The sequence below is a fragment of the Erinaceus europaeus genome, chromosome 11 (assembly GCF_950295315.1).
Source record: "Erinaceus europaeus chromosome 11, mEriEur2.1, whole genome shotgun sequence".
Taxonomy (NCBI): domain Eukaryota; kingdom Metazoa; phylum Chordata; class Mammalia; order Eulipotyphla; family Erinaceidae; genus Erinaceus; species Erinaceus europaeus.
In genome coordinates this window covers 71,558,331-71,682,929 of record NC_080172.1, presented here as the reverse complement: position 1 = coordinate 71,682,929, position 124,599 = coordinate 71,558,331, and the positions used below count along the sequence as shown (strand labels likewise).

The 124,599-nt window shown below is 38.3% G+C and overlaps 1 protein-coding gene across 2 annotated transcripts; it reads right to left on the bottom strand.

Annotated features, from left to right (window-relative positions):
- Nucleotides 1–14,152: 14,152 nt before the first annotated feature.
- On the bottom strand, nucleotides 14,153–112,891 carry LRRC8C (leucine rich repeat containing 8 VRAC subunit C). 2 transcript variants are annotated; one of them, XM_060202024.1, is made up of 3 exons: nucleotides 112,838–112,891; nucleotides 59,489–59,630; nucleotides 14,153–20,941 (listed from the first exon to the last, which is right to left on the bottom strand). In XM_060202024.1, the coding sequence occupies exons 2-3, from the start codon at nucleotides 59,624–59,626 to the stop codon at nucleotides 18,668–18,670; spliced, it is 2,412 nt and encodes an 803-aa protein (XP_060058007.1). In that variant the 5' UTR covers nucleotides 59,627–59,630; nucleotides 112,838–112,891; the 3' UTR covers nucleotides 14,153–18,667. The 2 variants fall into 2 exon arrangements, with proteins under 2 accessions (XP_060058007.1, XP_007524721.1); XM_007524659.2 differs by lacking the exon at nucleotides 112,838–112,891 and adding an exon at nucleotides 112,295–112,587.
- Between the last annotated feature and the right edge of the window lie 11,708 nt (nucleotides 112,892–124,599).

Here is a 124,599-nt window from a genome sequence, read left to right as displayed (position 1 = left end):
CAGGTGTCAAATGAGCCTTGCTCTCAGACAGATTTAAGGTTAAGATTATAGGAAATAGGACTAGAAGCTCGATCTGTTCTTATCTCTAGTCTCTGTGAAGGTTGTGGAACTAAAGAGGGTCACAATGCTGGAGCACAAGACAGAATCCTAAGCCTAGATAACAATGGAGTTGAGACATTTAGATACAGCTTTTTCACTTTTTGCCACAGACACTGGTGAGACTCTTCCTGTAATTCAGTTGTGTAAGTTACAGGCCAAAGTATACTCATCACTTGTACATGAGTATCTGCAAACAACTTGAAAACTGACTGACTTTGGGAGACATATTGTTGCAGGGAAAAAGAGGCCAAGGAAGGAAGTTATCTCGCATGGTTTGGGGCTTGCTATGGTCTCATCCCTAAACAATTAAAGAGATCATAGTTTCAGGCATTCTTAAGCTTTTGTTTTGACAAAGTGAGAGCACATGTGCAGAACAACCAAGGCATGAGCACACTAGCAAAATGATGATGGAGTTGGGCTTGGTGTCTTCACTATGAATTCTTTTCTGCTGTTGAGATTTTTCCTAGTTCATAGGACTCCTTAATTCCATTTTTAACAGCAGACTTCCTAACAGGCACAGAAACTAAATATAGACCAGGGCCCATGAGATAGAACACATGTGCACATGTATCCATAATTTAGGGGAAAATATATCCATCCAGTCTGAATAACAGTCTAGGAGGATATACTATTCTTGAGTGAAACTTTATCACTGAGCGCTCGATAGCTATCTTTCCATTTTCTTCTGGCTTTTAGAGTTTATGTGAAGAAGCCTTCAGATAGTCTTATGGGTTTTCCTCTGTAGGTGACTTTATATTTTTCTCTTGCAACCTTCAGGATCCTTTCTTTATACTTACTTCTTTTCATTGTAACTATGATGTGTCTTGGTGTCTTCAGATCTGGGTCGATTCTGTTTGGGAGTCTCTGGGCTTCTTGAACCTTGATGTCTTTTCTGATTTTAGGGTGGTGAAGTTTTCTTCTATTATTTCCTCTAGGATACTTTCTTTCCTTTCCTCTCTTCCTCTGGTAGGCCGACTGTGAATATATTACTTCTTTTGAAGTCATCCCATATATCTCTACTGTTGTTCTCATTGTCTCTCAGTCTCTCTTTCTATCTCTCTCTTTTTAGTTATTTTACTTCTTTCTTAGTTTTCTCTAATTCATCTTTGGTCTAATTCTGTTTCCTGCTTCTGTTGATCTGCTCTCCCTTCCCTCAACTTCATTATTCAGTTGGTTATTTTTTCTCCCTTGTTCAGTTACAATATTAGTTTGTTCTGTTAGCTGGTTTTTTAGTTCAGCTATTTCAGCATTCAGTTCAGTGATTACCTCAATATAAATAACATTTTATTTCAGGGTCTCATTGGTTATTTCCCTATTTCTGATAGTATTTCCCCTTAAAGCTTTCCTCACTCCTGTGGCTAATGCATCAATTAATGTTTGGATGCTTTCCTCATTTTTATTTGTTTCTGACTTACTTGAAATTTCTTCTGGGCTCATGTCTTGGTTCATTGTTGTAGATCTTTTTGATTTATCCATTATTTTCAGTGTCTTTTGTAGTTTGTGTCCTGGCTATTGCTGTTCTGGTATGGTGTGGGGTGTCCTCTAGTCTGTTCCTAGACAACTGAAGCCAGTCACCTCGTGGCTTGACTCCATATTGGCTGTAGTTTTTGTTCTAATGTGAGACCACTACCACTTCCTTGGAAGAGGAGATGAAGTTTCTTTTGTGTTCAAACTGAAGTGTGAGAATATATGAGGCCAGGTCCATTCTCCTTTGTTCTCTTAGTAGCCTTTTCTCAACTAATAGATTAGTTATAATATTCAACTGTGCTTCTTCTTTGTCTCCTCCTCTATAGTTTCTCTCCTACTGACATGGAAATCCTACTCTCACTTGGAATTCCCAGGCTTAAGGCAATTTTTTTTTTTTTGCAGAGAGTATGCCAGTTGTTGTCCTCCATCTGTCACCTCTGTCACCTTGACTCCACCTTCTATCACGAAATTTACTTTTGTTTGACGTCTATGGATTCTATATTATTTTCCTGTAAATATTAGTAAACATTGAAGAAGTGGGTAGTATTACTGGTCATTGATTGAAATTGACATGGAGTGTGACATAGCATTTTTTTTCTTTTTTAAAAATTTTATTAGTGATTTAATGAGGATTAACAAGATTGTAAGATAACATGGGTACAATTCCACACTGTTTCCAGCATCAAAGTTTCGTGTCTCATTTATTATAAGCTTCCCTTTTATTGTAAGTTTCCATATACTTTATCCCTGTCTGGGAGTATGGATGAAAATTCTTTGTAAGGTGAAGGAGATAGGAGTTCTGGCATCTGTAATTGCTTCTTTGCTGAACACAGACATTGGCAGTTTTATCCATAGTGTTTCTATCTTTCCCTAGTGGGATAGGGCTCTGGAGAGATGATGTTCCAGGACACATTGGTGAGGCTGTCTGTCCAGGGAGGTCAGGATGACATTCCCTAACAAAATTTCAGACTCTAGATATAGAACAGGGCTTAAGGGACAGGGTGCATGTGCACATGTATCCATAAGTTAGAGGAAAATACGTACCTCAGTAATCTTCTGTAAGTAGAGTTAGACTCCATAAGTTCAGCAAGCAAAAAGAAAGAACTAAGGAAGACACCATAAAGTACCTAATCAAATATTTACTACTTATAGCATTTTTCATGGATATCGTAACTGTGTGTCTCCTGTTTCACATTTTCTTCCTACAGTGTAGCATTGGCTCTCTTTCCACTGATAGGTGAGGAGCTATGTCCCCTCTGCTTTGCACCTAAACTGGGTAAGATATAAGGCTACTCAAATAGGAGAGTGTGGCAGAAAAGAGGTATGTGACATTCATGGCTCAGTCATAAAAAGGGATACCGTATCTTTTCTGTCTTTTGGAATGGTCACTTTGGAAAGACTTTTGATTTCTCCAAAGCTAAGATGCTATGTGAAAACCACTTTGAAAGTATTCCTAGCTGAGATGCCAGCCTAAAATCAAGATTAAATACCAGACATGGAAGTTAAGATGATTCTAGTTTCCATTCACAAAACCTTCCTGAGGTCTTTATTTTTATTTATAAAATATTGACAAGGCCATAGGATAAGAGGGGTCCAACTCCACACAGTTTCCACCACCAGAACTCCATATCCCACCCCTTCCTTTGAAGACTTCCCTGTTCTTTATACCTCTGGGAGTATGGACCCAGGATTATTATGCGATGCAGAAGGTGGAAGGTCTGGCTTCTGTAACTGCTTCCCCACTGAACATGGGCATTGGCAAGTCAATCCATACTCCCAGCTTGTCTCTCTCTTTCCCTAGTGGGGCAGGGATCTGGGGAGGCGGGGGTCCAGGAAATATTGGTGGGGTCATATGCCCAGGAAAATCAGGTTGGCATCATGGTAGCATCTGGAACCTGGTGGATGAAAAAGAGTTAAGATGTTCAGTTTCACTGGGGGAGGGGAGGGGGGGAAGGGAGGCCCAAACAGTTCTCTGGTGGTAGGAATGGTGTTATTATACAAAAAAAAAAAAAAAGAAGAAAGAAATAAAAGAGTTAAGATATAAAGCAGAATAAATTGTTGACTAATCAGGAACCTAAAGGTTGGAATATTGCAGATAAAGATTTGGGGTCTCCATTTTGAAAAAAGCTAGTATGTCTATGTAAAGTATATTCCAAGGGGCCTATGACTTTACTAGTTTTTGCCTGAGCCTGACATCTGACATGCAGGTGGACACAAGTTATTGTCTGGGGAGATGGTGTCATAGTTGGAAAAAAAATCTAGAAAGCTGGATCAGGGAAGAGAGTAGCTCCCAAATATGGGAAAAGTATATAAATATTGTTAACTATAAACCCCACTGATTTAAACTGGAGCTCACATTCAGCACAGGAACCTATGTAACCTCTGCATCCTTGTAGGTCTTAGCTCACATTCTGTGGTCATGGCTAGGAACCATGGCTAGGCTGCACTAATTTCAGGACCCATGTTTCTCAGGTATCAGGTAGAGTATGTTGTCCAACCTCCCTTTGGAGAATGGAACAGTCCCTACCATTGTTGATCCACAATGAGGGCAAGATCCTATAGGGACCCACAAAGGTGTCCATTATATTGTTCCTGATGGAGATGACCAGTGACAGTGGAGAGAGGGATCTGTTAGAGGTCTAGGCCCATCATGTCTGTGTGGGAATCCCAGGGCTCCCTGACTATGGTCCCAGGTGCTGGGATGGTGGGCGCGAGGAATAACATCATTGCAAGACTGGCCAGCTCCTCATGGGGTGCGAGTGCTTCCACACTACGATCATCATCTCTGGCATTATGCTATTCCATTGCAGAATACTGTGCCCCAGTATGGTTCCGTAGCCCCCATGTCCACTTGGTCGATTCCAAATTATATTCCTCCATGAGGATAATTTCTGGAACCATCCGTTCCACCCCGGTTGCATGGCTGCCAGTTCTTAGCAACATCGCCCCGCCAGATATTCGTCAGGATGCGGCATCATCTAAGTTCATTTCCCACGTCTACGCTCGACCGGACCTGCCAATATACGCGGATATCTTCGCCCACCCTGTCCAACGCTTGACGATTCGTCACCCAATCTGGTCCCCTACGCCTACACTGAACTTCTCTGTTCCAGACTCTTGGAAACAGAGTTGGCAGTCAGCTGAGGTCAAGAACAAACACCTCATCACAGACCCCTGCAAGCATCAACCTGGCTTTGACCTAGCACGTTATGATTGGGCCCTCCTCAATCGCTATCGAACAGGCCATGGCCGGTGCGCCGCTATGTTCCATCGCTGGGGAGCCAGAGACGACCCGAACTGCCCCTGCGGCTTCAGACAGACTATGACCCACATAGTCAACGACTGCCACCTCTCCAGATTCAAAGGAGGTCTCGAAACTTTACATCAGGCTCAACCTGATGCTGTTGACTGGCTACGGAAGAAGGGCAAACACTAGAAGAATTAAAATATTCCAGTCTCTTGCCCTTATTCAGCTTTTGTAATCCTTACTTTGACAAGCTTTGGAGTTAGCTTTGGAGTGATTGAAGAACTTGTAATAGGAGGTAGGTGAGGATGGTATCTAGGTCTAAGTAGAAACTATTTCATTAGGTACTTTATGGTATCTTTTTATAGATCTTTCTACTTGCTTCATTTAATTACTCATTGCAAACTATTGTGTACTTTTGCTTTATGGTATCTGTTTTCCCCTAATTTATGGATACATAAACACCAGGTTCCAGGTGCTACCATGATGTCAAACAGACTTCCCTGGGCAGATGACCCCACCAATGTTTCCTGGACCCCCACCTCCCCAGAGCTCTGCCCCACTGGGGAAAGACAGAGACAGGCTGGGAGTATGGATCAACACCCATGTTCAGTGAGGAAGCAATTACAGAAGCCAGACCTTCCACCTTCTGCATCCCATAATGATCCTGGGTCCATACTCCCAGAGAGATAAAGAATAGGAAAGATTTCAGGGGAGCAGATTGGATACAGAGTTCAGGTGGTGGGAAGTGTGTGGAATTGTACCCCTCTGATCCTATGGCTTTGTCAATATTTCCATTGTATAAATAATAACAATAATAATAATTTTAAAAAGCCAAGAGAAAGGAGCATCACAGAATATTCTCGTTTGTGAGCATCAAGATCATGTGTGAGGAGGTGGGGGTGAGTAGAAAAAGCATAAAGCTCCATACCTTTCCCCCATCATTTAATGGCATCTCTTCCATATTGCTATTAATTCCTGTCCTTTGGTATTTTTTTGGAATGGATTCATGACCTAGTGATTAAGAGATTTCCTTAGTTCTGTGTACTGTTCTAGCAAATGTATTGGACACATGGAAAATGTTCTGGGAACTTCTGTTGTATGGCTAGACAGAATAATTTGTGTATCTAATGTCAGAAGAGAGGATTCCAAAGACATCTGATCCACACCTGGCTGGTCAGAAACAAGATTTTGCCTGAAATTTGCAGTGTGTCTGAAGTGAAAGATTGCCTTGGGTGACTGAAACCTTAACATGTAGACTCTAACACTATCTCTGGGGAGTGCATGACATTGTTAGGGGACTGCTTAGGGAAAGACTCTTCTGGGAAAGAGATATATATTAGCAACCACTCTCCCTGCTCCTTGTAGGTAGCCTGGAAAAGGAGCCAGACATGCCAAGATGTCTGTATCCAGTACAGGCATCTCTTTCCATCTGACGGCTAAGGCCATAAAAATGCAGATGAATGCAGATGTGTACACCTGGAGACAATGGCTGAAATTAATTCTCTCAGGGTTCTGAGAATCCTCTGAACCCACTATAAAAGTTAGAAGAAACTTAGGGCCCTCTCTGTTCCCTCTCTTGGGGGGATCTACATGCCTCTAAAGCTTGTGTCTTTTCTGTCCCTGCTTTGTCTCAATAAACATTTGTGTCCCTAAAGCATGACTGACTAGATATAATTTTAGAAATGTACCAGTGGGGCTCATAGGGGACCTCTGGGCCCTTTGTTGTGTTCCTTCTTGGGCTCCCACTAGAACATCAGGGGAAGTTCTGTGAATAGTAGATCATTGCTGTCTCTGCCTTTCTGACTTAAGTTAAAAAGGAAACCAAAAGTCTGTAGGAAGCAGTGGAATCAGGGGAGGCCCAGCAAAATAAACAAACAAAACAACCCCCTTTAGTTGATCTTCAATAGCTTCAAATTCTATTTTTAGGGGACAGAGTGATGGAACATCTGGTTAAGTGGACATAGCTCCATGCACAATGACCCAGGTTTGAACCCCTGCTCCCCATTTGCAGTGGGGATACTTGCTAGCAATAAAACAGGTCTGTAGCTATTTATCTTTCTCTCTCACTCTCTACCCCTTCCTCCTCTCTTAATTTCTGTCCTTCCAAATAAAAGAGGAAGAAAAAGAAAGGGAAAAATGGCTGCTGGGGTTGGTGGACTCATACTGTAGGCACTGAACCTCTGGCAATAAACCTGGAGGGAAGAAAAATCTCTTTTTAATTTATCTGAAATACAAAAACTTCATCAAGAAAAGATGTCTTTCCCAGTGTTGTTTGTGGATTTGAATTTTCCCCCACAAATGATGTGGAAGTCCTAATTTCCTGTGCTTGTGAATATCTTTGTAGATTTTTAGGTTAAGATGAAGTTATTAAAGTGAGTTCTGATCCGGTTATGACACAAGAGACCTAGAAAGAGACACATAGGAAAAAGAATGTCATATGAAAATGATGGCAGAGATCTGGCTCACACAGTGAGCCCAAGGAATGCTAGATTGCCAACAAACCATCAAAAGAAAAGACAAAGGTATGGAGCAGATACATTTTCACATTCCTGAGAAGGAACTAACCTATTGACATGCTGACCAAGACAATAAATTTCTGTTGGTTTAAGCTGCCCAAGTACTTTGCTATGGCACCTGCAGAATATCAATGTATCCAGGAGGTAGTTTGAGCAGAAATAATGGACCTTACCCATTTCAACACCTTCAAATAATATCAATAAGTAGGCTTATTTAAAAAAAAATTTTTCTTTCTTTACTGAGGGGTGGTGGTGGTTAATAGATTATAGTTGTTATTGATATATGGGTATACTCTCATCTCCCTGTGATAAGCGTCTGCAAAGCACTCTCAACCCCCTATATTAGTCCTTTTCTACCATCAGGCACCAGGAGCTCAAAGCGCCCCCCAACCCCCAGCCCACTTCCCTGTAGTTCTGTGCTTTGGTGCAATACACCAAAACCCAAAGTTCAGCTTAATTGATTTAGCAATACTTTTTTCAGGGCCCATTTTACATGTTACAATGGAAAACATTTAAGAAAATTTAACTGTCGGTTTTGCCACTTTGTGTCCTAGTACGAGTTTCTACATCTTCTGGAATATCTGAAACATTTTGAGTAGAGCACACTACGTTGTCCTAAGGTGTAAGGAAAAGTACTTGGGCAGTCACTCTATGTCCCACCCGCCCTCCTCAGAGCACACCCAGCACAAAGGCAATATTTTCACAAATTTTTTTTACTTTTCTTTTATTTTACTTATGTTTTCTGATATCTTTTATTTTTATGTACATGCATAACATTTTCACATTCTATTGAGTTTCTCTGTTAATGCTTTGTAAAAAAAAAAAAAAAGTTCCTATAGACTTGCTGTTCCTCAGACATTTGGGTTGTGAGAAGGTATTTTCCTCCCTTTCCACAAACATTAGTTTCCATTTTCCTTATTTGACCAAAGAATAATTAAAAAAAATATATTTTTGTTTTGTTTTGTGTATGTCTATGTATTGCTTCAAAGACTGGCAGAAACTACTGGTAACAGTTTTGGAACTGTTGATAGAAGTTTTTGTACTCACTGAGCCTTCAACTCTCTAAGGAAAACATGATAGTCCCTATAATAACCATACTTCGAAATCATGGCTAAATGTTAAAACAACAACAACAAAAACTCTTTAAATGATACTTGTTTGAAACTATCAAGCAGATAGCAATATTGATACAATATTAGTAAATATTAAAACTCAAACCCCTCAGAAATCTTAATACAAACAGCACCAAACTTAGCTTTGGATGGATAGAACTGCAGATAGTAGGGCCAGTTTTATACTTAAAATAGATGTCCTAGCTTCTTCCCACACAAAGACCCCTAGTTTCATCTGTTCTATTCCTACCTTTGAGTTCCTATTAAACAATTTGTCCTGCTTTATATCTTATCATCTTTCAGTCATCAAGTTGCAGATGCTATCTACCATGATGCCATTCTGACTTTCTTGGGCAGAGTACCTCACTAATGTATCCTAGAACCTCACTTCTCTAGAGGGCTACACCACAGGGGAAAGATAGAAACAGGTTGGGGCTATAGATTGACCTGCCAATGTCCACGACCTCCTACCTTCTGTACCCCATAAAGATCTTTGGTCCATACTTCCAGAGGGATAAAGAGTAGGGAAGCTTCCAATGGAAGGGAAGGGACACAGAACACTGGTCCCATTGTTATCTTACAATCTTGTTAATCATTACTACATTTCTAATCGTTATCAAATCACTAATGAAAATTTTAAATAAAAGGAGGAAGTTCTAGAAATATTCTCTATGGTCCCCTGCTAATAAATTCAAAGGCAAAGATAAAATATAACTTCTCTGTTGTTACCTCTATTAAAGTATTTCTAGAGCCCCAGATAAATTGTATTTTTTCTTATAGACATAGGGGAAAGTGTAGGTGGTTTTACAGACGTTAAAACAATGCAGAAATCAACTTCTGTCTTATAGTTGTTTACTATAATATAGTCAGTAGTACAGATATCATTATCAACATTTACCACAAAGTTTGGGAGTCAATTTTCAGATAGTTTTGATGCAGGTTCTTGTTCAGATTTATAATGAAAGCCCTCAATAACCACTAGTATTTTCTGAGCTGGCCCAAACTATATGCAGATAACATTCTAGCTGTTTTGCTGTACTTATGATTGCCTTAATGTGTTGAGGATTTGAAAAACAGTATTTCAGCCTGAATTTTAGCAAGTCATTGAACATCTATTATTAGGAGGCCCCTTGTTGATCAAACATTTCCCCTACACCTACTCATTAAACAAAAGCTTTATATAATATCAATTAGGCATTTTATTCCTCTGGCATTCTCCACATTTCCCATTTGATACCAAGTAAGTTTCTTTGAGAGGTTATCTGGATTTAACAAAATGTTTATATAGCCAAGTATTTCGATTGAGTGGTTTGGATTGACACTGAATTTCCAGTTTTAGATTTCACAAGCATGAACTCATTTTAAGTACTTCCTTACTAACAAAGGCTGTCAACATCCTGGCTTTGTTTGGGGGTGTATGGAACAATGAAATCTATTAGCAAGTTGATATTATTAAGGTTCTGAACATAACTACCTAGAATTGTGAGTCATTTCACCAGAGGCTAACAGATAGAGCTAAAACAAAAATTCTGAAGTTACTTGTTAATAAAGTCTTCTTTGCCATTGTAACAAGTTCAACTATATATTTCCTTAGTCACCACTTACATGACATTATTTTACATGCCTTTTTGGTTTTTTTTTTATTGAATTTAGCAACATAAAGCATTCACAAAGTAATTTTAATCATGAAAACATATAATGTGTACTTGCAACTCAAAGGCATAAGTAGAACTCATTGACTGTTCACATATTTGTGGGCATTACACCTTGGATGGACTTGAAATTATGTTAAGTGAAATAAGTCAGAAACAGAAGGATGAATAAGGGATGATTTCACTCACAGGCAAAAGTTGAAAAACAAGATCAGAAGAGAATGCATTAAGCAGAACTTGGACTGGAGTTGGTGTATTGCACCAGAGTAAGACTCTGGGGTTGGGGGGAGTGGTCAGGTCCTGGAACATGATGGCAGAGGACCTAGTGAAGGTTGTATTGTTGTGTGGAAAACTAAGAAATGTTATGCATGTACAAACTATTGTATTTGCTGTCAACTGTAAACCTTTAATCCCCCAATAAAGAAAAATTAAATAAAAAATTTGTGGACATTGCTTGCTCAAACTTATAATAATAAGAGCTTGTTGCCAGTTGCCACAGAAAGCCAAATTCTGACAAATAAAGGAAATCACTTTGCCTATTGAACCTGCAATCATAGAACAGAGTATTTTAATTCAGATCAACCTCTTGCCCTCCAGAGAGTATGTCTTTTATACAAGTGGAAATGGGAGAGAGAAGGCCAGGAGTGGGATTTTTGTTGCAATCAGGGAGAGAATGAAGACCCCTGCAATGACTATGATTCCAAAAGCCTGTTCCTAAAACAAAGTCTGCAATTGGTTTTAACTATTTTACATAATTTCAAGAAGGCAAAACTAGTGGGGGAGGTGGTAGGGATTTTAGTCTCTGTGGTACCCTTTTGTTTCCAGATCTAGTTTATTTTCTTCCCTTCCCTTCCCTTCCCTTCCCTTCCCTTCCCTTCCCTTCCCTTCCCTTCCCTTCCCTTCCCTTCCCTCCCCTTCTCTTCCTTTCCCTTCCCTTCCCTTCCCTTCCCTTCCCTTCCCTTCCCTTCCCTTCCCTTCCCTTCCCTTCCCTTCCCTCCCCTTCTCTTCCTTTCCCTTCCCTTCCCTCCCCTTCTCTTCCTTTCCCTTCCCTTCCCTTCCCTTCCCTTCCCTTCCCTTCCCTTCCCTTCCCTCCCCTTCTCTTCCTTTCCCTTCCCTTCCCTCCCCTTCTCTTCCTTTCCCTTCCCTTCCCTTCCCTTCCCTTCCCTTCCCTTCCCTTCCCTTCCCTTCCCTTCCCTTCCCTTCCCTTCCCTTCCCTCCCCTCCCCTTCCCTTCCCTTCCCTTCCCTTCCCTTCCCTTCCCTTCCCTTCCCTCCCCTTCTCTTCCTTTCCCTTCCCTTCCCTTCTCTTCCCTTCCCTTCCCTTCCCTTCCCTTCCCTTCCCTTCTCTTCCTTTCCCTTCCCTTCCCTTCTCTTCCTTTCCCTTCCCTTCCCTTCCCTTCCCTTCCCTTCCCTTCCCTTCCCTTCCCTTCCCTTCCCTTCCCTTCCCTTCCCTTCCCTTCCCTTCCCTCCCCTTCTCTTCCTTTCCCTTCCCTTCCTTTCCCTTCCCTTCCCTTCCCTTCCCTTCCCTTCCCTTCCCTTCCCTTCCCTTCCCTTCCCTTCCCTTCACTTCCCTCCTTCCTTTAATTTATTTATTGCCTACAGGGTTATTGCTGGGGCTCAGTGCCAGCAACAAGAATTCACTGCTCTTGGAGGCAATTTTTTCTCTATATATTTTTAATAGGGTAGGATAGAGAAAAAATGAGAAAGGAGGGGAGGGACACAGAGGAGGGAAAGACACCTGCAGACCCAGTTCACCACTTGTGAAGAAAACCCCCCAAAGGTGGGGAGCCAGGGACTCGAACAGGGATTCTTGCACTGTACTATGTGTGCTTAACCCGGTGCATTACTGCCCGGTGCCCCAGATCTAGTTTCTTTCAGTAAATCAACTACTGGAGTTAAATTCGATCCAATTTATCAATTTCAGACCATCTTCTACCTTTCAGGACTGCATCAAATATCCTAGTCCTTAAAAGGCAATTTTACTTCCATTATATATATATATATATACTCATGTCTTTACATTGGATTTTTTTAAAAAAATTATATTTATTTATTTTCCTTGTTGTCCTTTATTGTTGGTGTAGTTATTACTGTTGTTGTTATTGATGTTGTCGTTGTTAGATAGGGCAGAGAGAAATGGAGAGAGGAAGGGAAGACAGAGAGGGGGAGAGAAAGACAGACACCTGCAGACCCGCTTCACTGCCTGTGATGGGACTCCCCCTTACATTGGATTTTAATTCTTCTTGTAATAAACTAACTCAGTATGTTCAATGGTGTCCAAATGTTAAAGTATGATTTTTAACAAAATTATCCTACAGAGTCTATGTGAAATTTTAATAGATCTTTAAAAATTTGTACTTCAGGTTGAAGAAATGTTGCAACATCTTTTTTTAGATCAAATTCACTGCTGGACAAATTTTTTTTTCCTTGGAAAATCTATGCAGGAGATACACAATGTAAAATATTCATATTGCCTCTTTTGTGTCATTTTTCACAAGTCTGAGTTATATGAAGTTACTTTTTATGACTTTAGCTTAAGGGGCTGGGTGTGGCTCATCTGGCTGAGTACATGTTACCATGTTCAAGGAGCCACGTTCAATCTCCTAGTCCACACCTGCAGGGGGGAAGCCTCAAAAGTATTGAAATGGTGCTACAGGTGTCTCTCTGCCTCTCTCCTTTTCTATCTCTCTCTCCCCTCTCAATTTGTCTCAATTAATAATTAAATAAAGCCTAAAAAAAAAGAATTTAGCTTAGCACTACAAGTATTAAACCACGAACTGCAGAAACTCTTTTGAAAGAGCACTCTCCAGTATAAAAGAAAGATAAAGAGAAAATAATTTAACTAAACACATTTTTGTGACACCTAGATGTTAGTTTTAATAAAAATTAAATAAACTAAAGAGAAAGGCCATCTTCTCACTGTTCCCAAACTTAAGAGAATTTCTGAATCAACAGAATCTGAATAGCCAGTCTTGTTTAGGTGTCTGGTAGTAAATAATACCTTTGACTAATGCTGTGCTCTTCCTTCAAATATTTGAACTAAAAATATAGCTTCACTTATCTGAATGTTTGTTTGCACCTTATTTTGTTTAAAGCTCAAACAATAATCCTTTCTTCTTTTTTTGATAGAGACATAAATTGAAAGGGGAGGGGAGATAGAGAGGGGAAGAGGAAGAAAGACACCTCCAGCACTGCTTTACCACTTGTGAAGCTTCCCCACTGCAGTTGGGTACCAGGGGCTTGAACTCTGCTCCTTATGCTCTAAAATGTGTGCTATCTACCTAAGGTGCTAACGCCCACCCCACCTCCCAAACAATAACCTTTATTCAAAGATTTAGGAGTTGAGGAAGGGAGTCCAGTGACAGAAAGTATTCCTTGCATGAGTTAGATCTGGGCTCAATCTGCACACTTGTATATGATGGGGCAGTTTTGTAGTCTATCTCATGAAAGTAAAATAAAATATTTATAAAAAAATAATACATTTTATGAACAACTTTTAATTTTTTCCTACTTGGAAATATTTAGGATGACATTTGAACATACATGACTCTAGAAGCATATGTATAATGATATGTATAAGCTTTGAAAGTTACCGATCACAATTCTCTTTTGCATAAAACATATATAATTTTTTTCTTATAAAGGATTTCCTTGAACTTAGAGTGCATGTAGTTAATTGGAGGAGGTCTCCTAGCTGTGCAGATCCATTCTAGTTCCCTTTAGTAACTATAATCATTACCACAAAAGTATTTACTGAAAGTTCAGCTGGACAGTAGCTGTACAATCTGATCTGGCAAATACTCAGAAATTGTCCTACTGATTACATATTAAGGCACTAATTATTCAAATGAAACTCCAGGGGCACCTCAGCTAGATGCACTACAGTGAATTAAGGAAGGAAATAATTAGTCACAATTGCAAAACCAGTTCAACACAATGTAAAAGAATGAATGTAGTCTATTTCCTGTAGTTCAGAGAGAGCCCCAGCAGCAGTTTACACCATAATACAGAAGTGCCAAAGGTAAATATGATTTCTACAAATAAATAAAAAAGGGCCAATCTCAAATTTTAAATTACAAACATGATTTTATTTTCGGTTCCTGTATACTACATAGCCAATAACATTATGAAATTTTATCATGAATTTGCACTATGATAAATCAACTTTCGAGCTCTATCTTGACAGTTACAGGATTCACCAGCATTTGATACAATCAGAACACATATAGCAAGAGAAAACAATCAACAGAAGAGAAGCTGAGTGAGCACATTGAGTTTCAGTTCTCCCAAAATATTAAAAAGACAGAATCATATAAGAGAGGGAATGATATTCAGCAGAAAGTAAAATTATACTACATTAAAAATATGCATAAAAACTGTTGGCACAGAAAGAAAATAAGTTGTCCAAAAGTTATATACCCCCTTTTCAGGTTCTCCCTATAAAGTAAAAAATCTTCGGGGGAGATAAGATTCTTCACCCAATTAAATTAAGGATGTCACCTTTACCAGGGTAATTTAGGAATATAAAATAAGAGTGCAAACCTAGTTTGGAAGGCTGTTATGGCATTTTTTCAAAAACATGTTACTAAGATCTACATCTGAAAAATAACTGGTAGCTATAGCTGAGACTATTCAAGTTTTCTTATAATTTTGCTGAGTAGACAAGGGAGGATGAGAAAACCTTACTAACCTTGAGGTATTCTCCTTATATCTGGACTGTTTGGTTCATTTGTCTTGCTAATTTAAGGTTAGTATGGAACCCTACCCTGAGTTACTGAGACTTTATGAAAAAAAAAAAAAGTGAGCAGTTTAAAATATTCAGGATTAATAAGAGATGCTAATTGAATCTTCAGTCTCTCAAAACAAATTGAACTTATATTGCCATTTATCTTATCTATTCATGAAGTACTGCTAACAACTTTCATAAAGATTGATCATGAATGTCTGCTTTACACAAATAATCATTGCTATTGATTGATCAGGCATTGGTAGACAATTAACAGAAAAATAAATTACTTAAAGGATGAATTTGCAGTAGAATTAGAATAAATACACAACACCAAAACTTTTGGGGGAATGGTAACATGATATATAGATCCACAATTTTTCCTTCTTTTTTAATATCAGAAATCATAATATCGCATACTGAGAAAAAAAATTGGACTTTCCTCATCCCAAGTTACAGGAAGTTTCCTGGTTATGAATATCCCTCTTTACAAAGATAGTTTAAGAAATCATTAAGGAGATACCTGCAAATGAACAAAATACTAGTTGGCATTTTTTTTTTTTTTTTTTTTGCTAAACCATTTTGAAAAAGCAGTGCTGGTTGCACAGGATTTCATGTGAGTTGTTAGAATTCACTACAACAATTACATGGGAAATGTAATGGCAGAAACAAAAAAAGTAGAGAAACAATAAAAAAAAATTCCAATGGTAAAACAGGTAGGTCACTGACACTCTATCAAGAACCTTTATATTAAAACTTTTGTGCTAAAAACAAGACAAAACCCCCAAGAAATAACTAGTTTTTTTTTTTCTTTTCTTTTCATGTGTGGTCTCCTTAGGCAGATTCCAATTGGATATATTCATATGCTGAATCAACCAGATTATCAACACACAATTGTTTGTTTTACACTTAACCATTAAAATTGATCAAAAAAGCACACCCATTATGGGCTTCAAGCAGTTGTAAGAATTATGAATATTTAAGGTGGTGCATATTTCCAAAAGCATTTTTTTCATAAATCCTAGCTGGAGAAAGAGAACTAGTATATATATATATATATCAAGAGCACTTGTAAATATGGAAGGGACATATCCCTTTTACATTGAGTTAATTGGCTAAAGGATTTTAGAAAAGTTAGCAGTTCATTTACCTGAGTTTACCATTTAAAGGCTAAATAGTAATTGAGTATTTAAGAATGCGAACAAAAAAATTACAATAGTAAAAAGGGCTAGAGTCAGAAAATTCAGATTCCAGATGAAGTTTCAGACCTTAGTACTTTTATAAAATATTTGAATTTTCCCTTTTATTAAAACAAAGTCTTAGAATTATAGTGACTTGCTGGGTATTATTTAAACTGACACTGAGATCTGACCTGCAAAATTATTTAAGAGTAAATTCTTTTAGAATTTTGAGCAAATTGTTACAAGTGGTAAAATTACTTGTGATTTATTTGTTGTGAGATTATAAGTTAACTTTAGATAAAGACTTCATCATATATATTTTGACCTGAATAGATTCCCTTTTTGAAGGGTTATATAGAAAATAACACATTTTATCCAGAGAAACTGCACACCTAATGATTTTTCAGTAGTTATCTAAGTTTGTCTTTTAACAGGGTATTTTTGTCATGTCCAACCATGGACAATCAGGTTTTGTTCATTTGTTTAAAATATGGAACATGTTTCTAAATATAGCACATTGTTTATAATAAGAATATCCTAACAGTATTCTGAAATCAAATATTTTATCTTACAAGAAATGTAACCATCTTACTACTTTAGACACATTGTTTCCATTCTATGTGGAAATAAGTCAGCCATACAAAATCAAAATTCCAATGCTTTAACTATAGGGCAGAAACACTGAAGCATTTCAGTCTACATGATACAATTATTAAGTAAATGAAAAGCATCTCTTACCTGAATCCTTCACCCCAAAATGTATCACGGAGAGTAGCATTGAACAAATTCACCATGATCAAGGAGCAAATTTAAATCTGATTTTGAACCTCAAAATTCTTTTTTTTTTTTTTTTTTGCCTCCAGGGTTATCTCCGGGGCTTGGTGCCTGCACCATGAATCTACCGCTCCTGGAGACGATTTTTTCCCTTTTGTTGCCCTTGTTGTTTTATCATTGTTGTGGTTATTATTATTGTCGTTGTTGTTGATGTCGTTGGTTAGGACAGAGAGAAATCGAGTGAGGAGGGGAGACAGAGAAGGGGAGAGAAAGGTAGACACCTGCAGATCTGCTTCACTGCCCGTGAAGTGACTCTCCTGCAGGTGGGGAGCCGGGTTCCTCGAGGTTCGCACCACGTGTGCTTAACCCACTGCTCTACTGCCTGACTCCCCTAGCCCCAAAAATTCTATCTTAAGCTATAAATTTTTCTCAGACCAGACTTCCATTTGGAATTTACTTTCTTAGATCACATTGGAAAATGGTCCATGTGAATTTGGCACATAAAACAAAATTCTCATATTCAGCAGTGCCAGTCCTGGGTTGAGGGTACAAATTGTGTTTTCATTTTCCTGTTTGACACAGCTTACCAGTCAGTGAAAATTTTTTTCCCAAGCCTTATACTAGGTTGGATTTTTAAGGACAATGATAAGTAACTGCTTGTCTTCTTCCATCAGAAATGGTTGTTAAAGGACATCCACTTGGCAAATTAGTCATAATTTAACAAAACATAACAGAACCATTTCAGACACTTAAATCAAAGGAAACACTGAAAGCTCCTGTGCTTGTGTTATAACATTTGTAGCATGGGCAAGCTTGAGGAAGTTGATGACTACACACACACATATGCAAGTGGATTATTTTGTGCAACAGGCAGAATTTGGCTAGTTATCTCTGCCTCACTGCCCAAAGAAAGGCAGAGGATCTGAGTGAACGGCTCTTTCACAGAACACTTCAGTAGTGAAACAAATTTTTTTTTCCATCGGATGAACTCACATACCAAGATATCAAAGATGATTAAATTACTGAAAAAATAACAGGCATCTATGATTTTAATTTAATTACCTATTTTATTAAAACAAATTGAGTTTCTTGTAAGCTTGTTCACCAGCATTATAAAGTCATATTAAAACTAAAAGGGGGTGAGGCCTCTGTAGTTAGTTTTAAAATGTTGGAAAACTGCAAAACCAGTTAGATTATATGTAGTTCACTCATGCATATCAACCATGAAAAATGACTGTCTCTACCCATTTATAAAATCCTTGTCGAAGACTGTCAGGTATATGAAATAACATAATTTAGGCTTCTGGTGTAATGGGAAATCTTAAAATAATAAGTCTGTGACAATGCACTTATGTGAATTTATACTCCAGCAAAGAGTTTTTATATGGAATGAAGGACTTGGAAGTGAAGAAGGCAGCTGGTATTAAAATAATTAGCACACATTCCTCGGTACAAGCACAATGCAGATAGAAAAAGAACCCTGTACAGGTGTAAACAAGCTAAAAATGACCTTGGCAAAAATACCAAAAAAAAAAACCAACAACAACAACAACAAAAAAAACATGTAACTTAAAATTCTCTCCCTTTCATGAGAGTGAATTTAAAAGCTAAAACAAAGACTACAAAGAACAGATGGAAGCATCCATTTCTGTTAAATCAACAGAAATTAACAGATACATTAGGCTTGAGGACAAATAAACTTTAAAATATTAATATTGAAAAAATACAATTAAATTTTTATTTTAAAAATACATACTCCTTGCTCAATCTTTGTGCACATATTGTCTTGTGTGAAAGAGAAAAAAAAAATAAAATAGGAAAGGCATTAAGACTACCTAATTATTTATACTGTATTTGGTAGAAGCATGTGTCAGTCAGACTTAGGCAAAAATAAGTTATTCTGTCTTCATTTGCTCCCGGACATCAGAAGGCAGAGTTTCAAACAGAGCATCTTCTACAACTAAACCAGCTCGCTTCAGAGCCCGACAGTCACCTAGTTCAGGAGGGAGAATTTCAAAGTGATTGCCTTTAACATCTAAATAGGAAAGGAATAGTAAATTCCCAATTTTTGGTGAAAGTATTGACAGGTTGTTTTTCCCAATCTTTAGAGTTTTAAGTTTCTTGCAGAAATACAATTCATCTGGAAGACTTTCTACTTTGTTACAAGTGATGGAAAAATACTGTAAACTTTGTAGAACTCCAACTTCAGGTGGAATAAATCGAATGTCATTGTAGGATAAGTCCAGATATCGAATTTTGTTGCATAAGAAGAGGTGGGAAGGCAGCACCTCTATTTTATTGTGACTAAAAGACAGACGTTCCAAACTAGTGAGTTTCTTTATATGTTCTGGGATGTAGGTAATACTGTTATGCCAGAGTTTTAGCACTGTCAACTTTCTCAAGTGCTGGAAGCTAACAATTTCCTCTATGGATTTCAGGTTATTTTCTTTGAGGTCCAATTCCTGCAGGCTGAGCAGGCTGAACACAGCGTGTGGAATGCGCTCCAGGTCACAGTGGACCAGTTCTAGCTCAGTCAGGTTGGTCATCTTCTTTAAATTGTTGAGCATCACCAGCTTGGTGCCATCATTATGTATGCACATCTTCTGGAGATGGCTGGAAACATCAACCACGGCCTGTGGGATTTTGGAAACATTGCTTTTGATAGAAAGAATTTTAAGGCTTTTGAGATCACGCAGAGACTCCAAGGTGACATTTCTGGAAATATCATGACTTAGAGAGCCAACGAGGTAGAGCTCTTCCAGATTCCGGAGTCCATACATCCAGGGGGGCAGCTCTCTCATATCATCGAACTTGACACTCAAGACCTTGAGGTTTTCCTTGAGGAAAGAGAGAGCTGCACTATGAATTTTGACTGAACACTGGTGTAAAGAGAGCTCTTGAAGGTTATCTAACTGTGCAATGGTGGCTGGTATCATTACATTCTTAATGATTTCAAGTTTCAGAGATTGCAACTCTGTGATTTCAAAAACTGTATCTGGAAGGCCAGAGAGCATGATAAGAGGAAGTTCCAGTCGGTTATGGGCATTTGTCTGTAGCTTCTGCCTCAGCTTATCAGGAGTCCATTCATTGTTTAAGTTCAGCTGCTTTAATTTGTTTTCACTCACTTCAGAGAGGAACACTGCAAATCTTTTGGAATACAGAGGGTCATACTGGTCTATCATATGAAGCATAAAGGCAAAGTCATTTTTCACATCTGGAATATCATCAATTCCAGTCTCTTGTCGGACATACTCAAAAGAATACTCTCTCAGAGAACGATAGAACAGCCAGTATAAGGTGTAAAGGCATGTCAACCCATAGATACTTACAAAGCACAGGTAGCAAAAGGACAGTTTTGAGAACAAGTGTGCCATAGTATGGTTGCAAGAGAAGTTTTTATATCCAGTCATATCCTGAATGTCAACATTACAATCTACTGTGAACTGAACTTTGGAAACCAGGGCACTATTATATGCAATGATGATTAGGAACTTTATAACTTTAAGTACAGTCTGGCGAACATACATAGCATATAGTATATCACCTTCTTCTACATGCATCCGGAACTTCTTCACTTTCTCAAATAAGGCCTTTGCTTGTTCACCTTCCTTCTTATCCAGAGCCCCTGCAGTAGATTTATCAACCACAAACTTTTCAGGAATTGATTTTAAAGACTGAGAATTGACCAGGCTACCTTCTGGACCAGACTGGACAGTGTTGGACCTGCTCATATTGTTCTTCCTATTGTCCTTTTCTTCTGAGTCTTCCCCAGACACTTCAGATAATGCCCGTGTGGTCCAGGGAGAGTCGAAGCACTTCCCTAGGATTGAGATGAAATGTTCTATTTTGGAGCTGGAGCCAGGGAATTTGAACCAAAAGTTGCTGCACAGCATGAAGACCAGGGTGTGGATGAGAACAAGGTATGGGAAGTACTTGGCATACCAGTGGAGGGCTCGCTCATAGCACATCTGATTTATAAAGCTGTACTGCTGGAGGTCCAAGTCAGTCTTCAGTCCTTTCATTTCTACAGTGGTGGGGTTACTAGGAGATGGTTTAGTTGGAGGCAGTGGAGTAGTACTGGCAACTGCCTGAGAGACATTGGAAACAGAGGAGTGGTTCTGAGAAGGCTGAACTCTTTTGGGAAGGCAGATGATTTTGTCTTGCATGACCTGAAACACAGAAATAATACTTTCAAATTATATTACTCAAAGAGGTTTCATAATGTTATTAGTGAGAAGAAAGCAGCAATAACATCCAATAAACGTCCACTTCCTTTGCCTGGAGAATACAATGTTCAATTCCAGCACCAATATTTTATTCTTAGCTCACATGTTGACAAAGTGAAAAATCTGACTTTGTTTATCAAGTCTGGGTTAAAACATAAAAAATGTAGAGATTTTGTCAGGACAGAAATATTCATAACACAGAAATTATTCAAAGGAGTTTATGTAAAATAGTTAAATAATTTGAATTTATTCTCAAGAGGCTGGGAGAATCAATCATAGGTCCAGGAAGCACTTCCTCTTATTTGACTCAATCTTGAACTGGATAGCACCCAAGAAAATATTAGTTTGCGTATGAGAAGTAGAAGGATTGGAAGAAACGTAAGAAATTCCCATCAGTTTCCTTTTCCTTTCCTCCCATATTCTGTACTACCTTAATAATGAACGGTTTTAATGGGAATCTACAAAAATGCTCTGAAGACCATTTCTTCAAAGACAGCTGAAGGAACACAGAAGTATTCAATAATGAAGTAATATTTCAACTTTCTAGCTTTTCATTGAGAACTTCTATTCTTTTTCAATATTTCAATTGGCAAAAAAAAAAAAAATCCTTGTGAATGTTCACAGGTTCATAAAACTAAGGTTTGGGCAAGACTGAACAAATCCTTTTTGGAGATAGGTGGTATGAGGCAGAACACATTGTGAATCAATGGAAGATGTCATTCCCAGGAGGAAGTTCATGTAAGCGGATCTCTTTGAACCAGAATATACTTCAGAGTAGAGAAAACAACTAAGGAATTGACAGAAATAATACTGAAAATCAATAATGCAGGAACATCTAAAATGTCAAGTGGCAGAAAATGTTTAGTGATCTTGCAACACCCAAATACTTAGTGGTTTTATAACAGCACAGCCCTTTTTATTGATTATAGAGGTAGATACTGAATTCACTGCAAAGCTGTTACACGGGAGTATATCCACAAGTGATGACATGGGAGATAATGTTTCACTAGACCAGGGAACAATGGAGTGGTGTCCAGTAGTTAGTAGAGTGTCTGTTACACAGGAGTCACCCGAATCACTTTGCTGAGAAAACTGACTGGCATGAATCCTTTCAGTTTAGTGTTGGATAGGTCGAGGAGAGACAGTCCTTCTCCTAATGGTGTAGATATGGATGGTGACTACAGTGATGGCAGCAGTCTTTGTTTTGTTTGTTCTACCATCAGGATCATTGCTGGGGCTCAGTGCCTGTAGGATGAATCCATGGCTCCTGGCAGCCATTTCCACCCTACTTTTTTTCTTTCTTTATTTGATAGGACAATGAGAATTGAGGGAGGGGGTACATAGTGAGCTAGGCAGAGAGACACCTGTAGTACTTGCTTCACTGCTCACTTGTGAAGCATCCCCCCTGCAGATGGGAAGCAGTGGTTCAAATTTGGAAAACTGCACATGGTAACATGTGCTGTGTACTTAACCAGGTAAGCCAATGCCTGGCCGCCACAAAGTTCTGCTTCATGCATAACTGACTTCAATAATCTTATGGAGATTAATCCTTTTAGTTGTTACCTTAATCTGATTTCACAGCTGAGACCATAGCATAGAAAGGATTTAAAAACAAAACAAAACAAAACTTGCTAACTCATCTATCTTAAGTCACCTAAACCCAGAGTCCAGTCTTATTTTACTTTATTTCTAAGATTAAAAGAATAAGATCCCATTTTGACTTTTTGTCATTTTTATTCCTTGCTGCTAGAGCATTATTAGGATTTTGAGCTGGCACAATTCTACCATGCCCAGAAAACTTTTCTTTTTTCTAGACAGAGGATGAAAAAGGCAGAGAAGCAAATAACAAGGACAAAAGGGGGGGGGGGGCAGACTCCAGGAGCAGTGGATTTGCAGTACAGACCCCAAGTCCCAGCAATAACTCTGGAGGCAAAAACAAACAAACAAGGCAGAGAAAGACAGAGAAGGAGAGACACTACAGCACTGCTTAACATCTCATGAAGTTTCCCTCTTATCGGTGCTCCCATGTGGTAGACAGGGACTCGAACCTGGGTGCTCAAGCATGGCAAAGTATATCTTCTAAGTAAATCATATGCTGACCCTACCATATGACTATATTCTAAGTAAAACATTGCTTTATACATAATATTCAGAATTTTAGGGGAAAAGTCTACTTCTTTTCATCTTATGCAAATGATGAAAGAATGAAGCTGAGAAATAAAGTTGACTACAAGATTTGATTTATACAAGTTCTGTTCTAGGGGTTGGGCAGTGGTGCACCTGCTAGAGCACACATGATAGCATGCACGAAGCCTGGGCTTCAAGCCCCCAGCCCTCACTTGCAGGGGAAACTGTTCATGAGCAGTGGAGCAGTGCTGCAGGGGCTCTCCACCTCTCCACTCCCGCTACTTCTCTGTGTCTCTATCAAAAATGAAAATAGTCACTGGGAATAATAGTATTGTCATGCAGGTACCTATCCCCTACAAGAATCCAGGAGAGGGGTGGTAGAATATATATTCTGATCTAGATGATAAGCAGTGGCCGGGGGGCATGCATTATATAAATAAAAAGGAGGCATGGAAGAATAACAACTGTGGTTACATTTAGCGGATTCAGTGGCTACAGAGATGTGAAAATTGAAACCCTGATCCTCAAATATTTTTGTCACTATCTCCTTAGGAGTACATGTGGAGCATGGTCACTCAGGATATATATGTCTGTTTTTAATTATGTCCACAAAATCCTGCCAAATTTATTTGTTAATTTTATAAAAAGCTTAATTTCTTTTTCTTGAGATTTAAAATAAATAGAAATAAAAATTCTCATTTGTATCATACATCTCGATGAGTATACTTCTTACACTTGTGGGTTAAGCACTTTGCCCTGAACTAGAAAACAGGGAAAGTCTAGATAAATTCCAGCATATCTGAAGAATAGAGAGGAGAAACCATTACAAAATTCAGTGTTCGGGTACATGTGCTGGAATTTTGCCCATTCAAAGTTTAATTTAATGCTGCAGCAATCTGTGAATCAGGTAGAGGGTGGGAGCTAGAGGCCAGAGTGGGTAAGGAATCTTTTTGAGTACATTTTTTAAGAGTTTTACCTCCAAGATAATATGCTGGTATGACACTGCTAATGGTGGAATGAAGATATAGAAGGATTAATGCAAAAGTAGTATCAGTTGGGTGATGTAACCACCACCCCCCCTTTAAGGGTACTCAATCTCTGCCAAGAAATGAGGCAGGTCCATTATTGGCCTTCATCATTGCCCCTGCCCTTCTCAACACTTGGTAAAGATGACAAGCTTTTGGAATTTCGCTGCCACGGGGTTTTCTGGCTATGCACTGAGCCAGGGTGCCAAGCTGGTGTGGGCTGAAACCCTATTTGTGCTCTCACTACTCAGTTGTGTGTATTGAGAATTATGCCAACAGAGTGAGGGTGTCTTTTTATATTTTTCAAAAAAAAAAAAAAAAAGGCACTTGCTTAGTTCCTGCCATGTTACAGAAGTAGGTCATATTTCTATTACTCAACCAAAGAACATAGTAGACATCCAGAGCACTTAAGTAACTTGCCTAGGTTCACAAGGCACAGGAATGGCTGAGCAAGCTGGTATTCTTTTACCACTTCATGTAGCCCTCTTACTACACAAAGCCTCAGCTAGGCAGCTAGGATGGCATATAGTGAACAATAAATATAGGAAAGTGATAGACAGATGATCTCCAAAAGTTCCTTTGTGATCTTATTTCCTTTTCAGTTTTCATGAAGATAGTTTTGTGGGTTTTTTTTTTTTTTTTGGTGGGGTTATGGCCTCATGCATGAACCATTTCACTGTTCCTAGACTGCTTTGCTTCTCACTCAAGTAGAGACAGAGAAAATCCGTAACACTGGAGCTCCCTACATCTGGTATCATTCCTGGCATCTCCCATGTGGTACTATGGCTTATACGTGAGCCATGTGCATGGCAAGGTCCTACTGGCTGTGCTATCTCTCTGGTCCTAACACACATTTTTAAATGTACTTGTTTAAATCCCAGGAGGGGAAAGATGGTGATTGATTTCCTCCGAAATGCTAACTATTCAGAAATGAGACTAGGATAACAGTGGAATTTATGGGTTGGCTCACTGTGAGGATGCCTGCTGTGCCACGTGTGCATAGGCACTAGACCCTGAGACAGCATGTGGAAACACCATGTAACTAAGGAGGGCTTTGGTGTGGTGGTGTCTCTCCCTCTCTATCTCTGAGTACACTGGCTAAGAGTGGTAAAGTCTCATAATGAGAGGGGGGTAAAAAAAACAAAAACAAGCTGGAGTTTAGTCACTAAGAACATTAACTGAGGGGCCACAGCATAAAAGGAGACACTCTGACTCTAGCAAAGACTCAGCTCAGTGTAGAATTCTCAGAGAATGCGAATAGGCAGGTGTCTAATCAGGGCTGTGTTAAGGCACAGGTGCGCCTGGGAGTTCAACAGTCCACAGTACGGGGGTTAAAGCTACAGGAGGGGGCAAGGGAGGCAGCATAATGGTTAGGAAAACAGAATCTCATGCCTGAGGCTCCTAAGTCCCAGGTTCAATCCTCCGCTCCACCATAAGCCAGAGCTGAGCCGTGATCTGGTGTTTCTCTCTCTCTCTGCATCTCTCTCAAAAATAAAATAAATAATAATTTTAAAAAGCTACAGTAGAGAAAGGAAGGAACTTACATTGCATGATCACTAGAAATTATTTCTGCACACTAAGCACTGGAGAAGACTCAGCATTTTCAGATGTTAGTCAAACAAGGAAAGGAAACAGAAAGTAAGTCAGCTTCCTAGAAAAAAAAAAAAGAAGGGAAAAGGGTACTTTGTGTGTCTTTGTGAATAACTGCAGCTTATAAGCATCTGGAAGTTTTAATTTCACCTTTCTGTTCTTTTGTCATGTCTGTCTAATTAGCTTATACTTCATTTCTCTTTACCTTTATCCTATAAATGAAAGACTAAAGTGCATAGGAGATGAGAAGGGGAGAGCCCCCATGCCCATCCTGTTCCATCTTAACACTGAGCTCAGGCCATCACTCCTACTCCGTGTCTCTCTCTCTCTCTCTCTGAAGGGGACAACTCTCTCTTTTCAGTGCAGTTTTCAGACTCTTTGTAGAAAAAAGAATTGAGACCAAAGCCCCATGGTATGTCTGTATAGAGGGAGGGAGAGAAGAAAAGGCAGAGGCTGAGGGTGGGAGGAATGTAAACTTGAAGAAGATGAACAAGAAGAATCTGATCAAAGTATAACTAGGTGAGGACTAGTGTCCTGGATGCTAATATGAGAATGAAAAGTTTTCTGTTAAGAAAAATATCTGTTAGTTATAGAGCCAGGCAGTGTCGCACCTGGTTAAGTGCACACACTATAGTGTGCAAGACCCAGGTTCAAGCCCCTGGTCCTCGCCCGCAGGGGCTTCATAAGCGTTCGTGAAGCAGGGCTGCAGGGCTCTGTCTTCTCTCTCTGTTTCCCTCTCTCCTCTCAATTTCTGTCTCTATCTAATAACAAATAAATAAAAATACTAAAAAAATATATATATATATCTGTTAGTTTGAAGACAAGGAAGAGAAAGACACAGAAATTCAGTCACAGAGAGCAAATGTCAGTGAAGCCAAGGTACATACACTGATGGCTAAACTCCTTACTCTATATTAGGATGAGCAGACATGGAGATTGGAGTTGGTGAAGCAGTAGGGTAGAGGGAGGCTAGAACTAAAGAAAATGGGTCAGGTACCATGGTAGAAGGCTGAAGTACATACTCATTATTTCTGTTTGATCATTCAATAGTAAATCTGTCACACTCAAACAACATACCTTTAAGAATAAAGCCTGTGGAAGTCAAAACAAAAAGGGACCAGATTCATGAATTCATCAAAGGTATACAGACAGGGAGTTTACAGTGGGTATATAAAAACCTATAAATTGTTTCCATGGAAGCAAAAATTTAGACTTGGTTAACATAATCCTTCTAGGTTCTGCCAGAACTTGGGAAGGAGTATGGGGCTAGAAGTTTCACCCAACACCCTCTAGATTTTAAGGAGTTACAGACAACTACCTAGGTGACAAAATTACATAAAATGCTTCTCCAGGACTTGTAATCAATGTCTCTGGATGAATAAATATATACAAATAAAATTGGGCCATACCTATAATACCTATAATAATATATAGGTATTATTTCTGGAAAAGAAACTCCAAGATTACAAGGGTTGAGGAAACTGAAATTTGAACTCATCTAGTTCTCATTTACAAATGACTTTGCAATAACATGCTAGCTGATTCTGGAAAAAATAAAGGAACTCAACTTCCTTTAATTCTAAGGTCAATGAAATAAACTGAATTTCCTGCTTTTGCTTTCCACATAGGGGTGTTTTCAAGAGGAGCAAAAATGAAAAAGTCAAGATTCCTTTCAAAAGGAAAGTATACAATTCATACCATGAACTGAAATGCTACTCACATCTAGAAAAAGAAATAAAAAAATTTTAATTTGGAGCTGTCAAGTCTGTATCAACAAAGAAACAATTTTTAAGTGGAATGTCTATATATTACAAGTTGAAATACTTTGCATGAGAAAAGCAAAATCAGAATTTTTAATAGTAATTTGCATTATTTTCAATAATCAATGTCTATGACAACAAATTTGATCAAATAATGTTTTTGATGATGTTGGATTCTCATCCTTTATTAGGACCATAACATATATGACAAAAATATGAAAACAGAATCTTTTTATTTTTGACAGTTTCTAATAAAGCACTAGAGTGAAAGGTAGAATCCATCTGGGTAATAAGTTGAAAAAGTATAATGTCTGCATAAATGAGACGTCAACTGAGGTCAAAACAAAACAATTTCAAAGAAAATGATTGAAATCTCTCTCTCTCTCTCTCTCTCTCTCTCTCTCTCTCACACACATATCATATGTAAAGGCCAGCCTGTTTATTACCTATCAGTGATATAAAAAATATCATTAGGAATTGTGTAGGAGATCTAGAACACAAGTTCTGTGTAAATCCCTTGCCCTCAGGAAAAGCCAGCCACTTTAGACATTATATTAAGAATACCAAGAACAATGAACCCTCCTGGGTCACACGCAGTAGAAAGACAACTAAATCAACAATCTGTTTAATAGTACTCAAATTCATGCTTGTCTTTCACAATGAACTTTAAAGTCAACTTCACCAGATGCAGAAAAAAAGCCTTGTTGGTATTTTTATTTTAATTATGTTATATTTACAATTTAAAGTAAACTGACATCTCTCTGATATTGATTCTTCCTATGTATGGTGTGTGTTTCTACTTGTTGACATCTAATTTTGTTACTAACAGGAATCACAAATAGCTTTATTTTTATAGCTTTTCTTACACAGATTTTGGACACTTATTGTTCATTTATATATTTTTTAAAATCATCATATCGGTCCTAAAGTAAAGCAACAAAACACTTCTCTTAAACACAAAAGTAGTCTTCCTATCAGTTTCCTGATTCTCATGCTATTTCTAGGTAAACCCTGATTGACTGTGGAGTAAATTCTTCCATATTTCTCTAGATATTAATATACCTATGTGGTATTAAACACACGAAGTGTTTTGTATAGTTTTATGTCTTGAAGTTTTCTCTTCAATAGTGTGTCTTTGAGGCACCAACATGTTGGCTTATAGAAAGATCTACTTCAATCTATGGGCCCCAGAATTACACAGTATGATGTGCTACAGATTATTAAAAGTACTGCCATGATGATAGGCATTCAGACAATTTTTTTTAAAACCCATGAATGTCAACCTGAATAGATTACATACTCTGATTTTACATGTAAAATTCTGAAAAATAGGACATAAAATGAGATTAGCATTTCCAAAGGTTCACTGCAGATTCAGTGTTGGGAAATTCCTTCGGTGTTGATATTTCTTATTAACCTGTTAGTGATGATGGTAAAAAGAATTGATGTATGTTTAGAAGACCATCTCTCTCTTTCTCTCTCTCTCTATATATATGGATATGGATATGGATAGATAGATATAGTTTTGATATAGGATGGCTAAATGTTGTTTAACATTAGCACTACACCACCAGCTAACTTCTCTGATATCATATATATAAATATGTGCATATATGCATGCATAATCTCAAGGGGTTCTGTTATACCAGAGGTTTCATGCTGGGATTTTTCAGATAGAAAGAGACAGAGAAACTGAGAAACACCAAAGCACTGAAGTTTCAGTGCTATAATACTCCCATGTGGTGTACCAGAGGTATGAACCTGCCTAGATGAGCTACCTCACTGTCTCCTATATACTGTTTGAAAATCTGTTTTGCACTTTTGTTTGTAACTGATTCATTATTAGATGTGTAGATATGCTTTATAGACTCCCAAAAATTCAAATAATTTTTTAATTTATTTTTTAAGAAAGAAGGCATTAACAAAACCATAGGATAGGAGGGGTACAACTGCACACAATTCCCACCACCCAACCTCCGTATCCCATCCCCTCCCCTGATAGCTTTCCCATTCTCCATCCCTCTGGGAGCATGGACCCAGGGTCGTTGTGGGTTGCAGAAGGTGGAAGGTCTGGCTTCGGTAATTGCTTCCCTGCTGAACATGGACGTTGACTGGTTGAATCATTTCTTTTTACAAGTGAATTTAATTTTTTGCTCACTTATATTTGGATATTGACTGATATTCAGATTTATTTCTCTATATATCCTCCTTTCTGCTTTATGTTACATTGATAAAACTTTTGATCTCTTATTTCCTATCCTCTGTCGGAAATGTTTGGGAAGCTTGTATTTTTTTTTATTCATTTATTGCAGCCTGGGTTATTTCTGGGCCTTGGATACCAGCAAAATGATTCCACCACTCCTGGTAGCCTTTTTTTCTTTTTTTCTTTCTTCTTTCTATTTCCTTCCTTCCTTCCTTTCTTTCTGGCAGCCATTTCTTTCCTTCCTTCCTTTCCCTTTCTTCTCTCTTTCTTTCTCTCTCTCTTTCTTTCCTCCTTCTCCTCCTCCTTTTATAGAGACAGAGGTAAACTGAGAGGAAGGGGCAGACGGAGAGAGAGAGGAAGAGAGGCACCTGCAGCACTGCTTGTGGAGCCCTCTTCCACCGGTGTCATATCTACCTAGATACATTTAACATCATTATTTCAAAATTTAATTTCATCTCAAGTGAATCAATGTTGGATTGCCATTTTGTGGAAATCTTTCCTTATGTGGGATCTGAATGGTAGCTTGCTCTGAGAAGACTGTTTACCACTGTTATTCACAGATATTTTGGGCTTAGCCCCCCTTAGGCCTTATCATGGAGTCTGATGTTAAATCTTACAAATTCAGTGAGAGACAGTGAGTGGGCTGACTCAGTGCCTGGTAGGGAGGTATCTGAAATGCACAATTTCCTTTGAAGTGCCAGCTCTAGCATCCAGTTAATCACCATTCTTTTCAGTTTCCTCTGGCGGAGAGGGAGCCTTTGGCTTTAACAGTGACCAGGCTTTAGTCTCTTATCTCACTCAGTGCATTTTTAGTTCCTGTTACTGGCAGGAGCTGAGTTCCTGGCCACTATTGCCTACTTTTGGATGAGAGCCCAGATGTTGCTTTAGCCCCACTCAGTATTTCATTCTTGCACTGCTGAAAAGTTTATCTTGCCTTTCTTTGCATTTATGTATGCAACTTCATTTTCTTTATGTCTTTTTACACTTTATTTATACGTTGGACAGAGGGAAAGTAACATTTCCCTTAGTACCCTTTGCAGAACAGAGTGTGTTTTCACACAGAAATTAGTTTTAAGACTAACACTATGGGCAAGGGAGATAGCAGTGGTAATGCAACAAATTGTCATGCTTGAATCTCCAGGGGTTCCAGACTCACTCTGTCACCATCATATGCCAGGGCTAGAGCAGTTCTCTGTTCTAGATATTTCTTACAATCTTTCATGAAAACAAATAAAAGTGTTAGAAATACAAACATTATAAACATCAATATTAATTGTGTAGTGCCAAATGATGTAAACATGTAATGCTGAACTCCTCTCACCCCCTTTTGGATAAAAGAAAGAAGGTGGAAGGGAGAGAATTAGCTTTCATGATGCTAAATTATTGGTTATTCTAAAACCTTAAATATGTTATCCAAAAAGCAAGATAATAGAAAACAAAGAAAGCATCTATCCTCAAAAGATATGAGAATAGAATTAACTCTAAAAATTAGGGTTTTTTTTTGCTAACTACTGAAAATATTGTAAGAACACACACACACACACACACACACACACTCACATGCGTACACACACACACACACACACACACACACACACCTTGGCAAGAAGGAAAAGGAAATAAGACAAGGCAGAGAAGATGCCTCTAAAGGGTAGATAAGTAAATGCTTTCATTCTCAGCAAATGTCTTGTTCAAGTGTCTTGCTCTTAGGGTCCGATCTGTGGTGCACGTAGCTAAGCACACACAGTACTCTGTGCAAGGACCCCCTGCTCCCCATCTGCAGACAGGATGCTTCACAAGCGATGAAGCTGGTCTGCAGATGTCTATCTTTCTCTTTACCTCTCTACTCCTTCCCCTCTCAATTTCTATCCTATCAAATAAAATGGAAAAAAAAATAGTCTTGCTCTTCTCCAACACCAGCACATGTGTGTTTGGGGACAACCACCAACTGAAGAAAAACAAAAAAGCCATTGCCCACACCGCAACATGCTCACAGTACACACCAAGTCTCCAGGCGACAGGGAAAAGCGTAAGTTCAAGGATGTGGCATCATTTCCTGCCTGCAGTGCACATGGTATCTGCCTTCATGTGCTGATAAATTTAAAACTTACATGATGGACAGGAAATAACACACCAGGCCTGGAGGAAGCTTAGACAATAAAGAGAAAAAGCAAAAGAAATCTAAAGTAAATCACCACATTTTGAGGTGTCAATCAATAAACACAAAGGCTGAATAGAAAGCCTGTTTTTATTGGTTTCTCATTTCCCCAACAAGTGGATTAAGGAGAAAAGTCATATGCTAGCACCTCTGAGACATGGAGATAATGTCTTTGGAAAAAAAAAAAAAAAACTTCAATGGATTGGAGGGAAGCACTGATTAAAACTTTGTTTTTTAATGAATTTACTCAGCTGGAACACAAAATAATAGTACTCTTGCTACCAGCTTCATGGATATTTTATTAAAAACTTGACATCAAGCAAATCTTCTAAGTATCAGAAATTTCTATACTTGAGAAACATTAAATGTCACTGGGGTGGCATTCGAATCAAATATTGAAGAAGCTAAAGCATAACTTCCTGAGTCATTACTATACAGAATAAGCAACAAATAATGAAACAGAACTGATGCAATTTTTCACATCCTGATTTTTCCTCGATGCTAGCATCCAAGAAAATAGAGCAATTGTCTTATGCACTTATATTTATTGCCTAGACCAGTAAGCTCCTTAAAGGTAGGTTCTGTATCTCATTGACATTGCCTGAAACAAAATGAGTAAGCAATTAATGAAAGCCAGACAGATGGTTACTATGTGGCTAGGTAGGTGGCTCAGAGAGTAAAGTGCAAGATTTGAGTGTTCATAAACCCCAAGTATTGTTCTTAGTATTACATATACTGGAGTAGAGTTATGGCTGGTCTGATCTTTTTTCCTCCTTCTCTTCTTCTTCCTCCTCCTCTTCTCTCTCTCTCTCCTTCTCCTCTCTCTCCCCCCTTCTCTCTTCCTTTCTCCCTCTCCCTTTCCTTTTCCTGCTCCCTAACCCAACACATCACCACCACCAACAATAACACTGTGCTGCAGCTTTTCCTCTCCCAAAAGAAAAATACACCACAATAAAACCAAGTAAACACATTTGTATAATCAGATGCCTAGTGATTCCTAGGGCCAGAGCTAAGTGCTGATTCATTTAAGTAGCATTAAAAGAATGCCAGCATTAAAAGAATAAATGAATCCTATTCATTTATTTCTAAAGGAAAAAATAAACTATCACATCTATATTAAGATCCTGTCTACATTTTGATATTTTATTAACAATAGCAATTGTCCTGCTGGTGTAAATATAGATACAATGGGTCCTTAAATGGTAAGAATGATTGTGTATTCTATCAGTGTTAGCTTTTTTTTTTTTTTTATTGTGACTAGGGTTTTGCACCTGGTTGCATGATTTCTTTATTCCTAGTGGCCTTTACATTTTCCCTTTCAATTTTGGGTGAAGACAGGCAGGAAAAAAAAGAAAGAGAAAGAAGAGGAGAGGAGAGACACCACAGTATCACATCACCATTCATGGAGCTTCTCTTTCATGCTCTGCATGATGCTCCTATGTGGTGCAAAGGACCTGGGTCTTTGTGCATGGTAAAGTGTGCACTCTAGTGGGTGAATTGACACCTGGCCCAACATTACATTTACATTAAAAAAAAATTCTTTACTGGGGAATTAATGGTTTACAATCAATAGTAAAATAAAATACAATAGTTTGTACATGTGTAACATTTCTCAGTTGTCCATATAACAATTCAACCTTCAATAGGTCCTCCTCTGTCTTCCAGGACCTGAACCCTCTCCCCACCACAGTCTTTTACTGTGGTGAAATATACCAATCCAGTCAAGTTCTGCTGTGTTTCCCTTCTGTTCTTATTTTTCAACTTCTGTCTATGAGTGAGAGCATCCCATATTTTCTCTTCTCTTTCTGGCTGATCTCACTTAACATGATTCGTTCAAGCTCCATCCAGATGAGGTGAAGAAGGTGAATTTGCCATTTTTAATAGATGAGTAGTATTCCATTGTGTATACCACAACTTACTCAGCCACTCACCTGTTGTTGGATATCTGGGTTGGTTCCAGGGTTCAGCTATTACAAATTGTGGTGTTAAGAACATAGGTATACACAGATCTTTTTGGATGATTGTGTTTGGTCCCTTGAGATATATTCCCAGGAGAGGAATTGCTGAGTCATAGAAGTCCACTTCTAGCCTTCTGAGAGTTCTCCAGACTGCTCTCAACAGGGATTGGATCAATTGACATTCCTACCAGCAGTGCAGGGGTGTTCCTTTGTCTCCACAACCTCTCCAGTATTTGTTGCTGCTACCCTTTCTGATGCATGATGTTCTTGTGGGAGGTCTTTATTTGCATTTCTCTGACAATCAATGACTTGGAGCATTTTTTTATGTTTGTCAGCCTTTTGGATCTCTCCTTTGGTGAATATTTTGTTCATATCCTTTCTCCATTTTTGGATGGGGTCATTTGTTTTCTTCTTGCTGAGTCTGGTGATCTCTTTATATACTTTGGTTATTAGCCTCTTGTCTGATGCATGACATGTAAAGATCTTCTCCCATTCTATAAGGGGTGTCTTTGGGTGATGGTTGCTTTTGCTGTGCAAAAGCTTTTTTAAAAAAAAATTTCTTTATTGGGGGATTAATGGTTTACAGATGACAGTAAAATACAATAGTTTAAACATGCATACCAGTTTTCCACATAATAGTTCAACCCCTACTAGGTCCTTCTCTTGTGTAGAACCTTTTTCATTTGACATAGTCCCATTGATTCATTTTTTTTTGTTTTAGTCTTCTTTGTAATTGGATTCCTATCACTGAAGATGCCTTTAAAATTAAGTTGGCAGGGAGTCTGGTGGTAGTGCAGTGGATTAAGCGCACGTGGCGCAGACATAAGGATCCTGGTTCAAGCCCCCGGCTCCCCACCTGCAGGGGAGTCGCTTCATAGGCGGTGAAGCAGGTATGCAGGTATCTTTCTTTCCCCCTCTCTGTCTCCCCTCCTCTCTCGAGTTCTCTCTGTCCTATCCAACAACAGCAGCAGCAACAATAACAATAATAAAAGAAAAATAAAAGAAAATTTTAGTTGGCAAAGACTTCTGCCAATATTTTCCTCTAAGTATTTGATAGTTTCTGGTCTAACATCTAAGCCCTTGATCCATTGGGAATTTACTTTTGTGTTTGGTGAAATATAGCAGTTCAGTTTCATTCCTCTGCATGTTTCAACCCATTTTTTCCAACACCATTTGTGGAAGAGACTCCCCTTTCTCCATTTAATAGTCTGGGCACCTATTTTGATAAGATGTCCATAGGAGTGGGGGCTTATTTCTGGACTCTCAATTCTATTCCACTGGTCAGTATGTCACATTTTAAATTTTATTTAGGGCAGAGACAGAGAGAAGTTGAAAGAGACAGGAGAGATAGAGAGAAAAAGAGAGAACACACACCACTGCTTTACCACTCATTAATCTTCCTTCCTACAAATGGGGACCAGGTTCTTGCACAAATGTAATGTATGCATTCAACCAAGATCACCACTGCCTGTCTCTCAACTTTTTTTTTTAACTTTAAATTTGTCTGAGACTTCTTGAACCACAAAATATTTCTGAACTCTAGTTATTAAATCTAGCTGACTTCGCCATCCTCATGTATTATGGAAATCAACTCCAGCGCAAACAAAGAATTAGATAATTTTTTTCAAAAATAATTGAGTGGTGATAATTAAAAATTCGTCATTTTACTTCATGACATTTTTCTGTAAGTTGAATGGACTAGTGAAGGCTTTTATATTAATTGAAATGGAATGCATCCATTTCAAAGTTAAGACCAAATGAGAAGCCAGTAGGCATAGAAAACTACAGATAACCATTAGGAATGTACAGTTTATGGTTCACAGCAGATAGTTTGCTCCAGCTGCTTGAAAAATGTATTACTGTTCTCTTGAAATAAGGGAAATGTCCTTTTGGAAGCAGTGTCTATAGGCTGAAATTTATTTCAGTATTGAATTTATCTTTAATATCCTACAATTTACTGATAAGTCTGTGAGCAGGGGTAAGTAAAAAAGGTAAGCCCAAAGACAGATTCTCTGAACCATCCACAAACAGTGAACAAATAGCATAAAGAGAATTCTATATATCCAGATTAAAAAAAAAACCTGCTAAAGTAATCTTTTCCAAATGAGTTTATTTTAGAAATTTATTATAAGAATTTAAGAATAATTTACCATAGTACTGAGTAAGTGAATGATGTCAACTGCCAGATTTTGGTTCAATTTATGTGAAAGACTAGAATTATAAAAGCATTTATGAAACAGGTATATCTTTTTTGTGATATCATAGGTAGTTTATAGGTAGAGCAAAAGTCATGACAAGTCTATTATTTAGGTTTGTTAGCTATTACTTTTTTCTTATTTTTAGTAATTATGTTCTATGGAAGTTAAATTATCTGAACCCTAGAAATACCACTGATTCAGATACAAAAGGATCCATACACTTCAGACAAATAGACTACTTTACCAGATAGGTTAAATTTTAGTCAAGAACCCTTTTTATTTTCCCTTCTTCTTCTCTGATTGCATTTAGCTGGTTGATCTCTAGGGGGAGAACTCAGGACTATTCTTTGTTCCTCCTTACTTCCAGGAGGATGGGGGCTGGGAGAATGGGTAAGTAGATGATAACATTTTAGGGGGAAAAAAAAGTTGAATCTTGGTGTTCACAATGGGGTAGGCTCTGAGTTCAAGTAAACTCTGTCTTGGAAATGGTATAACTGTATTCTCTTCAGAGTTTCTCTTGGTTTCTCCTAAGTGATTTAAGTGAAATTAAATGGGGGATCTGACATGATTGATAGGTCTAGAGCTATAGGCAGCTTAGGGGTGGAGCATAACCATTCTCTTTGGGCAGTTCTCATAGCTTTCCTCTTGGCTTAGTGCTGAATCAGTAATATATTAATCTTCCTCACCCCATTTCCCCTCCTACTTCCATCCTGTCCTTACTGGGATTCCCTTTTTCTTACTTTGGGAAGTCAGAGATTAAACTGTAAGAAAGGAGGTTGTGGAGGTTTTCTGTGATGGCCCTCCTCTCTCCTTCCTGGTCTAGGCCACACAGGCTTTCAGTGTTTACAGGTAGCCTAGCTTAGCTCACTGAGACTGATAGTGAGGTCTGAGACCAGAGCTCAGCTTTTACTAAATGTTGTTTATCCTGGTCTTGTCCTTTTGTAACTCCTGCAAATATATATAACCTTACGTTCATATATATTGACTTATCTTTTGAAATGTCAGTGTGTAGAATTTTAACCATCTCATGTACTTGTACAGAGATGTCAACTCAATTTCAAACGGCTGACTCCACTATTGCAATTAGTGCACTTTTAAAAAAATTATTTATAAAAAGGAAACACTGACAAAAACCATAGGATAAGAGGGGTACAACTCCACACAATTCCCACCCCCAGAACTCCATATCCCCTCCCCTCCCCTGATAGCTTTCCTATTCTTTATCCCTCTGGGAGTATGGACCTAGAGTCATTTTGGGGTGCGGAAGGTAGGTCTGTCTGGCTTCTGTAATTGCTTCCCTGCTGAACATGGATGTGGGCAAGTTGATCCATACTCCCAGCCTGCCTCTCTCTTTCCCTAGTGGGGCAGGGTTCTGGGGAAGTGGTCCAGAACACACTGGTGGGGTTGTCTGTTCAGGGACGTCTAGTTGACATCATGTTAGCAGCTGGAATCTGGTGGCTGAAAAAAGAGCAAACATATAGAGCCAAATAAATTGTTGACTAATCATGAACCTAAAGACTGGAATGGTTCATATGAAGAGTTGGGAGGTCTCCCTTTTGTAGGTAGGTAGTAGTTCTATTTTAGTTATATTCCAAAGTGTCCATGACTATACTAGTTTTTTTTTTTCCCCTGAGCTTGACATCTGGTATGCAGGTGGATCTAAGTTATTGTCTGGGGATATGATGCCATGGCTGGAAAAAGGACCAGGAAGCTAGATCACGGAAGACAGTAGCTCCCAAATATGGGAAAGGTGTATAAATATTGTTGACTGTAAACCCCACGGATTTGATTTGATCTGAATTAGTGCATTTTTTAATGTGTAGATTTTTTTTTCTGCTTAGGAAAGTTTGTGGCTATTGCAACATATATGTATAAACACATACACACACAAGATAAATTGTTATATAAATGATTATATGAAAATCTGTTTGTTTCAGTTTAAATATATTCAGGATCAAGACCATATTTGTTTAGCCAAATCTTAGCATAAAGTCTATAACACAGCATACAGAATAAGCTGGTGTAATGAATGAATATGTTATTTTACCTCTCTTAAGTTCTTTTGGGGCAGACATAGATATAGGAACCTAGTCAACATCTAATAAACAAGCCCTGATTTTTCTTTGCCTTCTCATAGCAAACAGTTCATCATATAGAGTACTTCTTTTATCACCAAACATATTAACATATTAATATGTTAAGGATATTATAAAAAGATTTCTATCAATATATTGGATGGGGGTCTATATTAAAGTCACCTTTAAATTATCTTCCAATTATGAAATCCTGTTAATTTAAAATAAATTTAACTAGGGTAGGACTGCTACCTTATAGATTGGAATAAACCAATATCAAAGAAATATCACCATTACTAAAAAAACACTAAATGTCCAGTGAATTTTTAATTCCTTTAAAGATTAAAGTCTACTATAAAGAGCTAAAGATACAAACTTTTAAAAGTCCATTAGAAAATTGGTTGTTCAGACTGAAGAAGCCATTTTCTTATAAAACATCAAGGATATTTATTGAGATTCTCAGGGCAGCTCTCAAACTCAGTGCATGAGTGTAATGTCAAATACTGACACTATTCTGAAATTTAATCACCACTAATAATTTGGGATGTTAGTACACAATTATCTGTATGAACAGGCAATTGTGTAGATTTTTTTAAAAAAAATTTTATCTTTACCATGGCAGTAAAACTAATATTTTACTATGAGTAATCAAATGTGACTAAAACATAATTTATTAGTTCTATAAAATACATTCCATTGGCCACACTGACATATATAAGATTTAGACTTTACCTTGCTCTTACTGGGGTGCCTCATTTTATATAGTTTCATATAGTTTATTGCCATAAGAACATGAATTATTTTTCCTACATAATTTTTGTAGTTGCCTAACATGAAGACAGATAACAAAGACAAAGACAGATAACCCTATATGAATCAGGACTTTCTGACTTCTTCTTCTTCTTCTTATTATTATTACTATTGCAGTCCTACTCAAAGGATTCAAAAAGATTTCCAAGTATGAGGTCATGGTTGAAATGCAAGATCATCCTATTCACAGGATTACTCCCGTTATGTCAGAGGAAACTTAACTTAATAGAGACATTTAAATACATGTTTTGGATATTCACTGTCCAAGATAATCAATAAAGAGCTAAATCTCAACTGCTTTACACTGACCCAACACTCTACAAATGCACTGTTATTTGGTGTATAAGATATATTACTAAGCTATCAATAAGTAGCACAACCATAACAATCCAGAACAGTGTGGTAATGGGATGTGTTTCCCATTCACTGATTGGCACTGGGACGCATCAGATGATCTAAGATAATCATTTAGATTCATGGCCTGTGTTAAATATAAGAGTGGGAGGAGAAAGGCACTCATTCATTATACTGTCCAGGAACTCACTGCACCAAGTTATCAAGGTGATGACAAGAAACAATGATCCAGGGAAGTTTAAAATTAAGTTTGAATAAACCATAATGAGAAGGAAGTCCTAAGTCATATTTTTGTTACTCAATGTAACAGGTATTTTGGGAAGATTTCTAACACTACCACCCCGCCAGAGATGAGAAAAACTGCTGTTTAAAATTGCTTCTACCATCAAATGATTTTTTTTGTTTGTTTGTTTCATATTCTCTCAAATACAAGTAGAATAGTGATAAACATATCTTAGATAAGGTCGTTATTTTTATTTTTTTAACTTTATTTATTTGTTACTGGATAGAGACAGAGAAATTGCGAGAGTAGGGGGAGATAGAGAGGAAGAGAGACAGAGAGACACCTGCAGACCTGCTTCACTGCTTGTGAGGCGAGCTCCCTGCAGGTGGGGAGCCGGGGGCTTGAACCAGCATCCAGATCAGTCCTTGAGCTTTACACCATGTGCGCTTAACCTGCTGTACTACCACCGCCCCCCCCACTCCGTTGTTATTTTGCCCGCTCCCAAGGTCGTTATTTTAAGTCCGAGCCTGGTCCTCGGGACTGCAGTGGGGGGGATCGGAGCCCCGTCCACCCCGGCAGCCCCCTGGACAAGTGCCCTGGTCAGTGAGACAAGTGGCCTGGACTCGGACCTGCAGCGTGCACTGTGCACCCTGCCCTTGGGAACGGGTTCCGCCCTGGCCACACACCCACGGCCGGGGCGGGTGGGCAGACAGGCAAGTTTGGCAATGAGGACAGGGAGCTCAGCACCTTTGGGGGGGGGGGGGGCGTGAACACGGGAAGAGACAAGAACTCCCCCCACCCCCGAGAGCTGGAAGGGGTGGTCAGGAGAGAAGAGGGTAAAGGCAGAAAGAGATCAGGAAAGGGGGAAAGTCTGGGAGAGCCCCCAGGACGTGGAGGCAGAAGGTGATGTGGAGGATGGGTAGGAGAGAAGCTCGAACTGGACCCTCCTGCCTGAGGCTCTGAGGCCCCGGGTTCGACCCCCCAGCACCAGCATCAGCCAGAGCTCAGCAGGGCTCTTGGGAGAAAGCAAGAAAGGGGCTGAGCGCGCACATTACCATGCCTAACGGACCGGGTTCGAGCTCCCGCTCTCTGCCTGCAGTGGAGGTGGAGGGGAAGCTTTACGAGTGGTGAAGCCAGGCTGCAGGTGCCCCTCTGTCTCTCTCCCTGTTGGTAGGCCCCTCCCCTCTCAATCCTGTCAAATATACTAGAAAAGGAGGAAAAATTAAAGGGGTGGGGGGGTGGCAGTAGGAAAACAAATAAATAATGATATATGCTATTTCATTAGCATTCTAAATTTCATTTTAAACAATAGGCCAATTTTGATGAAATTTGAGCAACATATTTCTTAATGTGGTAAAATATTAATTTTAAGATTCTGAGATAGCTTATACCTATTTTTTTTTTCTTGGTCTTTTGCTCTCCTGCTCTCCCACTTCCCAGCTCTGCCCCTGCTTCTCTTGAAATCCATACATTTTGGAAGATGATGGCTGGAGAATGAACTACTGTCTACTTAGATTTTAACTCTTTTACCTATTTCCAATGGTACCTGAAAGTCAAGCCTTTGTTGTGGTTTCTGTGACTTCATAAAACTGCTGATTTTCTTTTCTTTTCTTTTTAAGTTTTGTGGTGTGTTTTGCTTATTAGCCCCTTGTCTGATGTATGGTATATAAAGCTCTTCCATTTTGTAGGGAGTCTCACTTAGTTATGGTTCCTTTTGCTGTATAGGAGTTTCTTTCAAATTGATGGGAGTCCCATTGGTTTATTTTTTATTTGTGCTCCTTCTTATTTTATCAGAGGCACCATATATGTTTTTTTTTTTAATTTCCTTATTGGGGAATTAATGTTTTACATTCGACAGTAAATACAATAGTTTGTACATGCATAACACTTCCCAGTTTTCCATATAACAATACAACCCCCACTAGGTCCTCTGTCATCTTTTTTGGACCTGTATCTCCACCCCCACCCCCACCCCCACAACCCACACCAGAGTTTCTTACTTTGGTGCAATATGCCAGTTCCAGTTCAGGTTCTACTTCTGTTTTCCCTTCTGATCTTGTCAAAGATTAGATGTCCATAGGTGTGGGGCTTACTTCTGGGTTCTCAATTCTATTCCACTGGTCAGTGTGTCTATTCATGCTCCAGTACCAAGCAGTTTTGATTACAATGGCCCTATCTTTTTCTTTTTTTTTAACTTCCTATATTATCCAATTGTTTGCAAGCACTTTCATCTGAAGGTCATTTGCTTTGGAACTGACTCTGATGGCTCTAGTTCAGAGAAGCAGGTGTTACTTCAGTGTGACTCAAAAATTCTAAGTGGGAATCAGCCAACAGACTCAGATGTCTAAAACTCTTTTTCAGGTTAAACCTCCTAGCCATTTTTATCCAGGTAACTGGGATTAGTTTGCAACTTTTTTTTTTTGATTGGTGGTTTTAAATCACTGAGATCATGCTCCCGCTTTAATTCAGAAAGCAGGAAATGACTTTGCTGTATAACGGTTACAGAACAGTCCCTTAGGGTTGCTGGGGGCTTGTATCTTCTAGTTCCTGTTTCTGGTTTCTAACTGCTTACTCTATGTTTGGTAACAGATAGCTTGCTTGTGGGCTGTTTTGGATTTGGTCCTAATAAGATAACCTGGAGTCATTGAATGGTATCTAAAGAAATCTTATTTTTCCAGGAAGAAACATGTTGACCTTTCAAGATTTGGTCTATTTTATTGAGTGTGTTGAGTTTTTGAACAGTGTTGTTTATAGCACAAAGTTAGGTGTTTACACTGCTGGTCCTTGAGGGTGTATGACTGTACATGAATAGGATACAGTATACGAATAGGATACGAATAGGATATGAATAGGTTTACAGTGAGTTTATGCTTGTTTCTTATGCATACAGACATAATCTAAGGAATGCTTTTAAAATAAGCTATTATATCGCAGCCTTAACAATAACCACTTGCTCAGAAATGAATAAATATTTATCAGATGAGTAAAACAAGAGTGTTAATTTTAATCCTTTTACATAAGAGCAAGAAAGAATCAATGCCTATTGACTGATAATAACTTCCTCTTTTTTCAGTACTATAGTATTAAGCTTATTTGAACAGAATCATTTAGGAGTAAACAGTCATCATAAAAAACCATTTACAAAATTGTCAAAAGAGCTACTGGATTACCATTTTATTACCAGTGAGGGCCCAACTAATCCTATATTGGATTTTGCTATCATGCTTTCAAAACCCAAATGTTAACTTCTTTTGTAAATATTGTTTAAAGGAAAAAGCATGATTGCACTTTTATTTTACAAATGGAACATCAATGCACTTTACAACTATTGTAAGATCACTTTGGAAATGGAAAAAAGAATTTGAGTTGCACAGAGAATCCTTTGTTTATAAAGTTACTAATCATTAATAAGTCAATTTCAGAGGGTTAACATAATAGAACTAAAATAAGAGCCTAATCCCCTAACCCCACATCCCTTTCATTTGTAATATGAATAATGGGTGGTTTCATTTTCTTTAGTAATTTATGCCATTATTTTATTTTTTGTTTAATAACTACTATATGTTAGAAGATATTTTTTATAGTAGACAAACTGAATAATCATTTTTAAAAAGCTGAATTATGATTCCGGAAATCCATTCTTTTCTTTTAAATATTTATTTCCTTTTGTTGCCTTTGTTTTATTGTTGTTGTAGTTATTATTGTTGTTGTTATTGATGTCATTGTTGGATAGGACAGAGAGAAATTGAGGGAGGAGGGGAAGACAGAGAGGGGGAGAGAAAGATAGACACCTGTAGACCTGCTTCACCGCTTGTGGTGGGGAGCCGGGATCCTTATTCCTTATCCTTGCATTTTGTGCCACGTGAGCTTACCCCACTGCGTTACCGCCCGACTCCTGGAAATCCATTCTTCATATAGCTTTTGATCTTCCCTGCCTTACAAGTCAAAATTTGGCTACACAATCTGTGTGATTGCAATGGTTTTATAGCAGTCTGTACAGGGGTGAAGAAAACATGCTGGAGAATCAGGCTGAGATTAATCTTTGGTATGTCCTTTTAGCTTTGGGAAAAGTTATCTAACCTTCTTTGGTCAGAGTTCTCATCTTAAAAATGGAACTAATCAATCTATTTCCACAGGCTCCCTCTGGGATCTAAAATAGTACATATATATATCCTAATATAAGTTCCCTTAGCAGCCTCAGTCACAATCAGTACTTTTAGCATTCTGGACAGAGCCATTATTGCTATGCAAGAGTGATACATTCACTGTGGCATGTCCCCTTAGAATGCCATCTATTTTCATCATCCTTTATGAAATGATCATACAAAATCTTTTGTTCATGCTGATTTCTTCCCTTTGTCTTCTTAAAGTACTTATTTTGATTTCGTAGATTCAATTTTGAGAATTGGCTCAATCACTGCCCCATCAAGTTCCTAACTTCCATCTGAATTATCTAATGCTCTTGAAGTTTACCACCAATTACATCACTAATACATGGAACAGCAATGCTTATGCTTGTCTATGGTCCTTAAAACTATTTGTAGTCTGAGGGCAACCATGTACTGTATTTCTCTTTCAGTGTTGAGAAACTTACACAATGTCTTCAGAGATGTTTATCACACCAGAGGATTTAGCCTATGAATTCTTAACCCCTCAGTTTTCCTATTCTTATGCAGTTTTCCCTTGGACATCTAATTATTTTCAGAAACTTGATGTCTCAGATTATAATTCCTATACACAAATCAAATGGCATCTATTTGCTTTTCTAAAGACTGTACGAATAAAACATGTTTGCTTGTGAAAGGTCTAAGTTATGTCACATCTAAAGAGGAGGCACTAGTAGTGGCAGCTAGTGGAGGCTGTTCTAAGTGGATTGATAAGTGAGGAGCACCAAGATCTCTACAAAAGAGGTATGACAGGGACTTGTTCTGGGAAGATAATTATGACCATCCTTAAAAAAAAAAAAAAGATGCTGAGATTATGCTAGAATTCCTTCTTTTTTTTAAAATTTATTTCTTTATTGGGGAATTAATGTTTTACATTCAACAGTAAATACAATAGTTTGTACATGCATAACATTCCCCAGTTTCCCATTTAACAATACAACCCCCACTATGTCATTTATCATCCTTCATGGACCTGTATTCTCCCCACCCACCCACCCCAGAGTCTTTTACTTTGGTGCAATACACCAATAGAATTCCTTCTTGAACTCACTGTACACATATCTTCTAAATGATGTTAGCTACAGATTTTCCCAGATATATGTTCTCACTTTATTTCAATTTATCTACTAGTCGGTAATGATCTTATGTAAGTTTTCATTTTTGCACTTCATCCTTCCATGTAAAATGTAAATAAGAGAAATCACTACTATACAATTAATCAGATCTTATAGTAGCACAAGGTGCCCAGGCACAGTAATAATGCAAGACTGGTGTGCAGTCTTGCTGATCTATGCCACTTCTACTTATTCCCAAAATAGTCATTCCAAGTCTTTGACCTTCTCTGCAAGGAAACCTAGTTCAACTCTATCTTTGCTGCCACACCTGCAAATCAAAGACAACCCTTCCATCTGATTTCTTGAGCCTTCTGAAAATGACCATCTTTCTTGTATTCTGAACTCATGAGTTGTGTATCCAACTGCTTACTTAATATCTCTTCTTAAATCTCTTAACATGCAACTCAAACTTAATGTGACCCACAGACAAACTTTTTCCAGTTGTTCAGGCCTGAAATCATTTTAAAGCACTTAATTGGCAATTGAAATATTTTATATTACTTTATTATTTTTTAGTTTTTTATTATTTATTTTCCCTTTTGTTGTCCTTTTTCTTCCTCTTTTTTAAATATTTATTTATTCCCTTTTGTTGCCTTTGTTTGTTTTTTTTTTAGTTGTTGTAGTTACTGATGTCATCGTTGTTGGTTAAGACAGAGAGAAACGGAGAGAGGAGGGGAAAACAGAGAGGGGGAGAGAAAGAGACACACCTGTAGACCTGCTTTACTATATATAACTTTATTTTAATAAGAGTGATAGAGAGGCAAAGATAGGTGCTAAGTAAGTACTTATGTAGGTAGGTAGAAAGACATACAGACCACTGTATTGCTTAGCTCTGACTTATGGTAGTGTTGTGGATTGAACCTGGGACCTCAGGGCCTCAAGAATAAAAGGTTTAAAAATTTTAAAGAGCTATTCTGAACTTTTCTTTTACTTTTTAAAATATACTTATTTATTTATTTGTTATTGCATAGAGACAGAGGAAAAGGTGAGATAGAGAGGGAGAAAGTCACAGAGATACCTGCAGCTCTACTTCATCACTCGTGAAGATTCCTCCTGCATGTGGGGACCAGGAGCTTGAACCTGGATCCTTGTGCACTGTAATGTGAGTGCTTAACCAGGTGTGCCATCACCCACCCCCCCTCCTTTGAACTTTTCATTCTTACTCATGTATCACATTCAACCTTAGTAGATCTTTCCACTGCTACAACTTTGGTTTGATCCATCTGATTTGTGTCCTGTCTGTTTTACTACACTAGCCTTCAAAATATCCCTCCAACCCTAACTGATTTCACCCCTGTTCCTTATATTATATTTTATTTTTCACTTTTTTTTTTTTAATTATCAGAGCACTGCTCCACTATGGCTTATGTCGGTGCTGGGGACTGAACCTGGCACTTTGGAGCCTTAGGTGTGACAGCTATTTGTGTAAATATGTGCTATTTCCCCAGCCCTACATTGTTTTGTTATTAGCTAGCGTGGTCATGCAAAAAGCGTATGTCAGATAACAATAACCCTCTACTTAAAGTCCTCCAAACATGTACAATCTAATGCAGAGCAAAGTCAAACCTGTTACTGGTTCCTTGACTCTCAGACCTATTTCTTCTATCAGTCTTGACACTCTTTCTGCTCTAGCACACAGGCCTCCTGCTTTTTTCTAAACATGTCAGGTATAACTCCATTTCAGGTCTGTAATATCACCAGGGGTCTTTCTAGGTTTGTCACAATAAACCTCACTTGACACTGGAATAACTTAGACACAGGATTGGAGTCACAATTGTCCATAAGGCAGTATCTATGTAATCCCCTTTGGGAAAATCTCATAACTGTCTACAGAAGTTCTCACTGCACATAGTTCCCAATCCTCTCTTCCCTCAGATTTTCCTCGGGCACGAGGAAAAACAAGGTACTGTAGGTGAATTTTGGAGTTATGTTAGCTTATTATAAGCCAATATCCTTTAAAACTCACTAAATCCATCATCCATATCTCAAGAAATATAAAAGCATCACCACAATCACAGAAGTGCCATGGTGTGGCTCCCTATCAGATGTTTATCATGCTCTCAGAATTCAACTGTCCTTTTTATCATAAGAGGTTTCCTAGGAGCCCACTCCACATGTGACCTTTCTCAGGTCTCCAGGGAAAATGAATTCAAAAGTTAAAAGTCAAATGTCACATTCTCCTGTAGAAGGAGAAGGATCCTGTGAGTACTTTGTTCACATGGCCCTTGTTCTTGCTGTTCTTTCTGCATGAATTTTCCTTCCAGGACATCTGCATGTGCCAGAGTGATGCTCCATTTCTCTCTTTCTTTTTCATAAATATTTTTTTAAAAGGGGACTTCCTTAGTAGAACATACTCCTTTTATGCCTGAGATTCTGCAATTGGTCTCTGATCCAAATAGGAGAAGAGCAAAGATAAACCAAATCTAATTCCATGGATGGCAAACCAGAGCTTTGGTTTCCTCCCTACACACCCCCCAAAATGAGTAGGGACGTTACTCTGTAGCACAGTATATGTGTGGGGTCCTGAGTTGGATATCTGGCACTGCATTAAAAATAAGAATAGTCAAATCCTGCTTTGAGTTTGGAGTAGGGCACCTAAGTAAAAACCCTGGGTTGAGAGTGAGGGTGGATGTTCAGATTCACGGGGGGGGGGGGGGGTGGGGGGGTGGGAGAGATGGGGGGGTGGGACACAGTCTTTTGGTGGTGGGAATGGTGTTTATGTACACCCCTATCAATTTGTAGTCATATAAATCACTATTTAATTAATATGAGAGGGGGAAATTGATTGAATGTTTTAAACTTTTTAAATCACAGACTAAGTCTTTTTAATACATAGGATGAGTCTTTGACATGTTGACTCTCTTAAAAGCTTAGACCAGGGAGAACAGAAGCAACTGGTGGCACAGTTATATACAAATAATGTCAAAGGACATAAATTATGGTGATGTTGTGTATGATACAGCAAATCCTAACAAAGGGATATTTCAAAGTTAACCCAATTGCCAAATAATGTGATTATAGCAATAACTATCTATTGTCTTCTTAAATCCTAAGACAGCAGGAACCTCCTGCTTCCTCTGGGGCGGGGCTCACTTTCCTGCATGCTTCTCTCAATTCATACTAAATGATATTGCATCCGCCGATCCCAACCTAATCAGTGCAAGGAGTACCACCTCAGCAGTGCCTAATCCACTGCTCGTGGTGACCATTTTTCCCCTTTTGTTGCCCTTGTTGTTTTATCATTGTTGTGGTTATTATTATCATTATTATTATTATTATTGTCATTGCTGTCATTGGATAGGACAGAGAGAAATGGAGAGAGGAGGGAAAGACAGAGAGGGGAGAGAAAGATAGTCACCTGCAGACCTACTTCACCACCTGTGAAGCGACTCCCCTGCAGGTGGGGAGCTGGGGCTCGAACTGAGATCCTACGCCAGTCCTTGCGCTTTGCACCACCTGTGCTTAACCCGCTGCACTACCGCCCGACCCCCTGAAATTAAGGTTTCTAATAATTTCACTGATGCTTTTCTCTCCTTAGCCTCTTAGCTACCATCACTAATCACACCTTCCTTTAATGTCTGAACTACTTCTCTATCCTAATTCCCAACTTAATGTCTTAACGGCTGCCCTCATCACTCTTTATCAGAGATATATGTCTTCCCCTCATTTTTGCCCCCACTCTTTCTTGAAATCATATCACTTGACACATTCTCCTGGCTTCAAGTCTGTTATGGCACCTAAAAATGACTGTCCTACTGACAGTTTACCAATGATGTCACGTTCTTATTCATGTCCATGACTTAGAGCTTTCATTCTTCTTCCTGGCACTTTCTTCCACTTCCAACTCCATTTCCCCAAATAATTTCAGCTGTTTTTTCCAAGTTTTATTTTTATTTTTTCCTCCAGGGGCTTGGTGCTTGCACTGTGAATCCACTGCTCCTGGAGGCTATAGTTTCCCCTTTTGTTGCCCTTGCTGTTTATCATTGTTGTTGTTATTATTGTTGTTGGATAGGACAGAAAGAAATGGAGAGGAGGGGAAGACAGAGAAGGAGAGAAAGATAGACACCTGCAGGCCTGCTTCACTGCCTATGAAGCTACTCCCCTGCAGGTGGGGAGCCGGGGCTCAAACCAGGATCCTTAAGCAGGCCCTTGCACTTTGTGCCACAAGCTCTTAACCCACTGCACTACCGCCCAACTCCTGGTTTTTCCAAGTTTTAACACAATCATCACCTTTTATTTAATTCCCAAGTTAAGCTCCTATTATGCATCTCTTCATGCCTAGTGGACACTTCCGCATAATTATCATTACTTTTTTGAATGCAAGTTCACTAAATTCTTCCCATAGAAATGAACAGTGTGTAGGCACAACGGTAGTAGGTATAAAAATGTCTGGAAGAGAAGGATGAATATGGGATGATCTCACTCATAGACAGAAGTTGACAAACAAGAACAGAAGAGAAAACACAAAGCAGAACTTGGACTGAAGTTGGTGATTGCACTAAAGTAAAAAACTCTGGGGTTGAGGAGAGAGTTCAGGTCCAGGAACATGATGGCAGAGGAGGACCTAGTGGGGGCTGAATTGTTATGTGGAAAACTGGGTAAATATTATGCATGTAAAAACAATTGTATTTCACTGTCACCAATTAAATCATTAATCCCCCAATAAAGAAATGAAAAAAAATATATGTCTGGAATCAATGTATAAATGCATGCTATCTATATACAAATTTTAGGAGACTTCCGGAGGCAGCGCTATGGAGCAGCAGCAGCTGTGTTTCTCTCCTCTCCTCTACGGGGTCAACTAGGAATACCAAAGGAGACCACCTGGAACCTCAACAAGACAAAACTAGAATGACTTCAGGAACTCACCAAATCAATGGTGAGTGCAAACATATGTTGCTTGTGGACAGAGAGGAGCCTAGGGAGAAATTAGGTGGCTGGTAACAGTTGAGACACTGCCTGCAGTCTGTTTCACCAACAAGGGGATGGCTGAAGTGAGGAGAGGACTCCCCTGAGACTCACCAAATGCAACTGTGAATCTCCATTGCTATTGCCCTCAGAATCTGGAGCAGTGGAAGGAAGGACCTGTGCTGACACCAGGGAACAGAGAACTAACGAGGAAACATAGGAGAAGATCTTTACCTAATAGTGGGGCTATGAGAGTCTCTTTGCAATAACCACTGGATTATCTCTGAACAACTCTGCTTTATCTCTTGGTCATGAGTCAGTGATTAAGCTAGGAAGCCTACTTATAGTTTAAAAAACCTCAGGCTCCCATAGCCTACAGAGAAGAAAAAGAACAAAAAAGGCTTTTAAGCAACCGTGCTCCAACTCAAGGATTAAAATACTATTGAAACAACTGTCAACTTCTGTAACTGTGAACCCTTTAATTACCTTACATAGACACAAGTCAATCCAGGCAATAGTGATCAGTAATTTGAAAAGTTACATAAACATAATATATAAAATGGTTAAACTAACAAGAAGAAATATTGGAGAAATGAACCAGGACAAGAGTCCAGCTAAAAGCCCCCCAAAGGGTGAAGCACAAAATGATGAGGTCAACATCCAAACACTAGTTAAGGAAATAATCACAGGAGTGAGTAAAGAGTTTGAAAGAATTGTCATCAGAAATGCAGAAACAACAAATGAGAGTCTGGAAGAAAACACTAATTATCCAAGGTTATTAGAGAGCTGAAAGCTGAAATAGCTGAGCTAAGAACACAACTAGCTGAATAAGTTAAAACAGTATCAGAACAGGGTAACAAAATAGATGAACTCCAAAAAACAGTAGAGGGGAGAGAGAATAGAATAAATGAGGCTGAAGACAAAATTAGTAAGATGGGGCCAAATTAGAGAACTAAAAAAAAGTAATAGATCTCAAGAAGAGATAAGGAGATACCAAAAACAACAACAAAGACCTATGGGATGACTTCAAAAGAAATAATATACACATTATTGGCTTACCAGAGGAAGAAAGAGAGGGAGGGGAAGAAAGCATTCTTCAGGCCATAATAGCTGAAAACATCTCTAGTCTAGACAACATCAAAGACACAAAGGTTCAAGAAGCCCAGAGGGTCCCAAACAGAATTCACCCAGATTTAAAGACACCAAGACACATCATACTTAGAATGGAAAGGAATAAGGATAAAGAAAGGATCCTGAAGGTTGCAAGAGAAAAACAGAGTCACCTACAGAGGAAAAGCCATAAAATTAGCAGCAGACTTCTCCACACAAGTACTACAGGCCAGAAGAGAATGGTAAGACATCTATTGAGTGCTCAGTGAGAAAGGCTTTCAACCAAGACTACTATATCCTGCTAGACTGTCATTCAAACTAGATGGAGGCATCAAAACCTTCTCAGACAAGCAACCGTTGAAAGAATCAACAATCACTAAGCCTGCCCTGAAAGAAGTTCTGAAAGGTCTCCTATAAACAGTCAGACCACCATAAATAGGCCATCTATCAGAACACTCTAAAACTCTACAAGAATGGCGTTAAAATATCTTCAATCTTTGATATTAATAAATGTCAATGGCCTGAATTCACCTATTGAAAGGCACAGAGTAGGAAGATGGGTCAGAAATCACAATGCAACAATATGCTGTCTACAGGCAACCCACTTAACTCAACAAGACAAACACAGACTCAAAGTGAAAGGATGAAAAACTATCATACAAGCCAATGGCCCACAAACAGAGCAGTAACAGCTATTCTCATATCTGAGATGATAGAATTTAAAATAGATAAAATTTTAAAAGGTAGGGATAGAGACTACTTAATGCTCAGTGGATTAGTCAATCAAGAGGATTTAACAATTATTAAAATCTGTGTACCCAATGAGAAGCCATCTAAATACATCAAACGCCTACTGAAAGAGCTACAGCAATATATTAACAGCAACACAGTCATAGTAGGGGACTTCAACACCCTACTCTCTCAACTTGACAGATCATCCAGGAAGAAAATCAATAAAGACATGAGGGAGCTAAATGAGGAGATAGATAAACTAGAACTATTGGACATTTTCAGAGTCATTCAGCCCAAGAAACTGGAATACACATTTTACTCAAGTCCACATGGGTCATTCTCAAGGACAGACCATATGTTAGGCCACAAAGACAGGATCAACAAATTCAAGAGCATTGAAATCATCCCAAGCATCTTCTCAGACCACAGTGGAATTAAACTAACACTTAACAATCAACAAAAGATTAGTAATAGTCCCCAAATGTGGAAGATCAACAGTACATTACTTAACAACTACTGGGTCAACGAGGAAATTTAAGAAGAAATCAAAATTTTTCAAGAGTTCAAAGAAAATGAAGACACAAGCTATCATGATATTTGGGACACAGCTAAGGCAGTAGTGAGAGGGAAGTTCATAGCCATACAAGCACACATTAGGAAACAAGAAAAGGCACAAGTAAACAGCCTGACTGCACATCTTAAAGACCTAGGAGAAGAACAACAAAGGAATTCTAAAGCAACCAGAAGGATAGAAATCACTAAAGTTAGGGTAGAAATAAATAACACTGAAAATAAGAAAAACCATACAAAAGAGCAATGAAAGTAAATGTTGGTTCTTCGAAAGAGTGAACAAAATCAACAAACCTTCAGCCAGACTCACAAAACAAAAAAGGGAGAATACACATAAATCGGATTATTAATAAAATAGGAGATATCACAACAGACACAGCAGAAATTCAACATATCATGCGAGGTTTCAATGAACAACTATATGCCACCAAGCTAGAGAACCTGGAAGAAATGGACCATTTCCTAGATACCTACCAACTTTCAAAATTAAGTACAGAGGAACTAGATACCATGAATAGGCCCATCACAGCTAATGAAATAGAAACAGTTATAAAAAAAACCTTCCCAAAATAAAAGTCCTGGACCAGATGGTTTTACAAATGAATTCTACAAAACCTTCAAAGAAGAACTAATAACTCTACTTTTAAAAGTCTTCCAGAAGATTGAAGACTCTGGAATACTCCCTTCTAGCTTCTATGAAGCCAACATCACTTTGATACCAAAAGCAGACAGGAACACAACCAAAAAAAGAAAACTACAGACCAATATCTGATGAACATAGATGCTAAAATATTGAACAAAATCCTAGCCAACCAGATACAGCAGTATATTAAAAAGATTGTTGGCTCCCCACCTGCAGGGGCGTCACTTCACAAGCGGTGAAGCAGATCTGCAGGTGTCTGTCTTTCTCTCCTCCTCTCTGTCTTCCCCTCCTCTCTCCATTTCTCTCTGTCCTATCCAACAATGATATCAATAACAACAATAATAACTATAACAAAAAGAACAAGGGCAACAAAAAGGAATAAGTAAATAAAGAAATAAATGAAAAAAAAAAAAGATTGTTCATCATGACCAAGCGGGGTTTATCGCAGGCATGCAAGTTTGGTTTAATATATGTAAATCAATCAACGTGATCCACCATGTCAACAAAAGCAAGACCAGAAACCACATGGTCATATCAATAGATGCAGAGAAAGCCTTTGACAAAATACAACATCCCATTATGATCAAAGCACTACAAAAAATGGGAATACATGGAAAATTTCCTGAAGATAGTGGAGTCTATATATATATATATATATATAGCAAACCTACAGCCAACATCATACTCAATGGTGAAAGACTGGAGGCATTTCCCTTCAGATCAGGTACTAGACAGGGCTGCCCACTATCACCATTACTATTCAACATAGTGTTGGAAGTTCTTGCCATAGCAATCAGGTAGGAGCAAGGAATTAAAGGCATACAGATTGGAAGAAAAGAAGTCAAACTCTCCCTATTTGCAGATGACATGACAGTATACATATAAAAACCTAAGGAATCCAGCAAGGAGATTTTGGAAGTCATCAGGCAATACAGTAAGGTGTCAGGCTACAAAATTAACATGCAAAAATCAGGGGCATTCCTCTATGCACACACTAAGTTAGAAGAAGTTGAAATTCAGAAATCAATTCCTTGTACTATAGCAACAAAAACAATAAAATATCTAGGAATAAACCTAACCAAAGAAGTAAAAGACTTACATACTGAAAATTATAAGTCACTACTCAAGGAAATTGGAAAAGACACAAAAATGTAGAAAGATATTCCATGTTCATGGGTTGGAAGAATTATCAAAATGAATATACTACCCAGAGCCATCTACAAATTTAATGCTATCCCCATCAAGATCCCAACCACATTTTTTAGGAGAATAGAACAAATGCTACAAATGTTTATCTGGAACCAGAAAAGACCTAGAATGGCTAAAACAATCTTGAGAAGAAAGAACAGAACTAGAGGCATCACACTCCCTGATCTCAAATTGTATTGTATGACTGTTGTCATCAAAACTGCTTGGTACAGGAACATGAATAGACACATTAACCTGTGGAATAGAATTGAGAGCCCAGAAGTAAGCCCCTACACCTATGGACATCCAATCTTTGACAAAGGTGCCCAGACTATTAAATGGGGAAAGCAGAGTCTCGTCAACAAATGGTGTTGGAAAAAGTGGGTTGAAACATGCAGAATTATGAAACTGAACCACTATATTTCACCAAATACAAAAGTAAATTCCAAGTGGATCAAGGAATTGGATGTTAAACCACAAACTATCAGATACTTAGAGGAAAATATTGGCAGAACTCTTTTTCACATACATTTTAAAGACATCTTCAGTGAAACAAACCCAATTCCAAAGAAGTCTAAGACAAGTATAAACCTATGGGGCTACATCAAATTAAAAAGCTTCTGCACAGCAAAAGAAACTACTACCCAAACCAAAAGACCCCTCACAGAATGGGAGAAGATCTTTACCAGCCATACAACAGACAAGAGGCTAATAACCAAAATATATAAAGAGCTTGCCAAACTCAACAACAAGAAAACAAATAACCCCATCCAAAAATGGGGGGAGGACATGGACAGAATACTTACCACAGCAGAGATCCAAAAGGCTGAGAAACACATGAAAAAAATGCTCCAAAACTTTGATTGTCAGAGAAATGCAAATCAAGACAACAATGAGACACCACTTCACTCCTGTGAGAATGTCATACATCAGAAAAGGTAACAGCAGCAAATGCTGGAGAGGGTGTGGGGTCAAAGGAACCTTCCTACACTGCTGGTGGGAATGTCAATTGGTCCAACCTCTGTGGAAAAAAGTCTGGAGAACTCTCAGAAGGCTAGAAATGGACCTACCGTATGACCCTGCAATTCCTCTCCTGGGGATATATCCTAAGGAACCTAACACACCCATTCAAAATGATCTGTGTACACATATGTTCTTAGCAGCATAATTTTTAATAGCCAAAACCTAGAAGTAACCCAGGTGTCCAATAACAGATGAGTGGCTGTGCAAGTCGTGGTATATATACACAATGGAATAGTACTAAGCTATAGAAAATGTTGATGTCAGTGTTGGAAGTTCTTGCCATAGCAATCAGGCAGGAGCAAGGAATTAAAGGCATGCAGATTGGAAGAGAAGAAGTCAAACTCTCCTTATTTGCAGATGACATGATAGTATACATGGAAAAACCTAAGGAATCTAGCAAGAAGCTTTTGGAAATCATCAGGCAATACAGTAATGTGTCAGGCTATAAAATTAACATTCAAAAGTCAGTGGCATTCCTCTATGCAAACACTAAGTTAGAGGAAATTGAAATCCAGAAATCAGTTCCTTTTTCTATAGCAACAAAAACAATAAAATATCTAGGAATAAACCTAACCAAAGAAGTGAAAGACTTGTATACTGAAAATTATGAGTCACTACTCAAAGAAATTGAAAAAGACACAAAGAAGTGGAAAGATATTCCATGCTCATGGGTTGGAAGAATTAACATCATCAAAATGAATATATTACCCAGAGCCATCTACAAATTTAATGCTATCCCCATCAAGATCCCAAGCACATTTTTTAGGAGAATAGAACAAATGCTACAAATGTTTATCTGGAACCAGAAAAGACCTAGAACTGCCAAAACAATCTTGAGAAAAAAGAACAGAACCGGAGGCATCACACTCCCAGATCTCAAACTGTATTATAGGGCCATTGTCATCAAAACTGCTTGGTACTGGAACATGAACAGACACACTGACCAGTGGAATAGAATTGAGAGCCCAGAAATGAGGCCCCACACGTATGGACATCTAATCTTTGACAAAGGGGCCCAGACTATTATATGGGGGAAGCAGAGTCTCTTCAACAAATGGTGTTGGAAACAATGGGTTGAAACATGCAGAAGAATGAAACTGAATCACTGTATTTCACCAAATACAAAAGTAAATTCCAAGTGGATCAAGGACTTGGATGTTAGACCACAAACTGTCAGATACTAAGAGGAAAATATTGCTAGAACTCTTCCGCATACATTTTAAAGACATCTTCAATGAAACGAATCCAATTACAAAGTAGACTAAGGCAAGTATAAACCTATGGGACTACATCAAATTAAAAAGTTCTTCACAGCAAAAGAAACCACTACCCAAATCAAGAGACCCCTCACAGAATGGGAGAAGATCTTTACATGCCACACATCAGATAAGAGTTTAATAACCAACATATATAAAGAGCTTACCAGACTCAACAACAAGACAACAAATAACCCCATCCAAAAATGGGGGGAGGACTTGGACAGAATATTCACCACAGAAGAGATCCAAAAGGCCGAGAAACACATGAAAAAATGCTCCAAGTCTCTGATTGTCAGAGAAATGCAAATCAAGACAACAATGAGATATCACTTCACTCCTGTGAGAATGTCACACATCAGAAAAGGTAACAGCAGCAAATGCTGGAGAGGGTGTGGGGTCAAAGGAACCCTCCTGCACTGCTGGTGGGAATGTCAATTGGTCCAACCTCTGTGGAGAACAGTCTGGAGAACTCTCAGAAGGCTAGAAATGGACCTACCCTATGACCCTGCAATTCCCCTCCTGGGGATATATCCTAAGGAACCCAACACATCCATCCAAAAAGATCTGTGTACACATATGTTCTTGGCAGCACAATTTGTAATAGCCAAAACCTGGAAACAACCCAGGTGTCCAACAACAGATGAGTGGCTGAGCAAGTTGTGGTATATATACACAATGGAATACTACTCAGCTGTAAAAAATGGTGACTTCACCGTTTTCAGCCGATCTTGGATGGACCTTGAAAAAATCATGTTGAGTGAAATAAGTCAGAAACAGAAGGATGAATATGGGATGATCTCACTCTCAGGCCGAAGTTGAAAAACAAGACTAGAAAAAAAAACACAAGTCGAACCTGAAATGGAATTGGAGTATTACACCAAAGTAAAAGACTCTGGGGTGGGTGGGTAGGTGGGGAGAATACAGGTCCATGAAAAATGATGAATGAAATAGTGGGGGTTGTATTGCTAAATGGGAATCTGGGGAATGTTATGCATGTAAAAAAAAAAAAAAGAAGTAGAAACGCAAAGCAGAAATTGACTGAGTTTGGAGTATGGCACCAATGTAAGAAAGCAGAAGTATACTAGAGTTTTCAGTGAGTACCTCCCTAATACTTCCTCTCCACTTTTCCAAGCTTTGGGTCCATGATTGCTCAAAAATTTGTTTGGCTTTGTATGTTAACTCTCTTTTCAGTCACCAGGTTCCAGGTGTCATCAGGATGCCGGCCAGACTTCCCTGGATTGAAGACACCACCAATGTGTCCTGGAGCTCAGCTTCCCCAGAGACCCATCCTACTAGGGAAAGAGAGAGGCAGACTGGGAGTATGGACCGACCAGTCAACGCCCATGTTCAGCGAGGAAGCAATTACAGAAGCCAGACCTTCTACCTTCTGCAACCCTCAATGACCCTGGGTCCATGCTCCCAGAGGGATAGAGAATGGGAAAGCTATCGGGGGAGGGGGTGGGATATGGAGATTGGGCGGTGGGAATTGTGTGGAGTTGTACCCCTCCTACCCTATGGTTTTGTTAATTAATCCTTTCTTTAATAAAAAAAAAAAAAATTAAAAAAAAAAAAAAAAAGAAAATGTTGATGTCACTGTTTTCAGCAGATCTTGGATGGACCTAGAAAAATTCATGTTAAGTGAAATAAGTTAGAAACAGAAGGATGAATATGGGATGATCTCACTCTCAGGCAGAAATTGAAAAACAAGATCGGAAGAGCAAACACAAGTAGAACCTGAACTGGAATTAGCATATTGCACCAAAGTAAAACACTCTGGGGTGGGTGGTTAGGGGGAGAATACAGGTCCAAGAAGGATGACAGAGGACCTAGTGGAGGTTGTACTGTTATATGGAAAACTGAGAAATGTTTTGCATGTACTAACTGTTGTATTTACTGTTGAATATAAAACATTAATTCCCCAATAAAGAAATTAAAAAAAACATATATGGTGGCTCTGATAAAATAGGAAGGAACACAAATGAAAAAATAAACCAGTGGGACTCCATCAATTTGAAAGAAACTCTATACAGCAAAAGGAACCATAACTAAGTGAGACTCCCTACAAAATGGGAGAACTTTATATACAATACATCAGACAAGGGGCTAATAAGCAAAACACATCACAAAACTAAATAAAAGAAAGAAAAGAAAATCAGCAGTTTTATGAAGTCACAGAAACCACAATAAAGGCTTGACTTTCAGGTACCATTGGAAATAGGTAAAAGAGTTAAAATCTAAGTAGACAGTAGTTCATTCTCCAGCCATCATCTTCCAAAATGTATGGATTTCAAGAGAAGCAGCGGCAGAGCTGGGAGCTGGGAGAGCAGGAGATCAAAAGACCAAGAAAAAAAATTTAAATGTGTTACCTTTTAATTCAGAACTGAATACTGGATAAAATAATGATTTTTTTTATCAAAATGTTAGTTCTTACAAAAAAATTTATGAGGGTTTTGAAACATTGAACATCTAAATAATAGTAACCCTTAGTAGCGTTTACCAGTAGTATGTCCTTCTATTGCTGAATAGTATTGTATGGTGTGAATGTTCTAGTTTGCTTGCTTGCTTTTCTATTGTTGGACTTTTGGGCTATTTCCAGTTTGGAAAAGTCATGAAGAAAGCATTCTTATACACACACACACACACACACACACACAGTCAGGGTAGGCTAAGAAGTACTGAAATGATGAGAGTTTCATTTTGGCAATATAAATGACACATGCAGATATCCATATTACTATAAAGTCCATCCCTGAGAAGCAAGGGACTCCATCTGAAATTAATAACATCAACTATTACTATAATCTAGTCCATTATTGTTTGGGCCAGTGAAATCTCACCAGTACCATGTTTACCTTATTATGAAAGCTCAGTAATAAATGTTTTGACTTCCATGCCATTAATATAAAGTAGAAGGTAGAAGAGCAACTAACAATTCTTTGGTTAGAATTCACATAAGCCAGTACTTCTTTCCTCTTTGCTTTTCTTTCTTTTTTTTCTTTCTTCCTTCCTTTCTCTCTTTCCTTCCCTCCTTCTTTTTTCTATCTTTATTTTTCATAATTTAATACTTATCAACAAGATTTTTAGATAAGAGGGGTACAATTCCATACAATTCCCACAACCAGAGTTCTGTATCCCGTTCTTTCCATTAGAAGCTTCCCTATTCTTTATCCTTCTAGCCATATGGATCAAAGATCTTTATGGGTTGCAGAAGGTGCGAGGTCTCAGAGCCAGCATTTCTAAGAGGTTTTAGTAGCTTTACTCTGGCTCTCTTTCTGACATGAGTGAAAGCACTTACCTGCAAAGTACATCCAAACACACCAATCATCAGCATGGCCACTGAAAGGTAATCTGTAAACACGTCCCACCATGGTTTCAGCACACGAAAGGCAGGCTGTTGCTCAGAGAACTGCCGGAATTCTGTCACTGGAATCATGTTTCTGAGAAGGAAAAGGTTTTTAGTGAATGAACTCTTCTTCATGAACAACATTCTAAACTTTTAACAGAATGTGAAATACAGATCCAACCCACCAGTGACCTGAATTAGTCCAGGAGATGTTATGGCACATTAGTGCTTTATTAATTCATTGAATCAGAAGATCACTTGAGAAACAGGGAGCTCTAAATAGAAAAGGCAATAATGGGGGTCGGGCGGTGGCGCAGTGGGTTAAGCGCATGTGGCGCAAAGCACAAGGACCGGCGTAAGGATCCCGGTTCGAGCCCCCGGCTCCCCACCTGCAGGGGAGTCACTTCACAGGCGGTGAAGCAGGTCTGCAGGTGTCTATCTTTCTCTCCCCCTCTCTGTCTTGCCCTCCTCTCTCCATTTCTCTCTGTCCTATCCAACAATGAGCAACATCAACAATGGCAATAATAATAACTACAACGAGGCTACAACAACAAGGGCAACAAAAGGGGGAAAAAATGACCTCCAGGAGTGGTGGATTCATGGTGCAGGCACCAAGCCCAGCAATAACCCTGGAGGAAAAAAAAAGGCAATAATGTCATATATATATGTTTATATATATATATATATATATATTTATTTATTTATTATTATTTTTTTTTAACCAGTGAACTGCTCAGCTATGGTGGTGGTGGTGATCAAACCTGGGGCCTCAAAGCTTCAAGCATGAGTACTTTTGCATAATCATTATGCTATTTCTCCATTTTCTGTCAACTCTCAAAAAAAATGTTGCCTTTGAGTCCCACATACATCAGAATAACCATGGACAGAGTCCTCCATATACCATAAACACTTCCTTCCCCTATGTAGGGAAAAAGGAAAAAAAAGATGCTAGAATAAGATGAGTCCTTACTTCTAAAGGTCTTTGCTACTTATCTTACTATAATCTCAGGTATAGAGTGTAATTTTTATTTTTTTAATTTTTCCCCTTTTGTTGCCCTTGTTGTTTATTGTTGCTGTTGTTATCATTGTTGTTGGATAGGACAGAGAAAAATCGAGAGAGGAGGGGAAGACAGAGAGGCAGAGAAAAAGACACCTGCAGACCTGCTTCACCACCTGTGAAATGAACCCCCTGCAGGTGGGGAGCCGGGGGCTTGAACCAGGATCCTTACACCAGTCCTTGCACTTCACACCATGTGTACTCAATCCACCGGGCCACCACCTGGCTCCCAGAGTTTAAACTTTTTTCTCAACTTTAGTATCACCTTACTGAAAATTCTAAAACTGTAATCCTGGGCACAAAAGCTCACTGAGTATAAGCCTTTAGCTACCAAACTTAAGCAAAACTACCATAGTTAGATGTTCCCAGGAACATGTCTAAAATGGTTTTCCTAGCTTTCTTCTACCTTAAAGTTCCCTAATCTCATCTGCTCTAATCCTACTTATTAGTTCCTGTTCATTAATCATCTTGTCTCAATTTAGGTCATACCACCTTCCAGACACCAAGTTACAGATTCTACCATGACTCGATCCCGACTGCTATGGGCAAACAACCTCACCAATGTGTCCTGGACCCTCACATCTCCAGAGCTCTGGTCCACTAGGGAAAGACAGAAACAGACTGGGGGTATGGATTGACCTGTCAACACCCATGCTCAGTGGAGAAGCAGCTACAGACGCCAGAACTCTTACCTTCTGCTCCATAAACAGCCTTGATCCATACTCTCAGTAAGGGAGAAGAGATAGGGAAGATAAGAGGGCTCAGAACTCCAGCTCCATCAGCAACCAGAGAGAAAGAAGGAAAAGGAGAGGGACATATGGAAGTAGCGATGATGTTATGAATGGCTTAGAGGGGAAGAGAGGATTGAATCAGATAAAGAATGGGCAACTATGTATAAATGTGGACAGATAGTTGTAGAAGATGGCTGGTCCATGTCTACAACCTTAAGGGAACCGTGGTGGACTGCAGTGGGGAGAGTAAAGATTCAGAACTCTGGTGGTGGGAATGGTGTGGATTCAAACCCCTGTTGACATGTAATTCTGTAATATAAAAACAGAGTATAAGCCTTGCCATGCACACAGGTCGGGTTTGAGACCCACATAGGAGGAGCCACATGCTGGGAGAAGCACTGGTCAGTATGTCTCTGTCTCTCACTCTCTCATTGCAAATACAGTCCAAGAACAATGAAATTATGAATGTGCAAGGCCTTAGCTCTACACACACACACACCTTCAGCACTGGTTTGTACTATTTACTACTACTATTTGCAAAGCATTTCTCCTGGTCTCTAAAGAAGAGAAACAACTTTGTCACATGGTCCTCATCCTGTTTTTCTTCTAGTGTTTGCCCTTCTTACGTAGCCAGTTAACAGCGTCAGGTTGAGCCTGATGTAAAGTTTCGAGACCTCCACTCATCCTGTAAGAGAGAGGTTCTCTTTGACGGTAAATAGATGGCTGAGGATACTTCATCTTCTAACCTTGCAGTTATTTTTTTTACTGGGGAAGGTTAAAGGCTTACAAGCATCGTTGGTAAGCATAGTTTTTGGTATACGTGTAAAATTTCTGTTTACTGCAAAATACTCTGACCACCAGCCTCGGTCCTCCTCCTGCACCAGGACCTGGAAACTCCACTTCTCCCCAGAGTCCTCTGGTGCAATATACCAAACCCAACTAAGTTCTACTTTGTGTTTCACCTTCTGTTCTTATTTCCCAACTTCTGTTCATGAATGTGATCATCCCATATTCATCCTCCCTTTTCTAGCTTATCTCAATATGATTCCTTCAAGCTCCATCCAAGATGAGGTGAAAAAAGGTGTACTCGCCATTTTTAATAGCTGAGTAGTATTTCATTGTGTATATAGACCACAACTTATCCAGCCACTCATCTGTTATAGGACACCTGGGTTGCTTCCAGGTTTGGGCTATTACAAATTGTGCTGCTATGAACATAGATCTTCACAGATATGTTTGGATGGCTATATTTGGTTACTTGGACTCTATCCCCAGCTTCCAGTTATCTTTGTTTCTATGCATTTTAATTTTATTTATTCCCTTTTGTTGCCCTTGTTTTTTTCTTATTGTTGTTGTAGTTATTGATGATGTTGTTGTTGGACAGGACAGAGAGAAATGAAGAGGAGGGGAAAACAGAGAGGGGGAGAGAAAGACAGACACCTGCAGACCTCCTTTACTCCCCTGCAGGTGGGGATCCGGGTGCTCAAACCAGGATCCTTACACCAGTCTTTGCGCTTGGCGCCACCTGTGCTACTGCCCAACTCTCACATCTTGATTTTCTTCCTCTTTCCCCTTTCCTTCCTTCCTTTCATTCCTCCCTCCTTCCTCCCCTCCCTCTATTTCCTTCCCTTCCTTTCTTTCTCTCTTGCCCTTCCTCCCTCTTCCTTCTATTTCTCTTTCTTTCCAGGTGATACAATCTATGTGATAGAACTAAGATGGAAGGAGAGCACATTTTCAGGATTATGGATGTGATTTGTTCTCATTTCACAGCTAAGGTAGAAATGGCTGATTGAGAGGAGCTGAAGGGACTGGGAACTACTACACCATCATTATCAGTATAATTGATTTGCTTGCCTTTTCACACAACTTTCTTTCTTTCTTTCTTTCTTTCTTTCTTTCTTTCTTTCTTTCTTTTTTTTTTTTTTTGCCTCCAGGGTTATCACTGGGGCTTTTTGCCAGCACTATGATTCCACTATTCCTGGTGGCTGCTTTTTCCATTTTTAAATATTGGATAGTACAGAGAGAAATTGTGTGTGGGGGGGAGATAGAGAGGGAGAGAGAAAGACAGACACCTGCAGACCTGCTTTGCCACTTATGAAGCATCCCCCCCCCCCCTCCAGGTGGGGAGCTGGGAGCTTGAATCCAGATCCTTGCATGGGTCCTTGCACTTAGTACTATGTGTGCTTAACCTGATGGGCGATAATTTTATTCCTAAATTCACAACACATTCCAAAAACAAACAGACAAACAACAAAAAAACCTCCACACTATTGGTAGCAACTGATATTATGGCCAGGAATCCAGATGTTTAAAAAAAAAATAGGAATACTGCAAAATATATACCTGAAAGTAGAAGTACACTAGAGTCTGCAGTGAGTACCCACCCCCAACACTTCCTCTCCACTATTCCAAGCTTTGGGTCCATGATTGCTCAAAAATTTGTTTGGCTTTGTATGTTAACTCTCTTTTCAGTCACCAGGTTCCAGATGTCATCAGGATGCCGGCCAGGCTTCCCTAGACTGAAGACCCCACCAATGTGTCCTGGAGCTCTGCTTCCCCAGAAACCCACCCTACTAGGGAAAGAGAGAGGCAGACTGGGAGTATGGACTGACCAGTCAATGCCCATGTTCAGCAGGGAAGCAATTACAGAAGCCAGACCTTCTACCTTCTGCAACCCACAATGACCCTGGGTCCATGCTCCCAGAGGGATAGAGAATGGGAAAGCTATCAGGGGAGGGGGTGGGATATGGAGATTGGGTGGTGGGAATTGTACCCCTCCTACCCTATGGTTTTGTTAATTAATCCTTTCTTAAAATTAAAAAAAAAAGGAATAATAAAAAAAAAAAAAGGAATGGAATTAAGGATCATGATTACCTTTGGTCCAAGGAGCAGCTTTGTTTTTACCAGATCTTTAATTCCACCTGTGGCCAGGGGGCCCTTCCCCCTCAGCCTTGCTTTTAGTTCTTCAATTTTTTTCCCACTTCTGTTTCTATTTGAATATCTTTCTTGCACATCTCCTTGACCTGCTTTATTGGGCTCTTTTAGAGGCTTCTTCTCTTCAGGATGGACATGGCTCTAGCCACCCTACTCCCCAGTTTGATTTTATTTCTTGACTTTAATTCTTGTACTCCTTGTATTATATCAAGAGCTTCAAACTTAACTAGAATTCCTCTGTTAGGGAGTAATTTTACCCAAAAAGATACCAGTCTCTATCTAAATGAAGATAACTGAAGAGGGAAAAGGGAAAAGATACATATCATTTTTTCAGTCTGCATCTCCTTTCTCTGTCATTACTATGGTCCCTGACTTTAAAGTAGTCATTCTGCTACTGTGAGAAGGAATACTCTTTCCTTATTTAATGTCAGTGAGTAAGAGTGGTTCATGAGGGCCAAAAATAACATTACTCTCCCGTGACTGTCTTTGGGTATAATAATCTGCCCTGCATCTTTACTTGTCATTTAAAAAATAATAGGAGAAATGACATTTTCTATTTATTTTTGTAAACCTTATTTGTTTTCTGGGCCTTCCTTAATACTAACACAATTGGGAAGTCTAGATGAAAACATACACTCTGAATTCACTGCTGATTTTAGGTCTAAAAACTTTAAAAAATATATTTATTTTCCCTTTTTTGTTGCACTTGTTTTTTATTTTTGTAGTAGTTGTTGTTATTAATGTTGTCATTGTTGGATAGGACAGAGAGAAATGGAGAGAGGAGGGGAAGACAGAGAGGGGGAGAGAAAGACAGACACCTGCAGACCTGCTTCACCACCTGTGAATCGACTCCCCTGAAGGTGGGAAGCCGGGGGCTTGAACTGGGATCCTCACGCTGGCCCTTGTGCTTAGCACCACCTGCGCTTAACCCGCTGCGCTACTGCTCGACTCCTGGTTTAGAAACTTTTATAATGTTAACCAATCTGTTTTGCCACTTTATCTGACTTTTTTTTCTCTAATAGTAAACTGGATGTGTTCCTTGAAACTGCTGAAAATTTTAACTCTTTTTTAAATTTCTTTATTGGAGAATTAATGTTTTACATTCGACAGTAAATACAATAGTTTGTACATGCATAACATTTCCTAGTTTTTCAATTTTAACTCTTAATTTTAGTCTATACTCCCAGAGATAAAGAATAGGGAAATTTTCAATGGAGGGGAAGGGACATAGAACTCTGGTACTGAGAACTATATAGTATTATATTCTGTTGTCTTATAATCTTGTTAATCATTATTAAATCACTAATAAAAATTAGAAAATAGATGTTCAGCCTCACAGAGGTTTTGGGAGGGTGAGGGAGACACAGACTTTTGGTGGTGGGAATGGTGTTGATGTACACTCCTAAAAATGAGAAAATAACACAAATGGAAAAAAAATTAACTCTTACCTATGACCTACCCATTTGATGTCAGTAAGGTATTTGGTATGAATTTCTTATTATACCAATCCCCCCTAATATTTTCTAGTTACAGTTGTTCCAGGGGCAGCCACAGACACTAACTTTCTACGTCTGCTTCAGAAGCTATTGTTTTATTCTGTTTCGTGGCCCCATCTCTTACCACAGTGCTTGGCAAATAAGAGGCTTTCGATGTTGAATAATGTCTGTTCAATAAATGAGTAAGTGAATTCAGATGGCTATTCATGGATGGTGCAAATCAGATTTCGGTGACCTTATCAGTGGTACGGAGAATGCGAACAGGTACAGCAATGACAGAGAGTAATTGAGAGGAGGAAGGGGAGACAGAGAGGAGACAGAAAGACACCAGCAGCACTGCTCGCTCCACTGATTGTGAAGCTTTTCTCCCGCAGGATGGATTTATGCCTTTCAACTTTAGATAGAAAGAGATTAAAAGAGGGGAGAGAGCAGAGCAGAGGGAACAGAGACAATGCAGCACCACCATTCATGGATCTTCCCATAATGTTATGCTTGGGGCTCCCAAATGGTGCTGTGTGTTTGAATAGTGGGTCCGTGTGCATAGCAAAATTTGTCCTCTACTGGGTAAGCTATCGCTGGGCCCTTCAAAAGACTATATAAACTACTTTTTTATTTTATTATTTTTTTATGAGTATTACTCAGTTCTGCCTTATTGTGGTGCAGGGGATTGAATCTAGGACCTCAGAGCTTCAGACATGAGCGTCTGTTTTGCATAACCATTATGCTATCTCCTTGCCCTTATATAAACCACTTTTAAAATAGGTTACAACTACCAGTATTTACCAGATCAGAACTTAAGTCTGAGAATTAAAAAAGAAAGATATTTATATTTAGAAATCATGAAGCCTATACCTGATGACATAATACTATTGTAAGAAATAACTAATTTCTCCAAAACAAAGATGTAATAAGAACAATATTGTTGTTATACATTCTGGCAAATCTCTTTAATGCTTGACATTTAATGCTTGACATCTGGATTCTTATCTTTGTTATACATTCATTCTATTAAAATATGTCTTGTTTTGATTGCATTTAGGAATAAAACAGATATGCAGTTGGAAAAGGGAGGAATATTTTAGCCTCTCAATATATTAAGCATATTAATTTTTTATTTTTTTTAATTTATTCATGAGAAAGCTAGAGGAGAGGGAGACAAAGAACCAGACATCACTCTGGTACATGTGCTGCCAGGGATTGAACTCAGGACCTTATGCTTGAGAATCTAATGCTTTATCCACTGCACCACCTCCTGGACCACAGCATATTATTTTTTTAAATGTATCAAATTGACCTGCTTAGTTGCAATATGGAATCTGAAAACTTTATTGAGTTTTTCAAATTCCATGACACTAAAACCCATTTATCTATCTTACATTTTGAATTAATCTTTTACCCATGCATGATTTTGTAATATTGTTATTGGTCATCTGGAAAATATTGCCTCACTGAATTACACAGATCTTCTAAATGTTGATAAATTATTTTTCAAATATATTCATTAACACTACCACTGCTCTCATCAGAGAAGATTTTTAAGCAGTGGGAAGCTGTCAGAGTGGTGATGGATACAAGTTTTCTGAAATTCTAATCAACTCTTGAAAGTCTGAATTTCATTTCTGAAAGCAGACATCAGCTGTTTTCTTTGGTGTGTCAGACTTTACTCTATGAAAATATCTTCCACATACTCAAGTTTGAATAAACAGCTGTTTCATTTTCATTTCAAATAAAAATGATGCAATGTGACAAAATGCCTAATTTAACTTCAATACAAATCAGAACTTTCTCTTGAAACAACCATTGTGCTCTTGAGTGTAGCAGAAATGTTTTTCCCTACATCACAATACATCAATACAGCATGTATTCAAGACTTTACAGTTACTAAGCCAGTACTTTTTGTTACTTCCATAAGGATATTATATGAAACACCTATGTTAAAATTTCAGATATGTGCTAATGAAGACTGTAATAAAAACACAGTATATAGCACCAGGGGAAGTACTGGTGCTGTAATGCCCTCTCTCTCAACCTCTCTCTTTCTCTGTTTATCTCTCCTCTTTCTAAAGTAAAAAAACATGAAAAAATGGGCCCAGGAGTGGTGAAATTACATATGCACAAGTCCCTGACACTGCACAAACCTTAACAAACAAGCAAAAGGGCACTTTGAACATTTTTAGGGGCAGAGGAAAATTGACAGAGAAGGGAGCGATAGAGGCAGAGACAAGGAGACACCTGCAGCGCTGTTTTCCTGCTTGTGGGGCTTCCCGCTGCAGGCAGGGGCTCGGGGCTTGAACCCAGGTCCTTGAGCACTATAATATGTGTACACTACCGGGTGCACCACTGCCTGGCCATGCAAAAAATTGCGGTAGCGCAGCGGGTTAAGCTTAGTTGGCACAAAGCGAAAGGACCGGCGTTAAGGATCGCAGCTTGGGCCCCCCGGCTTCCCACCTGCAGGGTAGTCGCTTCATAAGCAGTGAAGCAGGTCTGCAGGTGTCTTTCTCTTTCCCTCTCTTCCCCTCCTCTCTCCATTTCTTTTTGTCCTATCCAACAGCAACAATAATAACTACAACAATAAAACAACAAGACCAACAAAAGGGAATAAGTAAAGAAATATTTTAAAAAATTAGACTTAGTAGGGTTCCACAATCCATACTTTAGAGAGCCATGGGGAAAAAGGCTCACTGTTGTTTTTATCTATCACTCTCCTTAGGAGAAGCAACTACAGAAGCCAGACCTTTCACCTTCTGCACCCCATAATAATCCTGGGTCCATACTCCCAGAGGGATAAAGAATAGGAAAGCTTCCAATGGAGTGGATGGGATACAAAACTCTGGTGGTAGGAATTGTGTAGAATTGTACCCCTCCTATCCTTCGGTCTTGTTGATCATTATTAAATCAATTTAAAAAAAAGTAAAATGAGTTATCGGTAAGTTTCCAGTACTAAAGAGAGACTAGGTGGACTGTTTGCTGACTAAATTGGGAAAATGTATTATTCTTTCACAAATTTCAGGTCTCTGAAAGTCATTCATTACAGTGACTATATTTGATTTCAGTTGCACCATCAATCTAGTTTCCAAGTGATTTGAAACCATTTGAAGAGTTACTGTTTCAATTTGAAGAAATTGCTTCATATTATACTACTAGGTTCAAATATTCCCCTCTTAAAGATTACTGGAATAATTTTGCTTCATTTAAAAATTTTCTGTTTTAGAAAATTTCTTCCAACTTCAGTTTCTAACATTATGTGATTTTATTTTACTTTGCTAAATAGTACCTTTGAAAATATGCAATTTTTTTAGATTAAATAAAAATATTTTTAGCACATTACATTGTGCAAGGACACTGGTTCAAGCCTGCAGTCCCCACCTGCAGTAGGAAAGCTTCACAAGCAGTGAAGTAGTGCCTAAGGTATCTTTCTGTCTCTATTCCTTTATATATCCTCCCTCCCTCTCAATTTCTGTCTCTATCCAAAATAAATAAATAAAAGATTTAAGTATCTGAACTTTATTAAAGATCCTTGTAGCCACAAATTATTTTAATAGCTCTAATATCCACAAAACACTACCTCTCTCAAAAATATTGTATTATAATGTGCTTTGGTAAAAGCATTGTTAAATTTAGCTGCAAGCATAACATTTGTTACGTCTTTCATTTATTTGACTACTAGTGACATAATGACTTTATTTCTCTCAGGAGAATTTTAATATCTTATTTAGAATCAATTATACAGAACAAAGTCTACTTTAATCTAAAGTGATATTATGAATAACAAACTTACTCCACTTGAATGTCAAAGAGCTTACTAACAAACAACAAAAAAAAGCTTACTAACAATATTCTCCAATATGTGGGTATAACTAATATTTACTTTGCTCCTTATTATGATGGTCAGAAAAATCTCATCACCTTTAGACAGTACAGTTAAACTATTCAAGGAATCAAAGATCAAATCCAAATGTAGTAGGTGTCATATCAGTTATATAATGTGTGGTTCCTTATATAAATGAATTTAAATATTCACTAGTTTCTGAGTCCATGAAATACGAATTCTCCAGGAGAGAAATCTGCATGTATTATTCATCTCTGCTGCTAAGTCTAATGACCAGCTCTCACTTTATTTGCTCTTTCAAAAATATTTACATAATCGAATCATTGTTTACTTGGTTTTTAAGCCACCACAGCCTTTAGGATTTTCTCTTACCTCCTTGGTCTCTTCTTCTTGATCCATGGACTTTGGTTGTCTAGTACTAATTAGGTTTTTGGTTCTTTTCCCTAACTCATTCACTTCTTCAGTGAGTTTATGCTAAACATTAATTCAAAATATCTGCATCAGCACTACTGCCTTCTTGACACCACCATCTAGATAGCCACTAGAAATACTAAACTCAGCATGTCCCAACCAATTCTAGTTCTAATTTCGTATCTCAACATTCCCTACCTCCAGCAAAGCCCTACTCCACTTTCAATTTTGCTATCTCAGTTGACAGCAATTGTGCTGGGATAGCCTGAGGGTACTTCTTCCCGAGCTAGTGCTCTCTGGGTTGGAGAGAACTCAACTGGAGCCGATCTAGGCTGCTGCGTGGGAGAGGGATCAGGAACTCGTGCCGCACTAATTTCGCAGGAGATACACTCTGGAACTCTCGGAGCCGGAAAGCAATTTCCAAGTGTCTTTAATCAGAAGAGCAGCTGTTTTTATACTCTCCAAGTAGGGTGTAAACAGGATGTGATATAGAGAGAGTGGAGAGAAAAGTGACTGGTGAAAATCAGAATGTGACAAGGAGGGGGTGCAGCAGGCGAGAATCCTATCACTGAACCACCAATGCCCTGGAGGGAGTGCTTTATGTAAATGTAAAAGTGATTTATGTAAATAGACCAAAGCTTTGAATGGGATTAAATCTATCCCTATATAGGCATATGGTTAAGCAGAAGCCAGGGGGAGCTGGCATACTATCCAACACAATTCCATCTTTTTCATTGCTTATGTAAAAAATCTTGAAGTCATCCTTGATTTTACTTTGTCTTTTACATCCCACACCCAGTGTCAAAAATAGAGAGATAATTAGTATACTCCTTAATGTATTCTCTTACTCCTCCTATAAAGATGCAAGATTCGTGAAGTTAAGGGCTTTTTTTTTTTTTTGTACATTAAAGTAGCTGAACTGGCTAGAAAATTCATGTCATATATGCCCAATATTTGATGAGTCAATTAACAAAGACATAGTAATTTCAATCAGGAAAGGGTGTATAAAATTGCTGTCAGTTTTAGAAATAATTGTAAAAGCAAAGAGTATGTCTGAATAATGTTTTGGGAGGAAAATTCCACAGTGAAGGGCCAGGACATTAGCACAACTGAGGTTAGTATGGAGGAGGGGAAAAGAAGGAGCACAAAAGTATCATGATTATTTTGGATAGTCTTTCAGTTGTATTTAAGTATTTAATAAATAAAAAGAAGTCATCAGGATATACTCAAACATCAACGGTAAAACGTTTTGTTTTTCCTCTAGCAAATGCACAGATGGGAATTAAAAAATAAAAAAAGAGCCAAAGTTTCCAATTATGTAAGTATGATCTCTCTCTCAGGAGAGTATGACCTCAGAATGCATTTTATTCTGTAGTTAACATACAGATGACAAATAATTCTTGAAAATTCCACACAATAAGACAATAATTACATGGCCTATTTATTTAGTTAAAAGAAATTCTAAATGGGTTATAAACTGAGAACCTGAAGATAATTCAGCATTCACTCAGTGTGTAAGTCTCATTTTATGAGTGAAAAACATTGGCCAAGAGAGAAGAGATGACACACCCAAGGAGGATTGCTAATAGTGTGCCATAATTTCCTACCAAACCTTATTCCTTTACTCTGCATTCCTAGTTAGTTCCACATGATGTCAATGAATGTAAATAATTTAAGTTATACAAAAGATTTAATAGTTTAAAGACAGAAAGTTTTAATAGAAATAAACCCATACTCAAATTCTTTTCATGTTTCTACTTGACAGTTATACAAAATGTAAACCAGTATTAATACAGTTAAATAATTCTTACCATAAAACTAGAATGTTATACTCAGAAGACATAAGAGGTAAAGTGAACTTGCAGTCCAATGGAATATTCTGTATTAATATCTGCATAGATATTTCTATGATTTCATGTTACATTAATGACCAAATTACATTACTGGGAAAATGTTTGAATTGACTGAGCATAACCCATTTTCTATGACTGGCAGTAGTGAGGAGCAAAAATATTTCCTATTTAGCTTGTCTCTTGGGTGTGCCATTCCATTTTAAGTGGTTCAAGTTTTTTCAGTCATAAAATGACTTATTAACTGTATGATCTCTATATCTTCCAGCTCCCCAAATTAATACTCATTTAGAATTTTTGTGCTCAGTTTTTCTTCTTTCCTTTCTTCCCTCCTTGCCTCCCTTCCTTTTTTTTTTTTTTTTTTTTTTTTTTGCCAACAGGCTTGGTACTGGCACAATGAATCCATCATTCCCAGTGGCCAATTCTTCTTTTCTTTTTTTTTTTAAATCTTTTTTTAATATTTATTTTATTTATTTATTTATTCCCTTTTGTTGCCCTTGTTGTTTTATTGTTGTAGTTATTATTGTTGTTGTTGTTTCTAGATAGGACAGAAAGAAATGGAGAGAGGAGGGGAAGACAGAGAGGAGGAGAGAAAGACACCTGCAGACTTGGTTCACCGCCTGTGAAGCGACTCCCCTGCAGGTGGGGAGCCAGGGTTTGAACCGGGATCCTTATGCCGATCCTTATGCCAGTCCTTATGCTTTGCGCCACCTGCGCTTAACGCGCTGCGCTACAGCCCGACTCCCTCTTCTTTTCTTTTTAAAGATTTAAAAAATATATATATTCATGAGAAAGAGGAGGAGAGAGAGAAAGAACTAGACATCACTCTGGTACATGTGCTGCCAGGGATTGAACTTGGGACTTCACACTTGAGAGTCCAGTGCCTTATCCACTGTGCCACCTCCCGGACCATGCCAATTCTTTTTTTTCTTTTCTTTTTAATAGAAAAAGAGAGAAACTGAGAAGAAAGAGGAGATTGAGAGTGAGAAAGAAAGATACCTGCAGTACTGCTTCACTATTTGTGAAGCCTTCCCACTATAGGTGGGGACAGAGGACTTGAGCCTGGGTCCTTGTGCAATGTAATGTGTGTGCTTTACCAGGTAAGCCACAACTTGGATCTGAGGCTATTTCTATAGAAGTATATATCTATAGTCTGCTGTTGAATTCTAGTTTTCTACTAATTCTAGTTTCCTCTTATGTAAGGAAGATATTACACATCTTTCTCATTAAACCTGCTATTTAAAGGTAAATCCCTTTTATCATTGCATTTCAAGTTACACATCTGAAGGCTTCATTGCTTTATGTGATAGATATTAGTCATAAGTTCTACTAAAATTGCCATATATTAGTATCAGTAGATAATTTCTCTAAAAGATCACTTTTATCTGCTCATATAATTGCTATAACACCATTTTGATAATGTAAGATATCCCTGATACTGTGCTAGGTAATAGGAAATGGAAATAAAGAAAACAAACAAAGCACCTTCCCTTACCTACATGTATACTTACAAGAAAATCTGCATTATGAGATGCTTACAAAAGCATGAACTGTAACTGATCTGTTCTGTTGATGTGATTGCTTATTGTTTTCTACAGCAGTGGAACATTTAAGAGATTGCTAGTTCTATTTCTTCAAGGAATGTTTCATATCTTTTTTGTCTCTGTATTTTGCTAGAAAATAACAGAATAGAACAGAACCACAGAACAGCTCAATTCATACTGATTAAATTGAAATAGACACACACACACACACACACACACACACACACACCACACCACACCACACCACACCACACCACATAAACATTTGTAGCAGACAACATTTTCTAGTATGTTTTTGTCCAGTTAATAAATTTGACTTTGCAGGCAATAAAAGTGACAGTTTCTACATAAAGTCACACTGTAAATAATGATCACTGAAAGCACCTTCACTACCAAAGACAGTATTTGAGAACTGGATAAGACTCAGGAATAATTTATAATTTAAAACTTAAAGGTCATTAAATTTTTAATGTGTCAATAGTACAATAGAGACTATGTCAATCAATAAAGACTTCTTAGGTCTCAGCTTGTATCCAAAGACAAAAATATGTCCCTTGTCAGAACATTGATTATGATAAAGCAATGTTCCTTATCAGAACATAACCCTATAAAAAAGCAATCAACAGAAAAAAAAATCAAACATAAAAATCTTGTTTATAGTGCAATGGTTTCGAATATACATTTACAAACCTTGGTGAGAACTTATAAGAAAGATTTGATTTCTTTGAGAAGTCTAAGAACTTCAGCTGCTGTGGCTATGATACTGATATAACTGAATGCTAATTAGTTAAAGTAACCCTTTTTTAAAAATTGCTGGTGCTCAATGTCAGTACTGAGTTCACTGCTCCTGGCGGCCATATTTTCCTTTCTATTTGATAGGACAGACAGACATTGAGAAGGCAGAGAGGGAGAGGGAGAGAGAAGGAGAGGCCTGAAGACTTCATTCACTTCTTGTGAAGCATCCTTTCTTTAGTTGGGGAATCCAGGCTCAAACCTAGGTCCTAGAGCATAGTAACATATACGCTCAGCCAAGTACACCAATGTCTGACCCTTCCATTTTGTTTCTAACTTCTTTAAATAAAGTCTTCAAGGAGATAAAATGTATACTTAAGTGCCCCTCCTCCAGTCTAGATAGAATTCTAAATATCTCAAAGAGTGTTTCAAACTCTTAATATCATGATATAGACAATGTTTCAGTTCATCTCCATATTAATATAAGAAAAAATTAACCTGAATTTGAGTGAGTATGTAATGACTGCTTTGAAAACATTCTATTCCTTCAGTAAATGATAACAGCAAAATTTAGTTTCAATGCTGTTTCCCTCTTAAGTAAGAAAAGTACAATAGTTCTAAGCAACAAACTGTGAACATCCAGGTCAAGCCAGAAAAAGCAGTTGAAACAAGTGCTGGATGGCCTTTCTAACTTTCTGAGAAAAGGATAAAAGAAGAAAGCAGTGTTCTCTCTCTCTCCGCTGTCTCCCTTCACACTCAATCAGTTCTATCCAGTAAAATAAGGTTAAATAAATAAATTTTCTTTTCTATTGGATGTGCTAAGTGAAATAAAAAAAAAAATGAAAGGAGAATTTAGATCCTCTAACTTCCAGGAGAAGATATTTCAGAAAGATATTAGTGATTCCTAAATTATTAGTATCAAAACATTGAACCTGATCTGAATAGGAAAAATTAAAATATTAAGGTTTTGTCTATCCATCTAATAAATATTTAATGCACATTTTTTTTACCTACAGAAAAAAAAAAGTTTGCTGGGCTTGGTTCTAAATTCAGTATAGTGATACTGAATTTAATGGCCATCTTGTCCAAGTTAGATATTATGAGCTCCCTTTTCCAACTCATTTTCTCACAGAAAACACAGGTAAAATCTAACATAATGCTATTTGCTACTCTCAGAATCTCACATGCAGTAACTGAGGAATGTGCCAAAAATATAATGAAAGGAATACCTAAGAAATAGGAATTAAATCATCAAAATATATGTTTCTGAAGATGATGTGTTATTTAGTTAACCCCACTCCAAATCAAAGCATCCTCCCCACTAAAAGAAATAGAAGATGCAAATGGGAAATCACTACAAAGGAAATATAAGTAATATAAGCCTTGTGGGGCTAATGCTACAATTAAAACTATAACTCAGTTCATTCACCCCCATTTTTTTGCAGACTCTTAGGCATCCTGCAGATCTGAGCTCTATAAACTCACTCAGGGAAGTCATGCCAGATCTCCCTAACTTGTTTCACACTCAGCACTGCAGGCTCTAACAATACCCGTGGCCTTCCTTGATGGAGACTGTAAGAAGCCACTTACCATTCATGTGGTTCTTGGATCACTGTTGGTCTCCACTCTTTCCCCAATATCTTATAATTTACACACAGTAGGTGCTCAACATATAGTCAACTAAGCAAATGAATAGTTAAAAACAAAGTCATAAGAGCAGTCTAAGTGTGAAATCATAGATATTAATTGGAATACTTTATCAGCAAAAAGAAAAAAAAGAGGACAAATTTTAATGACCTTAGCTAAATTAGATCAAAGCCAAGCTAACTTGATAGAAAAACAGTATAATATTTTGAGGCTAGAAATGGACCTACCCTATGACCCTGCAATTCCTCTCCTGGGGATATATCCTAAGGAACCCAACACATCCATCCAAAAAGATCTGTGTACACATATGTTCTTGGCAGCACAATTTGTAATAGCCAAAACCTGGAAGCAACCCAGGTGTCCAACAACAGATGAGTGGCTGAACAAGTTGTGGTATATATACACAATGGAATACTACTCAGCTGTAAAAATGGTGACTTCACCGTTTTCAGCCGATCTTGGATGGACCTTGAAAAATTCATGTTGAGTGAAATAAGTCAGAAACAGAAGGATGAATATGGGATGATCTCACTCTCAGGCTGAAGTTGAAAAACAAGATTAGAAAAGAAAACACAAGTCGAACCTGAAATGGAATTGGCATACTGCACCAAAGTAAAAGACTCTGGGGTGGGTGGGTGGGTGGCTGGGGAGAATACAGGTCCATAAAAGATAATGAATGACATGTTGTATTGTTAAATGGGAATCTGGGGAATGTTATGCATGTACAAACTATTGTATTTACTGTTGAATGTAAAACATTAATTCCCCAATAAAGAAATAAATTATAAAAAAAGAAAAAAAAAAGAAAAACTATAATATTTTGAAACTGTTTATTTTCAGTTGCTATTATAAGAGAGAAGACATGGGGGGGCAGGTGAGGTCTTCCTGAGAGAACTATCTCAAAGATATTAAAAGCTATGCCAAATTCATAGTTTTAGAAGTGCTGAAAGGCTTAAAAAAAAAAACAAGATACTGAACCCCAACAGTAAAGCAACATGCAACAGTGACTCCTAGCTATCTAAAGTTGGTTTAACCCATAATTTTGCTCACTACTATTACTAAGGGACAGAGGTAGATTAAAAATAGCTGAAGGGAGAAAAGCTAGCTCAATGTTTGTTAAATTGGGTGTTTTTTAAAATGTTAACCACAAAGACTGAGAGATAAAAATTCATGTAATAAAGCCATAAAAGTTTATTCTATAAGCTGACCTAGATTAGAAACTCAGTAAGGTATATCCAACGGATATGTCCAGAGGAAGCAAGGACACCTGTCTGAAGAGTATCTGTGTATACTTATGTTCACAGAACAATTCATTATGGTCCAAACTTGGAAGCAACCCAAATGCCCAGTAACAGCTATGTGGCTAAGAAAGTTGAAATACTACCCAGCTATTAAAAGATGAAGTCATTTTATTTACCTTATCTTTGATGAAATTTGAAGTAACTATATTAAGTGAGATGAGCCATAAAAAGAAGGATGAACACCAGGTGATGTCACATATAGCTGTAACTTAAGAAAAAGGACAGCCACCAGGTTCCAGATGCTAACATACGCCAAACAGACTTCCCTGGGCAGACAACCCCCACCTGGAGCCTGCTTCCCCAGAGCCCTACCCCACTAGGGAAAGAGAGAGACAGGCTGGGAGTATGGATTGACCTGTCAACACCCATGTTCAGTGGGGAAGCAATTACAGAAGCCAGACCTTCCATCTTCTGCATCCCATAATGACCCTGGGTCCATACTCCCAGAGGCATAAAGAATAGGAAAGCTATCAGGGGAGGGGATGGGATACAGAGTTCTGGTGGTGGGAATCAGTGTGGAGTTGTACTTCTTTTATCTTATGGTTTTTGTCAGTGTTCCCTTTTTATAAATAAAAATAAAAATAAATTATTTCCAAAAAATATAAACACAAGTACATTAAATAAACATTGTTTATTAAATATATTTTTTAAAAAGAAAAAGAAACAAGGACAGAAAGGAAAAACAAAGTAAAACTTGAGCTGGGTGTGGTGTATTGCACCAAAGCAAAGAACTCTGGGAAACTAGGGGAAGGGAGGGGGATGGGGGACCTTAGGGTCCCCATGCATGATGATGGAAAAAGAATTAAGTTAGAGGTGCAAGTGTTTTACAGACAATTATCAAGGGGGGGGGATGAAAAATTATATCCATATATGAGCACTGTAGTGTAAACCACTAACTCCCTGCCCCCGCAAAATGATACCAATGCTTAAAACTTAGACGCCAATGTGTTCCCTGCTTAAGCTCAATGCAGTTCTCAATAAAGGCCAGCCAAAGCTAGTTATTAAGTTATCAAAGCTCTCATTTGGGGAACAGAAAATGACTGAGGGAAGAAAATCTTGTATTGGAGTGTATACACAGGTGTTAATTTTTGAAATTGACATGAAAGCCCTTTCTTTTTCAATTATGAAGTTTTTAAAGTGTTTCTATACAAGTCACTATGTAAAGTATTTAGAGAGGGAGACAATATTGTAAAAGAGGCAAGAGAGTAGGGAAAGACAATTGCCCATGCTCTTAGTGTATAAAATACTTGGAGCCACTCTGGTTTTCAATTTTCAACTCTGAATCCACTGGTGATAGGTTTCAATCACTGATTGCACAAGTTCCATTGAATTGCTTATTTAAGAGTTGAATGATTTCAAAAGCTCTGGTCTCAGGAGAAGATTAAACTTTCATACTTGGGCAGTGCTTCACTTTGAAACACAAAACAAAAAGAAATTCTTATTTAATCCTAAGAACTAATACTCATAATGCTGTCTTGAATCATGAGATCCATCAATTGTTGGCACCTTTTAGATCTGTATGTAGAACTTCATTGCAAAATCTTCTGAGGCCTGTGTTAGACTTCTGTTAAAACTGTTTGAATGTAAACTTCATACCACACTGTCAGTTTTTATATTAACAAAACTACAGATTTATAAAATATAAAAGTTAAACATCTCAAAATTGAGAGATATTTGAGAAGCTCTGAAGTAAAAGGGTTTAAGAATGAGTAGAGTCCTTTCAGTGGCCTCAGGACAAGGAAGAAAACAGTTTTTGGAATAACCATTTACTTGTTTTCATTTATTCTATAAAGTCTGAACCCATTTTGAGAAGATTCATGTTAAAATCTCAACAAAGGTCAATATTTTAGGGATTTAAATAGTCACACAGACGTTAATTTTTTTAATTTATTAATTATTGATTGATTTGTGTGAAACCAAACAGCTCAACAAAAAGATAGGAATGAGTGGAAAGATAAGCTGGTTAGTTTTGACTCAGTGTCCTTATATATTTGCTAACATGGGCAATGTTGGAATTCTTGGAGGAGTGAAGTGAGATTTGGGGAAATGGAATGAAATATCTTGATTCTCCTTGGTCCTATTTTTTTGGAAGTGGAGAGAGGGATAAATTATCACTGGAGACAATTACTCCAGAATCACAAAGCTTCTCAAGGGTAGATGCAATGATTTTAGAATATATCTGCCCATGTTATCACTGGGGTTCGGTGCCTGCACTGTGGCCTGGAGGCCATTTTTTCTCCATTTTATTGGATAGGACAGAAAGAAATGGAAAGAGAAGGGGGGAAATAGGGAGAAGTCTAGACACCTGAAGACCTGTTTCACCAATTGCAAAGCAACTCCTGCCCAAGTGGGGAGCCCAGGCTCAAACAGATATTCTTGCGCTTCTGACTATATGCGCTTAAGTGTGCTACCGCCTGGCCCCCTCCTTTTTTATTTTTCTTAATTCTATTCTTCCTCATTCTCATCAATATTAACTACCCACCCAACTGTTGTGTGCCAAGTACTGGTGATAAAAGGCACATAAAAATCTAAGGTCATCTTCCCTGATCCAGCTTTCTGGTCCTTTTTCCACCCATGACATCATCTCCCCAGACAATAACTTGGATCCACCTGCATATCAGATTTAAAGTTCAGGGAAAAGACAACAAAACACAAACAAACAAGAAAAAAATAGTATAGTCACAGGCCCTTTGGAATACAGGCCTACTAGCTATTTATAAAACAGAGACCCCAACTCTTCATCTGCACTATTCCAGCCTTTAGGTTCATGATTAGTCAACAACCTGTTTGGTTTTATATGTTAACTCTCTTTTTAGCCACAAGGTTCCAGATGCTACCATGATGTCAACCAGACTTCCCTGGACAGACAACCCCACCAATGTGTCCTGGAGCCTGACTTACCCAGAGCCCCACCCCACTAGGGAAACAGAGAGACAGGGTGTGAGTATGGATCGACCTGTCAATGCCCATGTTCAGCAGGGAATCAATTACAGAAGCCAGACCTTCCACCTTCTGCATCCCACAATGACCTTGGGTCCATACTCCCAGAGGGATAAAGAATAGGAAAGCTATCAGGGGAGGGGATGGGATATGGAGTTCAGGTGGTGGGAATTGTGTGGAGTTGTACCCCTCTTATCCTGTGGTTTTGTCAATGTTTCTTTTTTTATAAATAAACAAAATTTTAAAAAGAAAATATGAAATATCATTAATAACCTTTTCAAAAAATCTGCGGTCAAATATGTGAACAACAGGTTTGTTAATCAAGTAGACCCAAAATATGTTACTCCTTCTCTTTGCATCTTGGTTCCTTATTGCCTCAACCTCAAAGGTCTTGTGTGAGCCAGAACAGTATTGGGAAAGATGAACGCCAACTAGTTGTTTAACACCAGCTGGCAACTTACCAAGAGACCTGCTAGAGAAGAACAGACAACTGAAACAAAGCAGGAGTCTGCGGTAGACAAAATAAGTAGATATTGTAGCTTTCCAAGTCTGGTTTAATTTTATTACAGTATTTTAATTTTTCACTGAAATTATTGCTGAAGGCTCCGTGCCTACAGGATCAATCCACCATTCCTTGTGGCCATCTTTCTTTCTTTCTCTCTCTTTCTTTCTTCCTTTCTTTCCTTCTTTCTTTCTTTTCCTTTCTTTTTTATTAGATAGAATAAAGAGAAACTGAGGTGGGAGGGAGAACTAGAGAGGGAGGGAGATACCCACAGACTTGCTTTACTGTTCATAAAGCTTCCCCCTGAAGGTGGAAAGCAGGGGCTTGAGCCTGGGTCCTTGAACATAGTAATATGTGAGTTTGAATTTAGAAATGGTATAGGATTTTACTTTCAACTTCCATATTACTTTAGTGAGAGAATCTTGATTTACAGGATTGTTGTCATGAAGGTACATTCCACATTTCCCCAAGAAATGTGGTACATTTACCCTCCACCAAGCCTTTACCATGTTCTATCAAAGAGACTTAGGTCCCCAACCTCCCCTTTAATGTTCCTCCCATCAGAATAGATTTTTAAAAGTAACTCTACTCACTATACAGATTCTTACAACTTGATCTCCAAAATCTAAGAACTAAGTTGTTTTGGGTAATAAAAGAAACTTAAATTTGTTTACTCAACATTTCCATACATTCTTATTTTTTTATTATAATAGAAATGGTATACATCATTGTATTAGTTTTAGATGTGCAACATGTAATTTGTATTTATTATTAAATGACTACCAAAATACTTTTACTCAACATCTTTCAAAATATAATTACATTTTTTTCTTGTAACATTTTCCTCTATTATAATCTTATTATACTAAGACCTACTCTTAGCAACTTTCAGGCACACAATATATTGTTATCTTGTGCTGAACATTACACCCCCAGTACTTACTCAAATTAGAACTTAAAGTTTAAACTCTTGACCACCTTCACCCTTTCTTCAAACACACCCTCACATAACCTGCCTCTTGTAATCAAAAGTCTCTATATATCTATAAATTCAGGGGTTTTTTCCCTTTACATATAAATAAGATTACAAGATCACAAGTTATTTTGTCTTCCTCTGATGCTTTCATGGATCCTCTATGTTACTACAAAAGGAAGAATTTCCTTCTTTTTTATTTGTGGTTTATTAGTATAGCCCTGTTTATGTCTACATTCATTTTTTTCATATAAAGTAAAACATAATGCTTACTAAAAGACCCAACAATCTACTCCTAGAGATTTACCAAAGAAAAATATGAAAATTCTTCCTTTGAGCTAGGATTTAGTGTCTTCTGTATAAACACACAAAATTGAAATTGCTAGATCATTATTGTGCTAATTTCATGAATATCCATGTTGTTTTCCATACTCCGATTTACATTCCCAGCAGCAGTGCACACATATTTTCTGTTCTTCCACACCCTTTTCTTAAAATATTTCTCAATATTTATTTATTTATTTCCTTTTGTTGTCGTTGTTGTTTTTTATTGTTGTAGTTATTACTGTTGTTGTTACTGATGTTGTCATTGTTGGATAGAACAGAGAGAAATGGAGAGAGGAAGGGAAGACAGAGAGGAGGAGAGGAAGACACCTGCAGACCTGCTTCACTGCCTGTGAAGTGACTCCCCTGCAAGTGGGGAGCCGGGGGCTTGAACTGGGTTTCTTATCTGGGTTCATGTACTTGCTAGCCATTTGTCTTCTTTAGAAAAATAGTTATTTAGATTCATGGCCTGCTTTAACATCTGATCGGTTAGATTATTTTTCAATTCTATTGATTTGTGAATTTTATACAATTCACTTATATATTTTGGATACTACCGGAATATATTGAAGTTATTTATATTTAAGATACCAACTTTATCAAAGATTTGCAAATATTTTCTTCCACCCAATACAGAAATTTTTAATTTTATTTTTGATTTTCTTTATTATATAAAATAAATGTTTTTTGTGGTTTGGGAGGTGACAGAGTGGATAAAGCCTAAGATTCTTAGGCAAATGTATTGAGTTTGATTCCTAGCATTGCATGTATCAAACTGATCCTCTGGTTCTCTCTCCCTCATTAATAAGTAAATCATATTTTTGTTTGCTATATACCTACTTGCTTGATTTATTTTTGTTACCTTGACTTTTGGTATCAAATTTAAAAAATCCATTGTCAAGATGGATGTAAAGAATTTTATCCCCTATGTTTTCTTCCAGGACTATTTTTGATTTCATGTTTCATAGCAAAATGTTTAATTCATTCTAAGTTCATATTCACATATGGTATAAAATAGTCCAGTAATTTTATTAATAGATGCTTTTCAAGAATGAGAGCTACTCTCTGCCCTAATCCAACTCTCTAGCCCTTTTCTCTACTCTGATAGCATTCTCTCAATATTTTTTCTTATTTTTAAAAACTTTTTTTTCTTTTTCTTTTTATTTTATTTTATTTTTTATTAAAGAAAGGATTAATTAACAAAACCATAGGGTAGGAGGGGTACAACTCCACACAATTCCCACCGCCCAATCTCCATATCCCACCCCCTCCCCCGATAGCTTTCCCATTCTCTATCCCTCTCAATATTTTTATCCAACTTCATGTTAGCTATCAAACTTAAGCCCCCAGAAACTTAAGCCCCCAGAAACATGCCTAAAATGGATTTCTTAGCTTCCTTCCACCCTGAGATCCCTAATCTCATTTGCTTTACCCCAGCCTTTTGATTCCTGTTTATTAACCAATTTGTCCTGCTTTACATCTTGCCGCCTTTCAGCAACCAAGTTGCAGACACTATCAGGATTCCATCCTGGCTACTCTGAGCAGACAACCTGAAATCTCGCCTCTGTAGAGCTCTACCCCAGTAGGGAAGGATAGAGACAGGATGGGTGTATGGATCAACGGACAGGTGCCCATGTCCAGAGAAGAAGCATTACAGAAGCCCGAACTCCTACCTTCTGCACCTCAAAAACTATTTTGATCCATATTCCCGGGGGTGGGGGAGTGACAGAAGAAAGAGGATGAGAGGGCTCTGAACTCCAGCTCCATCAGGACAGGGAGAGAGAAGAGGAAAAAGAGAGGGACATTTGGATGTAGTAATAGGGTTATGTGTAGCTTGGAAAGGAAAAGAAAATGGGACCTTAAAGGGAGGAGGGCAATTATCTATAAATATAGACAGATAGTAGAAATAATAGATAGATAATAGTAGATAGTTAGTTGTAGAAATAATAGTTAATCCATATCTGCAACCTTAGGGAAAGTGCTGTAGCTTATAATAGAGGGATTGGGGTTTCAGAACCCTGGTGGTGGGAACAGTATGGAGTTATACTCCTGTTGACATATACTTTTGTAAGTCACTAATAAACATAAAATAGTAGTTTAGTTTCATTGTTTTGCATGTGACTGTCCAATCAATATTTCTATTAAAAATCATGAAAACTCAGTCCGTTCACCCTTAGTTAGCCATCATTTCTCAAACTGGTATTTTTTTTTCCTGTTATGAGAACATTCATAGTCTTTTCTTATGCTCAGTAGGATTTGTAATTCCCCCAAATATTTAACCACTAAACCCACAGTGCATCAGCTATTGTGCCCATAGAAAGAAAAGCAGAAAACATCTGGGTAGGGGAAATAGCTGGAGGAATTAACTAGCAAAAAAAAAAAAAAAAAATGAAAGAACATGAATGAATCAGCAGGAGGGTGAAACAGCCTTAAAAGTATCAACTTCAAAAAGAAAATTAAATTATTTGGGTTGCCTTAGTAACACCAAGATAAAATGTAGAAGTGAAAATGCTAGATTTAACATTAAGAAAATGTTCTTCAGCATGAAGGGTTCTCACATCATGGAATGAGCTTTACCATGGCAACTGGCAAAAAAATAGAAAAAAAATGTAAATGAATTATGGAAAAAAAATATATCCAAGGGAGTAAAAGCATGGTTAGAAACAATAAAGCTGATCTTTCAAGTGTTCTGTACTTTTCTTTAACTCACAGAATTAATGTGGAGATGACAAAGTCTGCAGAGATCAAATCAGATTTTCTTCAATGATATATCATAGTTTGTTCAATTCTGGTTTACAAAATTGTAAGATTTCAGAAGTAAAGTTCAGTGTATTACTCCACCCAGAACCACTGTATTTGTCACACAGTCAGTGAGATAATTTTTTTCTTTAAGTTCATATGTTTTAATCATCTGTATTCCGCATATCAGAGAAACAATCTGGTAACTGTCTTTCATCTAGTGACACATAGCACTAAATGACCTTTAGTATTAACTTTATGTATTATTTCCTCAAATTCACTTTTCCCTAAATATATAATGAACAGAGATCTCTGGTTTTATTATAGAAAAAGGCAAAAAATGAAAAATCTAAGAAATTATTTACATTTTTTCACTCTATTTTGGGGGAAGAGATACATTCTTGGTAATGATCTAAGAACAGCCATTTATATTAATGTAGAACAATAGCATTAAAGAATTAACTTTACTATTGTATCAGTTGGGGGATACCCTTTTGTCCCTCATCTTTAAGGACAATAGCTTCATTTACAGGGTTATTGGGAGGATCTTAAGAAATGACTGTGTGTTGGTGAAATGGCTCACATGGATAGTGTACTGCTTTACTGTGTCCAGACCCAGGTTTGAGGTAGATTCCTGTTCAAGTTTTGGTGTTGTGGTTTCTTTAATACTGTCTGATTCTCTCTCTCTCTCTATATATATATATATTTTTTTTTTAATTGTGACAAACACAAATGGCAAAGCTAGGTGCTAAACTGACAATATATTTTCCATAAAGCATACACTCACATTCGATAATACTGATAAGGAACTTACTGTTAGGGATTAGAATTCTTTGGTGGTAACTGGAAAATTACAATTATTTTAGTGGTAACTGGAGGCATCATACTAATAATAATTATAAAGATAGAAGAAAAAACTTCGAAAAAATTGTGTGTTAAATGGGAAAGGTGTTGTAAAATTTAATATGATTGTATTTATTCATTGTCAGTCATTAAATATGTTAACTAATTGACTTGCACATTAAACTCATGAGGTGTCATATTGTTCTACAGAAGAGGAAATGTGCAGAAAGAGATTAAATAATTTGCCCAGGGTTGCTACGCCAGTATATGGCACAACAAAACTTCCAGGTCTTCCAGATTCCAGTGCTGACTTCAAGAGGGGAATTATTTAGTTTCTAAAATGTTATGATAAATTCAGCCTTGTCATCTACCAGCCAAGACACCTATTCGCACAGTTAACTTTTAGGGCTGAAGTCTGAGTAATCACATTTGCAAAAATGCATTCCCTCCCCATAAAAACCTGGCACTGAGAGAAATTCAGTTCGAGGAAAGGTGCTTTTTTTTAATTTATTTTTTTATACTTATCTTCCCACTTTTGCCCTTGCTTCTTTTTTTATTATTGTAGTTATTAATGTCGTCGTTGTTAGGACAGAGAGAAATGGAGAGAGGAGGGGAAGAGAAAGACAGACACCTGCAGACCGCCTGTGAAGCAACTCCCCTGAAGGTGGGGAGCTGGGGGCTTGAACCGGGGTCCTTAAACCAGTCCTTAGCTTCGCGCCACGTGCGCTTAACCCGCTGCGCTACCGCCCGACTCCCAGAAAGATGTTTTTTAAAGGCTATAAAGATTCAGCTTCTATCTGCAAAAAAAAAAGTAACTGGCATAGACCTTACCATAAAATTGTAATTGGGTAGAAATAGAATTTTACAGTAATCACAGACATGCTTCTATTATACTTATACCTATCTTGTCTTCGGTGAGAAATACAAGCGAAATGAAAAAATACACAGGCAAAATAATGGGAAGGAGAGAGAAGTTGCAAGCTCAAGTGGCGTACTCCTTCTTCATGCCAATGGAAACTTGGTGTATTCTGTCTGTAGCCAATCCACATGCACCTTGGCGGATTCTGTAACCAATCTGCTCTCTGAACCCTTTGATTCTGTCTGGTGCACCTTGGAGGACTCTGTAACCAATCAGCCTTTTCTATCCTGTAACTAATCAACCTTTCCTATCCTGTCTATAAACAATCAGCTTGCACTGCACTTACTTTGAAAAGGATAAAAGCTGGTTACTAAGGTAGAAAGTTGTCCGGGCCTAGTAGAAATCGATCTCGAACTCGCTGATGAGAAATAAATGAAATAAACATAACTCCCTAAGCTAAACACAGCCTCAATCTCATTCTCGTACATTCAAGCTGTAACACTGGAGAACTGATACACTCAAGAGCTGAAATACGAATTTTTCTGTAACACAAGTAGGAATTCCTCAGCTTTGCACAGTCCTAACCTCCTCTAGGGAGATCTACATGTGATTTCCAGGAACTCAGTACAGCAAAAACTCAAGAACCTTCTGTACTAAGAAACTGAATGCTAGGAAACCTGTACCAGATTGACATAGATGGAGACTAACTACTTACTTCCTCATCATTGTTCTCATTCAAATTAATTTAGCCAAGTTACTTAACTATTGACAACCTCTCCCCTGAGGATAGAGCAAAGTGATTAGTTTTACTACAGAAAGGCCCACAAAGTGGATAAGTTTATTTTTACAAAAGTGATGCAAATATTCACACAGGCTTTCTGAAATCACGACTCTGTATTTCTGGTTTCCCGGCCAAGTCCTGTGATTCCAGAGACAGGGGATAAAATAAAAGTAAATAAAATAAAATAAAATAAAAATGCTTTAGGTGAAATTTATGCAAAATATCCCCATGAGTACTTAAAATCTATTTCCAATTCATGGGACTATAGCTTAATTTTGCCAGCTAAGGGTGCTTAGAAGTGAACCTGGGACCTTTGTGCCTCAGGCATGAAAGGCTTTTTGCATAACCACTATGCTATCTCTCTAGCCCTAAGTACTTTTTAATGTCAAAACATACTCAAATATTGCAAACTACTGTTAGGCCTCAGTGATTTCAGAGAATTTGACTTGTGATACAACTTCACACCCAGCAGAGTAGCAGGGTTCAAACCCTCTTAGCTTCAGTTTTTTTTCATTTCATTAACACAGCTCTGCAGGTAAGCACCTGTTTCTTTTTTCCATTTTGCCTCAATTTTTTTCCTTAATTTTTAAAAAATTATATTTATTTTCCCTTTTGTTGTCCTTGTTGGTTTTTTATTGTTGTAGTTATTATTGTTGTTATTGTTGTCGTCACTGTTAGATAGGACAGAGAGAACTGGAGAGAGGAGGCGAAGACAGGGAGAGAAAGATCGCACCTGCACACCTGCTTCACCACTTGTGAGGCGACTCCCCTGCAGGTGGGGAACCAGAGGCTTGAACTGGGATCATCTCATGCTGGTCCTTGCACCTCGCACCACCTGCTGCGCTACGGCCGGAATCCCCCTCAATTTCTTTATCCAATCTCTCTCAACTCTTCTTTCCCCTAATATAATTAACTCATAGACTATCTAATGTATTGAGTGTTAAGTATGACCAAGAAAACTGATACTAAATTTCCTCACTTGTGAAATGGAAAGGATAATTTACTTCTGGGAGTAGAAATCTACAAAAAGTAGAAGGGGATGAGGAGTTTGGGTAGAGCAATGTTAAGTCTAAGACATCTGTTAGGTATCCAAAGCCAGAGTTAGGGAAGATCTCAGCTGGGGAAATAAATCTGGGAGTCGTCAAGGTGTTTCCTTTTTATTTAAAAAAAAAAAAAGTGGTAAAAAAAAAAAAAAGAAATAACAGCTTTCAATAATGATAAAAAATTAAATAAAATTTTTTTTAAAAAGTAGTAGTCAGTCACAGGACAACACTTAGGAAGTAGATAGAAAAAAAACTACCAGGCAGGGGAGATAGCATAATGGTTATGCAAAGAAACTCACATGCCTGAGGCTTTCAAGTCCCAGATTCAATCTTCAGGACTACCATAAACCAGAGTTGAACAGTGCTCTGGTTAAAAAAGAAAAAAAAGGGAGTCAGGCGGTAGCACAACGAGTTAAGTCCATGTGGCGCAAAGCACAAGGACCAGTGTAAGGATCCCAATTCAAGCTCCCAGCTCCCCACCTGCAGGGGAGTCACTTCACAAGTGGTGAAGCAGGTCTGCAGGTGTCTCTCTTTCTTCCCCCTCTCTGTTTTCCCCTCCTCTCTCCATTTCTCTCTGTCCTATCCAATGACAACATCAACATCAACAATAACAATAATAACTACAACAAAACAAGGGCAACAAAAGAGAATAAATATTTTAAAAAAAGAAAAATTATTTAAAAAAAAACCTAGCTTTGTTCTTGTTTTCCATTACTCAGAATAGTACCTGACACATTAAGAAAACACACACACACACACACACACACACACACACACACACACACTTAATAAGTAGTTTGTTGGATGAACCATTGAAGTGACTGCTGTACTCTAATTCTGAAATTCTCCCAGTTATTAAAAATAAGCGCCAGAAATATTTCAGTGAATATCATAATTTAGTATTTACTTTTGGGGAATAGAACCACCAGTTTTCTTTTGTCACACTATATATTCTCATGATACTTGCACTCTGGGGAGTGCAAGGGAGAAGCAAATGAGGCATAAAAGGTAACCTGAGAGATTTATGTAGAGCTTGAAAAAAAAAACTTTCTTTGCCTTGTTTGGGAGAAAGGAGATAGAATAGGAAAAGAGATGTTCTCAACCAACTTTATTTTCAACCTCTGGTTCCTTTATACTATTAGCATGTTCTCAGTATCGTACCATTACCTGCCTAAATCATCTTCCAGGGACTTAGCATAGAATGAGGTAAAAACTGCAAGAAAAGACACACAGGGATTCACTAAGCAGAAGCATAATGATAATAATCACTAATGGTCTGGGCTAAAATACTCAATGATAAATTACTATAAATGTACATAAACTGCAAAATTGGGACAGTGAGGGCTATGGAAAGTTATGGAAGACCTGAGGTAGAAGAAATCAATACCTTTAAAAAAAAGCTGTCATCACCGGAGATTCACTGTTCCAGGATGACTTTCTTTTTTAGATAGAAAGACAAAGAAACAGAGGAAGACACTACAGTACTGAAGCTTTCCCCAATGTGATATGGGCTGTGTTCAAACCTGGCAAAGCAGGCACCCTCCCAGGAGCACTATATCATGGGCCTCATTTATGATTATTATTTTTAAAATGTTATTTCCTGTAGGCTATGGGAGCCTGAGGGCTTTTAAACTATAAGTAGGCTTCTTAGCTTAATCACTGACTCTGGACCAAGAGATAAAGCAGGGTGTGGCAGAGATAGTCCAATGGTTATGCAAAGAGATTTTCACAGCCCCACCTCTATGCTACCAAGGTATAGGTCTTCTGAGTTTCCTGGTTAGATCTCCGTCCCCTGGTGTCCCTCCCAGACGGTGCTCCAGATTCTGAGGGCAGTAGCAATGGAGACTCAGAGTTGCACTTGGTGAGTCTCCGGGAGTCCTCTCCTCCCTTCAGCCTTCCCCTTGTTGGTGAAACAGACTGGAGGTGGAGTCTCAACTGGTAAACTGCGAGACTGTTACCAGCCACTTAATCTCTCTCTACGCTCCTCTCTGTCCACCAGCCACATGTGTTTGCACTCACCGGTGATTTGATGGGTTCCTGAAGTCGTTCTAGTCCTGTCTTGTTTCGGTCCCAGGTGATCTCCTTTGGTATTCCTAGTTGACCCAGGAGAGGAGGGGAGGGGAGGGGAGGGGAGGGGAGGGGAGGGGAGGGGAGGGGAGGGGAGGGGAGGGGAGGGGAGGGGAGGGGAGGGGAGGGGAGGGGAGGGGAGGGGAGGGGAGGGGAGGGGAGGGGAGGGGAGGGGAGGGGAGGGGAGGAGAGGAGAGGAGAGGAGAGGAGAGGAGAGGAGAGGAGAGGAGAGGAGAGGAGAGGAGAGGAGAGGAGAGGAGAGGAGAGAAACCGATCTGCTGCTGCTTATAGCCCCGCCTCCGGAAGTCTCTCCATTCTCACCCATGTGTGGTGATATCTCATTGTGGTTTTAATGTATACTGTCCTAGTAACAAGTGTTGTGGGACATTTTTTTCATGTGTCTTTGGGTCACCTGCATATCTTCTTTGGAGAAATATCTACTCAGATATCTTGTCCAACTTTTTCATATGTTTCAACTGCTTCATATGTCTATTATTGAATTTCATGATTTTTATATTTTAGATATCAATACCTTGTTGGAATATGATATGGAAATAACTTCTAATCTTCAATTCATTATTATTTTCCTTCCTTCCTTTCTTTCTTTTTTTTTTTAAACATCCCAGGCACACTCCTGACTTATGGCCTTTGCCCTAAATAGGGTATTTTAGGTCCTATTCTGGAATTCTCTTCTGAGAATGGCTCAATTCACTTTTTTCCACAGAAAATTTATCAGGATTCCAAGAACTTTTGTCACCTCTGTCATTAACAGTCTTATCCAACTCTTTACCAACTCTTGCCTGGATAACAACTTCAAAGTCAACTTACTATGGTAAGTCCACAACCAATTCCAACATTTTTTTCTCTCCACTTGACCTGCCACACTTTTCTCCATGTATTTTGAACATAGTATACAACTGCTTTGCTCCTAATGTTCAGGAGAGTGCCTAGACACTATTTTTCATTCAATAATTATTGGTATAATCAAAGTGTGAATAGTAAAAACAGAACCAATACAGAAATGCCATGTAAACTGAGATGACTCTATAAGCCCAATAAATGAATCAGGAGCCAGAAAGTATATGGGCAGACTGATGTACTAAATACAAAATACGTCGTATATAAAAGTATATCTTTATACCATTAGTATAAGATATTGAAGGGTAAATAGGAAGAGACTTTTGTTGAAGAGTTAAATAGAATGTTGTAGAATGAAACCTATTGGCTGATCATACCATGAAGAGGATGGAAAAAGACAGTAAATGATGTTTAGATAGCAAAAATAGCTCTCTGGTGGCAGAAAACTAGAAGACAGACCCTTGTGTGGCTGTACTAGGAGCCCTAAGAGGAGTCTTTCCCCAGGAACCACCATCATGAAAATATGTGGGCTGATAATAACTTAGGAACTTCCATCTGGAAAACTCACTTAAAGATATGGACTGAGTGACTCCCTTGAAATTTATTACAACATTTTGGGAGAAGTAAAGCCCAGGGCAAGTAAAGCCATGACTGTGTACTTTGGCTACAGTGAAATTAGCTGGAAAACTTTAAAAACACGAATGCTGGAGTCCAGTTAAGTCAAAATGCCTTGGCAGGAGCATGGGTTTCTTTTTAAGGATTCCCCAGGTGATTTCAAGATATAGCAGAGGCCGAAACCAATTCCCTTAGAAACTGTTTATTTCCTCTTCTTGTGATTAAAAGTAAACCCACATGCCAGATAAGGTCTTCAGGGAAAAATACAGTTTAATCTGGCCCACCAAAGCTTAGTTTGCTTACTTAAAATGTTTCTAATATTTATGAATTTATATTTCAAAAGAACAGATTTAGTTTAAATGTGTGTCATGTCCTACCAGTCCCCAAATCACCACTTGAAGACAGGATGGGCTCGCCCAAGCAGTCCACCTTCCTGTAGGCATATCCTAGGAAAACATTTAAAGGGTTTGAAACTATAACCATAGTGTCCTATTTTAGAAGACTGTGGCTAAGTATTTTTATATGCAGTCTAACACCAACATTTTACCTGTCTGCTCTGTAATTCCTTCATTCCCTGGGTTATTTATATACTATCTCCTTTGCTGCACCTGCCTGCCCCCCACAAACACACATACACGATAAATTTTTTACATGCAGAGATCACATTGCTCATTCAGGCCCTCTCAGATACTGACCTAGCTGTCTGAGCAGTAATGGCTTTACAATGATCCACTGCCCCATGCACAATTCTGAATATAGATGATGCTCTGTTCATTAGAAGTGCAGCTCTGATGGGGTTAAATTTATCTTACAGGTGCTTTATTTTAGCATAACAGTGAGTACTGATCTTACCAAGCCAAGATCTATGCATAAAGAAAAAAAAAGTCTCATTGTTAACTGTGCAACTAAATGGTGTCAGCCATTTCACATGTGTCATAATTTTCAAATATCTCTAGTTCCTAGAAACTCTACTCCTAGAAAAGAAATCAACACTTGAAAGATTAAATATCCTTCCTGCTGTTACAAAGCACTAAGTACAGAAGCCTGAAGACAACACAGGAATTTTTTTTAGGTGTCATTTATTCTAACCCCCCCCCAAATGAAACATTCTATGGACAACTGTATTAATATTAAATTGAATTGCATCTTGATTTAAGTCAGGAACTAGCAATAAAGGGTATTTTTCTTTATAGAAAAGTGTCTTTAAAAATGAGGCTTACATTACCTAAAAAATGTTTTACATATAAAGAGCTTTATTTGTCTTAATTTAATAATTTTAAGGAACAATAGAATTGATTTCAACCAAAAGCCAAATGAGAATGTACATAATAGACTTTCCTGTTAAAAATGCGTTCATTTTCAGCATACTGTACATTATTGTTTTTTCTTTTTTGATAGGAGAGAGAGACACTGAGACATAGAGAGAGAGGCAGAGAGAGGCAGAGAGGAAAGATACCTGTAAGAACTGGTCCACCCTGTAGGTGGGGAGACCAGGAACTTGAATCTGGGTCCTTATAGGTAATGTATGCAGTCCACTTGGGGCAATGCCACCTAGCCCCTGTACAATCATACTTTTAATAAACATTTAAAAGTTTGCAATTTTATATGAAAGATAATGACAAGCAGGATCCACTTTTAGATCATCTTAGCTTTAAAAATGGAATGAGGATTTAATCTTGTTGATAGGTGATTCTAATATAAAAATAGTGATGCATTAGGTCCATGTCTAATTTTGAAATATGGTGATTCTGCTATGTTCTCCACTTCCACTAAGTAAATGCCTTAGTTGGAGTGTGAAATGTTGAGAGATGGGAAATGACTATTTTAAAACCTGGTGGAGGTTAAATATTTTTTTAATTATCTTCCAGATTAAATTCTAAAAACAAATGCATTTTAAGTCAGGCTTCATTCCAGGTTTCTAAGCAAACATTCCCAAATAGATTAATTAATATATCAGAGACTTACACTATTTGCAAATACTATACTTACTCTGTTTCTGATGTCACACACATCATAATTTTTTATTCAGTTTGAATATGTCAACAGGAAAAGGTCTGGCAGAAACAAAAATTCTAAGCAAACTAATTTTGACTCAAGCAATTCCATTACCAGAAATGTAGTTAACCAAACAGAAGTGTGGCCAGAGAACATCAAGGAATACCACTGTTTTCACGGTTTGTGGTTTCCTTGTATAAGGGACCGATTCTGCTTATATTTGAATATGGCACAGAGGTCTTGTAGAAAGCATGGTATATTTTAATAAATTCTCAAAGCAGCTGACTACATAATAAGATGCACTCACTCATACATTTAGATCTGGAGAGACTCTAAAAATACCTGCTGCTTAGCATTAACAACACATCTATGCCCTCACCCAAAACATTTTTACACGTAAATACCGTAATGTAACATCTTGATTAGGTCTTAAAAACTCTCCCCTACACTCCCCATTGAATAATAGGTTTCCTGATCATTTTGCAAAAACAGGGTGTTATCTAAACATCTATCTTCTAAACCACAGTGGCCTTGCTTACCGAGCCCACTACTACAATCAGGGAAGAGAGAAAGAGAGGCCACAGTACCAAAGCTTCCCCCAGCCCTCTAGTACTACCATATAGTGCACCAGATGCTAGAACCTGAAACATGCACATATCAAAACAGGTGCCTTCCCAGGTGAGCTTTCTCCCTAACCCGGGAAGACCACTGCTAAAGATGGCCTATGTTCCTACCTATGATAATGGCATGATATTACTAGTACTTCGACACAAAACCTTAAGCTATGAAAATTCCTTTTTCAGTGAAGTGAATACAAACATTTTGTTCGTTTATTATCATATAAAGTCCCAATTCCAAAACAGTATGTGCCGACATAATTTATTTTTTCAATTATTGAGAAAAAGGGTTGGGGAGACAAGGCAGCCCCATTCTTATCATTCATGGACTACTGTTCCCTCTGCCCAGCCTCAGTGTTGTCCATGGTGCTTCTTTAGGACTGGGCTAGAACCATGAAAGGGAAGCTATCTCTCAGGGCCTAAAATCCTCAATGAAAGCAACAGTCAACTTAGAATTCTACATCCAGCAGACTAACTTTCAACCTGTGAAAATAAATATTTCAAGCTTTGTAGGATTCATTCATTCATTCTATAGGAAACACTGAGGGATATAAAAGTTCCTTCCCTAAATTCCAGTTGCTGACTTAACATTTATAATTGGGTTTTAATAGAAATGTCAAAATTAGTCAGTTTATTAAACAGTTCATCCATCCCTAACTCTGCCAATTTGACAATCAATATTTCACATTTCAGCTTTTCTACTATTCTTTTTAAATATATATATATATATATATATATATATATATATATATATAATTTATTTATCATTGGATAAAGACAGAGAGAAATTGAGAGAAGTGGGGGAGATAGAGAGGGAGATAGACACCTACAGCCCTGCTTTACCACTTGTGAAGCTCTGCAGGTGGGGACCAGAGGCTTGAACCTGGGTCCTTGTACACTGTAATGTGTACACTAACCAGGTGTGCCACCACCTGGCCCCTTATTTATTTTTAATGAGACAGACAGAGAGAGAGAACAAAATAGAGAAAGTTCTGGTTTATGGTGGTGCTGGGGATTGAATACAGGACCCCCAAGCATCAAGCACAAAGTTTTTTTGTTTGTTTGTTTGTTTGTTTTGCATAACCATTATGCTGTCTCCCTAGGCACTCTAGCATTCTTGAGTTAACTCTGGCTTCTTTGAGCTATCCTGTCAAGAAAGCCTATTGAATTACTCTTTGAAAAAGTCCAGAGCACCAAAAAAGCAAATGACCCCATCCAAAAATGGGCAGAGGATATGAACAAAACATTCACCTCAGAGGAGATCCAAAAGGCTAACAAACATATGAAAAATTGCTCTAGGTCACTGATTGTCAGAGAAATGCAAATTAAGACAACACTAAGATACCACCTCACTCCTGTAAGAATGGCATACATCAAAAAGGACAGCAGCAACAAATGCTGGAGAGGATGTGGGGACAGAGGAACCCTTTTACATTGCTGGTGGGAATGTAAATTGGTACAGCCTCTGTGGAGAGCAGTCTGGAAAACTCTCAGAAGGCTAGACATGGACCTTCCATATGATCCAGTAATTCCTCTCCTGGGGTTATACCCCAAGGACTCCATAACACCCAACCAAAAAGAGGTGTGTACTCCTATGTTCATAGCAGCACAATTCATAATAGCTAAAACCTGGAAGCAACCCAGGTGCCCAACAACAGATGAGTGGCTGAGAAAGCTGTGGTATATATACACAATGGAATACTATGCAGCTATCAAGAACAATGAACTCACCTTCGCTGACCCATCTTGGACAGAGCTAGAAGGAATTATGTTAAGTGAACTAAGTCAGAAAGATAAAGATGAGTATGGGATGATCCCACTCATCAACAGAAGTTGAGTAAGAAGATCTGAAAGGGAAACTAAAAGCAGGACCTGATCAAATTGTAAGTAGGGCACCAAAGTAAAAGCCCAGTGGTGAGGGGTAGACATGCAGCTTCCTGGGCCAGTGGGGGGTGGGAGTGGGTGGGAGGGATGGGTCACAGTCTTTTGGTGGTGGGAATGGTGTTTATGTACACTCCTAGCAAAATGTAGACATATAAATCAGTAGTCTTTTCAGGAATTAATGAAGTCAAAAGTATTTTCACAAAAATATCAAACACTGTAGCTCAGGAAGAAAGATTGATGCCAGAAAATCACTTAATTGTAAAAGCTTTATTAACTTAAAATCTTTGCTATACATTTTAATCTCTTTTTAGAAGAGATGGACACTTATCCTTCACAATTAGTATCTTCCATCAATATTCATATTCATGGAAGTAGTTACTAACTTTCTTCTTGTACTGCTGCCTCAAGTTGGCTGAAATATTACAATTCCATTCATTCTTTGCCACAAAAATGCAGTTTTCTATGTTGTGATTCTGTGTGATGGTCTTCTGATTCTCTTCCAAGTTTTTTCATCTTATTTATTTGCATAATCCTAAATCAAACTGTAAGAGTTAGTATGGCAGCACAAGATTCCTCGAGTCTACTTTTCCTTTACTGCATCCCAGTGTATGTATTTAAAATTAAGGATTTAATCCCTTGTAAAAGAAAATTTCTCTGAACTCTGTGTGCATTATTTAACTTGAAAACTCCTCTTTGAAAGAAATTTGTGTTCCTATTCACAACACTTAAGTAATTGATTCTCATGAACTTCAATGACATGGTGACTTGTTCTGGGAAATTAGTTACCACCCACACAGTTCACCAGATGTCAAGCAAGAGTTTAGTGGCCTTTAGCAAAATATTGTTATTTGATGTTGAATCTAATGTTTTCCTAACCATTCTTCTTTCCCATAAAGTGCCATAAACAAAAGTAACTCTGAGTAAGTCTACCAGAAGGTTTTCCTTTTACAGCTAGTTTATTATAAAACTTTGACACATGTTAATATCTAAGCTGTTAATTTTTTAAATACAGGTCAGTACGGTTGTTTTATAAATGGAGAGAGAATAAAGATTAGGCCAATAGTGTCAGGGATCAAATTTGGGACCTCATGCATACAAGTCTGGATTCTACCCACAGTGCTCCTCCCATGATATATTAAATACCATATTTATTTAAGCAAGAAACTAGTAAACTAGCCTATGAAGCTTGAGTCTACAATTTGTTTCCCTGTGGCCCACTTGCTGAGATTTAACTTTTAACTTTTTGAAGGATGATTTAATTTAAAAAAATGCAACCTAGACCATATGTAAACTACTGGCCTAATATTTACTCTTCTTTAAAAGAACCTTTAACTCTTTCTAGAAACTACCAAGACTTCATTTTTTATATTTTTTAAATGTATTTTATTTATTTATTTATTCCCTTTTGTTGCCCTTGTTGTTTTATTGTTGTAGTTATTCATGTCATCATTGTTGGATAGGATGCAAAGAAATGGAGAGAGGAGGGGAAGACAAAGAAGGTGAGAGAAAGACACCTGCAGACCTGCTTCACCGCTTCAGCGACTACCCTGCAGGTGGGGAGCTGGAGGCTTGAACCAGGATCCTTATGCCTGTCCCTGCTCTTTGCACCACCTGTGCTTAACCCGTTATGCTACCACCCAACTCCCACTACCAAGACTTTAAATACTCAAATAAATGATGCCTAGTCTATGCAGAAGCTAATAAACACATATATTTCTAGAATGACATATGAACCACCACCACTTCCCCCCACCCCCCCCACATACACATTCCCTACAACAAAAAACCAAAAGAAGAAGAAGAAGGAGGAGGAGGAGGAGGAGGAGGAGGAGGAGGAGGAGGAGGAGGAGGAGGAGGAGGAGAAGGACACAAAAGGGAAGTTTCAAGCTGTCAAAATCACTAAGGATAAGGAACTAAATAAATCTGCAAATGGCTATCTGGTCAATCTTTAAGAGTCCTTTCTTTATTCCATAATCACAACACTGAATCTGAAGAGATTTGTAGTATTTAACCAGTACTTTGCAAATTATAACTAAATTACAAAATTCAAAATTCTGTTGATAGTACTAATATTCCTGATAATGACAGATACTTAGAAACTAAGTTATTTTGTTAAATTTCATTTAAAAGATTGTTATACATTTGTGTATTTGTCCTTATCTTATTTTAATCTGGGAACTAAAAAAAAAAACACTATATATCACTTACATTAAAATATAAAGAGTTACTATATCACCAAGCAATTTCACTTCCACATGAATCTATACATGAGAGATGGTCCACACAAAACTATGTTATGAATGCTCATAGAAGCATTTTTCCTCATAGGCCCAAACTTGAAACAAATGAAATGTTCAGCAACTGATGACTAAAAATAAAAGGAAATATTGTATCTATATAATGAGTATTTTCTAACAATTAAAATGAGCATTGATACTTGCTACAACAAAGATGAACCTCAAATATATGCTAAGGTCAGAAGTTAATTACAAAATAGTTGTATATCGTATAATGCCACTTACATGAAATGAATCAGTGGCTGCCTAGAAATTTGAAGAAGTGAAAACAGGGCTTATGGTGAGGAGTTATAGTCAATGAGTGATGAAAATGTTATGAAGTTAGAATATGACAATGTATGCAGTTCTGTGATAGCACTAAAAAGCAGGGAATTATATACTTTAAGCAAATAACCATTATACTATGTAAGTTACATCTCAATAGAACTATTAAAATATACTCAAATTAATATATGACTATTTTAATGCAAGTTACTAAATTCCATATATTTGTCTCATAGGTAAGCTCATTGTTTACATTAATGACATCATCATTGTGGCCCAGGAGTCAGTGCTGTGGCTAAAGAGCTTGACCCTCAAATATGAAGTCCTGAGGCGGAGCCCCAGCAGCAACTGTGCCAGAATGATACTCTGCTGTTTTCTCTTACTGCCTTCTTAGTAATTTTTTTTAATTATTGAAAAAAGATATTAGTCATTAAAAGGTCTCAGGTTCAATCCCCAATACTGCTGGTAGTACTCCTGTCAAAGCAAATGTCAAATCTTTGTAGAGATGTTTAACAATACTAGTATTTGTTTCTTTAGTGGCTACAAATTTCAGACAATGTTATAACAATATGAAAGCATGGAATGTCATGCTTCTCTACTAAAGTTTAATATAAATAGTAAGTATACAATTCATAAGTGGCCAATTTAAACTGTAATTCAAGACGATTGAGATTTGGAAATAGTGTTAAAGTTAGGTAATTAATCTTTTTACAAAATACTATTTGCACAACAGTTTGAAACTCTGCATCATACTTATACATCAACATGATTTTCTTTTCATAATATTTAAATAAAGACTATATTATTTAAGTTCACATATCACATGATATCAAAGTCCTACACAACTTCTTGTTTCCCAAAAACCAATATGACACTTCAGTTTTTGTGAAGTCAGGCCCGTGTGCAATTTCACCACTCAAAGTCTGATATTTTCTTTCAGATAGATAGTTGAAACAGTCAGAGAGAGGAGAGATACTGTAGCAATCTGAGCCTCCTTTGGTGCCACAACATTTCCCATATGGTACCAGGGCTTGAATCCTGGCCATGTGCATGGCAGGTAAGTTTCCTGTCTGGTGAGCTAACTCTCGAGCCTGAAATGTTCAACGGTTTGAATACTGTACTCACTATTGCTAACACATGTAATCTGCATAATAAGTAATATATTTTAAGATAAAATTAGTTTTAAAGTAGCTTAGTAGAATGGATAACAGTAATTCAAAAGGAAGTCTTACTTTTGAGATGGCTTTTTTTTTTAACAGTGAGAGGCTATAAAGTTACTTACAAATCATATTTTTAATTTAGATGGCAAAAGCTTATCTGTTTCTCACTCATCCCCATGTGTTGTTTCAGAAGGAGAACTAGCTGTCCTCTTTTTTTTTCTAATTTTTTTTTTTAATTTCAAAGTTATAAGCAACTTAAATCAAACCAGCAGGAAAATGAGAGAATCCTGGACTCTCAAGAAAATAAAACTGACATTTCATATGTACTTTTTGATTTGTTGTGATTAGTAAATAAGTAAACATTTTTAAACTGCTGCTCTAAGAGGATGATTCAGGGGGCTGGGTGGTGGAGCACCTAGGTAAGTGCATATAGCACCATGTACAAGGACCCGGGTCTGGATGTCGTCCACTACCCCCAGCTCTGCTTTCCTCTGCGGCGGGGGGGGAGGGGGGGGTGCTTCTCCATGCATCTCCCTCTCCTCTCTCAATTTCTCTCTGTATTGTCAAAATAATAATAATACAATGATCCAAATTTGGAGCAATAAAAAAGGAGTTTCTGGAACTTAACATGGTTTAAACACAAAATAGATTTGATTACATACTAGACAGCATCTTGGAAGCACCAAGTATTTGCTTTTTCTCATGTAATATGTAATGTAGCACTCACAAGTAAAAGGCATACTAGAAATAATTTTTAAAATTTTATTAGTGGTTCAACACTGATTTAAAAAAATTATGAGATAAAGGAGTATAATTCCACACCGTTCCCACCACCATAGTTCTGTGTGTTCATCCACTCCATTGGAAACTGCAGTAGTTCTCCCAAGGTCACTGATATGGGTTGACTATATACATATATATGCCCATTTTTTCTATGTCCCTGCCTCATTTTTAAAAAATAATTTATTTATTTATTTATTATTGGATAGAGACAGAGAGAAATTGAGAGGAGAGGGGGAGACAGTGAAGGAAAGAGACAGACACCTGCAGCCTTGCTTTACCACTCGTGAAGTTTTCCTACTGCAGGTGGAGACCAGGGGCTTGAACCTAGGTTCTTGCATACTGTAATGTGTACGCTTAGCCAGGTGCACCACCGCCTGGCTCCCTCCTGTCTCAATTTTTAATTGATTTTCTTCTAATTTCTTTATTAGGTCAACAGTAAGCTGTTCTTTTCACCTAAATCACAAAGAGAAAAAACTGTTGCGGTCTAGAGGTGGTGCACAGGATTAAGCTCACATAGTACAAAATGCAAGGACCCGCACCAAGATCAAGTTCAAGCTCCAGGCTCCCCACCTGCAGGACAGTCACTTCTCAAGCCATGTGAAACAGGTCTGCAGGCTTCTCTTTCTCCCTCTCTTCTTCCCCCCCTCTCCTTCTCTCTTTCTCTCCCTCTCTCCTTCCCTCCCCCTCTCAGTTTCTCTATGTCCTATACAATAAAAATGGGAAAAATGGCCTCCAAGAGCTAGCACTGAGCCCGTGATAACCCTGGAGGCAAAAAAAAAAAAGAGAGAGAGAGAGAGAAAACTGTCCTAAAAGTTATCTAATAATAAAATTATTAGATAACTTTTAGGATAATAAAGTCATATTTGCATTCATATACAAAAGCTAACTGAAACATCTGCTTCTAAGACTGTGTTTGTAAATTTTAAATGTCCATAGGTCAGAGTTTATTTAATGTGGCACTTAGTATTTTCAGTGTGTCTTTGTAGATTCTAATCATAAGGTCTGTAGAGAGACCACTTTCTTCCTATCTTTGTCTTTAATTTATTTCAGTCTCACTACACTGACTAACCTTCTGTATAATTTTAGGTGGAAATGTTGAGAATAAATATCTTTCTTAGTTCTTGATCTGAGGGAAACAGCATCCCAAACTTCACTATTAAGTATAAGGTTATCTACAGGTGCTTTTTTGAATGAAAGGCTTTTATGAGATTTATAGTTCTTGACAATATTCAACATAAATTAATGTCTAAAATGCTGTTTTTTTTTCTGAATCTCTTGGTAGAATCATAGGATATTTAATCTATTTAATATAGATTTAAATTATTTAATATAATATTTAATATTGTGAATTATAGTGATGAGTTTCTATTAAAGACTAGTTAATTAAGAGAAAGAGAGAGAGAAGGGAAGAAAGAAATGGAGTCAGAAAGGGAACCAGAGCATCACTCTGGCCTATGTTATGCTGGAAATTGACCTCAGGGCCTCAAGCCTACAAGTCTGGTGCCCTACCACCTTCCAGATCAAAGTGGTATTTTTTTTTCCCAATGTTAGATCAACTTTATATTCAGGGGTAAATCTCCTTCATATTAAGTTTTTCTTTCTGTGAAAGCTGCAGATAATTAATAAATTTTTGCCAGATTTTATAATTTGTGCTTTTTCAAATTGGGGGTTCTTTTATTATTATTTCATTGCAGTTGTCAAATGTACTAACAGATAGTAAACAATTATTTCTTTGCTATTCTTTTAAAGTCTATAGGGTCTATCATGATACCCTTTTTTCATTACTAATACTAGTAATCTAGGTTCTCGCTTTTCATTAAATATTTTATTGGTTAGAAACAGAGAAAAATGGAGAGGGAAGGAGTTGAGAGAAAAAGAGACAACTGCAGCACCATATCACTCCTTGCAAAGCTGCCCCCGTGCAGGTGAGGTCTGGGGGCTTGAACCCAATCCTTATGCATTATAACATATGTGCTCAACCAGGTGTGTCACCATTGGAACCTCTGGGTTCTCTCTCACTGGCCCAGTTCTTTATAGGTTTTGATATTTTGAAAGAACCAACTTGGCTTATTTTTCTATTGTCCATTTGCTTTTTATTTTATTCATTCTGCTCTTAATCAGTTGTTCCATGTCTTACAGAGGCTCTCAAGTCTATTATCTTCCGTTGAAGAATACTGATTTGACCTTAAAAAAATTCATTTATTTATCTTATGGGAAAGATCAGCACACTGCCAGAATTAGAGACAGAGTACTAGACATTTAAGTCCTGTGCTATAGCCAATGAAACACTTCCTCAGCCACCTAATTTTACTTTTAGCAGGCCTTGAAGTTGGTTATACTCAAACTCCAAATTCTGACCCCTGATATGGGCAATTACAACATCTGCTCAGGTTCTTAGTCTTCTATAGCTGTTATTTTCAGCAAGGCTCTTGGAATGTCATCTCCTGGAATATTTCTGGAGTCAGTCTCCCTGGAGAAAATTTATTTGTAGATTTTGAAGTCTCTTTTATATGACTATGTCTTTCAGGGTTTTCTCCTCATTTTCCAGCTACCATGAAAGATTACATTTTACCCTTTGACTTTTCAAATAAGCACCACTACAACATCTGATCTTAGATGGGCATTATTCACCCTAGAAAAGCACAAGTCAAATAACATCCAGTGAAGCTCACTTTATTCAAGAATCAACTTCCAGTTCCTACTTGTTTTGGGTTGCTCTTCAGTGCCTGGATATATATCCAGGTGTTTGTCCAACATCATATGGAAGTGAAATCTGTTGACCGTCCAACAGTTTATGTGGATTAATATATGCTGCTTTACATTATTACATCTGTTATAGTTAAGCATGCTAACACACACACAAATATCAAGACTTGCAACTATTATCTGTTCAAAGGTTAATTAATATAAGATATCTCACCAGTGATAGTTTTTTTCTGTATGGTATTTGGTAATGTCTTTTTCTCCCTCGTAGACTAAATGTGAATGTTACTTCAGTACACAGTAGGGTACCTGTTGTAAAAACTCTAGAAGTCAAAAGACTCCTAATTTAAATATATATATAATATATAAAAACATTTAAGTGTACATATTTTATGACCTTATTAAGAATAACAACTAGTCACACTATCACACTATCAAATTTTATTATAAAAAATACCAATGAAGGGGGTTGGGTGCACAGGGGGCTAAGCGCACGTGGTGCAAAGCACAAGGACAAGGGTAACGATCACAGTTCAAGCCCCTGACTCCCCATGTGCAGGGGGGATGCTGCACAGGCAGTGAAGCAGGTCTGCAGGTGTCTATCTTTCTCTCTCCCTCTATGCCTTTCCCTCCTCTCTCAACTTCTCTCTGTCCTACCCAACAACAACAGCAATGACAATGATAACGACAACAACAAGGGTAACAACAATGGCAACAAAATGGGAAAAATGGCCTCCAGGAGCCATGAATTTGTAGTCAGGCACCGAGCTCCAGCAATAATCTTGGAGGAAAAAAAAAAATACCAGTGAAGTGGATGGAAGATGGTACACAAAACTGTTACTATAAAATGTATCATCATGTATTTACCCACAATTTCCATAGTAGTTATGTTCCAGGTCTAGACATATATGAATAAACAAGACAGATGAACCATTATGTCCCTTTGGATGTTTTTGGTGCAGTTCCAAAAATCAAGGAGAAAAGATGTTGAAAAATAAAAATTTCTCGGGGCTTGATAGTAAAGGAATGGATGGGAAAAGAAAAAGGTGGTTAAAATAAAGGCTAAAGAAGATGAAGGTGAGATGTTCTGGAGGAAGGGAACATGTAGAGGCCAAACACTGAAAGAAGTTAATGTACAAAGAAGGCATGTCCTCTAGCTCCAAAAGCTCCTGAGAGTAGACACCAGCATCCCTGGTTTATGCTCCTAGAGGATCAGAACTCGAAAAAAAAAAAAAAGTAGGAGTGACTTCAGATTCCAGCCCTCCCTAAATATTTACTTGTTTATATAGAGACAGAGACAGAGAGAGACCACAGCATCTCAGCTTCCTTTAATGTAGTAGAGGCTGGTCTTGAACTTGGATTGCACACATGGTAAAGCAGTGCACAGTTCAAGTGTAAATATCTATTTGTTATGAACTGACATCCCTGATAAGGAACACAGTTTTTCACAATTATAAGTGGCGTAAATATTAATTATCTAGTAAAAACAATGCAATTGATACTCATGTACAATTAACTAAACACAAAAAAATGAGTGGACAGTAATGTAGGCTTCCCAGCAGCAAAGAATTAAAGTTGGGGAGTTGTGCAGTAGTGCTGCGGGTTAAGCGAGGTGGCACAAAGTGTATGGACCGGCATAAGGATCCCAGTTCAAGCCCCTGGCTCCCCACCTGCAGGGGAGTCGCTTCACAAGTGGTGAAGCAGGTCTGCAGGGGTCTGTCTTTCCTCCTCTCTGTCTTCCCCTCCTCTCTTGATTTCTTTCTGTGCTATCCAACAACAAGGGCATCAATAACAACAATAATAACTACAACAATAAAACAAGGGAAACAAAAAGGTAATAACTAAATAAATAAATAAAAAGAAAGAAAGAAAGAAACATTTAAAGTTGGGGGGTGGTATTGCATCTAAGAAGGGATTCTATATAGGGAAGGTTTGGGAAGAAAATCATGAATTTACTATTTTTCCAAGGTGAAATTGGGACAATTAGAAGTCTTATTTTTTTCATACATGTATTTTAGTTTAAGAGCCAGTATGCTTTTTCATACAGGCAAAACAAAACAAAACATGCAATCTAATTTCGGAGGAACTACCATTTAAGGCACCACATGCATACATAAAAACACACATGACTGTTCTTTGTGTGTTTCAATTCCATATGGCTCTTTTGTGATTTTCCAACATTACAGATGTGCTATACCACTGTTTTCAACAGGAGGAACAAATTTTGAAGGCAGGTGGTATCACACCTGGTAGAGTATACATTGTGTACCCAGGTTCAAGGCCTCAGTCCCTAACTGCAGGTGAGAAGTTTTATCAGTGGTAAACCAGTGCCACGGGTGTCTCTCTCATTTCTCTCCTTCTTTATTCCCCTCCCATATCCCTATTTCTCTGTCTCTATTAAAACTAGAAAAACCTTTCTTACATTAAAAAAAAGACAGTGGAAAGCCTCAAATAATGATTTATAGACTTCCAGAAGCCCACAGTACAAAAAAAGACATATAGTGTTCCTATAGCATTTACAATTTATTTTATTTTATTTTTATTTTATTTGCCTCCAGGGTTATTACTGGGGCTCGATGCCTGCACCATGAATCCACTGTTCCTGGAGGCTACTTTTTCCCCTTTCGTTGCCCTTGTTGCTTTAGCCTTCTTGCGGTTATTATTATCGTTGTTGATGTTGCTGTTGGATATGACAGAGAAAAATGGAGAGAGGAGGGGAAACAGGGGGAGAGAAAGACAGACACCCGCAGACCTGCTTCACCGCCCTGAAGCGACTCCCCTGCAGGTGGGGAGCTGGGGGCTCCAACCAGCATCATTATTCAGTCCCTGTGCTCAACCCGCTGCGCTACCACCCAGCCCCCTACAATTTATTTTTAAAAGATGCTGGAAGAGAAGATAATAATGAAAAAGGAAAGAGGCTGAGAAAGACTTCTCATGTTCTCTCTAGTATCCTACCAGAGAGACTAAAATCTAGAGTTTCTTGTTTAGCCCAACTGTTCTACCCTCCCAGTATTCCCCAGTATAGAAATACTTTTCATCATAATCCTTAGAAGGGCTCTTTAAAGAACATATAGTTCTCCTGACACCCTTGATTTAAAATACTTCCATCATCTGAACTAGTTTCAATAGCTTCCCTAAGCTTTAAAACATCTTCAAATCAATGCAAAATTGATTGTGTATCTTGCCAATTATCTCTTTTCTTTTCTGTACTGTATTCATTTTCCAACACTGTATTATCATTTTTCTACCAACTGCAATTCATAGCAGGGTGCAAAACAGTATATTTTTAAAAGAATAGGCATCCAACACCAGAAAACAACCCAAAATTCATCCCAAAACTTGGGACAAAATGTTATTCTTCCCACACAACTATTTTATACTTCTTTTGTTTTTGCTTGAGCCAAGTATTGTTCATGCATGATTTCTCTGCTCAAGTCACCTTCTCCTTCAGATAAATGATAAGAGAGAGAAGAGACATCACAGCGCTAGAGCTATTCCCCTAGTGCCATAGCACCATCTAAGCAGTGCCAGGGCTCGAATCTGGGCCACACATAGCAAGTCACACACCCTACCCAGTAAGTTCTCTCTATGGCCCCAGTGTCCTATCTTCTAAGTAGACAGTCTGGGTTCTCTTTTCTTTTGTCCATAAGTTATATTATCAAAGGACTTGGTTATTTTCTATCTTTTAATACATAGGAAAATGTCAAAAAACTCCTAACAAACTCTTTACTGAAAACAAAACTCAGAGTTTATCTTCATGCCATTCTGTGCCAGTAAACAACAGCATGCTAATATAGATGACCACACTACTTTCCCTTCTCCCTTGTCCATTCTGTCTCCCACAGTCCCTTCCCTATTTCTGTACTCTAAGAGGGACCAGTATCTAGTAGGTTTCAGACACACATTAGCTTTATAGTGTTTCAATTGCTTTATCTTTTCCTTTTCCCACCTCATATATTTGTGATGATATACTTTGTGTCTTTTTCCTGTATCAGTCTCCCATGAAAGTTACTTCTGGTTGCACAGACCACACTGTACTGCAATTAGTCTCATTTCCATCCAAAGGGATTTGTAATCCTCCTTGCTTATTATCTCAACCTTCTAAGGAACATACTGTTTTCTCTTAGGTAAATTCAATCCCCAATTAAAAAAAAAAAATCTAGAATATTATCCCACTCAAAGTGCCAAACTACTTAAAATACTGTTGATGCGCTCTATACATTTGTAACTTAATGAAGTTTGTATCAACATGGGAATAATGCATACATAAAGCACAGCTATCCTACATGATGTCTAATAGCCAAAGCCTTGCTTAAGAACTATGATCTTATAGTAAATGTAATACTAGTTACATTGATTGGGAAGGCTAGGATGAACAAATTGTTTAAAAGGAAGATTTCACTACAAATAATGGGACAGAGACAAACATTTTGGGTCTTTCCCTAACTCATAGAATATCTGACTCATCTTTCACTCAGGAAATAGAAACCATTTATGTTTTACAGTGATCGAAAAACATAAACAGAAAAACATTGCTGGTCTCAGAGCTTATTATCTTTCACAGACTATTTCCTGGGCAAGCAACTAATAGATAAATAAATAAATTTGTGAGTATGTGTTGTCTGAATATGGGAAGGTGTGAGATAGTATTAGCCTGGGCCTTTTAAGGAGATGAAGATTGTGCTTGTTCAAGGGTGAGGGTGATGCTTGGATTATCATGGTTCCTTGAGTTATGAGCAAGATTTAGTAATCAAGAGAGGCAGAAAACAGGGAAGCATACTTGCCACAACATACAAATTCCAATCCATTGAAATATGGCTAGTAAATTTCTTTAAAAAACATACAGAGTGGAAAAAAGGGAAAACTACATAGGGTGAGTAAATGTTTATTAGGCTAGGACTACAAAAATGGGTGTGATTAAAAAGTTAAAGATGTTAAAACTGGTTTAGGCATTCATACAGTTGTATGAAGAGTGAATCACAGATAGTCACTATATGCATGTAAAATACACATGAAGCAAATACAACTTTCCAGCAGTGTTAGTTTATAGAGGTGTTAATCTCTACCTTAAACTGAGCATCTACAAGGTGATGGGAAGTGCCTTTATTTGTATTAGTACATTTAATCTTCACAATGACCCAGTTGAGTAGACCTACTAACCCCATTACACAAGAGGAAAAGATGTTCCATAACATGAATTAATTTGCATTTCTACTGCACAACAAAGTCAGAGTTAAGCAGCTCTTATTATCATGAGATCATGCCCTTTACCATGCCAGACTAACATGATTTCTACTTTAAAAGAACTTAAATGGATTCAAGGATACCTTTGTAGTAGTGAATATTGCATTCAACTGGTTGCAATGAGCTTTTCAGTGACTCAGGACTGTAGATAGAGCCAGAACTCCTGGGACTAAATATGAAATCTTCGGAGCATGTTGCATTGCCTGAAACCATCATCATGTGGGTGACACTAGCTGATGGATAGGAATAAAATGTACATTTGGGTCAAAATTCTTAATCAGTCACTTAATTTAACAGTGACCAAGGCCCTGTGGAAAACTGACAATCCTAAATTCAAATATGAATTCTACTGTATAACCCAGGTCTGGTGACTTTTCTTTCTTTCTTTTTTTGCCTCCAGGGTTATTGCTGGGGCTCAGTGCCTGCACCACGAATCCACTGCTCCTGGAGGCCATTTTTTCCCTCTTGTTACCCTGGTTGTTTTTATCGTTGTTGTGGTTATTATTATCGTTGCTATTGATGTCGGCATTGTTGGATAGGACAGAGAGAAATGGAGAGAAGAGGGGAAGACAGAGAGGGAGAGAGAAAGATAGACACCTGCAGACCTGCTTCACCGCCTGTGAGGCGACTCCCCTGCAGATGGAAAGCCGGGGCTCGAACCAGGATCCTTATGCCAGTCCTTGCACTTTGCACCACGTGCGCTTAACGCGCTGAGCTACCGCCCCGAGCTACCGCCCCACCCCCAACTTTACTTTCTTGATCTTGGTTTCCTCACACAATTATGGCATACTAACACTGAGCAAATCTGAGTTTCTTCTTTCTTCTATAAAATATGTGTGGCACCATCCACCTTAAAGGTTTATTATAAGTTGCGTTGATAATGTACATAAAATATTTACAGCAAATAGAATATATTATGGTAATGCATCAAGTTAAATATTACTACAATCTAAGGTGTACCACACCGAATCGAAAGACTGGTGAGGCAGGGTTTAGGAGGGTGTGAAAAAGGTCTTTTGGTATTGATGTGTCCATATGCTAACAACCATACTGTAAACCCCAATAAAACAGAAAAAAAAAATACTACAGTGCTTGGCAAAATACGATTTAACTCCATTTTCTTTTCTTTCTTTCTTCTTTTTTTTTTTAACCAGAGCACTGCTCAGCCCTGGCTTATGGTGGTGCAGGAGATTGAACCTGGGACTTTGGAGCCTCAGGCATGAGAGTCTCTTTGCATAACCATTATGCTATCTACCCCTGCAAACTCCATTTTCTTTTAAACTTGGGTTCTATTATAATATTACTGCTAACTATAACTCAAAAAACTATAGACTATTAAAATCTAAAATAAAAAATTTGGTAAAAAAAATAGGCTTTTACCAATTTAACTTTAAGAGTTAAATTTAAATTTTAAATTAAAGAATTTATGTAAAAATATTGCTTAATACATTGTTTTTAAACCTAAACTTGTTAAAAGTAGAAAATGATTATTTTAAGAGCAACAAAAGGGATTAAATAAAAATAAAAATTTTAAAAAAGAAAATTTAAAAAATGATTATTTTCACTTACACCCCTTAACCTTGTTTTCATTACAAGCTTTTCCTTTTAAAGACACATTTCATTAAACAGAGTGCTTAGTCGACCAGAGAAATAAGGGGTTAGTGTAATTATAAAAGCCTTTTGTAATCTTATTGATAAGAAACTAAGGTTAAATATGCTTTGCTTTCTTTGATATAATTATCAGAATGGCGGATCTGGTCTGGGGCCACTCTATTATGTGACCTATGGAAAATGTCTATTCCTGCAAAGCTATTTCCTACCTTCCCCTGAAACTAAACCAGCAAACTGACCTCAAGACAGTAAGTTAATCATTTTAAAGAGAATAAGGGTCACACCTTTGATATTCCAACTTAAGTAATCACAAGAAATGAGAAAGATTTATCAGATACATCTAGTCTGTTACCTATCTATACCCACACATTGGTACATGCTTTGTAAATCTGAGCAAAGTTTGTGAAATCCACCTTGCACTTTAGGCTACATAAATCATTTAAAAATAAAGAGATGGGGAGTCAAGTGGTAGTGCAGCCGGTTAAGCGCAAGTGGCACAAAGCATAAGGATCCTGGTTTGATCCCCTGGCCCCAGCTCCCCACCTGCAGGGGAGTCGCTTCACAGGTGGTGAAGCAGGTCTGCAGGTGTCTATCTTTCTCTCCCCCTCTGTCTTCCCCTCCTCTCTCCATTTCTCTCTGTCCTATTCAACAACATCAATAACAACAGTAACGACAACAATTTTAAAATAATAATAAAGAGATGGCATAAAAGTATAAAGGTAACCTGCTCTGGTGATTTCGCAGTGCTATGCCAATCAAGAGAGTTACCATCACTTTCCTCTTGTCATCTACATAATATTTTAATGACTTGCCTGGGAAGACATCTCCTGTATGTTTTAAGAAGCTATCACACATCTGCCCCCCAAAAGTGGATGTTTCTTAGGTGTGCATTCAACCAGTTGTGCCACCGCCTGGCCCTTAAAAGTGGTTGTTCACTAAGGCTACATTTCTTACCTTACTGGGGACTTGTAAAAAGACTGTGACTTAAGTATGACTGTCATTTCCTTTACCCATTTCTCCCCAATAAAGCTGTATTTAATAAGATCATTCAAATCTCCTCTCTAGAGCTCAACTGCTGGAATGCCCACCCATTGATGTTGGTTCTTTTTTTTTTTGCTTGGAGAAGGATAGGGACTTGAATGCATTTCCTAGTAGTTTGGAGTGCTTATGGAATCGGAAACCTTGTTAAGTTTTGGTCTAACACTGAAATATCCGTCCCAGGATGTGGGCTCAGTAGTGTGGTGGACTTTCAAAGCCAGGTACCCAGCAAGGTTCTAAAGGACTTGGGATATCTGATGTGTGCATAGCGGCGGGAAGAGGTGGGGGAGGGCGAAGTAGAAGGAATCAGCCTCTGAAGAGCGCATTCTGGGATTCCTGGCAACTCCATCCCTCACCACCTCATTGTTGGGAACCAGCTGGAAATGGGATGACAGACAAGTCTGGGGTTTGGACTGAGGGAAGTGATTCTGGCCTCAACCGCTGGCCTAGACAGACACCTGGTTTCGGGGGTCCGCCTTATCCGGATAAACCCTCTGGCCCCTCTGGTCTAGCAGCTGAGCAGATATCCGTGCTCTCATTCCCTTCGGAGACCTCAAATTCCACTCCCTCCCCCAAAGTGCTAACTTCAGGGGGCTTCAAACAGACCGGGGGGAGGGGGTTGCCTAGAAGCGACAGGCCCCGGAGTCTGGTAGATTTATATATATATATATATATATATAACGATAGGGAAGAGCCACCATCGCCCAGGCCATGGCCCCTTTTTCTACTCGTCTCCCCCACCCCCACCTCAGCCCCCAAGTCCGCAGAAACTGCCGCTGCGACACTGCGCTTGGCGCCAGTCGGGGACCCCTCGCCGACTGCTGGGGCCATCGTGAGATGGGTGGGGTAGGAACTGGCGGGTTCTAGGTCCCTACTAACAGCGGCAGCTCCAGGGACCACACAGTGGGCAGGCGACCACGTTCTGCAGCCCAGGCTTCAGACGCAGGCAGCGCGCGAGCGGGGAGGGGCTCTCCCGGGCTCCAGCGCACCTAGCGGACCGAGCCCGAGCCGGAGCCCGAGCCCGAGCCCGAGCCCAGCCCGGCGAGCGGACGGTCCCGCTCCACCCCCGGCAGCCCCCGCCCTTACCTCTGGGCGCGAGGGAGCCCGCTGTGGAGGGCGCCGGGGAGCGGCGGGCTTGTCTGTCGGCTGGACTCAGCGGCCACCCGCGCCCGCGGGGCCGCTGCTCATGGCTCGTCGCGCCCGGAACACTACGGCCGCGGCCACGGCGGCGCCTTCCTCCCAGTCCTGTTCGCGGGCTCGGAGCCGGGACGCAGCTAACACCCCAGCCCCGCAGCCCTCCTCCCCTCCGCCTCCCCGGCAGCGGACAGAGCCGCCTCCAGCGCCGCCCCGCGTGCAGCCGGGCCAGCGGCAGCCAGCGCCGCCCAGCGCCCGGCCTCGGGGTCGCCGCCGCCGCGCCCGCCCGCCCGCCCGCCGTGCAGCCCCGCTGTGACGCAGGCCGCCCTGCCCGGGAACTTCCTCCCCAGCCGAGACCACCCTGCGCCCCGGCGGCGGGCGAGGCTTGGCGCCTGCGGTGGTCACTACCTTTAGCGAGGTACCTTTAGGAGGTGGCAAAAAACCCTCCCACAGCCCCCACGATGACCGAGCCACTCTGGCCGACGATTCGCCCACCTGGCGGCCTCTGCGGGAGGGAAACGGCGTAGTCCAGCACAGACCCTCCCTCCAGCCCCGCCAGCCCACCGGGCCAACAGTGCGCCCAAACCCCGGGCTCCGCGCCCTTTTTGCTCCGCTATGGCAGCTCCTCCCCAGAGTAAATTAGAAGGGAGCAACTAGCCTTAAAAATAATCCTTCGTCATGACTTTCATCTCTGAGGCACCAAAGGTCTCAGGTTCAATACACAACACCACACTATAAGAGAGCAGAGGAGTGCTTTGGTAAAAAAAAAAAAAAATTAAAATATAAATTAATTAATTATAAACTGTATATAATGAATATGTATATGTATATTCAGCACTTCTGGGAACTCCTGAAAAGTGTTGGGGTCATGAAGATGATTCCTCTTCTTTACGCCCTTACTCCTGCCCACCTCCATAATAGAAGAACTGCATAATACCTGCAGGGTGGATTGGGAATGGTGGGACATATTGAGGGAGATGGAGAAAGAGGCAAAACCCTATTTTCCTGGAACGTGAAGTCCATGAGACACTTGGCATCCGACAGCGAAGCTCCTCTGGCCAGAGCCCCATGTTCTAAGAAGTCTGAAATTGAACCCTCTGCCTATGATTTTGTTCTGTGCACAAAAGAGTTGAATGTGTTCATCAAACTACCTGTTTTGTATAGGGTATGGCAGAGGGGTTCTCCGTTGTTTATTAATCTGAGCCATATTTTTCTTTTCTTCACACTCTACCCAAATTCAGGTGAAAACAAGAGCTCTGCCTTCTTGAAAACTGTATTTTTTCTGTATGGGAAATATGTCCAGAAGAAAAATGTACAGACAAGATTATTAGTAATGTAGAGTCTTTTGCAATGCCTTATCAATAACATTCTAATAACATCAAAAATTGAACTAGTGATGCAGTCTTGCAGTCAAGAAAAGACAGGTGTATGTGACTAGGACATTGACAGACCTCTAAATAGTCTTTTGCTATTATTTGGGTTGTACTAATACAACAAATCTTGAAAAAACAAGCACTTTGTTTTACCCCATTTCTGTTTCTAGACCAAAAGGATTTTTTTTTACAACAGTTATTTTGTTGGGCTTTAACTGATTTCCTCTCCCTTCCCCCATTCCTTGCCTGACAAGCTACTATCCTTTTTCCAATTCCACTTGTTGTTGGGTGTCCTTCTCAGAAGGCAACCTTAGGGCCTCTTATGCCTTCATAAATAAATAATACTAGTTTTACTTAACCAAATCCAAAACAAAATTCTTAGGTTGGGCCTTCCTAGTAGACAAGTTTAAATTTCTCTGGGAGAATTCCTAGGGGAAAAGGGGCTTATTCTAGTAATTTGCTAAAGATACGTGTGAGTACCTTGTAAGTCACCAAGTTCTACCTGATGTAGGTCCAGTTATTAAGCACCTTCACCTGGATGTAAGTGCTCAATGAGACAAATTCTAAGAGCACAAATCTAGCAAGGCCTTATTCTGTAGTTGTTCTCTGAGTGCACCTGTTTTACTTTTATAGTTACACCCAGACATTAAGTCTATGTACACTCCCAACCCAGTATCAATGAACCACCAGGGTTTTATCTCTAGGGCTTGGCATCTGCACCAATCCCAATAACCATTTTTTTCCTTTATTTATTTATGCATTTATTCTTTCTCTTTCTTCCTATTTTTATTTTGTAGGGCAGAAAGACTAAAAGGGGGGAAAGATAGAACGATAGACACATGCAAATCTGTTTCACTGTTCATAAAGTGTCCCCCAGTAAGTGGGGAGCAGGAGCTCAAACCCACATTTTTGTTTTTTTTAACCATCCAAGCAGTTTTTACTAATTAATATTCATAAATACACACAGCAGCTTCATTAGATATTTCAATTTTCCTCTTCAGTTTGTGGAATATTAGGAGAGCCTTTTGCATGTCAAGGTACAGGAAGCACATATAAAGTGTGTGTTTAACCGTGTGTGTCACCACCAAGTGCCTAACCATACTACTTTGATTCAGACAAGGCAGGAATGCCTACTCTTACTGTGCAAATGCAGGAAAGTTTACTATATTTATTACTCTGAATGAGTAATAGACAATATTATACGATAGGATGCTGTAATAAATTTCCTTCTTCTTCTTCTCCTTCTCCTGCTTCTCTCCCTCCTCCTCCTCCTCCTCCTCATTCTTATTATTGCCATGGCTTTATCTCTCTAGACTGGTTTTTCAAACAGAAACAGAAATAGAGGGAGTCGGGAGTCAGGCAGTAAGTAGCGCAGCGGGTGGTGCAAAAGTGCAAGGACCAGTGTAAAGATCCGGGTTGGAGCCCCCAGCTCCCCACCTGCAAGGGAGTTGCTTCACAGGTGGCGAAGCAGTTCTGCAGGTGTTTTTCTCTCCCCCTCTCTGTCTTCCCCTCCTCTCTCCATTTCTCTCTGACCTATCTAACAATGACGACATCAGTAACAACAACAATAACTACAACAACAATGAAAAATAACAAGGGCAACAAAAGCGAAAATAAATAAATATAAAAAAATTAGAAAAAGAAGTAGAAATAGAGAAGTTGGATGGGCAGTGGTACAGAAAGTTGAATATTCAAGTTACCATGCACCTAGACCCAGGTTCAGGTCTCTGCTCTCTATGCACAGGGAGGAAGTTTCACAAGCGGGGAAGCAGGTCTATGGATGTTTCTATCTTCCCCTCTCCTCTGCATTTCTTTCTGTCTTATCAAATAAAAACTTAAAGAAAGTGAAAATTGATCACCTAGATCACCTATATTTGTAGTACTGCTTCACTACTTGTGAAACTTCCCCCTAGTGGGTAGGAACTGGGGACTTAAACCCTGGTCCTTTTACAAGGTAACCCACTGCCTTACCCCTTGGGCTCTCCTTTAAGTTCGTATTTCAGATGTAAATTTTGGCAGTCGCCATTATATAATATTAAATAGTTTACATATCAGTGAATTACACTTTATTCATCCATTATTTAATATTGACTGATCATATGTTGTATGTCTATCATTAAGCAAAAACCAAAGCTTACAGAAATCTCTAATCTGTAGAATTTTTGTTTTAGTTGGAGAAGACAAACAACAAAAATAATACAATAAAAATAAGAAAAATGGCTACCTGGAGTGGTGGATTCCTCATGTAGGCACTGAGTCCCAGTGATAACTGTGAAGGAAGGGAAGGAGGGAAGGAGACTCACTGCATAGAAACCATATCCTAGCCCATTACCATGGAAATAGGGTCATCTGCATGTCAAAACAAGCACCCTCCCAGGTCACCTATCTTGATGGCCATATATGTGTTTAAGGTGCTGAGAACAGTACCAAGCACTTTGTAAGTACTCAGTAAATGGTAGTTGTTGTACTTAGTACTCCTCATTGATTTGAAAACAAAGCAAAAGAGAATATCAGCAAGGTTTGGAAATGGGATATGAATTCCTGTAAGTCAAGTCCATCCCCTTTCACTAATTGCTTAATTGTAGTATTTTTGGCAACTCTATACCTACTAACAGGGAGAACTGGAGACAGATGGTCCAATATCTGCAGGTCAGCATGTACACTTGAATATTAAAGGCACACATTTGAAAAATATTATGTTACACTGCTTAACCTTATTTTGTACCTAGTCACCTCACCTGGGTCCACCTAAGTCAAATCAGCATCCATATTTATCAACCCCCTGGTAAAACATCAGTTGGAAGAGTCAACTTCTGTGAATGCTGGAGATTGAGGGACTCAAAAAAATTATGTGTTGCTCCCTGACTTACAGGTAATTATAGTTCACTGATGAGGCAACCTGGCATACATGCGAATACAAACAAACATTTTAAACTAGATTTTTTTAAAAAGTACACTGTGATCTAGGTGAACTGCACACACAAAGGTTGTCATCTTGGAGTGTAAGTGTCATCTCTTAATACCCACTTCTTTTGGCCAAAGTTATTTCCTAGAAAGGATTTGAAAGTCAGTTTCCACACCTAGACTCCACATAGCCACAAGTTTGTAACTGTGTGCTGGTTGACAGCAGAGAGCAGAGCAGATCTTTCTGGGCTGTATAGGACCCTGGTAAAGGAATTTGGAATTCTACTCATTTAGATCTAAATCCTGAGTCTGCTTCTCATTAGCTTTTAGTGTCTGACTTATTCTTTGAGTCTCAGTTTTCTCAGCTATCTATTATGTGTGGTATATCAATAGCTATGTATATTTTAATGTTCTGATGAGACTCAGAATGAGTTCTTTAATATACTGTATGAAAATGATAATTATACTGTTACCGAAAAATAGAGATAAGCGTATGTATTATTGAAAGCAGAATTCAAAAGTTACCCTAGCTGTGTATCCTATCAAGCCTCACACAATGAAAACTTCCCATCGTTGTACTCCCACATGTAGTTCCAACCTCTGTTTCTGCATTATCTTGATGTGTTGTCAATTATCTCCCTACAGTTTTCTGCTTCTCTCTTTAATCAATAGCCCCTCTAGGGTGGAGACTGTCTCTATTCATCTCTGTATTAACTCCTAGCACCGAGGTGGCATTAGATGTTGAAAGAACTTGTTTAAAAACGTTTCAACTTCTTATGTGAAGTTTGACTGCTAATATAAATTGATTTACCCTACAGGCTCTAGAAACAGAACCTTTTAGCTTATAAAGAGTTTGTACTAAAATTATGTATTATGTATGTGTATCTGCTGAACCAACCTAGTGTTCCTGTTTTATTTTACATTTAATTTCAGTTGACCTTGCCTAATAATAATGAAAGTCAAGTCAAAATTTGAAACCAAAACCACCAGAAGGATCTTACCTGGCATTCTCTCACAACCCCATGCACATCTGCTACCTGATGGTTCTGAGCTTTGTGGGAAGGCCCTGAGCTAACAGAAAAAATGTTTTAAGTTTCAGTTGTTCACACTGTTGCAGCCATTAGCACTTCCTCAACAGCTGCAAGATAAAAGCTACCTTTAGCAACAATTTTGAACTCCTTAGCTCTGTGCCATTAAAAATACTAAGGCAGGGAAACTAAAACCTCTTCTAGAAAATGTCTTGTGAGCAGGAAGTTACTCTTGAGGTAATGTGATTAAATGTCATCTTGACTCTAATATGGCAATTGAATTTGTGCCAGAGGAGAGGGGGGTAGTGCAGAGGAACTGAAAATAGGTTACTACAAAACTTTGGGTCAAATTCTCCTGAAATTAGACTGGTATGTTTTAGATCTCTGAAATACATACACACACATACACACAGAGAGAGAGAGAGAGGAGAGAGGGAGGGAGAGAGAGAGAGAATAAGAAGATGCAGTGGGATACCATTATGGTGCAATATCTACTATGTACTATACTGGTTGTATATGCGTTATCTCACTTAATAGCCATAGTTGACCATTAAGTTGGCAGTATTATTTTTCTCCTGCTGACAGAGAAGAAAACTGAGGCACATTATAATCAAGTAGCTAGTCAGAGGTTATATGACCAGTGAGTGAGAGAATTAAGATGCAGGTTAGGCTAATTTCAGTCACTGTATACTTTGTAACATGAAAAAGCAATGATTATATAAATTAAGTATATTCAATAAGATTAATAGTGTGCTTTTGTCAGTGTTTTTCAATTTGCATTTTCATTTGTGCTTTTCCTAATAGCATGACCACAGTCTTAACTTAATGTGCCATCATAATAATATGATGTGATTTTACAACTTGCTTTTTAATTGAAAAGCATGTTATGGCTGAAAGCAAGCATCTTAATGAGAGATCACAGTGTCTTGACCCTGAGTTTAGGTAGTATAAAATACACCTTGCAATGAGCCTCTTTTCTAAAATTATTATTGATCTAGGCCAGTGATAGCTAAGTTTCAGATGATGCATAGGCAGCATACATTTAAATTGTTTAAAAAAAGTCTGACATTTTCAGTAGGTTTTTTTTTGTACCTAAATATCACTGCTAAATAATATTTGCTGTGTTGCACTGACCTAAGAACTTTATTACTCATTATTTAAATCTACAGGTGACTATCCATGAAATATTCAAAAGGTAATGCAACATTCTTTAGGCCTTAAGATTTTCTTGTTTATTTAAAAGATTTATAAGGAATATCTCCTGAGAAGAACATATCATGTCTTCCCAGAACTCAAGATTTTCAATTGTAATATCCTGTCTTACTGTGTATATAGAATGTATCATAGAACATCTAAGCTTGGTGTTGCCATGCTCTGTAGAGCACACAAGTTACCATGTGCAAAGGACCCAGGTTCAAGCCCCAGTCCCCATCTACAGGGGGGGTGGCTTTATGAGTTGTGAAGCAGTGCTTCAGGTGTCTTCTCTATCCCTCTTTATCTCTCCTTTTCCCTCTCAATTTCTGTCTTTACCCAACAATAATAACAATGAAAATAATAATAACAAATCATAGAACATCTCAAAATCACAGGTTATCCTTGAATTGTTTAAAATTTCAGTGTCATCAGCACCAATAGGGCACATAATCTCAAGTGAATTGCTTTTTCCTCCTCTTCTCTTGCTTCTCTTCTTCCTCATCCTCTCTTCACTCTCCCTCCTTCCTTCAGTTCCTTTATCTTCTTCTTCTCTTTCATCCTTCTTTTACTAAGAAGTTTATCTGGCTTTTGACCATGAATATTTATGACTCAAGAAACCTTATCAGTGTAGTGATATTGAATATACCCTTGTTACCCACATAAACATGGCTTTTTGGAAAGTGATCATGAACTGGGCTTTGTATAGGCAAAACCATGCTAGATTGCTCTTTGCGCTTCTTAAAGGCCCATCTATACTGACATAGGATACATTTTCTTAAATCTTTTTGGATTCCCTGAATTCACACATATTGTTTACCTTTCTAGAAAAGAAGTAAAATACAGGAAAATCAAGTTTATCTTCTTATTATCAATGTTAGTTATCACTGATATCACTTCTACTCTTATTAACAAAAAGGTCATAACCTGGGAGTAATGAGTGAATTACAGTTGTTCCCTGTCATTAACTAACTTCGTATCTTGGAACAAGTCTCATATTATATTTGGGTTCTTAGTTTCCCTCCCAGAAATGAAGGAGGTGGTAATAGGTGATTTTTAGTACTTGTTCACCACTAAAACTGTCCATACCAGTCAAAAGGATACATACAAATTTCAGTCAGTAATGGCTAGATAACCAACATTTAAGTCAAGGAAGAAGGAAGATAACTGTTACCATTATTGATGGAAAATCAGTCTAGAGTGGGGCAGAGTAATCAGGCAATAAGTACCCAAAGCATCTAAAAATAATGTAATTATCTTAAAGGAGTTAGAAAGTCATTGTTTAATTAAAATATATATTAAGACATACCTCCTAAAGAAGATAACTTTTTTCCCCCCTAGGGCTGAAAAAATTTGTAGGGATTTTGAGATAAATCACTCTATAGAATGCTATCTTAGCATGTGGGAATTTGATTCCCAGTGCCACAAGGGAGCACCTTAGACGGTATTAGAAAGATCCCTGATGGTGCAGCAGTACTATGATATCTTTCATCTGTGTTTCTCCCTCTCCTCATGTTTCATTAAAAAAAAAAAAAAAGACTCTGTCAGTGATATCATATATGCATGCATATACCAGGCCCTGAATTCGTTTTTCAGAGCTGCATAAAATACTTTAATCTTCTCTCAACACTGTATTTTTATCATGCATATAGAGTGTATTGTAAAACATTTCAGTTCACAGTTTGAATTTGAATTGCTTAAAATTTCAGTGACATCAACACTTAACAAAGCATTTAATTTCAAGACCAAAGAATCACTTCTTTCTTTTGACTAAGAAGCTGCTCTCTCTCAGAGGAATGAGTAGAAATAGCTGCAATCCATTTCCAGTGTAATTGAGGCATTCTTCTACTGAGGTATTGCTAACCAGCTTTCTGTAGAACTTTCTCCATTAAAAAATTGTGATCAGCAAAGCGCAAGAACCAGCTTAAGGATCCTGGTTTGACACCCGCTCCCCACCTGCAGGGGGTCCCATCACTGAAGCAGGTCTGCAGGTGTCTATCTTTCTCTCCTCCTCTCTGTCTTCCCCTCCTCTTTCTCTCTGTCCTAGCTAACAACGACATCAGTAACAACAACAACAACTACAACAACAATAAAAAACAAGGGCAACAAAAAAGAAAATAAATAAATAATTTTTTTAAATAATTAAAAAAAAAAAAGAAATTGTGACCAGGGGGCTGGGCGGTAGTGCAGCGGATTAAGTGCACATAGCACCAAGCACAAGAACCAGCTCAAGCATTCCAGTTTGAGCCCTGGCTACCCACCTGCAGGGGAGTGGCTTCACAAGTGGTGAAACAGGACTGCAGGTATCTTTTTCTCCCCTGTTTTCCCCTCCACTCTCGATTTCTCTTCTTGTACTATCTAACAACAAGGGCAACAAAAATGGGGGAAATGGCCTCCAGGAGCAGTGGATTCATAGTGCAGTCACTGAACCCCAGCAATAACCCTCGAGGCAAAAAAAAAAAGTGATCAAATGCATTTGGTACTATTATATTCCTTTTAGTGACTCACAATTCCTTATTAACTTGCTTAGGACCTGGAGAATCCTGATGATCCTAGTATGGCCCAAATTTTATTTGACCATTGATTTATTTCATGTGTCATATAGGTCAACACTTGAAGTAGAATAAGCTGTCTCAGAATAGATATTTAAATTGTTATTTTAGGTATACAGATTATATATATATATATATATATATATATATATAACCTTTATAAGAATATTCTCTTTGGAAAGTGACAGGAATTATAGGGTTTATTAACTAATTTAATGAATACCTACCAAAACAAGCACTCTCTGTGGTTATTTTCTTCAGCAATTTTCCTTACAAACATTAGCCATAATAGAGTGTCTGTTATCTTTAGTAAGAAAAAGACTTTTCACTAGCAATAGTGTAGCCTTATTTTATACTGCAGAATAGTTCTCTTGCTTTTTGAGATTCTTATTAGCCTCTGGTTTCTTTCACTTTCCTCTAGAAACAGTTTAGATCAGTGTAAGAAAATATGCAACACTCCAGAAACTCAAAGTGTAGCATAGTATAGTTTATTAATGACTATTGTGAAACAACTTTCCTTGGGTATCTAGTGTTCCTGTACATCTTGTGAGCAAGATAATCACTGCTTTTTCCTCCTGACTAGAAGTTTAAGGCTATTTATATAATAAATAGCCTTCCTTTCAAGATGGAGATAATGTCTTCCTATAGAAGAAAAGGCAAGCACATTAATTGTGTAGTAAAGATCTGACTGGAGGGTTGGAGAAAAAGCATAATGGTCATGCAGAAGACTTTTATACCTGAGGTCCCAAGTTCAAACCATAGCATCATCATAAGCCATAGATGAGAAGTGCTCTAGTCTTTCTCTCTCTGTGTGTCTCTCTCATTAAACATAAGATAAAGTAAAATACTTCTCAAAAAGATTCACTGGACAGTATACATAAATATACAGATATATAGATATATAGATGTATAGATAGATGTATATATTTCTGCAAATAGTAGTCTTACTTTTTCACTAAAAAGGTAATATTTTCGGGGGGCCAGGTAGTAGTGCAGCTGGCTATGTGTACATGGTATGAAACTCAAGGACTATAGGGATCCAGGTTTGAACCCCTGGCTCCCCATCTATAGGGGAGTTGCTTCACAAGTGGTGAAGTAGGTCTGCAGGTGTCTTTCTCTCCCCCCTCTCTGTTTTCCTCTCCTCTCTTGATTTCTCTCTTTCCTATCCAACAGCAATAACAGCCACAACAATAACAAGGGCAACAAAATGGAAAAAAATTCCTCTAGGAGCAGTGAATTCATAGTGCAGGCACTTCTAGCGTTTGCCCTTCTTCCTGCCCTTCTTCCGTAGCCAGTCAACAGTGTCAGGTTGAAAGCTGTCAGGAGCTGCTTGTTGCTGGTTTTGAAAGTGACTGGGATCCATGTGGATTCAGTCGGCTAGGAAGGATCGTCAGTTTCCCCAATGAATGGGTACTCACGGCATGCACCACGAGAAGGTCGATCCAATGCACTGAGCCCCGAGACCCAGCGATAAGTATTATTTTTCCTAAACTTGTGTTTCCTCCTCTATAATACAACATAGTAGGTATAAAGGTTCTATTTTATCTTCTTTACATCTCTCTGAGAAAACAGGGGCTCTAAGAACTGAGAAAAATAATGATGTTATGGCAAAAACTATGCCTTAGCAAGCTTCTTTAATCTTATATCAACTTCCAAGAAACTATCATGTTATTTTTTTAAATTTCTTTATTAGGGAATTAATGTTTTACATTCAACAGTAAATACAATAGTTTGTGCATGCAAAACACTTCTCAGTTTTCCATATAACAATACAACTCCCAATAGGTCCTCTGAAGGACCTATATTCTCCCACCCCCATCCACCCCAGAGTCTTTTACTTCAGTGCAATATGCCAATTCCAGTTCAGGTTCTACTTGTGTTTGCTCTTCTGATCAGGTTTTTCAGCTTCTGCCTGAGAGTGAGATTATGCCATATTCATCCTTCTCTTTCTGACTTATTTCGCTTAACATGAATTTTTCTAGGTCCATCCAAGATCGACTGAAAACAGTGACATCAACATTTTCTATAGCTGAGTACTATTCCATTGTGTATATATACCACAACTTGCTCAGCCTTCATCTGTTGTTGAACACCTGGCTTGCTTCCAGGTTTTGGCTATTACAAATTATGATGCTAAGAACATATGTGTACACAGATCTTTTTGGATGGGTATGTTGAGTTCCTTAGGATCTATCCCCAGGAGAGGAATTGCAGGATCATAGGGTAGGTCCATTTCTAGCCTTCTGAGAGTTCTCCAGACTATTCTCCACAGACACTGGACCAACTGACATTCCCACCAGCAGTGCAGGAGGTTCCTTTGATCCCACAACCTCTCCAGCATTTGCTGCTGTTACCTTTTCTAGTGTATGACATTCTCACAGGAGTGAAGTAGTATCTCATTGTTGTCTTTATTTGCATTTCTCTGACAATCAAAGTCTTAGAGCATTTTTTTCATGTGTTTTCTCGGCCTTTTGGATCTCTTCTGTGGTGAATATTCTGTCCATGTCCTCCCCCCATTTTTGGATGGGGTTATTTGTTGTCTTGTTGTTGAGTTTGGCAAGCTCTTTAAATATTCTGGTTACTAGCCTCTTGTATGATGTATGGCATGTAAAGATCTTCTCCCATTCTGTGAGGGGTCTCTTGGTTTGGGTAGTGGTTTCTTTTACTGTGCAGAAGCTTTTTAATTTGATTAAAAATTAGGTTTATGCTTCCTTTAGTCTTCTTTGTAATTGGGTTTGTTTCATTGAAGATGTCTTTAAAATTTATGCAAAAAATATTTCTGCCAATATTTTCCTCTAAGTATCTGATAGTTTGTGGTCTAACATCCAAGTCCTTGATCCACTTGGAATTTACTTTTGTATCTGGTGAAATATAGTGGTTCAATTTCATTCTTCTGCAAGTTTCAACCCATTTTTTTCCAACACTATTTGTTGAAGAGACTCTGCTTTCCCCATTTAATAATCTGGGCATCTTTATCAAAGATTAGATGTTCATAGGTGTGGGGCTGACTTCTGGGCTCTCAATTCTATTCCAGTGGTCAGTGTGTCTATTCATGTTCCAGTAACAAGCAGTTTTGATAACAATGGTCCTATAATACAATTTGAGATCTGGGAGTGTGATGCCTCCAGTTCTGTTCTTTCTTCTCAAGATTGTTTTTGGCCATTCTAGGTCTTTTCTGGTTCCAAATGCTACATTTGTAGCATTTGTTC

Coding starts and splice junctions, on each gene's coding strand:
- LRRC8C (XM_060202024.1), bottom strand. CDS start 59,626: ATGATTCCAGTGACAGAATTCCGGCAGTTCTCTGAGCAACAGCCTGCC. Junction 20,942..59,488: donor TGTTTGGATGTACTTTGCAG/GTAAGTGCTTTC, acceptor TCTGTGTTTCAG/GTCATGCAAGACAAAATCAT.